Genomic DNA, 121,896 nt, shown 5'->3' with positions numbered 1-121,896 from the left:
TGATCATACCAATCAATTTTTTTTTAAAAAAAGAAGTTTCTAGAATCTGTTCCAAGGTCAGTAAGGGATAGGTAGCATTGCTCTAAGTTATTGGAAGATTTCATGTTTTGTGTAAGAGAAAGAACTGTAGGCTATTTATTGAATTGGTACTTGGTGCTGCAGTGCACAGAAACACGAGGATTTAATCTTGTAGAAGAGGTTACAATGCAGCTGAGAAGTCCTGAAGAATCAAAAAACGGTAACTAAATCTGACAAAGAGCAGTAACTAAACTCAAACAAAGAAACCGACAGACTTACGTTATGATCTTAACTGAATTGTTCTGAAGAAAAGAGAGGGAAACTGTATGAGCTCTGCAAAATTGGAAGCAAAAAAGAATACCATCCAGTTTACTAATAAGAGTGCTATTGTGCAACCTATTAACTGCTAAGCTGTAGAAAGATCATCTGGAATATTTGGGTCTGAATCGTTTTTAGCCATTGCATTTAATGACTTTTACTGCTTTATCAATATATAAAATGCAAAGAAAAAAAATAAAAATAAGAAATTAAGGGAAGGAAAGAGAGGGGGAAAGAAAATATGAGGTATAAGGGAAGAAAGAAAAAAAAGTGTCAACTTCCAATTCTATTTAGCACAGTACAAGATAACAACATTCCAGTCTCAACTTTTTATTTTTACACATTAGTATACTGTATAACTATTCCTATAACAACAAATCTAATTGGCAAAACCAAAGTCAAAATTTCATTTTTCATCACAAGCACAAAATCCAGAAGTGATATCCAAATAAAACAAATAAATATATTCTCCTCTTTGAATAAAACAATCAATTTAACCTTTAATTAATTAATAATCTTTATAAATTATCACCATTTATATTAACAAAATTCCCATATTCTTTCAGATTCTTTAACCTTAAAGGGAAAAATATTTTTTTTCATCCATTTTAAAATACTGAACTTTTCTTTAAAAACATTTCTGAAATCAAAACTTTCTAATACATCTTTTTAAAACTTCTTTACATGCATACTTTAAAGTTCACTATTAAATTTAGATCATTCCCTCCATGTTACATTCATAGAATATTTTTTTCTTCTTGTATACATCTTTTCAAAACTCTAAACTTTTCTTTAAACTAATACATCTTTTTCTTTAACTTTCGCTTAACGGATACTCTCAAGTACTCTCAAATATTCAATATTTTACAAACTTTAGGAATTACATAAGCACTATATATAAAGGAAAAATATATTTTCAAACTTTAGATTAAGACTTTCTTTCAATTACAAATATATATATATGTATGTATATGTGTGTATATGAAATTCATCCTCATTTCAATTGATTCATTAAGTTTAAGTCACTCCCTCCAGCTTGTCTTCATAAAGTAAAGTCTTTTTTTTCCTCTGGAATATTTGTTAAGTAGTTATAAGCTTCTCTTTTTTCAGGGATTTCTCAACCTTGTTAATGTCCATAAGGAAAAATCTCAAAACTTGTCCTTTTAAAAGTTGCACATTTTTTTGGAGCTCTTCTTTCAATTGTATCAGGAGGTTTATATTTAAACCAACATAAGATTTGGTGTCAGGTTTATATTCCAAAATTGCAATTGACTCTGCATTGTCAGCTACTTGTGACATTTCCTCAGTGGTTTGTTAACATTCTACACATATTTGCATCACTTAAGTAGTTTGAGAAGTTGTTTAACGTTCTTGCAACATAGCTGAACTATGAATTGGTGGATTTTATTTAAAGATTTTTCAGATACATCTCTAATAATTTGCTCCTTCATCTTCTTAAGTCCTTTAGTCAAAGAGTAGCTTTTTTGTAAATCACTTGAGAATTGCTGGCCAATCAGGAATCATAAAAATCAGAAAGTTTTAGCCACCCACCGCAAAGTAGACCAAGGTACAAATTACTAAAAATAATAAAGTAGAACCACAACTTTCTGCCTATATTTCTCTCTCAACTTTTTGTGTGTGTGAAAAAGATACTCCACACGTCCTTATTTTGGCTTGCGAGCAACAGGTTGTAGCTAAAGAGAGCCTCTTTTAGCTAAGTAAAGATTAATAGTCCTTAAAAATGGTTAAGAAATGATTAAGGCACAACTTACTGTCCATTTGAAAAGTAAATTCCAAAATGTCTGCTTCTTCAACAACAGATTGCAGCCCTTGCCCCCCAAATGTAGGCACACAGGCTGCTTCAAAGCACCGCTCCTGATGCTACTTGCAGACCTTTGTTGTATCGGAGGATCTTGAGGGATAAGTGTATGACTTTCCCTAACACAGGAGAGTTATATAAACTAAAAGAATGCCGGTTTCTTCTGTTGGTAGTTGAAAAAGCTACAGCCCAGGGAAAAACCCTTCAGGAATCCCTCCCTGGGCATGTAGTCAGTTGGCTATCTTTTCACTGGAAGTGAAATACTGATTCAGTTATGAAAAGCAGTTACGAATCTTGGTTTAGCCATAATTTTTAGCTTAATGATTTCACAACATTGTTACAAAAACAAAAGGAACAAAAGCATGGAGAGTTGTCTGAAATAAGACAATGTCCATATATGACCTAGTGATGGATGAATGGCCAGGCTTGGCATACATCACTGAGACCTGGCTGATGGAAGTCAGTGATGTTGCCCTCTCAGATATCTACCTAGTTAGCATCAACTTCAACACCAGAGTGAGTGAGGCTATCTCTTTCCTCTTCCCTGTTCGACTCATCAATATGCTACTAAGGTATATCCCATTATGCAAGAAGTGCAAGTCCTCACCCCCTCCTTTTAATCTCAATTACAAAGCCGAACAATGAAGAGAAACTAAAAAAGGAAAGGAAAAAAAACCCTACCAGGCAAAGAACATAAGACTTCTAGGAGACACCCACAGTATTCTCAAAAACCACACACACCACTCACTGTCACTGTTGGTCAGGCTGTCCTCACCCCCTGGCCTTTTTCCTCTCCCTTCATCCTTCTTTACGTTTTCACTTTTATGCATAATTAGGAAAGCTCCACTAAGCTGAAAAGATGCATTGGGTTAATGTCATAAACAAGAAGTATCTCCAAAGTGGGTTTGATGTTTTGTGAGAAGATTGCTTTTGTTTGCCTAACTTCAGATTTAAGATCCTTGAGAGACAATTCGATATTTTGAAAATTGTGTGCTTTGGATTCATGCCTGAAACTCACACAATAATTACTTATTTGTTCAGACTTTAGCTAGATTCTGAATTACAATTTGTTTTTAGATTAGACTGTCCCCAGAATCTATTTCCAAAAGAGGTTAACAGAAGAAAACTGTAAATATGCAAATATCATAATTTTGTTTTAAGAACCTGTTAGTTGAAAACAGTATATATTTTGTCAGGTGGATGTCAAAGAACTTACAGAGAGTGACGTCCTGACCAGAGTATTGCAACATGCTGTATGTAGGGCTGCCCTTGAAGAGAATTCTATAATGCAGATTGTGGCTGTGCAGGCAGTTAATGGGATTTGTTGTTTGCCATGATACCAGTGCTCTGCACTGTATCCTGTACTTCTGGGTAAAATTCATGACTTGGAACCAGGATATTTATAACCTTTCCCATTTTCTGTCCTTCCAGATCTGGCAGGAAGGGCGTTTTCTGAGTACTGTTGGCTAAGCAGTATCAGCCGGCAGGTTATATCAGCTGATCTTTTGTCAGGTCTTGAAAACTTGTTTTTTTTTTATTATTTTGTGCTTGAACCTGGGGTTCTAAATAGGTGATGGAGCCTATCTCCTGGTCATGTTAACGGTGTTTTTTTACCATTGTATTGATATGTGTTTTACTTATTTAATTGTAAGCCACCCAGTACATATGTGAGATGGGCAGGCATATAAATTGACTAATAAACAGGCATTTTAAAATCATTTTTTTTATTATTTTGACACGATCATTATACAAGATTAGGTTAAAGCTGCATATTTTAGATATAACCTTTGGAAAAGCAATTCATGATTATGTGGTAATGATAATGCCAGGATATGCCTAGAATTATTAATAATCTTTATCTTATAACTATATTAAAATATGACAAGTTTTCTCAGTACCATTCATGTTCAGAATGAAACAAACAAAATGGATGTCAGATTTACACATGAAACACAGAATAGTGTTATGAATATACATTTAAGAAATAACATAACTTTATTTGCTTGTTTGTAATGAACAAACCTGAAAAATAAGAATGTTGTCAGAAATAACTTTTTCTATGTAAAAAGTTTTAAGTAGTTTTCAATCAAATACCTAATTAATAACTTTTATTTCCCACTTGAATTAATAAAAACCCTGAGAATGTAATATGAAGCAAAGAAAATTTCCTCCTTTGTGTTTTTATAGATTTCAAAATATTTCATTAATGTTTTCATCAAACGAATAGTTTATCTGCATTTTTTGCATTATTAACGTTATGCTACAATAACAGTCTTAATGCAGTTTCATTATTTCTACTTCAATGAAACACAAAAATATGCATAGTGCTTGCTTCTGGGGTTTGGAAACCTTGAAAGCAATTAGCCCTCATTGAATTAAAATATGGGGGAAGGTACCATTTTTCAGCCATTTCTATATAATAGATTTCTCTTTCAGTTTCTGCAGATTGATTTCTTCATAAAGTTGCTGCCGGAATTTCAGCATATCTTCAACATCTTTGTAGCAAAGCATTTGTTCAATAGACAACAGTTTAAAACTATCTAAATTAAATGGGGACTTATTTTGCACTGAGTTTAAAATCCCTAATGACACTTTCGCCGAATCACTTAAATAAGAGCAGACAGGGAAGATTCGAACAGTCCACAAACTCAGACATGTTTTGTCCCCTGAAAAGAGCTCTTCTGAAATTTTCAAGCCCCAAAGCTCTAAGCATTGTTTAAGACTAATGCCAAAAATAGTTAGTAGGTGTATATCTGCAAGATTTGCCACATTCTTTTTCAAGTTATCTTCTATGCCCAACACCATGCTCACATACTTTAATTCCCCATCAATTCTTATGCTCAGGGTTGTCATAAAAGTATTTGGTGGTATATCTGCTTCTGTTTCAATGGAACAGCCACTGATGATACTGTTTGTTCCTACTGAAACCTTGGAATCCAATCTAGAATATTCAATTAGTGAACCAGGTGCAACAAAACACTTTAAACTAAGCATACTGTGAATGATACATGGCGATTTATCCAACTCTTCTGCCACGTTTGAACAGATGCTAAAAATATTTGGCAGCAGACCCAACTCCAATTTCATTTTTCTATCAGAAGTGTAATGAAACAAACACTCACGAGTAGTTCCAATATGATGGAATTTGGAATTATTTAGGAGTATAACATTGAGAGGCAAACCTTTTAGTATGTTAAACATCTTCTCCCTTATTTCTATTAGACCTGATTCTTTTGTGACATTTTCAACTTTTGTTGCATAATCTTTTGTTGCTCCAGACCCTAATGCCTGCAGAAAGTCACCATAGGCATCTATTTCATAGCAAAGTTTGCCTATCTGTTTATAAAATGTTAGCATCAGTTTTGCAGTGGTGCAATCAATGTAAAATAAGCTATCTGTATATACAAACTCAGATTCCATAAATGAATCCCCCAGGTCCCTAGGAGGTAATGTTTGACAATTATTCCTTTTATACACTGCTCCAGACTGATACATTTTTTCAATGCTAGGCTTATGCAGAAAAAGATTACAAGATCTGTACTCAAGTTCTTTTTCTATCAGGGGTAATGGAGGCTCCAATACAAAAACTCCATGACATGTACCAATGCTCAAACTGGAAGGATGAGCTAATGCAGTAAATCCAGGCTGATTAAACCTCAGGAGTTCTGTTGCGTCAATATTATAAAATTCAATATCGTCTGCGCATGTAATCAAAACACCTGGATTCATAGAAGCAGGAAAATCAATGTACATGGCTAATTTCAAATCAAGCATTTGGTAAATTGGATCCCCACAAGGCAAAGCTGTGAAAATTTTTCCCAGGGCACTGGCATTCGGTAAACGTTGACTATAACCACCTTTATAAAAACACAAACAATGAAGAATATTTAATATAAAGCATGTGTTTATATTCATATGCATCCAGATTCTAAAGAATTTTACTTGAGGTTGATTCTTTCATATCTTGTGTGTGTGTGTGTGTGTGTGTATATACATATGTATACATACATACATATATATATATATATATATATATATATATATATATATATATATATATATATACATATATACATATGTGTGTGTGTGTGTGTGTGTGTAATTTTTTTAGATTGCTAACAACAAATTAAATTAAATTATTTATTTACATGATGCATGAAAAAGATAACCCTTAGAATATTCACTATCCAAAACCCAGGATGTAATGGATTTTAGATATAAATATTACAAAGGCTAAGAACAGATTATATTGTTTTTAAAAATTGTAAATATTTACAAAGCAAGTAAAAGCTTATATTCAAATTTTGATAGCTGCCCTCAATTTATACAATTGTTCTGAAATAATGGGATTCTTAATTATAACTTAGGTAAAGCTAAAGGTTCCCCCGCACATGCGTGCTAGTTGTTTCCGACTCTAGGGGCCAGTGCTCATCTCTGTTTCAAAGCCGAAGAGCCAGCGCTTGTCCGAGGAAGTCTCCGTGGTCATGTGGCCGGCATGACTAGATGCCAAAGGTGCATGGAACGCTGTTACCTTCCCACCGTAGTGGTCCCTATTTTTCTACTTGCATTTTTACGTGCTTTCGAACTGCCAGGTTGGCAGAAGCTGGGACAAGTAACAGGCACTCACTCTGTTACGCGGCACTCGGGATTCAACCCGCCAAACTGTCGACCATCTGATCGACAAGCTCAGCATCCTAACCCACTGAGCCACTGCGTCCCTATAATTATAACTTAGTTTGATATAAATGCTACTTTTAGATGTTGCATAAAGCGCAAATAGTAGAATACTGCATACTTTTAAGATACTTATTGCTTCAATTGTTTCTTAAAATTATACGATATATATAGGATTAGTCCAGTGCTGTGTAAATTCTCTTTTATTCATGAATGGACTTGCCTCCCCCCCCCTTTTCTTTGCATATTCTTACCATTTGCTTTAATGAATCCCCACACCTTCTAAATCACATTTTGAAATGATGGTAAGGGGCAGCAGGAGGAGAATATAATCAGGAGTAACGTCCACACAACTTTTTAGAGGAGATTATAAGGCCCAGCCAAAAGAAAATAAACAGAGATGCACTGACCCAGAGAAGTTTCTAAATAAAATCACCTCAGTTGGACAAAGATTCTACAAAATATTTCAGCAACAGACTTTAAAAAAAATGCTAAAAAATAAATCTGCAATTTACATAAAATTGTAGGATAAAAGAGTTAATATAATTACAAAAATGGCAAAGAAATAAAAATTGTGAGGAGATTGGTATGGTCAGAGAACTGAAGTCAAAGCTTTAGAGGTTTACACTGAATTCAGAAACACATTTGTATGTAGTGCAGTTCAACTTGCACAAAGACCTGGATGGCTTCATTGTGCATGAACTGTAGTTGTTATCTTTAAATGATTATCTCACATAGAGAGCCAAATGTACAACCAGCACAAAGGCAGGACTCTTCAGATAGGTTACAGCTAACATACATATTAAACTGGTGAACTCCTGCACCCTGCAGGAACCCTCAGCTTGTACAATTCACTTGCTTGCTATAATCCTTCATTTAAAAAGGCTGTGCTCCTATCTTCAGCGTTTACATTGTGTGGAGGAAGTTACAGATTGTTTGTCTTCTTCTACTTCCAAACATCAATATAAGAAACCAAAGGATGTATGATTCATCATATTCTAATGCACAGTGACACGGAAAGGACTGCTTTCTAGTGAGTTGTAAAATCATTCTGCCAAAAATCTTAAAAGCTTTCCAAATTCAACATTATCTACCAATGTCATACTTTATTCTTTCCAGCTTTACGTAAACTATAAATAACTGAATTTTTGTGGGTCATTAATACTATTATTTGTTCTACAGTCTTTCCTTTCTCTAAGGAGTTTTGAGCAGAATTTTAAAGATAATTTCAGGCCATAATTTAACCTAAATATGCTTATCTGACTTTGAGTATAATTTTGTAGTGGAAAGAAACCCAATTCATCTTCACTACTCTCTTCAGGGAAAAAACAAACAGACGTGCATCCTACATAATGTAAGGTAAGTTGATGGATAAAAATTACCAGAATGAATTAATATGATAGTGAAGGTATCCCATTTATCTCCATAATGCTCTTCTAAACACCGAAGGGCGTGAAGTGTTGATCCACCATTTCCTACAAAACATTTCAACACATATTTAAATTTAGGAACAAAAAGAATTAACAGGATTAGTTTGCAACCAACTGATGCATCTATCTTTTGAAAGTCATGTTACTTTAAATCACACAGCACCACAAAATTTATTAAGTCAACTTGGATCATCAACATTTCTATAATGGTCACGGAAAAGACAATTCACAACTCTCTCTGTAACTCTAACATCAAACAACAGCCATGGAAATGTTACCTATTTGCCAAATCAGGCAAATAAAATGACAAAACTATTTTCTCAAGATTAGAATTAATCCATTTTATGAGAAGTTCTCTTTTCTGTTTAGATCATACTGTGAAATTTTCAAAATATTTTAAAAGTTTGGATTGAAAACTATAAAATGGAAATGTTTTATATTTTTATATTTAATTATATATTTTTAAAAATGCTGAGTAAATGCAACACAAATCATGAAGCTGATATCAAATATAGGTTCCACATCCAGATCTCCATTTTCTCCCTAGAATGCTTTTTAAAGGAAAAGTTTTCATAAACTGAGATACTGTAAAATTTCATATAAATACTATGTAAACTAGAAAGATCGTTAACAGTCTATTCAATTGACATATTATCCAAAAGAACATCCAGATCATTAATAGCAAAGGAATTTCACATTTGAATCAAAAGAAGCATAATAATAGTAATTGAACATATTTTAGAAAGTTTAATTAATATAATTTGGCTTCTAATGACATTCTGGAAATCTTTCAGTAAAAGATACAGCTGTCATAATATGCACCAGAAGGAGAACCTTTTTATCTGTCTGAAAATTAATCAAATTGTACTGAACATTTAACCACAAACTGTCTTCCATTTCTGTTCATCAGATGATTGAAAAGTTAAACTTAACAAACTTGAGGCAGAAGCAAGCTAATAATTTTTTAAATTCCATGGATTTTAATGAAACAGAAGTACTTAATTTAGTTTGAATGATGGCAGCCTTTCCCACAGCCATCACCTAGAAGTTCAACACAGTCATAATGGTGAGAGAGAGTATCATGAATGGATGTCTGCAGCAAACTGAGATTATATTATGACCTGACAGTGCAAATTCTGCTCTTTTAGATTTCTATTCCAATTTCCGGCATAAATTCCATCGTTTCTTTTGCTCATCCTTCCTGTGAATGCTCTGGCCCCATTGCTGGAAGGACAGTGTAATGTTTTTAATGTATCTATGGGTATATATGTTTTGTTTTATTTTTATAACATTATTAACTTTCTCTAAATTGCAGAACCTACCAATTTTTGGTCCAGGAGGATCAGCAAAAACATGATAATCCACACCCAGGGGCAATTCTTTTCTTTTCAGCTTTTCTGATAATTGTTTTTGATAAGCTATTTCTTGCTTTTTATCAACTGCTGTTATTACAACAACATCCCAAAACTCTCCAGTCTGCACAGTTTTACCTGATTGGAAAAAGGAAATGTCATTACAAGGGATATAATTACCAAACTGATTTAAAATGTTCTTACCACAAACAAGATTCTAAAATCTTGAATTGGGATTCCTATTCCTTACTTCAGTTGGCCTCAACTACCGTAATATTCCTCTAACACCACCATAACCTACCTACAACTTATTTACACTGCAGTTAGCTACTAAAGTTCAGCCATTTTCTTCTTCTTTGGGTTCAGATTCACCTGATTCTAATGTATAATTGTCCATTACTGCTTTCCTTCATGCTGCCTAAAGTGCCAATGAAAGAGGTGCATGTATTGAAAATGATTTGGAAAAGGCACTTTGGAATGTGTAGGAACATGAATGTAGCAGTTCTTTAATGATTAAATTATTAAAGTAGTTGCATCTTTTCTGTGGCTCTATTAAAATGTGTTCTGTTTGCATTTCCGTGCATTCCAAAGCAGTCTTCTAAATCATTTTGAAAGCATGCAGTCTTAATCTCAGCCTTATTATTTTTTTTATCAAACATTGTTTTCCTGATTGCTCTTTTCACAAAATTACATTTACTGGACATAAGAAAGTCCATGTTATGTGAGCCTGCAAAAGTGCTTAGCCATTCAAAAAGAAGTGCTTTATATGCACTCCAACATATTGAAAAAATGTCTCCTTTAAATGCTTTTTCCAATGCTGTACAAAACCTATGCTTGAGGAGCAAGGGTTTGACAGTTTTAAAAGTGAATGTGGTTGAAAGGAAAACAAAAATATCTGGTGTTCACTGGAACAATTCTGCACGTTTTGCAGTCCCCTACTTTGCACAGAACTAAAATGCTTTTATTCCATGTACAAATTTTCCAGTCTACCTATTGGTCAGATATGCTTAGCTTTGTCAAGATCAGAACACTGTTATTTTCTACAGTGAATGACAACTGATGCGCTCATTCCTTTACTAAGAACCAATACAATTTATATATGAATGGAACTATAAATTTTATGTCAACTACTTTCCACTACATAAAGAAAAAGAACTTTAAATTCATTTATTATAAAGCCTCATCAGAAATAGAAGCAGGTTCATTCATCATACTAAATTGTAACAGTTTGATTTTGGCTTAGCATGTTGAGCTAATCTAGCCAACAGCACTTTATTCAAGAGGCCATGGTTAAGTAAACTATGGTTTAGTGTGACAGCAAATCCATAAAACTTATACTGAAAAGTTTGAATAAAAGGGTATCTGCGTAGTCTACAATGGTTGTTATAAAACTTCATTATATGCTATATATTTGCCTCTCAAATGAGCAATAAGTCCTCCTACTCTTGCTTCAGATTTTCAGTCCTTCCCACTAATAACAATTGCACATTCTTCTTCAGCATCAATTGAAGAAAACTTTCTATCCAAATGAGAGAATCTAACGTTATTGGGGATACCAACATACCAAACATCCTCCCTCAGTTGTAAGGAGATGAAATAAAAAATGTCACACATTTTCTGTTGCCTCATGAACACTTTGAAACCCAAGGCTGAGGCAGGGGAAATAGCAACCATTCGTCTGTAAGTGTGCCTGCCAACCTTTTCAACATAATTTATAAGGTTTGGGCAACATTAGCGGTACACTTCTCTTCTCCAATTCTTTACAATCCGGATGTACAATTTGTGCCATTTTTCCACAGGGCACTAAAATCCTCCACCAAGAGCAGGCAACCAAAGGGTGCCACGCCTGAGGCACTGAGTGTGTGCTCCAGAGGCAGTCTCACAAAGCCTCATCAGAAACAGAAGCAGGTTCAGAGTTATCATGCTAAATTGTAGCAGAGGTTGTTGATTTTTTTTTATTTTTTATTTTTTTATTTTAATTCCATTTATATCCCGCCCTTCTCCGAAGACTCAGGGCGGCTTACAAGCACGTTGACTTCATCTAGCCAACAACACTTTATTCAAGATGCCATGGTTAAGTGAACTATGGTTTAGTGCAGGGGTCTTCAAACTTGGCCCTTTTACGACTTGTGGACTTCAACTCCCAGAATTCCTCAGCCAGCTTGCCTGGCTGAGGAATTCTGGGAGTTGAAGTCCACAATTCATTACAAAGGCCAAGTTTGAAGACCCTTGGTTTAGTGTGACTGCAAATCCTTAAAGACTGCCAGGCAATCTGATAGCAAAGGCCTTCTGACTTACTACCGGCATTTTAAGCCATTCTCACCCACTGAACTGATTGGGGGGTGGGGGATGGGGAGAGGTGGGGGACACAGATTGCGAAAGCTGCTTTCTACACGAGCAATTACAAGGGCGTCCCTATTCTCGGAGCCGTCCTTCCGGCTAGCCATCCAAAGAAGGTACTGCCCAGGCCCCAAACCACGACAGCCTTTGCTGCAGCCCCCAGGCAGCCACCTCTCAACTCAGCGAACTTCTCCAGTCTCTTCCGCGTAGCTCGCCGACGCCGCGTCTCCGCCTCGCCCGCCAGCGACATCCCGGGGTTACCCGCCGCCTCGCTCTCTCGCGCTTCCGCCCCGAGCTAGACGACGCCACCGCCTCTTCCTTAACGGGGACGGGCAGAGCAGGCCTTGGTCTAGCGCAGGGCTAGGCAACCTCGGCTCTTTTATGACTCCTGGACTTCAACTCCCAGAATTCCTGAGTCAGCATGTCTGACTCAGGAATTCTGGGAGTTGAAGTCCAGGAGTCATAAAAGAGCCGAGGTTGCCTAGCCCTGGTCTAGCGGAAGAGGCCGGTTGCTTGGCAACCGACAGGCGTCCCTTGAATCTGGCTCCTGCTTTCCGTCCTGGGAAGGCGGGCGGACGGGACCGCTTGGGATGGGAGGGAGTCGGTGAGTGAGAGAGGAGCAGTGAGGAAAAGAGCTGGAAGGAGGGTGGAGGGTAAGCGAGGAGAGATCCCGAGGTTGAGGATCCCAGCTGGATGAGTTACGTGTCCGGAGTTGTTCAGAGACAGCCTTTGGCTGCTTCTGACCTGCAGAGCTTGGGAAGAACTAAGAGGGAGGGAAGCTTTTAATCCGGAAATCTTAACTACCTAAAACTAAATACCGTTTATTAAGAGAGCAGCTTGTAACGGAAATGAAGGTTGCTACCTTTTGTGTGTGTGTGTGTGTGTGTGTGATCTCTCCCAGAGAAGAATATGGACATTAAGGAGCGATTCCCTCAGTCTCGTCGTACCCAGCGAATTTAATTCTCTCAGCTGCCTTGCCCTGAAAAAGTTGTGGTAGGAGCAAAAATGGCTCTTTTTTTCCAGGCTCCTTTCTACTTTTGTGTGTCTGTTTCTGTGTCTCTGTGTGTGTGCTGTTGGGCTTGATCTTGCTTCCATTGCTTGTGGTCAGATCAGGTGATGCACATAACCCTGAAAAAGGAACAGATTTTTCTTAAAAGTGCATTCTTAGGAGCCCTTGAGGGTTCCCCCACCCAAGGATTAGTAAAATCAAACTTACTGTATTTTGGCAGTTATGTTGAACTCTCATCAGATAATCTTGAGGCACTGTAGGGTCAGTGAATGTGTCAATTTTAATTTTTAATTTGGTAGGTATTGATAAACATAGCCCATAAAAACAAAAGCTCTGTGTGGGGTTCTCCATATTTTTTTAAACTGGGAAGAGATTCTGAGAGGAAAAAAAAATAAGAATGCTCTACTGCAAATCATGAACTAATTATACAGGCTGAATTAATTTAGGCTAATATCTGAGAAGTACAGCCAAAGATTACAGGATTTGTGTACAAACAAAGATACCAGCAACTATGGCTTGTCCATTTGTTCTGCTGGCAAGATATTGTAGCCTACTCCTAATATCCAATTAATTTAATTAGGTTTATGTCTATGGAGATTCTCAATCATCCTGGACATGGTTGTCTCAAAGGTTTTTTCCCCCCAAAAGGCAACAGGACATTCTTGGTTTTTTCCATTGAAAACATTTCACTTCTCATCCAAGACATTTCTGAGGAACTTAAGGAATTTCTTGAATGAGAAGCAAAAAGTTTTCAAAGGAAAAAAAACCCAAGAAAATCCAGTTGCCTTTTGAAAAAAACCAAACCTTTGGGTTTACTATGATAAGGCTACCATATCTGGGCAACTAAACCCAGATGTCTGCTAATGGAAACCAAATACTGAATACTGTATATGCTGAAAGTTCTCTTAGCTGCTACCTAGAAGTTGCCTATATAAGCATAAGGTTCACAAGATAGAGCCGAAGCAAATTCTCCCAAGTTAAAGAAAAATGAAATATTCCTCATATTGTACTGATGATATAACTGCACAAAAGTATTAATATGCATATGTGTACCAACTCTCTTAAAGGTTCACGATCAGTGGTATATACTTCACTAAAAAAATGTCTAGTTCAATCCTAGGATTGTAGAGGGAAATAAAACACTTGCTGAATGATCATGCCAATTCTTTCCAGAGCTGAAGGGAGTGGCTGTGTAAAGAAACATTTTTTTCTTTACAGAGTTAAGATTTGAACAGCTTATATTATTTTTATGTTTGATCATAGAAATAGGTAATAGAAATATGTTTGGAGACAGTCCTAATAATACAAAACAAAACAGTGCTTCCTTCTCAGAAACTAGGAGAATGACCCAGATGGGCCTCAATTCTTACAATTAAAAACAGTTAAAAACAGTCAAATAGCTTTCATTTAAAATACAGTAGAGGTGATTATATTTTCTGAGCCTCCAGCCAAAATCATATTAGTCCACAAATATATTCATTTATTTATCATTATTTATTTAAATTCACAAAATAAATATAGTATTTGCTGTGTTTGTGGCTTGAGGTAAAAAGTTTTTTTCCCCATTTGTCATTGTCAGTTGAGCCACTACTAACTGATTTATCAGTTTTTCCACAGACATAATCTTTTACCAACAAAATTAAGTTTTTATGCTCTTCTCTGAAGAGTCAAATATGACCAAGAAGTACATTCTGCTTAGGCTTCTTGTTCTTCAAATGGGGTAATCTGTTATACTTAGATTAATTTTAATACTGGGGTTGCAAAGCAAATGTATCAGTTAATTTCAGTTGAATAAACTTTACAGTTGTAGAGGTCTTTTTGTCTCTACTGGTGGACCTCAGTTGTAATTTTGACTAGGTATGCAAGTCTCAATAGCATTAAGGACAAATTATTGATGTAAGATTATTGATATGTGAAAATTTTATTTCCTATACCATGGCCCATTTTAAGATTCTTGACAGATACCTTTACTCTCTTTTTAATTTTAAGAGCTCGTGCCTAGTCTCCCAGAGATTATAAAGGTGCAAAGTGCAAATGAAAGAAAATGAAGCGGTGGTGCCCTTTGATATGGTTTTACCATACACAAATCTTGCAATAAAAATAGTCTTATGAATAAGGCAGAATTCTCTTTAAGGAATTGCCTGAAATTCATCTTGGTGATAACAAAATGACTATTTTATGTGTCCCTTAAAGTAATGTTGTACTGAGTGGTTTCCTTGCCTTTAAATACTGTATAGAAATATGTTTTTGAAGTTTTGTTGTTAATTCTGTAAATATTAAATTGACATCCCTTTAAACCATGACTAAGCATATTGACATGAGGTGAATGGAGCCATAAAAATTAAAGTACAGTCTCATTTAATTTTATGACTTACTCAGTTAAGACTACAGAAATTACTTCTGTAGTGATCTCCAGTGACCCAAGTGAGATTTTAATTTTGCAAAGTTAGAAAATATTACATCTTAAAATATTCTTCAACAATTGTGCAAGATTGCTGCATTGAAACTACTGTTTAGGACTAGAATAGACTGTAGGACCAAAAGAGTACTCTATACTACTTCCATATGGTTTTTCCCAATAAACGTGTTCACTTAGAAATGTGCATAGAAATGCACTTTTTATAGAGAAGTTGCTTCCAGTGTTACTAGCTATTGAGAGAACAGAAATAAAGAGGAAAGGCCCTTGGATTTAATATGCATAATTTCAACTCTAATCTAACTCTGTTTAACCATCATTGTTTTGAGAAACTTCATTTAGAATCATGTTACAGTTCTATTCACTATAATCTCTCTGCATGAAACCATTCGATTTTACCTTGCACAAAATCCCCATTTGAAATCTGCTACAGCTGAGGAATTAAGACATGTTGCTAGCCCAATTCACACTTGTTCCTATTCTTCCATCATGAATTCATGCAGTTGCGTTGCTGGGAACAAACAGATGCTAAACCAATCATCAAGTGATGCATGGAGACTGAATTCTAGATTAAGTTCTACTAATTTTACTTGTTACTTGGTAATATTGGTTCTGGTTGTTACTCAGGCCAGCTGTTGGCTGATGACTGAGCCCTGCTCAGGTACCAAGTAGGTGGAAATCATAGGCAGATGGGCTTTACCCAGCTTCTGCCAATGTCAGGTACAACTGTGCTTGAACTGGGACATCCTGATTACAGTAGATCACCCCCTGATTTACCACCTGGCTGTGAGCTTTGTGTAGGGCTGCTTTGGGAAACCACTCAAGCTACAGCTTATACAAAAACGTGGCAGCAAGACAGTTCCGGTATAGAGTAACACATGCTTCAGTCACTGCAGTAATTGCCAGTAGGTTTCTAGACTAGTTCAAAATGTTGGACATTACTTTTAAAGCCTTATATGGTACAGCATTAGAATATATCAGCCATATCTTGACTGGATCGAATCTACCTGTTTGATCCAATCCACTGTGAATCTGTAGATAGTCCTTTCCAGTTGTGAGATTTATGAAACATGGACTACAGAGTTCATGTTCAGCCCTTTCCAATCCATTAGATTTGTGGAACGTAATAGTATATATGAGCCTTGATGGAGCAGTGGGCTAATGCCTCCTTAAGTAACACCAGCTGCCTGCAATTAGTGCAGGTTCGCATCCCACCAGGCTCAAGGTTGACTCAGCCTTCCATCCTTCCGAGGTAGGTAAAATGAGGACCCAGATTGTTGGGGGCAATTAAGCTGACTTTGTAATAATGCCGCTTGGGGTGTGTGTGAAAGCCCTAATAAGCAGGCATATACATAGAATGAAGGCTACTGCTAAGCTTGTAAGCCGCCCTGAGTCTTCGGAGAAGGGCGGGATATAAATGGGATTTAAAAAAAAAAAGCTACGCCTCTATTGTTTCAGTGCTTTTTAGATCTGGTCAACACCAGTTGTGGTTTGACAGAATCAGAGACTATTGGTTTATAGGGAAAAATCAGGGCTTAGGAAGTTTGCTGGAACAGTGATGATTCATGAAGGTTTCCATGATTCTTGCCTTAGAAGTCCTAGCTGTAAAGACTTGTCCTTGGGATTTTACATGATTCAACTTTGGATTCTCTTTCTTTGTTGTTCGCTGCTACTCTAAACATTGTCTGCTCAGGAGTCTGCTTATGCATGTATGAAATTTAGACTGAATTTATGACTTCGGGTTAAGCCTGACATTTATTTGCAACTTTAGGTGTTGCTGTTCTTAAAGCTAGGACATCCTGAAAAGCTCAGATTTTCAAAGTTTAAATATGTGATACTGAATGCTGGTGATTTATTTATTTATTAGATTTATATACCTCCCTTTTTTTAAAGAGCTCAAAATAGTAGGCAAAACACGCCCTCTTCTGTAATGGGAATGATTCAAGAGTTACTCAGTCAGCCTCTGAGGCTGATAGAGGACTAAAACCTCTAAAAAATAGAGGTTTTCCTGGTGTTGGTTCAGTTTTATTCTTGTAAAGATTTATAGCTTAAATTTACAAAATTCAGGAATAATAGAGATTGTAATTCAGTACCAACCCTGGGCATTTAGAAAAGACATTACATCTAGCTACTTTGGCAGTTCTTGGACTGATTTGAGAGGTGGGACTCCCCTCAGCAGTAAGTGATAGTTTATCTCTTTTCAGTATCTTCAATATCTTATTCCTTGACATAGTAAGATTTAAAATACATTATTGTGTTACTATTGTCAAATCTATTTACTGAATTGGAGTGTATACTATTTACAGCTGGTTGCGATTGAAGTGACACATAAGGCTCGTTAATGAATAACTAAAAACAAACACAAAAATAAATAGAACAAGTAAAAAAAATACAATTCTTTAAATAAGCATTTTGAAGTCATGGATGGTTGACTCATCTTTATAGATTGCAGTTCATTTATCAATCAAATCCCTATCCCTTGAAACCCTCTGCCATTTTATGTTATAAAACAATTTTATAAAATTTTATCATTTATAAATGTGTTCATTTTCAGGACTTACAAAGCTTTAAAATGAATTCTTTTGGAAATGGCTTTTAATTCATGTGTTTTATTGATCACAAGGCTAACTGTTTCATCCATAAATTATCCTAAAGTTCTGGCAATACAATTTTTATTGGCTGAATTATACAATTTTAAAAATATCATTATATTATATTACTGTTTTTGTTTGTTGTTTTTGGTGGACTTGACTCAAGAAGGAAATCTGTCATATAATAAAACGATAATTTGCAATTGAGAATATTTCTATACTCTATTGTGTGTGAAGTATGAAGTGCTTTGTTTATCTGATAAAATGTAAAATGGCATTTCCTCTCCCCCCCCAGATGTTTACATGTTCTTAAATGTTCTCTTAAATATGTTTTCTTCTTCCTAGCTTCCCTGTTATAGCTGGTCTTTTTATAAAGCAAGGTGAACTGTATGGAGCAGTTAGATATTTACTTTATGTACTTGAAGTTTTTTTTAAAAGGAAACTTGAATAAATGTAACATACTGTGTAATCCTTTCTCCCCTTTAGATTTCTCATGGATAAACCATAAAAGAGATAACTATGGAGGAGGAATTTTTAGAATACCTTGTCTGTGTTTCTGAAAAACTACTACTTGAATATGGCCAAACTGCTGATGAAAGAGATACAAAGAAGCTGAGAAATCTTGTTATGGTTAGACTGCATGCACAGTACCTATATGATCTGCGAAGCATGCCATATTGTGTTTCACTCAAAATATGTGATTTGTCTTGTAATTTCCTTACCAATATTGATGCACTTGAATATTGCATTAATTTAATTAAATTGGATCTCCATAATAATCAGGTGAGTAGTAATGGCTTTAAAAAGGTAATTTTTGAAATACTTGAATCTTTACCAATAGAAGAGAGCTCCTAATATTTGCATCAAGCTAGGTGTGTTTTATTATTATGGAGTTTTCCAGTGAAACTGCACATGGATTCTTTAATCAGTTATGATTCTTTTGGTCGTTCGAGCTGTTTATTGAATAACTAACCTAATGAACACCTTTGGAAATATATATGTTTCTTGGATGAAAACCAAAATATGTGTAATATCTCCTCTGAAATTTCAGTGATCCTTTCTATGTGGTAGCCATGGGTTACAGGAAACCAAGGTTTTTATTTCATTGGGAGGGCATTCAAAGATGGGGGCAATCAGTCAGATTCCTTTCAGTATTTAATTTTTTTTTATTTCTAGACTTAATATTGATAAAATTAATCTGCTGAAGCACCATAAAGGCTTCAAAAATGTTTGAAGCTTAATAGCCCTACTTCAAATGGCAATAGTCTCTTAGCAGCCTGAAAAATAGCTGATCAAGATTCTTCAGCCTTGTTTCATGTCTTGTTATAGTTTTCCCTTGTTTTTCTTGCATATTTTTGGGAAGGAGGGAATCTGACTTATTTTTTTTAACATTCAGTTAAAATGCTCACGTTTACAGACTCAGGATGAGGATATCAGGTTCTGTCCCTCTGTGTTATATGAATAGAGAATCCTAATCATGCCTTTGAACGTGTATGTAACTGGTCCAGGCTTTTGCCTTTAAAATTTTAGATAGTGGCATTTTTGTCATCATTTTGTTTGTTGATATTTCCTTTACTTTGTAATACGTACACTATGTAAAGAAGCAAATTCATAATCTAAAATTTGTACAGCGCAGAATTATTGTATAGACCATGTACAATTTATGCTATAACTTCTATAAAATAAGTGCCATATTAAAAGTATCTTAGAAGTTTCTGTAGATAAAAATGTCTCTAGCTAGAGCTGGTTATATTAATTCAACCCCCTTGTTTTTAAGTTTTCTAAATCTGGGGAGTTAACAATTTCTAATAACTAAACCTTTTAATGCTCCTTCAAAATGCTACAGGAAAATTTTATAATTTTAGGAAGGTTTTTAGATCATTCTGATTCTAAAATTCAAGTACATCTGGAGATCATCCAAGTGTACCTGAGAATTCATTGCCTCACTTCTGGTATTCTTCCATTCCCTTTAACTGATGCATTAGTTACCGCACTATCAATTTTTATAGACATTATCAACTCACTGATATTTTGGTGATTTCCCCTCTTCCTTTTTTCCCATTGACCTTGGCAACTTTTAAGTTGCATCAACTTCAACTCTCAGACTTCCCCAGCCAGTATATATCATAATACTTGGTGGAGCAGTGGGCTAATGCCTCCTTAAGTAATACCAGCTGCCTGCAATTAGTGCAGGTTCGCATCCCACCAGGCTCAAGGTTGACTCAGCCTTCCATCCTTCCGAGGTAGGTAAAATGAGGACCCAGATTGTTGGGGGCAATTAAGCTGACTTTGTAGTAATGCCGCTTGGGTGGGGGGGGGGCGAAAGCCCTAATAAGCAGGCATATACATAGAATGAAGGCTATTGCTAAGCTTGTAAGCCGCCCTGAGTCTTCGGAGAAGGGCGGGATATAAATGGAATTAAAATAAATAAATAAATAAATAAATAATGTTGTCAAAGTTGAGAAACAATATATTGGTTGACATTGACTGGCCTTTTCCTCTTTTTTTACTTGAAAAGGCAAGCTTTGGTAGTACTAAATTGTAATTATGGACCAGATTTGATGGTTGTGCTTTTTGAAGAATTATATACAGGTAGTCCTCGGCTTACGACCACAATTGGGCCCAAGATTTCTGCTGTTAAGTGAGACATTTGTTCCGTGAGTTTCCCCCCACTTTATGACCTTTCTTGACACAGTTGTTAAGTGAATCCCTGCAGTTGATAAGTTAGTAACCCGGTTGTTAAATGAATCTGACTTCCCCATTGACTTTGCTTGGCAAAAGATTGCAAAAGGTCATTATATAACCTTTGGGACAAAGCAATAGTCATAAGAATGAACCAATTGCCAGGCATCTGAATTTTGATCACACGATCACATCATCATGGGGACTGATCACTACAAAGGTTGTAACTTTTGAAAAGTGGTCATCAGTTACTTTTTCCAGTGCCTTTGTAACTTGGAATGGTCACTAAATGAACTGTTGTAAGTCAAGGACTACCTGTCCTCTTCAAGGGCGGCAATATACTTATTAAATCGTTTTTCATTTTTATCCCCTTTTAAAATTGTTTTTCATTCCTATTTCAGCTAGAATTACTGCCTAGTCCAATGTTTTGGAGATACATGAAGAATTTACAATTATTATATCTACATGATAATGGAATTTCAACACTGGAAGATGTGCATTCATTATCTTTTTGCCCCAATCTTATTGCACTCACTTTATATAATACTCCACTGTGCTTGAAAATTGCCTATAGGCACATTGTTGTTAACAGCATTTTTTCACTCAAGGCACTAGACTACTATGTCATTTCTGATGAAGAAATAACCGAAGGTTGGAGACTAACTGAAAAATACAGACCCTTTACTCTGGACTTTTTTGTTGACTATTACCCTCTTTCTGGAAAGGTAAACACAAAGTAATTTAATGTTATTAGCATGTTACTATGTATGCCTTCCTAGGAACACTTAAGTTTCAAATATATTCTCAGTTTGAAAGCATGCAAATACGAGTAGTTAAATAGGTACCACTTCCGTGGAAAGGTAACAATGTTCCGTGCAGTTTGGCATATAGTCATGCCAGCCACATGACCACAGAAACAACAGTACCGACTCCCTCAGTTAGGCAGTGAAGATGAGCACCTCCCCCTACACTGGGACACCATTGGGCAGAGGAAACCTTCACCTTTATATTCTAACAATCTGTCTCCTTTATCTTTGTTCAAGCCAGAACGTTTCCATTTAGAATTCAGTGTGGGAAAGATTCTGCCTCTCAAGAGACAAGTCCTGCAAATGCATTTGTGAAATATTTGCTTCTCTCAGAAAAAAAATACGAGTCTCAGTGTGAGCATTAATTGTGGAAAGTGATCATAACTCTCTGTGAGTTGCTTTTAGCATAGTCTCAATATCGATAACTATGCAGAAGTGCATGGTATTGAATTTGTTGGGAACCAGCTCTGTTTATAGGATTTTTTTCCCAGAATAGAGAGAGGAGGTGTTGAGTGTTGATTTCCTGCCATTTCCAAAGAGTCTTCCATTTTGGCTTGCAGATCTCCAGGGCAGCTTGGCAGGCTGAGCACGGCTGCTTTTAGTGGAGTCTACAAATTGGTCAAAACAGGAGCTGGTGAAGGGATCGGCTTCTCAAAAAACTAAGGAGAAGATAAGGGGCGCACCTGTTGACGGCTTCATACCAGTGGTGAGATTCAGCCAGTTCACACCGGTTCGGCAGAACCAGAAGCTAAATTTTGCTGAGTTTGGAGAACTGGCTGAATGCACACTGCTTCGAAGGCCTGGAGGAAGCCTCCCAGGCCTAGAAAGGCCTGCTGGAAGTGCGTGGATGCCACTTCCGGAAGTCCGTTCTAAGCCTCAGAGGCCCAGGCCAGCATCCATGCAGAGAACCGGTTGTTCTGATATTTGAATCCCACCACTGCTTCATACATATTCTCCCTGCGAAGAGGTTGCAAAATGGCACTCTCCAGTGAGTTTGAGGGCCAGGCAAATATTCCATCTTGCCTAAGCCATGCTCAGTGCACCTTAAAGAGACGTTGTGTTTGCATACTTCCTCAATTACTTTAGGAGAAACTACTTACTACTAATTTCTTTGAAGTAAAGAAGCTTCCAAAACCTAAGTTCTATACTGGGAGAGTTTTCTTTCCTACTGGATGAAAGAAGCTCTGAGTAAGTTTAAGAATTAACAAGAGAAGCTTTGTTTTTTTGGAAAACAGCAAAAGTGGGATTAGAATGTTTATTTTGGAAAGTTAATAAGATAGATGGAACTGAGAAAACATTTCCTGTGGGATGTTCAAAAATTAATAAAATTGTATATGAAATTTTTAAAATTAAAGATAATCCTCCAGTGGGAAAATTGCTGAAAGGAAAACAAACGGATGGCAAGAGGGGACTGGCTACAGAAAGCACAAAGAATTACTCTTAAAGAAGAACAGACTATTAGTACAATGCACTGCGCTATTAAACTAGAGGAAATGAAGGCTTTTTGTGACCAATTTATTCTGCGCTTACTTACAGCACAGGATATAGAAAACAACAGAGCATTTGTTGGATTAAACAGACTGATTTGAAGGTGGATTTGGAGTCTGAAAAATACTGGATTGTAAAAGAGAAAAGTCTGAAAATTAATTTTTAAAATGCCAGAATATAAGAGTTATGTGCAAAACGATGTCACAGTGGATTTATGAATGAAAACAATTTTAATAATGAAAAGGGGCATAAAAACAAGAAATTAGAAGAGTGATTTGGAAAAGCAATATATGGAAGATGGGGTACAAATAAATAAATAAAGAATAAACCAAGGAAATTCTTTCTGAGAAGAGAGAAAGAGAAACTGCTCAAGCTCTTCCAGGAAGGATACAGCGAAACTGAAGAAATCAACTTGTGGGACATTACTTAATGGGACTAAAGATCCTGCTTTTTAAAAATGAATATATATATATATATATATATATATATATATATATATATATATATATATATATATATAATGTGAATTTGTTTAATAAGTTAAAATGTATATGTTGCAGTTTCTGGTAGCTGTTAACCGGATTTCTTTTTCTCCAGGATTCTATGACAAGGCTTTAAAGATTTCAGCTTAAATAAGGAGATATTAAATGATGCATGATGAAGAGATTTTTTTAAAAAAATAATAATGAAGTGCTAGAGAAGGTCTTAAGTTAGCCAAATTGTTTATACTTGTCTGGGGGGGGGGGAGAGAGAATAATCTTTTATATGTCTTTTTTATTTTTTCACTTTTGTTCTTTTGTTTACTGTATATTTTTCTTAGTTTAGCTTACTCTATATTTCTTTGCATTTATAAACAACATTATTTTTTTTAAATAAACTCCCTTTGGCTTGTGCCATTCAGGATGAGAATAGTAGGGGAAGTATTTTTCTTCTGTTTTCTCTTCATCTAATATAAGTGGCAAATTATTAATACAAATGCCAGGTTTGCCTAAAGAGATGGGTGATTTTGGGACATTTTCTGCAAAGTTTTGGCTTTAGAGGATTCACAATTGTCTCCAACCATTTGTTTGCCCTGGGATTTCTACTTGTGGAACTCAAACATTAAATGACAGACTTCTGTATTAAAAGTGTTCCAGCTCCCATCAATGGAAGTCTTCTCTCTTAACTGAGGTATACCCATACTTAGGGTTACCATATCTGGATTGGGAAAAAAAATCAGGCTGATTTCTAGATAACAACAGTAGATAAACCTCTAGGATTAATGATTCATTCAAAGGGGTAATTAGAATCAGATGGTTGAATTAATGGGATGATAATCAGATGTGAATGTTGGAGGTTCTGAGTATTCACTATCAAAATCTGATCTTTACAACACAGGTATGTGGAAGTTTGTTATGGCTTGAACAAGAGAAATTACTGAAGACCTAAAAATTCCCCTACTAGTTAATACTTACCAGGCTGGAAAGGTTTGCAAAAATATTTCCAAAGAGTTTTACCAGTCCACTGTCAGACAGATTGTGTACACATGGAGGCAGTTCGGCACCACTGATACCCTCTCTAGAAGTGGTTGACCAACCAAGATCACGCCAAAAGCAAAATATGTAATACTCTGGGACACGGGTCGGCAACCTGCGGCTCCGGAGCCACATGCGGCTCTTCATCATCTGTGGCTCCCAGTCCTCTGCCATGTGCAGTTCAAAAAAAAAAGCACTATAAAAGTTCAATCAATTCAAACTTCTCATGGGAAAAAAAAACTTGCGAAGCTTGAATTGATTGGTTGAAGTTTTTTGGTTTGTGGGACTGCCCACAACCCTCTTTTCTTCCTCAGACTGCACATGGTGGCAGCGGAGGAAGAGACAGGAGGACTGCTGGAAAGGTGAGTGGGTCGGTCAGTGAGTGGGTCGGTCACTGCTGGGGGTGGAGGAGGCTGCCCAGGTTCGGCCTTAGCGGAAGCCAACGACAGTAGTGGTGGAGGTGGCAGCGAGAGAGATACTGGAGGTCTGCTGCATCTCTGTCAGCCTTCACCTCCCCCGCAGAAACAAATCCCCGTGCCAGCTCTCATGGCAGCAGTGAGCCCCAAGGAGCGGGCAATCGCTCCGCCGGTGGCAGCTGCTCTTGGGGCAGCCCAGTGCAGTCTCCTCTTTGTTTCAGCTTGCTTTCTCCATTTGTGATGAAGACTCAAGAGAGGGAGACTGTAAGGAGGGCAAGATCAGCGCAGGCTGACAAACGCCAAATCTCGAGTCTTTGTCCCAAATGCAGAAAACGCTGATCATTTCTTTCAAACATGGATGAATGCAGCAGCTCTCCAAACGAGGAGGTGGAGGTTTGGAGAGCTGCGCAGCTCTCCAAACCTCCACCTCCCCGTTTGGAGAGCTGCTGCATTCGTCCGTGTTTCTTTCAAATGTGGACGAACGCAGCAGCTCTCCAAATGGGGAGGCGGAGGTTTGGAGAGCTGCGCAGCTCTCCAAACCTCCGCCTCCCTGTTTGGAGAGCTGCTGTGTTCGTCCGTGTTTCAAATGCGGACGAATGCAGCAGCTCTCCAAACAGGGAGGCAGAGCTGCTGCATTTGTCCGCGTTTGAAAGAAACACGGACGAATGCAGCAGCTCTCCAAACGGGGAGGCGGAGGTTTGGAGAGCTGCGCAGCTCTCCAAACCTCCGCCTCCCCGCAGCTCTCCAAACCTCCGCCTCCCTGTTTGGAGAGCTGCTGCATTCCGTGTTTCTTTCAAATGCGGACGACAATTCAGAGGAGGAAGGGTGCCTCCGTCTTGGAGAACTGCTTTTATCTCTTTGATTCCGAAGGAAGATCAAGATGCTACTCAAGTAAAAAACTATAGACCGATATCACTTTTAAATACAGATTACAAGATATTTGCTAAGGTGTTAGCTAACAGATTGATGAGGGTTCTGCAACAGGTGATTCATGGGGAACAAACTGGGTTTATTAGTGGTAGGCAAATGAAAAATAACGTGAGGCATATAGTTGATGTGATAGAGTTTTTGGAAAGGAACAACCAGATCCCTGCGGCGCTAATTTTTCTAGATGCTGAAAAAGCTTTTGATCAATTGAATTGGCAATTTTTGATGAAAGTTTTAGATAAAAATGAATTTTGGGGATAAATTTTTGCAACCAATTAGGGCATTATATCAAAAACAAACTGCCCGAATAATAGTTAACAATAGTTTGACTGAAGCATGTAATATTGAGAAGGGCACAAGGCAAGGGTGTCCGTTATCACCTTTATTATTTGTGTTAACATTGGAGATATTATTGGTAAAAATACGGAATTCGGAAAGAATTAAGGGTATACAAATTAGAGATCAGGATTATAGACTGAGAGCGTTCGCAGATGATCTGGTTGTTACGGTGACCCAGCCGGAAAACTCTGTTGTGGACCTGATGGAGATAATAATGCAATATGGGAAGGTTTCTGGATTTAAAGTTAATGCACAAAAAACTAAAATTCTGGCCAAAAATATGACAGTATCGCAAAAGGCCCTTTTAGAAGGATTAACTGGATTTGAGATTGCTAAAAGGGTCAAATATTTGGGGGTGTTTTTGTCACCCTCTAATACAAAGTTATATAAAAATAACTATGAAAAATTATGGGGAAAAATTCAAAAAGAAATGGAGAGCTGGGAAAAATTGCAATTGTCTTTGCTGGGAAGAATTGCAGCAGTGAAAATGAATGTCCTGCCTAAATTTCTATTTTTATTTCAAATGATACCGGTTCTTAAAAATGATTCTAATTTGGAAGAATGGCAACGGGGTATCAATAAATTTGTTTGGGCAGGGAAAAAGCCACGAGTTAAACTTAAGATTATGCAGGATACTCGTGAAAGAGGTGGTCTCAAAATGCCTAATCTTAAATTATATTATGAAGCTGCTGCGTTATCAGGAATAAGTGATTGGATTAATTTGACACAAGAGAGATTATTAAATCTTGAGGGCCATGACTTGTTATTTGGCTGGCATGCATATTTGTTGTATGATAAGAAGGTTGATAATGTGTTTAAAGTGCATATTTTAAGACAGGCATTGTTGAGAGTTTGGAAGAAGTATAGACATAAGTTAGATTACAAGATGCCGTTGTGGGCAATTCCAAAACACGCAATAGAAAACATAAATGTTGGTTTCAAACATGATGTGACTACGTATAAGGAGATTTTAAGCTTGGAAAGAAGTGTCTGGTGTTTAAAGCCGTACAACCTCTTGCGAGATGAGAAGATTGTTCAAGCTTGGTTTCAATATACTCAGTTACGGGCCAGGTGGAAAGAAGATCAGAAAATTGGTTTTGCAATGACTGACGACAATTTGATAAAGCAAATTAGAAATCAGGGTCCAGCACATATCAAACGGATATATCTTGCATTGATAGAAATTGACTCAGAAACAGAACTTGTTAAAGATTGTATGATAAAATGGGCCCAGAATATCCAAGAAGTTATTACAATGGACACGTGGGAAAAGATCTGGGTGAGGAACGTAAAATTTACACAAGCTCAAAACCTAAGAGAGAACTTTTATAAAATGTTTTATAGATGGCATTTGGATCCTAAAAAGCTTGCAAGTATGTATCCGAACTATCAGCCAAAATGCTGGAGGTGTGGTGGCGAAGATGCAACGTATTTTCACATATGGTGGACCTGCAAAAAGGTTAAGGCTTTTTGGATAAAAATTTGGTGGAATATGCAGAAGATCTTCAAGCAAAGGATAAAGTTTTGTCCGCAATTGTTTTTGTTGGGTATAATTGCAGATGCTACTGTTGTGGACACTAAGTTGATGTTGAATTTAATTACAGCAGCAAAACTTTTAATAGGTCAATATTGGAAGAAGGAGGAACTGCCGACTATAGAAGAATGGACTCTAAAGGTTTCTGACCTGGCGGAAATGGCAAAGATCTCAGCTTATTTGAAAGATCATTCGCAAGAACGTTATATTATGGAGTGGAAAAAATGGATTGATTATATCCAGAACAAATATGGGACTAAAAAGTTTCATTTAGCATTTGAATAAGTCTTCCTTTCTTTTTTCTTTTTTCTTTCTTTTTATATGTAATATTAATATTGCTTGTAGTTATTTTATATGAGGTAGAGAGTGATAGATTTAAGAATTTATTGTTGGTAGTATATGGATGTTTATGATTGTTTTTCGTTTTTATACCTTGTACTTAGCTCTGGGAAGTCGGGGGGAGGGGGAAATGGGGGGAGGGGCAGGAAGGGATAGGTAGGGGGGATTGTTAAAGATAAAATGTACTTTAAAACTTTTCAATAAAAATGCGGACGAAGGCAGCAGCTCTCCAAACGGGGAGGCAGAGGTTTGGAGAGCTGTGCAACTCTCCAAACCTCTGCCTCCCCATTTGGAGAGCTGCTGCCTTCATCAAATGCAGAGGTTTGGAGGCCCTGGGAGGAGGGGCAGGGCATTCGGGTGGCTCCGGCAGCACCCGGGCTGAAGGCGCTGCGACCCAGCACCTGTTGCCAGGGAGACCCGCCATTGTGCAGGTGCCTCCCGGCTCGTGGAGCTGCGCTGCAGGAGATACTCATGACTCTTCGGCCGCGGAAGGGCCCGTTTCCTCTGAGGGGGGCCCGAGCGGGATCCTCTGAAAGGCCGTTTCCTTCCTCGTCTTCGCGCGGCCCTCCACGGTTGTCTCGGCCTGCGAGTCCCCCCCCTGGTAAGCTGGTGGCACTGGGCAGCGACAGGTGCGTGCGGCTCAGGATGTGGCGCGGGCGTCGGGGTGGTGCACGTTTTGCCTTGTTCTGCTCATGCGTGCACACATGCACGCACACATTTTGCAGCTCCCACTATTTTGTGTGTGTGGTGGAACTGATTCCGAGTGGCTCTTTTGCTGTTTCAGGTTGCTGACCCCTGCTCTGGGAGGTCTCCAAAACTGTAGGGTAACAGATAGAATGAAAGGCCTCTCTTGCATTGGTGAATGTCAATTCTTGTGACCACGGCAGAACAATGGTATGCATGGAAGGTTTGCAAAGAGAAAGCCAGTGCTGTCCAAAAAAATATTGCTGTCCTTTTAAAGCTTGCAAAAGAACATGTGGATAAGCCCGATGGCTATCGGAAGAATTTACTATGGATGGATGAAATCAATACAAAACCTTTTGTCTTGTATGAAAAGAATTAGGTTTGGTGAAAGGCAAACAGTGCATTACAGCATAAGAAACCTATCCCATTGCTGAAACCTGGTGGTGGCAATTTCATAATTTGGGGTTGCTTTACCATTCTGGAGCAGAACAGCTTGCTGTCATTGATGGAACTATGAATTTTGAACTGTATTAGCAAATTCTGCTGGAAAATGTCAGGGTATCTGTCAACGAACTGATTTCAAGACAAAATTTATCATGCAGCAAATCGATAGCCGAAAACACACTTGTATGACCGAAGAATGATAAAAGCAGAAGGAAATGATCAGGTCAAAATATTGACTTTAATCTTAGAGAAAAGTTGTGGAAGCAGACTGTTCATTCAATAGCCCACCAAGGTCCCTGAGTTGAAGCTGTTCTGTAAGGATGAATGAGCTAATAATCCTCAAAGCTGATACTTAGGACTGATCAACAATTCTTGTTAATGTTTAGCTCCAGTGATTGCTGTACAAGGGCACACCTGTTATTAAAAAGTACAAACACAAATATGTAGCTTTGGATCAATTTTCACGAATAAATAAACCAGTAAAATGTTTTTGGCCCATTTGTTCAGTTGAGTTCTCTTTATTTCATTTTAAGATGGAGAACATATCTCTTTGTATGTTGTATCTATACAGAAATATAAAAATTCAGAAGCGTTTCACAAACTTTTAAACAACACTGTATAGTTGAGGCCTAAACCTTTCCTCCTGTTTGGTGAGCAAGTCTGAGAAAGAATCTGGATTGCTGTGTCCAGAATACATTAATCTGATATTTTTATTACCTGGTAGAAACATATTAGTTCCAGGTAATTATAGTACTATCTCACATTCAGAGAATTAGATGACTGCAACAAATCAATTTTTTAGTAAATGGCGAAAAGGATTTGCAGACAAAATTTATAATTTCATTTCCTGTGAAAAGATGAATCCTGATGTATCTTAATTCACAATTAGGAAAAAACTCTCAGCTCAATTTCAACGGATACTATATAAGATTTTATTGTTCTAAAGTTTTCTACCAGTAAAACTGGGGTCATCTTTCTGATCACATATGCTAATTTAATTTAATTTAATTTAATTTATTAATATTTCTATACCGCCCTTCTCCCGGAGGACTCAGGGCGGTGTACAGGGCAAGAATAAAACACAGAAATTTACAAAAGCTAAAAGATAATTAAATGCATGCCCGATTAAAATACAATTGATACATAGTAAAAACCCCAATAAAAATAATAAAAAACCCCACCAATCCCCCCTCAGGCCAGGCCGGCTTGCTCGAACAAGTATGTTTTCAGATCGCGGCGAAAGTAGCGGAGATCGGGCGCCGTCCGGAGCTCAACCGGTAACTGGTTCCATAGCACCGGGGCGCCCACAGAGAAGGATCTCCCCCTGGGGGCCACCAGTCGGCATTCTCTGACCGGTGGCACCCTGAGGAGGCCCTCTCTGTGGGAACGCACAGGGTGCAGGGAGCTTGATGCCGGCAGCAGATGTTCCCTGAGGTACTCCGGCCCCATGCCATGGAGGGCTTTGAACACCATTACTAGCACCTTGAATCTAATAAGAAACGCTTATTAGAATCTTTAAATAATACAGAAACACAACAATGTTTTAATTGATTTTGTTTGAATTCTGAGATAACGAATTCTATACTGAGAAAAAAGTGTTGTTCATAAAAATCCCTGTTGAATCTTTATTCATGAAATTCTTGTAAAAATATAATACATTCTTCAAAATAGCTTATTGATAACATTCATGGAATAACATCATTCATGCTAATACATACATACGTGCACACACATTAATTCTATAATATTAAATAATTTAAGAGTTACTGGTGCTGTGTCCCCAGATGGTGTTCAAGGTACAGCGTTGTTCTTGAACATTGTGCTATGAATCCCAATTAGACATCAGATAGGAGCAGATTTGTACAAATGGGATCTGACAAATATCTTTACATTGTCCCTTAAGCTGTACATGCTGAACAAGATAAGAGTAGTTAGGACCCTACATGAATCAGTCAAAATCTAGTCAGTGATGAATTATAATTCGTTATATCCATCCTGCCAAGAAAGAGCAGTATGATTCTGAAAGTTCCACTTCTATTGAAATTGTTACTTTTGCTTAGGATTTCTCAGCCTTAAAATTTAGCATCAACTTATAATTTGTGAGTATCCCTGATTCAGCTGTTGACCAAAGCCAACTAAACTAAAATGAAAAAAAACCCTGCTGCTCGGAACAGCAAAAATATATGAAATGCTTCTTGCAAAAAAAGAACAATGTAAGTGTCTCTTCCTATGATAAATGGAACTATAACCAGAGAATAGGAGAAATTTACGATCTCTTATGAGTTCAGTTAAAAAGGTTTACATAAAAGCAATCTATTACCAGAATGCATAAAAGTTATTTATAAGCCAAAACAAAATAGCTAGGATGCTTTATCCAAAATAATTGCTTTCAGAAATATCATTTAAAAAGAACATATTTAAAAGCGTAGTTGGTTTTAATACAGTTTGATGAACATTGCTATATTGCTTTGTTTTATTTTTAGAATACTACATTTCAGGAAGAAATGAAAACAGTAAGAAATATAATTTCCAAGATCAATCATGTTCTAGTTCATCATTCACCAATCTTGATTATTCAGAGGTGGATCAGAGGATATTTAAGTAGAAAAAAGTTGTGGTAAGTTTATTTTTACTTAGTTTTAATCAGGTGAGATTTTCATGTATCTAATTAAAGTTGCCATGTCAAATGAATATGAAGTAATCCTGAAGAGATTTTAATTGAGTATTTTAGAACTGAAAGATATAGTTGCTGATTCATTGATTACGCATTTTGCTGTTATTGGTTATTTCAGTACTGTAAGAACACAGTTTGAATTTCCCACTTTGGAAAGTGCACTGACTTTAATGGTTCTAGATTTACTTAAATTCTGAATACTTCCACCAATGTTTTGCAGCTGTATAAACTTATATATTATGAAATGTTTGTGCTGAAAACCTGTTGGTATAACAAAGATATTCTAAAACTTGACTAACATACTTGGCCTCATTTTAAGATTGTATCTTTAAGTTTATTGTGTAAACTGAAACAAATTTGACATAGAATTGTTAATTAAAATATAAATGCAATGTAGGTGTCAGACATAGTAGGTATTATAAGATTCTGCCACTTATGAGGGTTATTAAAGTTTTCCTTTTTTGTTCTCAGAGCAAATAAGATGAAATTATACATACAATTATTATTTTCATTTTTTGAGGTTTGTGCAATGTATACTTTTCTAAACTAGCTTTTTAACCAGTGTGTGAAGTTGCTGCAAACTGAATAGATTAATGCCTACAACAATTGTAATGTGCCATTGTTTCTCAATAAAAACATGAAAGTTACAGGTAGTGTCATTATATTCTTACAGATTTTTAAATTTAGTAAAAAAAAATCAAATAACAACTAAATAACAAGCATTTCTATTCACCAAAAACAAATGATTATAACTGGGCCGCCTGATTCTGAATGTGTCATTTGTATGAAGTTGCTTGTCACGGTTAAAATTATTTTAGTATTTTTGTATATGATATTTCAGATGTGTGGGTGCAACACATGGTAATTTATATTTTCTGAGAATAAGGAATTGGCCAACATCAAAATGAGTATGCCACAGAGCAGAGGTTCCCAACCTTTTGGGCACCAGGGACTGGTTCCACGGAGAAAAGTTTTTCCGCAGATCAGAGACTGCATGGTTTAGTGTGTTGCCTGCATTCCACGGATGGGGCTTTGCTTGTTTGTGTGGATCGGTTGTTGGCATGCTGTGGCCTGGTACCGGTCCACGGACCGGGGGTTGGGGACCCCTGCCATAGAGCCTTTCTCTAGAGCTAAATTGAAATGTTAATCACCCATCTTGAATCAACAGGCAGCTATAGTAGGATGAAATTTGTTTCCTTCAATAAGTCAGTTACCTAACTTTCCTCCAAGGTAACGAGTGACAAAGCCTAATAGATTTCACATACCTTAAGACTGGTTTTGGACAATTTTGGAATTAGGTCTCTCTGTAATATTGTTTTAGCACCAGTACTGATAATGAAAATATATCCTGGTGAAGAAAGTGCTATTCACCCATATTTGAATCAGCAATCTGATGGATAGAAAAGCTTGGTAGACTTGATAACAGCTTGTAGCTACCTTTAGATGATGTTGGAATAAGGAAGAAAATTATTGCCACTGGTGTAAAATGCAGCAGCTGACATGTTAACAAGGACAAGCCAATATTATCATGCACCACCAATATTTCTGTTTGGTCCAGACAGACGAATGACTCAGTGAGGGTTAACAGCAATAAGGTTTATTAATACACATATGTCAACTGACAACTGTCAAAATAACTCCGGCTTATATACTCAAGCTGTTTGAACTGTATCCAATCCAAAGCCCGGGTTTTCCCGCCTTTACAACATTAACCAATAATTGCACCCGAATCTCCCGCTTCAAAGGAACCTTCTTTGCAACAAAGCTACTGACATAACAATTTCAAAAGCTGCATTGGTTGTTGGTTGATTCTACATTCAGTTCAAAATAATTATTATAACCTCTAAAATCCTGTATGACCTAGGAGTGGTTATCCGTTTTACAAAGGTATGTTTTCAGAGAATGCTTGCTGGAAGTCCGTCTGCCTCCTCACACAAAGCGTGTTTTTTTTTTGCAAACACTTCTATGCAATTACTTTCCAGATCTAATATTTGCAAACTCGCCCTTGATATTCAGCAAACTTTTGAAAAGGTGCTTTTCCAGCACATATTTGGGGACTGAAGAGTAATAAGTACCTGGGTGTACTTATTCTGATTATGTTCTGATAATGTCTGGATCTATTTTATTATGATAGTATTATGAATTATTATGACTGAAGTATCATAATTTTTTTTTACTACTGTGGGTTGGTCTATGATTATTAATACTGCATTTGTTATTAATTTATAATTTGTTAGTAACTTAGAATCTAAGCCGAAGCAGCATAAAAACATAATAAATATTTTAAAATTTAAGCCTGTCTTACTTAAGGAATGGAGAGAAAAGTGAAAGTAATGTCATGTAGACATAGCCCCCCAAAAGGGGGGGATATGTTTGTTTTATGTTTAGGTACAAGTGGGAAAAATTCTATATTAATAAAAATGTCTAAACTGTGAGTGAGGAACTCCCTAATTAAAATATTGTCTCTGCTACAAATATGTTAACAATATAATCCTTTATGTGCTTTCTCAGAAGGAAATTCCACTGAATGCAGTAATATTGATTCCCAGGTAACTAAAATTGCTTAAGATAGGAGCCTAAGTGTCACCTAAGTGTGTGGCTAGCAGAATATGTATCCATGGTTTGTTTATAATTAAGTACATTTGAAACTAAAAGATCCTTAGCTATACCCAGAGCTAAGTATAGAAAATATCCATATGCAACTCTTCTGATTAGTTTTAGCTAGATGTAGTGTAAATAATTTATGAGATAAAGTATTCAGAATCAACTAATATAAATTTTAGCAATAGCAATAGCATTTAGACTTATGAACTGTCCCATAGTGCTTTACAGCCCTCTCTAAGCAGTTTACAGAGTCAGCATATGACCCCCAGCAATCTGGGTCCTCATTTTACCAACTTTAGAAGGATGGAAGGCTGAGTCAACTTTGAGCCCTGATATAATCGAACTCCAGGCTGTGGGCAGAGTTAGCCTTCAATACTGCATTCTAACCACTGCATCACCAGGGCTCCTATCATTTTCTCATGAAATTGGACAGATAAAAAATGTAATTTAATATGTGGATTAATCAGTTCCATAATATTTTTCATGTTAACCTTAATTCAACAATCTCCTGTAATGCTCAAATTCATACCATCCTGAATATTTTTTCCCTAAATGTTAACCTAATCTTAAACATTGTAGACCAGGGGTGTCAAAGTGCCAGCCCGCAGGCCGGATGCGTTATCCAGAAGTCGTGCCCACCCCGTTGCCGGCAATGGCGAAAAGGCTCCTATACGTTGCGCGATGTCATGTGACGTCACGAGCTTGACATGTCTGTTATAGACAGTTACTTTCAAGAAAGATAAATGCTAAACTTTGGTACAAATTACTCCTTTAAGGTCGGCAGTTTGGCGGGTCGAATCCCGAGTGCCGCGTAGCAGAGTGAGCGCCTGTTACTCGTCCCAGCTTCTGCCAACCTAGCAGTTCGAAAGCACATAAAAATGCAAGTAGAAAAATAGGGACCACTATGGTGGGAAGGTAACAGCGTTCCGTGTGCCTTTGGTGTCTAGTCATGCCGGCCACATGACCACGGAGACATCCTTGGACAAGCACTGGCTCTTCGGCTTTGAAACGGAGATGAGCACCGGCCCCTAGAGTCAGAAACGACTAGCACGCATGTGTGGGGGAACCTTTACCTTTACCTTTACTCCTTTAAAAAAAAAGAGGATGATTTGAAAATCACACCAAACATTGGAGGAGAGAAATGGGCCACACATGTAAGCAGTGCTTTCTTAGAACTTCTACCATTAAATTTCAATAATAATCATGAGAATAGAGACAGCCTTTGTAGTTGTAGTCACAACAAATAGGTCTCCAACTATGTTAGTCTATGAGCAAATAGCACTCAGCTGCATATGTTTCTCTCATGCAGCAATTAATGCTTGGTATTAATATTTTTATTTATTCCAATTTATGTGCATCCTGCCTTTGTTATTTTTTTCATAACTCAAAGCAGTGAAGGTATCTGGCCCACTTTTCGCCTCCTCTTTTTCCTCTCAACAACAACCCTATGAGGTGACTTGGGCTGAGAGAGAGTGACTGGCCCAAGGTTACCCATCTGATTTTTTTTTTTTTTTTTTTTGCTATTTGATTAATGGAAGACAATTTTAGAAAGTACACGGGGAGACATTTAATAAATGCATGCCATATAAATTATATTCAGCAAAAGTAGTCAAGCAAATTTCTAGCAGGCAGTATTGGCATTCCATTCCGGATGGCGCCCGACCTTCGCTCCTTCCGACGCGATCTGAAGACTTATTTGTTCGAACAAGCCGGCCTGGCCTGATGGGGGATGGGTTGGGATTTTATTGTTGTTTTAAATATATTTACTTATTGTTGTAGCTTGGGCATTTTGTTTAATTCTTTTTTAACTTTTGTATTTTTGTACTTTTATATGTTTGCCCTGTTCACCGCCCTGAGTCCTTCGGGAGAAGGGCGGTATACAAATAAAAAAATTATTATTATTATTATTATTATTATTATTATTATTATTATTATTATTATTATTATTATTATTATTATTATTATTATTCTGGAGAATTTTTCTCGAATGTTACCTTAAAACACGAGCAAATGAATTCTTTAAAACTCCATTGTCCAATAAATATATATATGAAATGAAGGGCTTGGCTCTATTTTATATTCGGTATATCAAGTATGCCATTATTAAGTGAGGTTGTATTTATTTATTTAGTTATATTTATATACCGCCCTATTCCCTGAGGACTCAGGGCGGTTTACAGGGAATTAAAAATCCAAAATACAAAAATTAAGAACAAATTAAAAAGTATTAAATTAACCCTGTAGTCAGTTAAAAAGAACCCCAAATTAAAAATTCCTCCTCAGTCTGGGCCCGAGAGCTGAAAGAGCCAGGTCTTCAGGCCCCGGCGGAATGATCGGAGGTCGGGGGCAGTCCTCAGCTCCACCGGCAGCTGGTTCCAGAGGGCAGGCGCTCCCACTGAGAAGGCCCTATCCCTGGGTGTCACCCGCCGGCAATCTCTCACCGGCGGAACCCTGAGCAGACCCTCCCTGTGGGAGCGCACTGGGCGAAGGGCGTTTGATGCCGGCAGCAGGTGTTCCCTCAAATATCCCGGACCCAGGCCATGTAGGGCTTTATAGGTGATAACCAGCACCTTGAATTTCACCCGGAGGGCAACCGGAAGCCAATGCAGCTCGCGGAGTAGAGGTGTTACATGGGAGTATCGGGAAACCCCCATTACAACTCGCGCGGCCGCATTCTGCACCAGTTGAAGCCTCCGAGTGGTCTTCAAGGGCAGCCCCATGTAGAGAGCGTTACAGTAGTCCAAACGGGAGGTCACAAGCGCATGAGTGACTGTGCGTAGGGCGTCTCGGTCCAGATAGGGACGCAACTGGCGCACCAGGCGAACCTGTGCAAAAGCCCCCCTGGTCACGGCTCCTATGTGATCTTCAAAATTGAGCCGTGAATCCAGGAGGACGCCCAAGTTGTAAGTTTACATTTCTGAAATTTTTCTAGAGTCAGGCAGAAGATTGAAGAGATTTGTTTTCAAATAGATAGAAACAGCAGCTACTGTCTGCTCCCCTCTGCCTCACATTTCTGTTCTCCTGCTTCTCCTTTACCAATATTGGGAAGAAAGATATCTAGGAAAATCTAAAATGGAAGACCTGCCATTTCTTAAGCTTAACGATTTGTTTCACTAAGCAGGTGGGAGGAATGTTTCTCTTGCCATTATTGTTATTATTCAATATGTGGATGGGATGGAAAATGAGGATATGTCATTGCTGGTGCTTTAAGCCTGATTCATAGATGTGTTTGGAAATGAAGGTGCTTTGGCTAGCATGCTGTCTTGACATATTCACAAAAATCCCCATGTCAGTAGAAACAGTAGCAGAGTATGCTTGCAGAAATTTCTATAAGCACTTCAAAGGATCTCCAGATGTGCTACTTTCTCAACAGAATCATGCTCTTTATGGATGCACCAGCTATTCAGCTAGCTTTGACTGGATTTAGGATTGCTGTGCAAAGTTTTCTAAGTGATTAAAAGCAGGTGCAGTAGACAGAACTACTCATCTGTAAAGGACAGAGAAGCTAGCAGAAAGAAAAAGGCCTTTGCTGCAGTTTTGCATGCAATTAACTCCACTTTCTAAATTAGGCATTTTCAATGGAGTCATCTTCTTATGCATCTTTTTTATATGATAAATGTGTGCTTCACTCTAAATCTATAAATATTATTGAAAATGGATGAAAACAAATGGTAAACTTTATAAAATTAAGAATTTTAGTATTCTCTTTTCAATTTTTCTAAGGCTTATTTAGTACATCCATTATAATAGTGCTAGCAGATCTTGGCTGCAATAATCCTGATGACCACTAGAGGGAAGAACAGAGTTTTATTAGGTGCTTATTTGCTGATTTATAATGGTCTTCTAAATTGGTGCAGCACAGAGCTGGGTGTCTTAGATCATCTGATTTTTCTTGGTGGAAATCTGAAATTCGTTTTTGACATTTCCACCCTTTATGGATTACTAAAACTGCTAAAATGCTTTTAAGATGAACATTTAAGACACTTTATTTCATTGATCTCATGAGCATACGAACACGTTTATAGTTGTGAACTTTTCAGTCAAAGAGGTTTATGCCATATGAAATATAGAATCTAGTTCCTGCAAGCCCAATTCTCTGATATGATTGCAGAAGAGGAGCAAAATACTAGTATAGTTGATTTGATTGCAACTTTGTAATTTATAAGTTTGATTTTCATTATTATTTGTGCCTGGCATTGTTTCCTATACCTGTAAATAAACCTTTTAATTTCTCATTGCATATTAAAGGTGGTGTGTTGCCAAAAAGCGGAAATGGGTGTAGTGACACCACACAATATGGAACAGCATGCACAGTGGTTTATTTTAAGTGTGACAAGGTGAAGAGAATAACTTACTGAAGTGTTATTATCGATATTAAAGTTGCTTGGGCCTTTTTGATGTGATATCTGAAAGAAAGTATTTTCTTCAAGATACTCTGGATTTATGTACTGGGTGAACTATACCCCACAGCAGCTGATGGTAAATTCATGCTCAGCATCATAATTTATAAGATGAAAAGCACTGACTTGTGCCTTTGTATTATTTGTACACAGATGGTGCTCTGTGAAGCATTCAAAAACCAAGCAAACCACATCTGTCAAAATACTCTCCCATCAATTCCAGCATCTTATACCGAGTAAGATTAGAAAGGTTGTCAGTTTAGATCAATGAATCTCGTACTATGCTAGATTGGGTGGTCATTTGTATAGGGCTGAGGCAGCCCAAGTAGCTCAGGAACTGCACATATTTTTCTTCATAGCGTTCAGGTAGACCTTCTTGGCACTTCAAGAAAAGGAATCATTAAACCTGCCATCAGGCTGTACCACAGGGACATAACTTCTGAATCCTCTCCACTTTCAAACATATGTTGAAACTGCCAGACACCAGGAAGAGGATAGGAAAGTGCTGTAATGCAGTTTTGCCATAATGTGTTAAGGTCTGAGGGATGGTCTGCAGGAGTGATGGAAGAAGCACCAGAGGCCAAGAAAGGGAACTTAATGAATTAGAAAGAAGAAATAACAAACACAGCAGAGGTTGAAGCAAAGGTGTTACTGGAGTTCAGTGATAAACAGTGAAAAGTAACTGCATAATGATGCTGACTTTTGTGGGAAAATCTTCCTTTAGTTAAAAGGGATGTGGTGGCTCAGTGGGTTAGGATGCTGAGCTTGTCGATCAGAAGGTCGGCAGTTTGGCGGGTCAAATCCCAAGTGCCGCGTAACATAGTGAGCGCCTGTTACTCGTCCCAGCTTCTGCCAACCTAGCAGTTCGAAAGCACGTGAAAATGCAAGTAGAAAAATAGGGACCACTACGGTGGGAAGGTAACAGCGTTCCGTGCGCCTTTGGCGTCTAGTCATGCCGGCCACATGACCATGGAGACGTCCTTGGACAAGCGCTGGCTCTTCGGCTTTGAAATGGAGATGAGCACCGGCCCCTAGAGTTGGAAACGACTAGCACAGATGTGCGGGGGAACCTTTACCTTTACCTTCCTTTAGCTAGCATACTTGGGATGCATTACAACTTCAGCCCCTTAGAATTGTTAGCCAGTTTGCAAATGTCAGCTGGGGAGTGCCAGATTGGGGAGGTTGCCTTAAAGTTTTAAGGGTTTGTTTGTTTTCCTGAAGAGGCTTCTTGGGAAATTCAGAACATTTAAACAGAGAGCCATGTAATCACACTATAACTGCTTGTCTACATTTTGTATTGCTTGAAGTGAGGTTGAATGTTGACAACCATCTTGTTTGATAATACTCCGTTATTTGGCAAGGTAAAAGGAAAGACTTACAACAATAAACTTGTCAAGCTATTATTCTGATGAAGAGTGACAGACAGTGAATTGTTTTGGCAGAAGGTCACATTTTTTTAAGGAACTGACAATTTACTTGGTTTTTAACTAATGTCTTCAGGTTGCTCTTTCCATGAGTCCAATGTACAGAGGAGGAGAGACTACAGAAGATATGCAAAATGCATGTCTTTACATGTTGGCACCATGCTGTGCATCTACAATGTTGACAACGTGAAATAGAAATGCAGCTCCCTCAATTCACTTTTTCCTGCAGCTCTGGCACTTCAGAAACATAACAGTGATTTTACAAGCACACATATTTTAAGACTGAAATAATAATCTTAATAGCATGCTTTCACACACATAATAACAGAATGTTTATCCACTGCGCTAATTTGTTTAAAAATTTCATATTATTATTGTCCCTTCTCTGTCTGCATAATTTCACAGGAGAACACTTAGCTGCTAAATTGTTATGACCCTTTTAGGAAACAAGGTTATTTAAGTAAACGTTTCTGTGACCACTTGTGAACCTTTGGGCTGAAGCTAGATAAGTAAGATGATTATAAAGATAGTTAAAATTGATTTCCTAGCCACTGCAATATCGATCAAGGGAAGTGCCAGCATCTTCCTCAAATCTGTATCAAGTTAAAATCTAAGTTGAAAAGTGTAATTCCCTTGGTCATTCTTAAAACAGCTCTGTAAAATGGATTATATTATTATCCATATTTTGAAATTGGGAAGAGGGGGAGACTGAAATGCTGGTCTGGCAAAGGCTAGTCAATATTATCATATACTCTATAATAACCACCAGTACAGTTGCCATTTAATGAGACCCGGGAAGTGTGCATTCTCTGAAAAAAGTGCTTGGACATTGGAACAGCATGTCCTGTGAATTTCAGAAGCCTCTGGCCTTATGTTATGATTCATTTATGTTTATTATTTACTTTGTTTTGCTTTTAATCCCTTGTTAGCCTTCCATTGCATTTCTAAGTTGGGCAGCTATACAAATTTTTAAAATAAATAAAAATCAGACACAAATGAAATTTCAACTAATGCCTGTAATATTCAGTGGGAGCTATGAGTAAATTTATAAAATATATTATATCCCTTTGAAAGCTGACAAGATTATTGCATGAGGAAGTTTTAGTTATACTGATATTCATATCTGGTATTTCAACATACAGTTGAAATGTCTTTCTAATTATACGTCTTTGTCCATTAAAAGGTAAAGGTAAAGGTTCCCCCGCACATGCGTGCTAGTCGTTTCCGACTCTAGGGGCCGGTGCTCATCTCCGTTTCAAAGCCGAAGAGCCAGCGCTTGTCCGAGGACGTCTCCGTGGTCATGTGGCCGGCATGACTAGACGCCAGAGGCGCACGGAACGCTGTTACCTTCCCACCGCAGTGGTCCCTATTTTTCTACTTGCATTTTTACGTGCTTTCAAACTGCTAGGTTGGCAGAAGCTGGGACGAGTAACAAGCGCTCACTCTGTTACGCGGCACTCGGGATTCGACCCGCCAAACTGCCGACCTTCTGATCGACAAGCTCGGCGTCCTAACCCACTGAGCCACCGCGTCCCTTTGTCCATTAGGCAAATACTATTCAGTTGAACTGCCAAATACTCCAGTTCTTGAATATATAATGCATGGTATGGTAGCATTATTTTAAGGAGACATTATTTTAGTTCCTATGTGTTATTATGAGATATATAAAATGGCCCTCAGTTTGATGGGGCCACTTTTAAACAAGATAAAATTATGCAGCGGTTCATTAATTAGTAAGCTAAAAAACGGTCAAATAAGGGCTTTTCCTGTTGAATGGTGAGGACCTCAGTTGAAAATAAACCTCTCTAAAGAAGAATGACAGGACATGGTTAGTGAATGAAATGTTCAGTGAATAATCTTCTTGTGGCAATCTGGAGAAGAATAGTGCCAAGCCCCCTCATTTCCCATAAAGAGCATTTGTAAATGAAGAGGCCTCCACTGTCAGAGGCTCATCTTTCTTTCACTAAGAGAAGGTCCTTTTCCTATGTTACTACCAGGAGAAACAAGGCATTGTGGATTATGTTTGGCTTCCACTCTCTCAGTATTGTGGACATCTACACAGGCATGATTTATGCCAGGCTTATGATTGTTAGATGGCTTTACTAATTATTTTACTCTTAATTGTACTTTTAGGCTTAACTTTGTCTATTCTATTTTTTATTTACATTTTGTTAAATTTTGCCTGAAGTGGCACAAGGTGGGAAATAAACATTGTATTTGAACTTTGTTTTTGTTAGTTGCGAAGTCATGTCCGACCCATCGCGACCCTATGGACAATGTTCCTCCAGGCCTTCCTGTCCTCTACCATCTTCTGGAGTCCATTTAAGCTCACGCCTACTGCTTCAGTGACTCCGTCCAGCCACCTCATTCTCTGTCGTCCCCTTCTTCTATTGCCCTCAATCTTTCCCAGCATTAGGCTCTTCTCCAGTGAGTCCTTCCTTCTCATTAGGTGGCCAAAGTATTTGAGTTTTAGCTTCAGGATCTGGCCTTCTAAAGAGCAGTCAGGGTTGATCTCCTCTAGGACTGACCGGTTTGATCGCCTTGCAGTCCAAGGGACTCGCAGGAGTCTTCTCCAGCACCAGAGTTCAAAGGCCTCAAAGGCTCAGCCTTTCTTATGGTCCAACTTTCACTGCCATACATTACAACTGGGAAGACCATAGCATTGACTATACAAACTTTTGTTGACAGGGTGATATCTCTGCTTTTTAATGTGCTGTCTAGATTTGCCATGGCTTTCCTCCCAAGGAGCAAGCGTCTTTTAATTTCTAGGCTGCAGTCCCCATCTGCAGTGATCTTGGAGCCCAGGAAAATAAAATATGTCACTACCTCCATTTCTTCCCCATCTATTTGCCAGGAATTGAGAGGGCCGGATGCCATGATCTCGGTTTTCTTAATGTTAAGTTTCAACCCACGTTTTGCACAATCCTTCTTCATCCGCAACAAGAAGCTCTTTAGTTCTTCTTCACTTTCTGCCATTAGAGTGGGTCTCCTGCTCTCCCCGCTTTGCGTTTCCCGCCTTGAGATGAACTCTGCTCTCCAACTTAACTATGGTTACCCTCAGGTTAATCCTGATAACTACTACTCTTCTTTTTCTCTCTCTATGGTCCCCACTGAAGCAAGAAGGTCTTGGACGAGCCTCTGTGAGAGGGCGGCTCGTATATGTTATCATCGATACCAACCAATTACCATCTGCTGCCTCCCTAGAGGTGAGAGATCTAGGGAGGTATGCCTTCTTGAGTTGGCAATTGTCCATCCCATCGTAGATCTGGGCCCTTCGTGAGAGGGAGGTGCCTGTTCTATCCTGGAGTCATCTGACGGGTACCCAGCTCAGTGGCAGGGAGCTGGTGAATTGGACACTTTTGACTTTCTGCTTTCCAACTTTTGACTGATGGACTGCCTGACTGGACTCCCCTGGACTAATGGTTTTATCTTACTCCAGCACGGCCTTGTTGGCGCTCAGGGGTGCCCCCCTCTCCTGGGTGCGACCCGCCTGCTTTTCCATCGTGCCTCTTGATGACAGACCCAATTATTGGGACCCCGAGAGATGGCTGGGCAGGGACAGGAGCCTCTCTCCCAAATTTAATAAGAGGCCCCTGGTGTGTTTTTTAGCTAAATGTTTTGAGGGGTTAGGGAGGGGGGTGGGCTTATCGGCTCAGTTGGAAACTAGGGGGGTTCCACCAACCGTTTCTCAGTCCAGGTCAGGGACTGATTGCACCGTGGTAGGGGCTGGGCTGGGGGCCTATGGGGCCCCGGGGCGGGGTGTGGGATTATCTATTCCCACGGCGGTTGGGAATGCCCGCAGGTGTAGGAACAGAGGGCCACATCAATACCCGGGGGTGCGTCCCCGCTGTCTTCAAGCGGTGATGCGCTCCGACCCTCTGATTTCAGCACGTGGTACCGGGAGCGAGGATGAGCAGCCACCTGAGCTCAGGCTCGTGTATTTCAATGCCAGGTCTGTAATGAATAAAGCACCTCTCATTCGCGATCTGATTGAGGAGGAGCATGCGGACCTGGCTTGCATCACGGAGACCTGGTTGGGCCCAGAGGGCGGAGTCCCCCTGGTTGATCTTAGCCCATCAGGTTTCCGGGTGCTGCACCAGCCTAGGGCTCAGGGTAGGGGCGGTGGAGTGGCAGTTGTTGTGAGGGAGACCTTATGTCCGCGGGAGGCCACCATAGTCCAGATAGCCGGGTGTGAGTCCCTCCTCCTGAGATGTGGTCCCAGAGCTCAGTTGGGCTTGCTGTTGGTGTATATTTCACCTAGACACGTGGCAGCAGCCCTGCCTGAGCTTCTCGATGTCCTCTCAGGGTTGGTGGTTGAGTTCCCCAAACTTATAGTTTTGGGTGACTTCAACCTACCATCCCTGGGGGGATCATCTGAGTTAGCTTGGGAGTTCATGGCTTCCATGACGGCCATGGACCTGAAGCAGGTTATTCTGGGCCCAACTCACGAGGGGGGTCACACGCTCGATCTGGTTTTTCTATCTGGACGGTGGTTAGATGATCTTGGGGGGGTTCCCTAATTAATTCACCCCTGTCATGGACCGATCATCATCTCCTGCGGATGGTCTTCCATTTTGCCACTCCCTGTCGTGGGGTTGCTGAGCCAACAAGATGGTTCCGCCCTAGGCGCCTTATGGACCCTGAGCGGTTCCAAACGGCGCTTGGGCCCCCACCTGCCTCCTTTGCTCACAGCTCGGTCTATGCCCTGGTGGAAGCCTGGGAAAGGGCAACCACAGAGGCACTCGACCAAGTTGTACCCATGCGGCCCTTGACCCGACGCAGATCCCAACGGGCCCCATGGTTCTCCATGGGGCTCCGCGAGATGAAGCGTCGGAGACGGGGCCTAGAGAGCTGTTGGAGGTCCAGCCGATCCGAATCTGACCGGTTACGACTAAGGTCGTTTACGAGAACTTATCTCGCAGCATTGAGGGTGGCTAGGTCTAACCACTTTGCCACCCTCATTGCGTCCGCAGATAATCGCCCGGCCGCCCTGTTTAGGGTGACTCGCTCTCTCCTTAATCAGGAGGTGAGGGAGGAACCCTTGCAGGGTCGAGCCGAGGAGTTTAGTCGATTTCTGTCGGACAAAATCGCTCGGATCCGGACCGGTTTGGACTCCGACTGGGCAGAGTCTGACGAAGAGGATACGGGCGGTCTTGTCGATTTAATCTGGGAAGAGTTCGATCCTGTGACCCCTGAAGAAGTGGACAAGATCATGGGGAAGCTGAGCTCTACCACGTGTTTGTTGGACCCGTGCCCCTCCTGGCTGACTTATGCAGCCCGGGAGGGGACACGAGGCTGGCTCCAGGCAGTGATTACTGCTTCTTTGAGTCAGGGTAGTTTTCCCGCCGCCTTGAAGGAGGCGGTGGTGAGACCCCTCCTCAAGAAGCCTGCCTTGGACCCAGCAATTTTAAACAACTATCGTCCGGTCTCCAACCTTCGCTTTTTGGCAAAGATTGTTGAGAGCGTGGTGGCGCATCAGCTCCCTTTGTTCTTGGAGGAAGCTGACTACCTAGACCTGTACCAATCGGGTTTCAGGCCCGGGTACTGCACGGAGACGGCATTGGTCGCGCTGGTGAATGATCTCTGGCGGGCTTGGGACAGGGGTTGTTCCTCTGTCCTAGTACTTTTAGACCTCTCAGCGGCTTTCGATACCATCGACCATGGTATCCTGCTGCGACGTCTCAGGGGGTTAGGAGTGGGAGGCACGGTTCTCCAGTGGTTCTCCTCTTACCTCCTGGGACGTTCGCAGTCGGTGTTGGCAGGGGGGCAGAGATCGACCCTGAGACCTCTCATTTGTGGAGTTCCTCAGGGGTCGGTTCTCTCGCCTCTCCTGTTCAACATCTATATGAAGCCGCTGGGTGAGATCATTCGTGGTTTTGGAGTTGGGTATCACCAATATGCTGATGATACCCAACTTTTTATTTCTACCCCAAACCACCCCAGCGATGCCCTCGACGTGATGTCCCGTTGCCTGGAGGCGGTCCGGGTCTGGATGGGGAGGAACAGGCTTCGACTCAACCCTGACAAGACTGAGTGGCTGTTCGTGCCGGCATCCCGGGAAATTCCGATTATCCCATCATTGGCCATGGGGGGTGAGCTATTACCCCCCGTAGATAGGGCCCACAACTTGGGGGTCCTTCTAGATTCACAGCTCTCTTTGGAAGAGCATATTGGAGCTGTGACTAGGGGGGCCTTTGCCCAGGTTCGCCTGGTGCGCCAGTTGCAGCCCTATCTAGACCGGGATGCCTTGCGCACAGTCACTCATGCGCTCGTGACCTCTCGTCTAGACTACTGTAATGCTCTCTACATGGGGCTGCCCTTGAGGTCCACCCGGAGACTCCAGCTGGTGCAGAATGCAGCCGCGCGAGTCGTCTTGGGAGTTTCCCGATACTCCCATGTTACACCTCTGCTCCGCGAGCTGCATTGGCTACCGGTTGCTCTCCGGGTGAGGTTCAAGGTGTTAGTTATGACGTGCAAAGCCCTTCATGGCATGGGTCCGGATTACCTACGGCAACACCTGCGACCGGCGTCAACTTCCCTCCGTCCAGTGCGCTCCCACAGAGAGGGCCTCCTCAGGGTGCCGCCGATCAAAGAATGCCGATTGGTGACCCCCAGGGGGAGAGCGTTCTCTGTGGGCGCGCCAGACCTTTGGAACAGCTTACCGGTTGAGCTCCGGACGGCCCCCGACCTTCGCTCCTTCCGGCGCGATCTTAAAACATTTTTTTTCGAACAAGCTGGCCTGGTCTGACGGGATGGGGTTGGGTTTTTAAAATTAGTTTTTAAATTAATATGTATTGATTTTATGGGCATGATGTTTAATGGTTTTTTAATAGTTTTTTAATTTTTGTATCTGATTTTTATTATGTATTGCCCTGTTCACCGCCCTGAGTCCTTCGGGAGAAGGGCGGTATAGAAATCAAATTATTAAATTAAATTAAATTAAATCATCTGCATATCTTAGGTTGTTGATATTTCTTCCAGAAATCTTAATTCCAACTTTTAATTCATCTAGCCCTGCCTTTCTTATGATGTGCTCTTCATATAAGTTAAATAGGCAGGGCGACAGTATACAGCCTTGCCAGACTCCTTTCCCCATTTTGAACCAATCAGTGGTTCCATGTCCAGTTCTCACTGTTGCTTCTTGGCCCACAAATAAGATGGTCTGGTATGCCCATCTCTTTAGGATCCACATAATCAAAGGCTTTAGCATAGTCCATGAAGCAGAAGTAGATGTTTTTCTGGAACTCTCTAGCTTTCTCTATGATCCAGCATATGTTGGCAATTTGATCTCTAGTTCCTCTGCCTCTTCGAAAACCTGCCTGTACTTCTGGTAGTTCTCAATCCACATACTGCTGGAGTCTAGCTTGTAGAATTTTAAGCATAACTTTACTAGCATGAGAAATGAGTGCAATGGTGCTATAGTTTGAACATTCTTTGGCACTGCCTTTCCTTGGAATTGGAATTTAAACTGATCTTTTCCAATCCTGTGGCCACTGTTGAGTTTTCTAAATTTGCTGGCAAATTGAGTGTAGCACTTTTACTGCATCGTCTTTTAAGATTTTGAATAGCTCAGCTGGAATACTGTCACCTCCACTAGCTTTGTTGTTGCTCAGCTTTTCTAAGGCCCACTTCACTTCACATTCTAGGATGTCTGGCTCGAGGTCAGTGACCACCTCACTGTGATTATCATCTAGCCCTGCCTTTCTCATGATGTGCTCTGCATATAAGTTAAACAGGAAAGGCGACAGTATACAGCCTTGCCAGATTCCTTTCCCAATTTTGAACCAATCAGTGGTTCCGTGTCCAGTTCTCACTGTTGCATCTTGGCCCGCATATAGGTTTCTCAAGCGACAAATAAGATGGTCTGGTATGCCCATCTCTTTAAGGACTTGCCACAGTTTGTTATGATCCACACAATCAAAGGCTTTAGCATAGTCAATGAAGCAGAAGTAGATGTTTTTCTGGAACTCTCTAGCTTCCTCCATGATTCAGCATATGTTGGCAATTTAATCTCTAGTTCCTCTGCCTCTTCGAAATCCTCCCTGTACTTCTGGTAGTTCTCGATCCACATACTGCTGAAGTCTAGCTTGTAGGATTTTAAGCATAACTTTACTAGCATGAGAAATGAGTGCAATGGTGCGGTAGTTTGAACATTCTTTGGCACTTCCTTTCTTTGGAATTGGAATGTAAACTGATCTTTTCCAATCCTGTGGCCACTGTTGAGTTTTCCAAATTTGCTGGCAAATTGAGTGTAGCACTTTTACTGCATCGTCTTTTAAGATTTTGAATAGCTCAGCTGGAATACTGTCACCTCCACTAGCTTTGTTGTTGCTCAGCTTTTCTAAGGCCCACTTCACTTCACATTCTAGGATGTCTGGCTCGAGGTCAGTGAACACCTCACTGTGATTATCATCTAGCCCTGCCTTTCTCATGATGTGCTCTGCATATAAGTTAAACAGGAAAGGCGACAGTATACAGCCTTGCCAGATTCCTTTCCCAATTTTGAACCAATCAGTGGTTCCGTGTCCAGTTCTCACTGTTGCTTCTTGGCCCACATATAGGTTTCTCAAGCGACAAATAAGATGGTTTGGTACGCCCATCTCTTAAAGGACTAGCCACAGTTTGTTATGATCCACACAATCAAAGGCTTCAGCATAGTCAATGAAGCAGAAGTAGATGTTTTTCTGGAACTCTCTAGCTTTCTCCATGATTCAGCATATGTTGGCAATTTGATCTCTAGTTCCTCTGCCTCTTCGAAATCCTCCCTGTACTTCTGGTAGTTCTCGATCCACATACTGCTGAAGTCTAGCTTGTAGGATTTTAAGCATAAATTTACTAGCATGAGAAATGAGTGCAATGGTGCGGTAGTTTGAACATTCTTTGGCACTGCCTTTCTTTGGAATTGGAATGTAAACTGATCTTTTCCAATCCTGTGGCCACTGTTGAGTTTTCCAAATTTGCTGGCAAATTGAGTGTAGCACCTTTACTGCATCGTCTTTTAAGATTTTGAATAGCTCAGCTGGAATACTGTCACCTCCACTAGCTTTGTTGTTGCTCAGCTTTTCTAAAGCCCACTTCACATTCTAGGATGTCTGGCTTGAGGTCAGTGACCACCTCATTGTGATTATCAGGGATGTTAAGCTCAATCCTGTATAGTTCTTTTGTGTAATTTTGCCACCTCTTCTTAATCTCTTCTGCCTCTGTTAGGTCCCTGCCATTTTGGTCCTTTATCATGCCCATTTTTGCATGAAACGTTCCCTTCATCTCTCCAATTTTCTTGAAAAGATCTCTGGTCCTTCCTATTCTATTGTTTTCTTCTAAATCTTTGCACTGTTCATTTAAGAAGGCAATCTTATCTCTTCTAGCTATTCTCTGGAATTCTGCATTTAATTGGGCATATTTTTCTCCCTTGCCTTTCGCTTCCCTCCTTTCCTCAGCTATTTGCAAAGCTTTCTCAGACAGCCATTTTGCTTTCTTGCATTTCTTTTTCTTTGGGATGGTTTTGGTTGCTATCTCTTGTACAATGTTGAGAACCTCTGTCCATAGTTCTTCAGGCACTCTGTCTATCAGATATAATTCCTTAAATCTATTTGTCACCTCTACTGTATATACAACAGGGATATGATTTAATTCATACCTGAGTGGCCTAGCACTTTTCCCTACCTTCTTCAGTTTAAGCCTAAACTTTGCAATAAGAAGCTCATGGTCTGAGCCACAGTCAGCTCCTGGTCTTGTTTTTACTGACTGTATAGTGCTTCTCCATCTTTGGCTGCAGACCACATAGTTAATCTGATTTCTGTGTTGACCATCTGGTGATGTCCATGTGTAGAGCCGTCTCTTGGGTTGTTGGAAAAGAGTGTTTGCTATGACCATCGTATTCTCTTGACAAAATTCTATCAGCCTGTGCCCTGCTTCATTTTGTACTCCAAGGCCAAACTTGCCTGTTATTCCAGTTATCTTTTGGCTTCCTACTTTAGCATTCTAATCCCTCATGATGATAAGGACATCATTTTTGGTGTTAGTTCTATAAGGTGCTGTAGGGCTTCACAGAACTGGTCAATTTCATCCTCTTCAGCACTGGTGGTTGGGGCATAGACTTGGACTACTGTGATATTGAATGGTTTGCCTTGGATTCGAACTGAGATCATTCTGTCATTTTGAGGGTTGTATCCCAGTATTGCTTTTCCTACTCTTTTATTGACTATGAAGGCTACTCCATTTCTTCTGAGGGATTCTTGCCCGCAGTAGTATACCTGATGGTCATCTGAATTAAATTCACCCATTCCTGTCCATTTTAGTTCGCTGATACCTAAGATGTCGATGTTCAGTCTTGTCATCTCTTGTTTGACCATGTCCAGCTTGCCTTGATTCATGGATCTTACATTCCAGGTTCCTATGGAGAAAAAATCTTTACAGCATCGGACTTTCCTTTCAACACCAGACACATCCACAGCTAAGTGTCCTTTCGGCTTTGGCCCAGTCGCTTCATTCTTTCTGTCGCTACTAGTACTAGCCCTCTGCTGTTCCCCAGTAGCATATTGGATGCCTTCCAACCTGAGGGGCTCATCTTCCAGCGTCATATCGTTTTGCCTTTTGGTACTGTCCATAGGGTTTTCATGGCAAAGATACTGGAGTGGGTTGCCATTTCCTTCTCCAGTGGATCACGTTTTGTCAGAACTCTCTGCTATGACCTTTCCATCTTGGGTGGCCCTGCACGGCATAGCTCATAGCTTCATTGAATTACGCAAGCCCCTTCGCCACGACAAGGCAGTAATCCATGAAGGGGTTAGAGTACTTAAGTAGCTTGAAACTTTAGATACTTTCTGAATTTGGAAATAACATTTGGAAACTGGAGGGCAGTTAATGCACACTTTTTAAAAATATCTATGCCTAACCAGGAATTAAATATCTCCTGGTATAAGGTAATTATATGAACATCAGCTTTCTTTTATGATGCATGTGGCAATCATTTTCACCAGAAACCTAGGGCTGCATTTCTATAGCTTTCCGATATCCTGTGTTACCATTTTCAAAGTACTGTCATCCATTCCTGATTTGACAGAAAATTCCTTATCTCAGGTTTTATCTCTACTGTTCAGATAAGTACCTGGATAAGCATGTATGGTACAGGTAGTGCATGCTTGTCCATACATATTTGTGTATGTGGGTGCAGGAGCAGAGATGACAGGTTGTCTTTGACTTATGTCTGCAATTGAGCTTGGAATTTTGGTTGTAAGTCATTGGGGTTGTTAAGAGTGTCACTACATGACTGGACCCAGGTTTATGACATTTTTAGCAGCAGTCGTTAAGCAAATGCAGTTTAAGTGAATGCCATGGTTGTTAAGCAATTCCACTATACCCAATGGGTGTGGGGTTTTTTTGCCAGAAACTGGAAGTAAATACTGGAAACTGGCAAAAAAAAACATTGAAAATCATAGTCATGTTACTGCGATATGCTGCAAACGGGCATAAATGTTAGCTGGTGACCAAGCACCCAAAATGTGATCATGTGACTGGAGGAAGGGAATGTGGCTGTTGTCATTTCCAAATCAGGAAGGTCGTAAGTACCTTTTGGGAGATCTATCGTAATTTCATACAGTTGCTAAGTGACTGGACATAAGCAAGGACTACCTGTAAGACATTCTCTTACAAAGCTTGTTAAACATGAATTGTGTACTTTTTGCCCTGAATGGTTGTTTCAGCTAATTTTGGCCAAATAGCCATTCTCCTTGTGTTGAAACATAGTGAATAAATTTGTGGGACACACATAATTACTTGTTTATGGATTAATAGAGGGCATTATGTTAATATATATATCAGTGATGTATAAATTAAAGCCACTCCTTGGTGGAGCAGTGGGCTAATGCCTCCTTAAGTAACACCAGCTGCCTGCAATTAGTGCAGGTTCGCATCCCACCAGGCTCAAGGTTGACTCAGCCTTCCATCCTTCCGAGGTAGGTAAAATGAGGACCCAGATTGTTGGGGGCAATTAAGCTGACTTTGTAATAATGCCGCTTGGGGTGTGTGTGAAAGCCCTAATAAGCAGGCATATACATAGAATGAAGGCTACTGCTAAGCTTGTAAGCCGCCCTGAGTCTTCGGAGAAGGGCGGGATATAAATGGAATAAAAATAAATAAAATAAAATAATAAAATAAAATAAGTCATACATAGGATGACAGAGCTGCAGTACCCTATGGTCTATATTTGGACATTGAACGAACTTGCATAGAATTACATTGCTAATATTATGAGGTTGAAAGCAATTGTATCCAACTGAATTTTATAGAAGAAAATTTTATCATGGTACTTTTGTCAGTAGCAGTTTGATACAGGTTTTTTTTATTTTGTGCTCTCAATAATACGATAATGTTTTGACAGGTAATTCTCTGGTTGTTTGCTTTAGAAAATATATGCAACAATCTGCAAGGAAAACGTATAAAAATGAACTACATATTGCTTTATATTGTTTTGAATGCACGTAATATTAATCCTGTTTTAACTCCTTGAAATAAAATTGTCAAACTATTTTTTTTAATAGCCTGACTCCTATATCTGAAGTTCTGTGGTACAGCCGTTACATCAGAGGTAAAAAGAAGCAGCAGGTAACTTCTGTGGATAGTAATAAAAGCCCTGTCTCTGAAACTGTTAAGCAAGAACAGCCTACAAAATTTAAGAGAGGTAGACCTGCAATCCAAGTAAGTATGCTATTTATGCCTTAATTTAGAAACTCTAGTAATCTGCAATTTGCATATTGTTCCAAAAAACGTTGGTAGATCCAGGGAAAAGCATTAAAAATGTAGCAAAGCAATGCAAAGTACTGCTCAGAGTTCTTTGGTAGTGGAGTGTTCTGCTCCAATAAAACTAATTACCTGGAGTATGTCAGTATGGAGGTAAATAGAGTTTCATTCTACTCATTTTTTTATGTAAAATATCTGTGGATAGACAATAGATAGAAGGTAAATTGTATAGGCTGGCCAAATATTTAGTGAAATATCTGGCTTTTCCCTCAGGTGAAGTCTAATATGTAACGTTTTGTGCTGCTAGTTGATTGGTTAGTGCCTTGATGACTGCATAGTGATTATTTGTAATTGTATTATATTGCTTTTCTATATAATAGTTTTTCTTTTGTTTATTGCTTGATGACTTAGAAGTATATCCTTTGCATTGGTAATTTCTGGAGTAGATTGTGGTGTTGCTGTTAGATAGGATAAAGCTTAATTTCAGCGAAGTATTTAATAAAGTACCCAAGACATTCTGATTAAGAAAATAGATGAATGTGGGTTCTGTATTATGGTAATTAAGAGAAAACATAGGTAGTTCAGATGTTATATTCTAAGGATACTCAACTATGTTTTGTCATCAAACTGGTGCAAACGTTAAGTGACATGCCAGAGAGTTCATTCTTGGCCCATATACTTCTCAATATTTTATTAATGACTTGGATAGGTTTTTGAATGAAAAAAACCTATGTGGAATAGTTAATGCTGTAGAAAACAGAAATAAAATGCAAAATTATCTTGCTAGGTTAAAGAAATAAAGTAATTGGTCTGAAAACTTACCAAACAGAAATACAAAATAAGGTAGTTAAATAACTGGAATGCACAGATATAGAATAATAAATCACTAGTTTATATACTGCTCAAAAAATAAAGGGAACACTTAAACAACACAATGTACTCTATTTAATAGTAGGATGCCTTATCTTGTGTTCCCTTTATTTTTTTGAGCAGTATATTAGAATAGTAGCTGATTACAAAGTAAATATACATCAATAATGTGCCATGGTTACAAAAAAGGGAAAAACTGTTGCATCAATAGAAGTATAGTTCATAGTCAACAACAAAGTAACAATTATATTTTATTCTGCTTTGTTTAGAATTTACCTTTAGTTTTATGTGCTATCCTGGTCACCTCATATTAAGAAGGGTTTGGATAAAATGGGTCAGGCTCAGAAAAGCATGATCAAGGAGATAAATACTAAGCCATATGTAGATAGCTTGAAGGAATTGGGAATGTTTAGAAGTTGAATAATTGCACCTAGTTTGAATCTGCTGATATCTGGATTGCATTTTTTTAATTAGCCAGTATAGCATCCTGGGGGGGAAAAGATTGAGAAAATGTTACTTTGAACTAACAGATGTAAACATATAATGTGGAATTCTGAAAAGCGTAGTTAAGCACACTAGCATTATTTTATGTCTTAATTGATATTCTTTATTGAAATGAAATAATCCTGGCAGTCTGTTTGGATAAACTATTGGAATGAATTTCAGCACTGATGTATCTAAATTACATTCAAAAGTAAGAGCAAATAATATTAAATCAAACTAGCTGCAATCTGTGTCAGATTGAATGGCTTGAAATAAAAAAGGCTTGTTCATTACTAGGAATTGCAATGATATATTTTAAATTGACATGCAATTACTTCAGTTGTGGTGAGCAACATCTGCTACTGCTTCCTATGATGATGGCCTATGGCTTTGCCATGTAAGTATCATCAAAGCCTGAATATATATTTCAGTAATACGTCTCTATAAAACTCTTTTAGAAATGATATGTTCCTTTTTCTACAGCATCTTAATGCACTTAGCTATCAAACATAGCTTCTCCTCCGTTATCTTCAGAATAACTCCTCTTTTTTGTAACTTGGCATAAGCTGAACTATCAAACACATAGCATTTGGAATCATTGCACTCTTATTAATAAGACAACTAAATTTTTAAATACTGCCAATAAATATTTGAATATTTATATTCCCTGTCCACAGGCTGATTGTCTTAAAAGTTCAAGAGATGATAGAAAAAAAAATAAACTGTTATGGGAAGTCTTCTGCTTTATAATGTCATTAGTAACAGTAACTGCTTTAACAAACTCACTAGAAAACTACCTGTTTAAATTCAGAAAACTACCTGTTTAAATTCTTAAATTTCCTTTGTATTTTGTGATATTCCTCAAGATTTCCATTCTGTGGAGAGTTCTGAAACTACAAACTTGCTTCTGCACATGGATCTTTTACACTAACTAAATTGTTGCAATGGTTTAGGGATAGCAAACGACACAGGATAATGTAAGAAATACTGTACAGCTGACATATGCCATAACTTTGTATAGAAAGAAACTCTAAGTTGGATCTTCAGAGGTTTCCTTATCAGTTAAAAACTATTTTGATTTTAAGGCTGTTCTAAAGGTATCCCATTCTCCTGTTGGTGCATAGCTTTTGAGAGCTGACTTTTAGCTCCCAATTTCTTTGTCTTTGGAAAATCTGTATTAATGTTTTTCTTTTGCCTTCCTTTGAATGGCACAAAAATACTTTTATTATTTATGTTTGATTTTCCTTTTTTTTACTTTCCTGAACATTTTAAATAGAATGATCTCTTGACTGCTCCTTTTAAACAAAAGAACAGCGAACACCCTAAATATCCGGAGTTGTTGTTGTTAGCTGCGAAGTCATGTCCGACCCATCGCGACCCGATGGACAACGTTCCTCCAGGCCTTCCTCTCCTCTACCATCTTCTGGAGTCCATTTAGGCTCACGCCAACTGCTTCAGTGACTCCATCCAGCCACCTCATTCTCTGTCATCCCCTTCTTCTATTGCCCTCAACCTTTCCTAGCATTAGGCTCTTCTCCAGTGAGTCCTTCCTTCTCATTAGGTGGCCAAAGTATTTGAGTTTTAGCTTCAGGATCTGGCCTTCTAAAGAGCAGTCAGGGTTGATCTCCTCTAGGACTGACCGGTTTGATCGCCTTGCAATCCAAGGAACTCGCAGGAGTCTTCTCCAGCAGCACAGTTCAAAGGCCTCAATTCTTTGGCGCTCAGCCTTTTTTTGGTCCACCTTTCACTGCCATACATTGCAACTGGGAAGACCATAGCCTTGACTATATGCACTTTTGTTGACAGGGTGATGTCTCTGCTTTTTAGTGTGCTGTCTAGATTTGCCATGGCTTTCCTCCCAAGGAGCAAGCATCTTTTAATTTCTTGGCTACAGTCCCCATCTGCAGTGATCTTGGAGCCCAGGAAAATAAAATCTGTCACTGCCTCCATTTCTTAGCCATCTATTTGCCAGGAATTGAGAGGGCTGGATGCCATGATCTTGGTTTTCTTAATTTTAAGTTTCAATCCAAGTTTTGCACTCTCCTTCTTCACCGGCAACAAGAGGCTCTTTAGTTCTTCTTCACTTTCTGCCATTAGAGTGGTATCATCTGCATATCTTAGGTTGTTGATATTTCTTCTGGAAATCTTAATTCCAACTTTTAATTCATCTAGCCCTGCCTTTCTTATGATGTGCTCTTCATATAAGTTAAATAGGCAGGGCGACAGTATACAGCCTTGCCAGACTCCTTTCCCAATTTTGAACCAATCAGTGGTTCCATGTCCAGTTCTCACTGTTGCTTCTTGGCCCACATATAGGTTTCTCAAGAGACAAATAAGATGGTCTGGTATGCCCATCTCTTTAGGATCCACATAATCAAAGGCTTTAGCATAGTCAATGAAGCAGAAGTAGATGTTTTTCTGGAACTCTCTAGCTTTCTCCATGATCCAGCGTATGTTGGCAATTTGATCTCTAGTTCCTCTGCCTCTTCGAAAACCTGCCTGTACTTCTGGTAGTTCTCGATCCACATACTGCTGGAGTCTAGCTTGTAGGATTTTAAGCATAACTTTACTAGCATGAGAAATGAGTGCAATGGTGCTATAGTTTGAACATTCTTTGGCACTGCCTTTCCTTGGAATTGGAATGTAAACTGATCTTTTCCAATCCTGTGGCCACTGTTGAATTTTCCAAATTTGCTGGCAAATTGAGTGTAGCACTTTTGCTGCATCGTCTTTTAAGATTTTGAATAGCTCAGCTGGAATACTGTCACCTCCACTAGCTTTGTTGTTGCTCAGCTTTTCTAAGGCCCACTTCACTTCAAATTCTAGGATGTCTGGCTCGAGGTCAGTGACCACCTCACTGTGATTATCAGGGATGTTAAGCTCAATCCTGTATAGTTCTTTTGTGTAATTTTGCCACCTCTTCTTAATCTTTTCTGCCTCTGTTAGGTCCCTGGCATTTTGGTCCTTTATCATGCCCATCTTTGCATTAAACATTCCCTTCATCTCTCCAATTTTCTTGAAAAAATCTCTGGTCCTCCCTATTCTATTGTTTTCTTCTATTTCTTTGCACTGTTCATTTAAGAAGGCATTCTTATCTCTTCAACTATTCATCTGTATTGGTTCAAACAAAAAGTTAAACCAAACCTCTGCTCTCTGAAAGAATATCTAAGCTTCATATGGTTTTTAGGTTTCATCCTCCCACGTTCAAGGAGATAAAGCTAATGGAGGAAATCAATTCACTATTTGCTGTAAGGCTATCCAATCCCACTATTTTTTTTTCCCATTGAGCATTCAGTTATTGGTAAGAAACCAAAATGTGCTAAGGGAATACCATAGTTACCTGCAGGGTAAGTACCCATTATATCCAAAGTCTTTCCCTTTTCAATCGGCGTGTAATTTAGGTTGACTCATTCCATTGGTTTCAGTGACAGGAAATTCCTTTTAAGAATAAATAACTAGGATGAAAGGAATAGCAACTCAGCCCATTTCTCCTTCACTTGATTCATTCTGCCAGCAAGCATGCAGTTGGGCTCTGCTGACCTCAGAAACTCTTTATCTTTTTTCTTTCTTTCAATATGGCAGCTAAAAATTACCTTCTTTATTGGTTATAAACATTTATGTTAATTAAGCTGGTTAAACCATACTCTTCCCTTCCATGCCTTCCACTGATAAACGACTATAAAGGCTGAAATCTGCATTTAACTATAGCTTCTACGTGTAGATATGTGTAAACAGAGGTTTTCAACTCAAGCAGCTCTGAAGTTATTTTAAAATGCCCTAGGTGTAGCATATGCTTCTGCTCAGACTAAGTGCTTTTCTTGTTTATTTGCACAGATAAAGCTAAGGTGCCCTTGTCATGTACTCGCTGCAAAGAAATGCATCTTGGTGTAACAGATGATGAGTGAAAGGATTGTTTAGTCTAAAAGCTGGAATTTATTCAAGGAGCACAGAGGTGTGAGGTTGGAACAAGCATTCATTCATCCATGCAAACCATGATGCTGCCTAAAGAGACAAATAATTTTTTTCCAAAAAAAGGGGCTAAAAATGAAGAAAAAGAATAGCATAATTCATAATGCATAATTGTACTGCCAACCTAGCAGTTCGAAAGCACGTAAAAATGCAAGTAGAAAAATAGGGACCACTCCGGTGGGAAGGTAACAGCGTTCCGTGCGCCTTTGGTGTCTAGTCATGCCGGCCACATGACCACGGAGACGTCCTTGGACAAGCGCTGGCTCTTCGGCTTTGAAACGGAGATGAGCACCGGCCCCTAGAGTCGGAAACGACTAGCACGCATGTGCGGGGGAACCTTTACCTTTACCTTAAATTGTACTGCACTAAAAAAAATATCTGTTGCTGTTTGAAGAATTCTGGCATTTTTCTCTCCCAAATCTTTAATGAGTGAAATGTTGATTTTAACAGATTATAGACATGAACAATCTTAAAGAATTTCGTTTAACTTTAAGAAGATTAAAATATCCTGTTATCAAACTGGAAGAAAAGAAAAAGATTAAACAGAAGGAATCAAAGTCAACAAAGAAGGGTTAGTTACCTAACTTCTATAACAAGTGTCTTTTCTATAGTATGTGAATATTCTTTCACTTTGATGTCTGATAGTTATATTCACTTATTAATCCAATTTTTATCCATTTAAGGTTGCTGTGTTTAAGCTTTAATGTTACATACAAATATTTTCATGGAAGCGTAGGATAAAACACTAGATATATCAACATAACCAGCATTTTTAATGTGAAGTGTGTCAGGAAGGGGATCGTTAACACATTTTCTTTATAAAATTACATTTTTTTATAAAATTAATTGGGACATATACTCAGAGTAGGGAATAAATTGTGGACATAATTTAAAGATTTTTATGTGAAATTACACTTTATGTGTTCTTAAGCACTTGCATGTGTAGGAGTCCTGATGGCGCAGTTGTTAAAATGCAATAATGCAGGCAAACTCTGCCCACAGCTGGGAGTTTGATCCTGACAGGCTTCAAGGTTGATTTAGCCTTTCATCCTTCAGAGGTCTAAAATGAGGACCCAGATTTTGGAGGCAATATTGTAAATTGCCCGAAAGTACAGTAAAGCAATATGGAGTGGTATATAAGTCTAAATGCTATTGCTATGACTTTATGAAAAATATCATATATGCCTTTATAGTGACATACAGTATTTAAAACCCAAGTCAAAAACATTTCTGTGTGCTTTGGACAGCATCCATTATGTTGTGATCCTCCTATTACCAGTAGAAATGAGAAAAAATGTTCCTTGGGTGTAAAACAATTATTTACCCAGAGTTTATGTAAATTTGAACATAGGGATAAGGATATCTTGAGATGTGGCCCTCGGGCTCAGTTGGGCCTGTTGCTAACATATCTGACACCCAGCTGTGTGGCAACGGCCCTGCCCGAGCTGCTCGACACCCTCTCAGGGTTGACGGTGGAGTTCCCCAGACTCATTGTTTTGGGTGACTTCAACCTGCCTTCTCTAGGAGTATCGTCAGAGTTAGCTCAGGAGTTCATGGCCTTCATGACGGCCATGGACCTGACTCAAGTAATTCAGGGTCCGACTCACGGGGGTGGTCACACTCTCGACCTGGTTTTCTTATCTAGACAATGGTTGGATGATCTGGGAGGGGGCTTACCAACTATTGTCCCCCTGTCATGGTCTGATCATTATCTCCTGTGGCTGGTCTTCCGCTATGTCACCCCCCACCACTGGGCTGTGGAACCGACCACGTGGTTCCACCCCAGGCACCTAATGGACCCTGATCGGTTCCAGATGGCGCTTGGGTCTGTTCCTATCTCCCTCACTCACAGCTCAGCCGATGCCTTAGTGGATGCCTGGGAAAGGGCTGCCACTGAGGTGCTCGACCGTGTTGTCCCCTTGCGACCCCTAACCCGACGCAGATCCCGGTGGGCTCCATGGTTTTCTTCGGAGCTCCGGGAGATGAAACGTCGGAGACGGGGTCTAGTGTGCTGTTGGAGATCCAGCTGATCTGAACCTGACTGATTGTGGCTAAGAGCCTTTACAAGGTCTTATCTTGCTGCAATGAGGACAGCGAAGTCTAATTCCTTCGCTGCCCTCATCGCGTCCGCAGATAATCACCCGGCCGCCCTGTTTGGGTTACTCCCTCCCTCCTTCATCGGGAGGAGAGGGAGCATCCTTTGCAGGGGCAGGCTGAGGAGTTCAGTCATCATCTTGTGGATAAAATTGCTCAGATTCGGGCCGGCTTGGACTCTGACTAGACAGAATCTGACAGGGAGGAATCAAGGGGTCTTGAGTTATCTGGACTGAGTTCGATCCTATGACCCCTAATGAGGTGGACAGGATCATGAGGAGGCTGAGCTCTGCCACCTGTTTATTGGACCCGTGCCCCTTCTGGCTGGTTTATGCAGCCTGGGAGAAGACACGAGGCTGGTTCCAGGCAGTAATAACTGCTTCTTTGAGCGAGGGTGTTTTCCCTGCCACCTTGAAAGAGGTGGTGGTGAGGCCCCTCCTCAAGAAGCCCACTCTGGACTCGGCGATTTTGAATAACTATCGTCCTGTCTCCAACCTTCGCTTTTTGGCGAAGATTGTTGAGAGTGTGGTAGCGCATCAGCTCCCTCTGTTCCTGGAGGAAACTGATTATCTCGACCTGTACCAATCAGGTTTCAGACCCAAGCATAGCACGGAGACGACATTGGTCACACTGGTGAATGATCTCTGGTGGGCTCGGGACAGGGGTTGTTCCTCTGTCCTAGTCCTATTAGACCTCTCAGCGGTTTTTGATACCATCGACCATGGTATCCTACTGCGGTGTCTCAGGGGGCTGGGAGTGGGGGGCACTGTTTTACAGTGGTTCTCCTCCTACCTCCTGGGCTGCTCGGAGTCGGTGTTGACGGGAGGACAGAGGTCCACCCCGAGATTTCTCATTTGTGGAGTCCCTCAGGGGTCGGTCCTCTCTCCCCTCCTGTTCAACATCTACATGAAGCCGCTGGGTGAGCTCATTCCTGGTTTCAGGGTGGGGTATCACCAGTACGCTGATGATACCCAACTTTTTCTTTCCACCCCGAATCAACCCAGTGATGCCCTCGCCGTGATGTCCTGTTGCCTGGAGGCGGTCCAGATTTGGATGGGGAGAAACAGGCTTTGTCTCAATCGTGACAAGACTGAGTGGCTGTTCATACCGGCATCTCAGGCTAACCAGCCTTCTCCATCATTAACAATAGAGGATGAGGTATTACCCCCCATTGATAGGGCTCGCAACTTCGGCATCCTCCTGGATTCACGGCTCAGTTTTGAAGATCATATAGGAACCGTGACCAGGGGGGCTTTTGCCCAGATTCACCTGGTGCACCAGTTGCATCCCTATCTGGACCGAGATGCTCTACATACAGTCACTCATGCGCTCGTGACCTCCCGTTTAGACTACTGCAATGCCCTCTACATGGGGCTGCCCTTGAGGACCACCTGAAGGCTTCAACTGGTGCAGAATTCAGCCGCACGAGTTTTGATGGGAGCTTCCCGATACTCCCGTGTAACACCTCTTCTCCGTGAGCTACATTGGCTTCTGGTTGCCCTATGGGTGAGATTCAAGGTGCTGGTTATGACCTATAAAGCCCTAAATGGCTTGGGTCCAAACTATCTAAGGGAACACCTGCTGCCGGCATCATCTTCCCATCGTCCTGTGCACCCCCACAGGGAGGGCCTTCTCAGGGTACTGCCAGTTAATGAATGCCAGCGGGTTATTCCCAAGGGAAGGGCGTTCTCTGTGGGTGCGCCTGCCCTATGGAACCAACTACCCACAGAACTTAGGACTGCCCCCGACCTTTGCTCATTTTGCCGGGACCTGGAAACTTGGCTCTTTGATCTGTTTGGTCCAGACTGTGGGGTTGTTAATTTAACTGGGTTTTAGATTTACTCTTGGGGCTTGAATTTAATTTAATTGTTTTAATTGATTTTAATTTTTGTATTTCATGGTTTTAACTGCCCTGTAAACCGCCCTGAGTCCTACGGGAATAGGGTGGTATACAAATTCAATAAAATAAATAAATAAAATAAATAAATAAACTAGTTAGGGATACAATGGGTTTGAGATAAGTAAGCGGAAGATCTTCCATTAAATGCAGAAACAGAAAATGAGCCAGACAATTATGAAATGAAAAATGTGTGCTGTAAAGGCCAGTTTTATCTCATAACTAAGTGAATTCAAATCTAAGGTAATATGCATAATTATAGTTCTGAGCAACTCCTGATTTATTTGTGGAAAACAGAAACAAGAATTAGTATCCCTTTACACCTGCTCCTTACAACTTTGGCTGCTAACAGAAAATAAATGCATTGCTATGGGTTGCTCGTGCTGCCTTTTGCTAGTTTGAAAATCTGTGAAGATATTTTTCTCTCTTTTTGTGTCACATATGATAAATCCACCAACACATGAGACCCTAGTAAAATGATTCATTTCAAGAACAATATGAATTATAAACTTCTACATGGCCTAGGCCCGGGATATTTGCAGGACCGTCTGCTGCCGGGAACGACTTCCCATCGCCCAGTGCACTCACACAGAGAGGGCCTTCTCAGGGTGCCGTCGGCTAGACAATGTCGGCTGGTGACCCCCAGGGAAGGGCCTTCTCTGTGGGAGCGCCAGCCCTGTGAAACCAACTCCTCCTTGAGCTCCGGATGGCCCCGGATCTCCCGTCCTTTCGCCGTGGCCTTAAAACATTCCTTTTTCATCAGGCTGACCTGGACTGACGACAGGGTTTTTAAAAATGTTTTTTAAATTTTTAATTGTTTAGTTTAACTTATTTATTGGGGCTGTTTATTTAATTTCTTTTAACTTTTGTATTGTTGTTTTTATTGTTGTTAGCCGCCCTGAGTCCTTTGGGAGATAGGGCAGCATATAAGTCCCAAAAATAAATAAATAAATAAATAAATAAATAAATAAATAAATAAATAAATAAATAAATAAATAAATAAATATTCAGTTCTGGTACTTAGGAACACGGCAGAGTTGTTGGGTTGAATTTTCATAATCACTTCTTGCAGGTCCCTTGACCTAGTATGTTTTTTTAATATTATAAGAATATGCATATTTTGAGTCAGTCCTGGTGACTACATGGACAGATGCCTGTAGTTTTTAATGGCAAGATTTTCAGAAGTTCCCTGCTGGACCAAATTCACCCAGCTAGTTTTGCACCTTTCTGAGGATGGCATCTTCAAACCCAGCATCTTTAATTACTACACCCAAGAGATTCCCTTGATTTGGAAATATATCAATTGGTGTACATATATTTTCCAATGTGTATTTACCTGCATATATTTGGAGATTAGGAGGAAAAGAGGAAAAAAGAGCCCATGTCTTTCAGTCTGTTACTCAGTTCTGTTAATATTGGCAATCGACTGGGGGATCCATAAGTATGTGGCAGCTTCTGTATCTGCATAAATGATTTTAAGAAAAAAATGCTGAATTATTTCCAATAGGAAACCTTGCTATAAGATGTATTATCCTGGACAATAGCGGAGAAAAATGTCTCACATACCTTGCATAAAAAGTTTTGTATTCTCCATTATATATTTTATATTTAAATTCTCTTTAGACGTAGATTTGATAGAACAAATACTTCTTCCATTGTTTAAAATGCCTTCTTACCATAGGACAAAGAAACAAAATGTTAAATTACTTTTTATATAGAAGAAATGAAATGCAGTGTGTTATTTTAGTTATTTACATTATATATTCAGTTTCTAGTTTGTTTTTGCAGCAATGATGTAAAAAAAATTAGACTTGGCTTGCCACCAAATGGGACAGCTTCCCAGGTTATATTTGGCACCATCTGCTGCTAGGCACCTTTTCCTTACCCATGTTGATGCCACTGCACAACGTTCCTGTTTATTTTTCTTCCATTTTTTTCCCACATGTCTTAATTAGTTTGTAATTCCATGTGGGTCTTTTTTATACTGTGTCTTGCATATAATTGTTAATTAACATTAAGGGGAAAACTTATTTATTAGAAGGGACCAGAAAGTAATTGCTGTTTTCTTTGTCTCACCAAGTTCTACTTATTTTTCTATTTATCACCTGGACCTATGTATAAATTAGAAATAAAGCATGTAGGGCAGGGGTGTCAAACTGCCAGCCTTCGGGCTGGATGCATCATAGTGAAACCGTGCCCACACCATTGCCGGCAATGGCAAAAAAGTCACGATACGTCGCGACACGTCACATGATGTTGCAAGTTTGACACTCCTGGGTATGAAAGCTTGATAAAAATAATGAAAAACAAAACAAAACCTCAATACATACAGAGAATTATGTGCCATTATGTGCTATCTGAAATTTAAAATAAGTTTGATGAATCAGGACAGGCTTGGGCACAATAACATCTATTGCTCTTTTACCTCTAGGCCAGGACAATGGAGTGCTGACCCAAGGTCATTTAGCTTTAGTTTCTTTGAATAATTGCAACATATTTTTGTAAAGAAATATACATATGTGTTTAGAAAAAAGAATACCCATCAAAGAGAGGTCAAAAGAAGGAAAGCTAAGCGCAAAGAGCAACTACCTATGCCGGTACTATTATTTGAGTCCCTTCAAAATGTTGCCCCAGTCACTTCTTTTATTTTTCACAGTAGTTATAAATACAAATATACTTTGACCTTTAGATAGAATCACAGAATAACAGAATTGGAAGGAACCTTGGAGGTCTTCTAGTCCAACCCCCTGATCAGGCAGGAAACCTTATACCATTTCAGACAAATAGCTGTCCACTCTCTTCTTAAAAACCTCCAGTGTTAGAGCATCCACAACTTCTGGAGGACAGTCGTTCCACTGGTTAATTGTTCTCACAGTCACAAAATTTCTCCTTAGTTCTGGGTTGCTTCTCTCCTTGATTAGTTTCCATCCATTGCTTCTTGTCCTGCCTTCAGCTGCTTTGGAGAATAGCTTGGCTCCCTCTGCTTTGTGGCAGCCCCTGAGATATTGGAACTCTGCTATCATGTCACCCTTACTAGTTCTTCTTTTCACTAAACCAGATTTTCCCAATTCCTGTAACTGCTCTTTATATGTTTTAGCCTCCAGTCCCCTAATCATTTTTGTTGCTCTTCTCTGCACTCTTTCTAGAGTCTCAATATCTTTTTTACATTGTGGCAATCAAAATTGGATGCAGTATTCCAAGTGTGGTCTTAAAAGTGGTATTAACACGTCATGTGATCTTGAAGTGTTATACTGCTTTTCTCTCTATAATCTGTTCTGTATAGTCATCACAGTCTTAAGTCACAATTACATTTTTTATTTTTATGCAGTCTTTTTTTGCATATAATTTTTATTAAAATGTTTAAATAAAAAAATTAAAGCTATATTATCTTCTCTACTTTTCTTTGACTTTCTTTTCTTGCACTTTTTGTTTTTTTGGTTGATTTTTTTCTTTTTCTTTTTTTCTTTCTTGCTTTCTATTAGTTTGTGTTTTTAATCTTTTTAAAAAGTTTTAATAAAATTATATACAACATTTTGTCCCAAAGGTCACATGGGATTTGTTCTGATTATTGCTGATAAGAGTGGAAAAGATGCCAGGATTAGAGACAAGTGAAACAAATATTTTTCCTTGTTCCCATTTATCCTCAAAGTAGTTTGCCAAAATTACTAATAGAGAAAGAGGAAATTATGTCAAGACACCACCCAACTTTGGAGCACTGTTAATCTATTAGGAGGTGCAGGCCTGGAAATAGGGAAATAAAATTGAGAATTCAAGGATAAAGTTTACAATGTACATCTAGAGCAGAATTACATTCTTAAATTATTGGCAAAATTATGGAGTTGACATGCAGTGGGTGCTTTTTTTGTGGGTGATTCTAGAAAGGCCCCTGAGAACAGATTAAATGTTTCTTTTTTATAGATATATACCGTAATATGCCCCTTCATGGATTACTGCCTTGTCGTGGCGAAGGGGCTTGTGTAATTCAATGAAGCTATGAGCTATGCCGTGCAGGGCCACCCAAGACGGACAGGTCATAGCAGAGAGTTCTGACAAAACGTGATCCACTGGAGAAGGAAATGGCAACCCACTGCAGTATCTTTGCCATGAAAACCCTATGGACAGTACCAAAAGGCAAAACAATTTGACGCTGGAAGATGAGCCCCTCAGGTCGGAAAGCGTCCAATATGCTACTGGGGAAGAGCAGAGGGCTAGTACTAGTAGCGCCAGAAAGAATGAAGCGACTGGGCCAAAGCCGAAAGGACGCTCAGCTGTGGATATGTCTGGTGGTGAAAGGAAAGTCCGATGCTGTAAAGATTTTTTCTCCATAGGAACCTGGAATGTAAGATCCATGAATCAAGGAAAGCTGGACGTGGTCAAACAAGAGATGACAAGACTAAACATCGACATCTTAGGTATCAGCGAACTAAAATGGACAGGAATGGGTGAATTTAATTCAGATGACCATCAGGTATACTACTGCGGGCAAGAATCCCTCAGAAGAAATGGAGTAGCCTTCATAGTCAATAAAAAAGTAGGAAAAGCAATACTAGGATACAATCCTCAAAATGACAGAATGATCTCAGTTCGAATCCAAGGCAAACCATTCAATATCACAGTAGTCCAAGTCTATGCCCCAACCACCGGTGCTGAAGAGGATGAAATTGACCGGTTCTATGAAGCTCTACAGCACCTTATAGAACTAACACCCAAAAATGATGTCCTTATCATCATGGGGGATTGGAATGCTAAAGTAGGAAGCCAAAAGATAACTGGAATAACAGGCAAGTTTGGCCTTGGAGTACAAAATGAAGCAGGGCACAGGCTGATAGAATTTTGTCAAGAGAATACGATGGTCATAGCAAACACTCTTTTCCAACAACCCAAGAGACGGCTTTACACATGGACATCACCAGACGGCCAACACAGAAATCAGATTGACTATGTGCTCTGCAGCCAAAGATGGAGAAGCTCTATACAGTGAGTAAAAACAAGACCAGGAGCTGACTGTGGCTCAGACCATGAGCTTCTTGTTGCAAAGTTTAGGCTTAAATTAAAGAAAGTAGGGAAAAGCGCTAGGCCAGTCAGGTATGAATTAAATCATATCCCTGTTGAATATACAGTAGAGGTGACAAATAGATTTAAGGAATTAGATCTGATAGACAGAGTGCCTGAAGAACTGTGGACAGAGGTTTGCAACATTGTACAAGAGGTAGCAACCAAAACCATCCCAAAGAAAAAGAAATGCAAGAAAGCAAAATGGCTGTCTGAGGAAGCTTTGCAAATAGCTGAGGAAAGGAGGGAAGTGAAAGGCAAGGGAGAAAAAGAAAGATATGCCCAATTAAATGCAGAATTCCAAAGAATAGCTAGAAGAGATAAGAATGTCTTCTTAAATGAACAATGCAAAGATGCAATAGAAGAAAACAATAGAATAGGGAGGACCAGAGATCTTTTCAAGAAAATTGGAGAGATGAAAGGAACGTTTAATGCAAAAATGGGCATGATAAAGGACCAAAATGGCAGGGACCTAACAGAGGCAGAAGAGATTAAGAAGAGGTGGCAAAATTACACAGAAGAACTATACAAGAATGAGCTTAACGTCCCTGATAATCACAATGAGGTGGTCACTGACCTCGAGCCAGACATCCTAGAATGTGAAGTGAAGTGGGCCTTAGAAAAGCTGAGCAACAACAAAGCTAGTGGAGGTGACAGTATTCCAGCTGAGCTATTCAAAATCTTAAAAGACGATGCAGTAAAAGTGCTACACTCAATTTGCCAGCAAATTTGGAAAACTCAACAGTGGCCACAGGATTGGAAAAGATCAGTTTACATTCCAATTCCAAAGAAAGGCAGTGCTAAAGAATGTTCAAACTATCGCACCATTGCACTCATTTCTCATGCTAGTAAAGTTATGCTTAAAATTCTACAAGCTAGACTCCAGCAGTATGTGGATCGAGAACTACCAGAAGTACAGGCAGGATTTCGAAGAGGCAGAGGAACAAGAGATCAAATTGCTAACATATGCTGGATCATGGAGAAAGCTAGAGAGTTCCAGAAAAATATCTACTTCTGCTTCATTGACTATGCTAAAGCCTTTGATTGTGTGGATCATAACAAACTGTGGCAAGTCCTTAAAGAGATGGGCATACCAGACCATCTTATTTGTCTCTTGAGAAACCTATATGCAGGCCAAGAAGCAACAGTGAGAACTGGACACGGAACCACTGATTGGTTCAAAATTGGGAAAGGAGTCCGGCAAGGCTGTATACTGTCGCCTTGCCTATTTAACTTATATGCAGAGCACATCATGAGAAAGGCAGGGCTAGATGAATCAAAAGTTGGAATTAAGATTGCCGGAAGAAACATCAACAACCTAAGATATGCAGATGATACCACTCTAATGGCAGAAAGTGAAGAGGAACTAAAGAGCCTCTTGTTGCAAGTGAAGAAGGAGAGTGCAAAACTTGGGTTGAAACTAAACATTAAGAAAACCAAGATCATGGCATCCGGCCCTCTCAATTCCTGGCAAATAGATGGGGAAGAAATGGAGGTAGTGACAGATTTTATTTTCCTGGGCTCCAAGATCACTGCAGATGGGGACTGTAGCCAAAAAATTAAAAGACGCTTGTTTCTTGGGAGGAAAGCCATGTCAAATCTAGACAGCACACTAAAAAGCAGAGACATCACCCTGTCAACAAAAGTGCGTATAGTCAAGGCGACGGTCTTCCCAGTTGCAATGTATGGCAGTGAAAGCTGGACCATAAGAAAGGCTGAGCGCCAAAGAATTGAGGCCTTTGAACTCTGGTGCTGGAGAAGACTCCTGCGAGTCCCTTGGACTGCAAGGCGATCAAACCAGTCAGTCCTAGAGGAGATCAATCCTGACTGCTCTTTAGAAGGCCAGATCCTGAAGCTAAAACTCAAATACTTTGGCCACCTAATGAGAAGGAAGGATTCACTGGAGAAGAGCCTAATGCTGGGAAAGATTGAGGGCAATAGAAGAAGGGGACGACAGAGAATGAGGTGGCTGGATGGAGTCACTGAAGCAGTAGGCGTGAACTTAAATGGACTGCAGAAGATGGTAGAGGACAGGAAGGCCTGGAGGAACGTTGTCCATAGGGTCGCGATGGGTCGGACACGACTTCGCAACTAACAACAACAACCGTAATATGTGTGTGTGTTTGTGTGTGTTTGCAAGAAAGGGAAAAGAAAAATAGAAAAGAAAGAAAAAAGATACAAAGAAGTAGCTTCCAATCTTCTTTCCAGCAGTTATTAATTCAATTTAAATTTACTTCTTACTCTGTGGTTACAAGGGAGCATTGTTCTTTTTATAATCTGTTCTGTCTAATCACCAAAACCATAAAGCATAAATTCATTTTTATTTTTCATGCAAATAATCTATCAGGTATTTTCAGTCAGCAATAAATGTGAATATTATCTTTTTTTTTTCTGACCAAAATAGTCAATTTAGCCTTCTCAGCAAGTTCCATCATCTTCAGCAACCATTCCTCCTTTCTGGATAGTGCTGAATTTTTCCATCTTTCTGCATACCATAAATCTGGCTACAATTATCAGGTACAAAAGCGCAGTTCCATAACATTTTTCCAACTTTTTGTCCATCAATATCAAAAGGAAAAAAAATCTGGTTTGGATTGTGTAGTAATCTTTAAAAGCCTATGAATCAGAATAGGTATTTGAATCCAGAATTTTGTAGCTTTTTTACACTTCTATCAAGCCCAATAAAATATCCTTTCTTGTTATTCACTTTTCCAGTATAAATTTGGAGTGCCTTTATTCAAATGTTTCTCACTTTTGAGACTTAGCCATTGCAAGTTGTGAATGAGTGTTGATGCTCAGGAACAAAGAAGTAATCAGCATGAAGCTTTTCAATCAATTAGAAGCTAAGAAAATAAATTAGAGTCAAACACCTTTAAAAATGATTACAGATGGTTGCAGTTGTACCCAACTTTGAACAATGAAGTATATGTTTGATTAATTTGCTCCATTGGTTTCAGTGGGAGTTTATCACAAGACCTTTAACAGGTCCAGATTTTCATTACATGACTTGAGATTACAAACAAATAAGCAATCCTGAGTTTTCTCATTGGGTTACAGGCAGCTTTCAATTTCAGGACTGAATTTCACCAGTAATATAATTCTTTCCTATCTCATTCATGTAGTTGTTGTAGTTGTAATCAGGGTAATAAATAATATATTGGCAATTTTAATGATCATTTTGTCAGTATTTAATATCGTTTTGTGATATAACAATGTAACTATTGAATTGTTTCATGTTAGATTTCACAGAGAGAGAAAAAAATGAAATGAAGATGGCAACTATGTTTAGACTTTCGGGATCTAAAATGCCTTTTTATTCTCTGAATGAACATCGGAAAATGTACAAAGAGAGAGAGAGAATTTTTTTTGATACTGCACATGATATGCGTAACTTCATACATCCTGCACAGCAAACTTTGCCAATGAATGAACCTGGCAGTCTTGAAAAGAGAGTCTTTGCAAAAGCATATGGATCTGTAAGACTTCACCCTTTATATGCCATTGAAAAAGCATATTGGGAAAGTCAGAAGTTGGATCTGCAAGCTAAGAAGGAGCGAAATGTTATGCGGCTGTTGATTGACCAAAGTGAAGCCAAAGAATACATTCATCATTTACAAGAAGAAAGAATAGATAATGTTCAGAGGAATTATGAAAAGGAAAAGATGATGGATACAGTTCATTTTAAAAGGTCCAACCAGGGAAAATCCCAGTTGATTATTAGGATGAGAAAAAAATATAATACTTTTTTAGAAAAGAAAGAAGGAAAGCTAATAGAAAACACATTCATTCAGCGCTTTAGTACTCAGCATACCTCTTTGACTAGAGGTTTATTAAAACTTGATGGGTGGAGAAAAAACTTGGAAATCCACAATGAAAGAAAAAAAGTTCTTGAAGGAATTAGACAAGAACAAAAAGAACGAAAAGAGGTGTATAAACATTTCCAGGAGGAAAGGTATGTCTGTTTATTTAAATAAGCTTTGGGATATCCTGGGAGGCTGGGAGGTCTCCAGCAGAGGAAGGTGAGACCTGGATGGGCACCAAAGCGCCGTCCACCAGAGAAGCCTTGCTGTCCCCAAAGGAGAGCGAGCACAGCAGCAGCAGCCTTGAGGAGGAGGTAAGTATGGCCAGGCACCCCTCGGGGAAGCAAGTCTGTGCTGCAGATCCTGGTGCCCTGGGAGCTTGAGGGCTGGGTGCTTGTCCTCTGCTGCCCAGGGCTCCAGGCAGCCTGGGGGATTGTCAACACTAACTGGGAGACATGCTCCAGGGGTCAGGATACAGTCATCCTCCACAGGGTGGCTCGCGTGTCACCGGGTACCTGGCTGATCCAGGCCGCGGCTCCACATCGGGCATGAGTGCCACATCCCCCTCTCCAACTCTGCCACATGGCGGAGAGGGCAACTCAGAGCTGGCCACTGCCAATGCTCGGCTCATGCCACCCCACGCTCCCGACCCTTTCATCCCATCGGTCAGGTGGCAGACAAGACCTGGCCCGTGGGACAAAAGGTGGGGAGATGGGAGCATGGGGTAGTACGAGCCGAGTGTTGGTATGGGGCTGGCTCCGTGTCACCCTCTCCACTGTATGGCAGGGCCAGAGAGGGGAACACAACACTCATGCTGGATGCGTAGCTGCCCTGCCCATCCCATCCCAGCTCCACTTCCTCAGGGAGGCACCCGCCCATACTTACCTACTCCTCAAGACTGCTGCTGCTGTGCTCGCTCTCCTTGGCCAGACTGGGCTTCCCAGGCTGGAGGAGAGTGGAGAGGCAGCATGATTCCTGCTGGGTGGAGTGGCTGCTGCTTAGCCTGTGCTGCCGCCATGGGGTGAAGCAAGGTGAGGCAAGGCAGGTGGTGGGGTGGAGGTGACCTGGCTGCAGGATCCCAAGGTGCTTGAGGGTGGTGCACGTAGGGTGTGGCTGAGTGGGAGTGAGGGGGGGAAGGTGGGATTGGAGGGTGAGCCTCAAATGGCATCCCAACTTCAGCACAGGGCAGCTCCAGGGCTGGGCTCAGGCAGGACAGAACAGAGCAGGGAAAGATGTCCCGGCTTCCTCTTGGGGATGAGAACTTTCTGCTCTTCCCCTTCCCCGAGCTGTCAGAGGTGTAGGGGTGGGTGGGATGCTCGTCCCACATGTGCGGCCAGAGCTAGAGGAAGAGGTTGGATGGCAGAGGCTGAGTGGGCACTGGCTGCAATGTGTCAGTTACAATGACCTTGCCATCCCTCCACCATCTGTCTTTATTTGCCCACTGTTGCTATGGCTGGGATGGGACGGCGTCAGGGTGTCTGCCAAGCGCATCTGAAGAGCCAGATTGTGTGCCTCCCCTCACACCTCTGCCTCTGCCTGCCACTCAAAGGCTGGCCTGATGGCTGTGGCACTCAAACCCACCTGTACTGTGAGAGCTGCAAAGTTTGCAAGTGCAGTGTATGTGGCATGGGGCTGAGCGCAGCTTAATGGATGCACCAGCTCACCTCCAGCTGGCCGTTGCTGCCGACCAATGAGCGGCCAAGGGGCCAATGAGTTGCAGCTGCTGGCAGGCGCTGCCAACCCCCGCGTGCTCACTACCTCTTATGCATGCACCCGGCTAGGCTGGAGAGGGCCAGGGCCAGCAGGGGTGGCACCCTTGCCATCTCCAGGGTGGCCCCGCAGGCCATATCTAAACCCACTGGAGGCCCGATTTGGCCCACAGGCATGAGTTTGACATGTCTGATCTAAGAGTTATTTTTAAGGATGATTCAAATAAATATGAATTATATATATATATATATGAAAATAGAAATGTGTGTACTTAAATATCTACCTGAAAGATTCTGCTTCTAAAAAATAATACCTAAGAAGCAATCTTATAATTCCAAGAATGGAATAGGATGAAGGAAAGGAAAGGAAAAAGGAAAAAGGATTCACAGGCTAGGGACTGAACCAGTTTTGTGAATGCAAAACATTTCCTGTTTCACTGAGCTTTTGGGCAATAACAATAAATAAAATAGATGGAAAATATATGTCATAAGAAATGTTTTTGTAATTCATACTGTTGGTATTGGCTTTATTTGTTTTTTTCGTATAGGTGAACAGCTTTCTCTCTGTAACTATAAAGAGAAATGAAATGTCCCCACTTTCACCTAACAGTGGCCCTGCAGGAAATGTATGTCAAGATGTCACAAAAGTTTGCAATATTGGTGAATATCTGTAGCTCGAGTGTAGGAAGAGGGTAACAGTTCGTTCTTCAAGCTTGTGGGTTGGTTTATCGACATTTTGTTACCAGGCTAGGTAACATCCTCAGCAGTGTATATAAGGGCTTCAGGTGCGGGTGTGTCAAGTGACGGTCTTGTGATGGGTCTTGTGATAGGTGAGAGTTGTCAGTGGGAGTGTTACAATGGGTCTTGTTACGGGGAAGTTACGTCAGGTCAGAGTCATTGGGAGGTAAAGTGCTTGTTGGGGGGGCTTCTGTGGGTTGGTTGAGGGTCGGTGCTTTTCTCTGGTTGGCTGTGTGGTTGATTTGGATTTTGAGAGGATCATAGGCTGGTTGTAGGTCGATGTGTCTGTTGATGGAATTGCTTATGGACTGCCAGGCTTTGATGAACTCAAGAGAGTGGTGGGTGGTAGTGTGGCCAATGATTTTTCATGTTGCTCCAATCGAACTGGTGCTGTTTGGTATCAGTGTGAATACAGATTAAGGATTTGGGATCATGGTGTTTGACTGCCAGCCAGTGTTCGTGGATCCTGGTTTTTAATTGACGTAATGTTTGTCCCACGTAGAATTGGTTGCAATGGTTGTAGTTGATTTTGTATATTCATTGTTTCTTTCATCCTTCTGTACCTTTGTCTTTGGTTCTGGATAATTCCTGGCAGAGTTTGGCTGTGGGTTTGTGAGAATGAGCTTTCAAGCTCACAATAAAAACTCTCGACATTTTTACATGTGCATTGGGACATCTCATGTATGTAGCTAAAGGCCAGTTTGCATCCCAAGGCATATTTTGTCACTTTTACCCTCTTTCCCTGAAGTTGCCATCATCTTGTTCTTAGCTTATGAGTGAGATGGACTTAAGTTATGATTAGCTGTACCAGTCTTAAAATAAAGTTTTCCCCTTATTCTGATATTACCCAAAATGAGTCCGAAGTGTGTGAAATCTGCTAGGCTTATTTTGATGGAGAAAGGTTAGGTGATTGGCAGTGATTGGCAACAAAGGCAAGTTGGAGAGTGCTGATGGGAATAGCAAGGCTGAGTAGTTAGCACTGCAACTTTGGAAAGGCCCTGAAAAGGATGTGCAGAGCTACTCTTAAAAAGACACAAGAGTTTGCACGGAAAAACAGGATTGTGAGAGTAATGAATTGTGTACAGCAGGGGTGTCAGACTCAATTTCATTGAGGGCCGTATCAGCATTGCGGTTGCCCTCAGTGGGCCGGGTGGATATGGCCTGGGTGGGCGTGGCCTACTGGGTGGGCGTGGCCAGAGTGCGTATGGCCTACTGGGTGGGTGTGGCTAGAGTGCGTATGGCCTACTGGGTGGGCATGGCCAGCTCTACATCGTTCGCATCAAGGGTGCCTATGGGGGCCTGGGCAGGACTGGGACAGATCTGAGGGTCTCTGGCAGAAGGAGGGTCTCTGGGCCAGGGCCAAGGCAGTGGGGGCCGTTCCCTCACTGTTTCCAGGATGGCTTCGGGGGCCACATGAAACCACTTCACGGGCCAGATCCGGCCCCCGGGCCTTGTGTTTGACATGTCTGGTGTCCAGCAACCACACAGTCACACTGAGTTGTGTAAAGAGTTTACTTGTAGGATAAAGTAATAGCACAGTCCAAGAAACAGTCCAGGTCATACACAGACACTTAAAAGTATAGCCGATAAAAGTATAGCCACAACAGTCCAAGGATTATCCACGACAGAGTCGTCTTACCAGGCAGTAAGTCAAAACACATTAATCACAGTTCTTCAGGTTCTGCATACAGTAGCAAAGCAAACCACAAACCATGACAAACAGTAATCAATAGCAGAGAGACATGAATTCTAACAGAGAGAGAGAAGCCGTGTCTCTAGCTCCCTCTTATGGCCATTAGGGACATTGCTGACCAATCAGCAGAAAGTATACCGCAGTGCATTCACTATTAAAGGTATACATTACAGCTTTAACTGCAACCATACAGTCTTGGTTTAGATATTGCCAACCCAACCAGTTAGGCAATAGACATAGTCCTAACGGGCCCTAAGATATCCATAGAGTTTATACTTAAAATGTTTTTTGACAATTTTTTATCCTCCCAGGCGAACTACTCTCAGCAATATCTTAGGACAGAAGAATTTATAACCTTAGCAACAGTATTTTTATGTAAACCACTGTTATTGTTTCCTATTTATTTCAATAAACAATCTTTAATTTTATGTAGGTAAGCAATGGTAAGGTGTACAAAGGCCCATTGTTAAACTTAACATGCTTTTGGACTTGGAGACTGAGGAAACTCTTAATTCTGTTTTTAATTTCTTTGTAAATGCTTATTGTATGATTTTGCTAATACAGGTGACTAATTAATAATGAGGTAATTAAATGAAACAATGATGCTAGACATAGGAATTAACTATTCACCCAGCATTCTACCTTATTGGTATATTTCATGGGTTTAATACACTTTCTTATGAAAATAAAGTCACTGATGCAAAATATTGCTTGTTGCTACTTTTATCAGGAAGCTCTAATTATGTTTGCTTCAAAAGCTAGGTAAGACAATGGATTATCCTTATGGAATGAAATATATGTGGAGGACTACAGACTGTTCAGATTTTTATTTAAAATGATTTATTTAAAAACATTAGATCTTAAGCAGGATTAATAAAATATTAAAAATTTAAGCTGCTATTGGAATCTGTATCTGTAATTCAGCTAGCTATTTCTTTGTCTTTGTGTATGTTTGTGTGGAGAGAGAGAGAGAGAGAGAGATGTCTTCTTTTTATGAATGGTACATTTATTTAAAAAATGTATAAAAATACATTCTTTATGTAAGATAAGACAAGTCCAAAATATAACAATGTTAGGGCTTGGTAAATCATGTATTTTAGCCAGATTATCCAACGATACCTAGGGCAACTATAAATAAAACCAAAAAACGAGATTTACGGGAGCAGTTTATTTTTATGGGTTATCTTTCTTTCTTTCTTTCTTTCTTTCTTTCTTTCTTTCTTTCTTTCTTTCTTTCTTTCTTTCTTTCTTTCTTTCTTTCTTTCTTTCTTTCTTTCTTTCTTTCTTTCTGTATTTTCTCTTAGTTCCTTGCTTGGTTTATAGTGTCAAAGGCTTCCCCCTACCCAGCCACAAACTGAAATTCTGGCCTCAGAATTAGTTAAATTTTAGTTTGGCAAAAAAAAGCCCCAATAACAAACAGATTTAAGCCCATTTACACCTGAACAATCTTATTGTTTTAAAATTATGACATTAGAGACATGTGGGCAACTCTGTTGTTTTGGAGCAGATTTTCTTTTGCTTCATTAAGTCAGTGAATAATCTTTTGCTAAAATGTAATATGATCTGTCATTCTTTTTTTCCTCTATTATCCTCTGCATTGGCTTATTCGATACAGCAGAAAAAAAATGTATGTTAGTTAAAAGTCTTTATTTGTTAGTTGTGTTTGGTAGGAAATTAATTAAATTAATGTCTATTGTTGCCAACATTTATTGTTGTCTTTACAGAAAGAAGTTAATGAAACACTTGATGCATAAAAAATCTAGCAAAGACTGTAAAAGTGAATTTGATTAACTGAAAATTATTATTTTTTACATAGTTAATTACAGTTTGTTTGTTTTTTAAAAAGGGAAAGGAATTGGAATGAGAGGAATGAGACATTAATTTTCAATTCTGACTGTTATATTTCCTCATTCAAGATATGTGCTGGATTCAGATTATCATCTCCCTTCTTGACTAGTCTGCAGAAGTCTTTGAAAATTCTTCCTGCTGACCTGCCTGAATGGAGGGGACTGTGGCCCATGTTGAAAGAGGAAATGTTATGGAAAAATGAAGTGGAAGAATGGAAGCCAAAACAACTTCCTTTTGGATGAAATATAATATATTCCACACATAAAATGATACCCCATTATATATCCCCCTGGTTGATTATTTGTTCATTGTTTCTACAATAGCATTCTGAATACTTCAAATGCAAGTATAAACAATACATCAAATGCTAACAAAAATAGCCCAGCCGTACATTCTAAAATATTAAATACGTTTAACACTGCCTAGAGTTGGTATGAAATAAAGGCAACCTGTAAACCTAATGATATTTATTTATTTGCCATATTTCTATAGCCTCCTGAATCTCAAAGCAACTCTGGGTAACATGCAACTGATAAAAATCATAGGAAAACAATAGAAAACCAATAGCAATAAAATCCCCCCCCAAAAAAACCTGGTGCGTAGCCACACTTCTTTAATAAATCCACATTCTCATCCTACCCTGGCATCATCCTATCCCAATGCCTGGAGAAAGAGCCAGGTTTTAAGTGCTCTCCAAGAGGATACAAGGGTAGAGGCTTGTCGTAACTTGCTCTGTACCAGCCTACTACCGGCCCTGCAGAAAAGGCAGGGACAACCCCTTTACAAATGGCAAGAGGCTGGAACTAAGCCTGCCAAATTTATTAACATAAAACAGAGCAAAACAAGACACGAACCATGAAACAGGAGCTATTCAAACGGTTGCCTTCAGCAAATCAGCCCTCCCACACATTCCCCTTTTAAACAGTTCAGGGCGTGGCTTCTCTCTGCCTCCTTCCGAGGTGCCCCATTGCCTTCCTCTGTTTACTCCTGATTGACTCCCTCCTGCGTTGGGCATCCTTGAACAGGGCCAGCTGTGGGTCATCTTCATCCACGCTGTCAGGCTCACACAGCTGGGTCTGCATCGTGACCAGCTGGGAGGGGCCTGGCTGAGGGCTCTGCGGAGCCTCATCAGCAAGCTCTCCAACACCCTCAGCAAGCTCTCCAATACCCCCCTCCTCCTCCTCTGAATCGTCCGACCCAACTGCCGAACCCACAGGCTGACCCTGAATCACAACATAACTCAGGGGGAAGGTATTTGTAGGGCAGAGGCTGTAACAAAAAAGAAATAGTAAGGAAATATATAAGCACTTGTCAGCAGAACCAGAAATGGAGCCTGCAGTACAGGTGGACTCTGACCATTAGATCCGTGACTGTTTCAAATTATGACAGGGAATTACAAGGCATGCTCATAATTATGAATGTTGCAACATCCTTACAGTCACGAGATAAAAAGTTAGCATGTATTGCAGCTCCTCCTCTCTGTTCATCTCTCCTCCCACATCTAGGCCACCCTGCACAGCAGCACTCGACTGCAGCACTAGGCCAAGGCAGAAGTAGAGTCTCGGGCCTTTGGCAGTCTCAGACAAATCCTATGGCCCGGGCCTTAACTTTAGTTCTTGTGCCACTGCTACCATTGAGTGCTGTTCTCCAAGGCACACAAGTTTTGGGTAATGGCACAATTGTCCTTGTTGCCCAGTGTTCTCAAGCATCTGCCATGCACCTCTTCCTGTACCATCACATCCGTGCAGTCTATCCAACGCAGGACCTGGTCACATGAAACCTTGTTTCCCAAAGGCTACCTTGGAGCTTGAACTAGCAGGACTTGGGAGGTCTTCTGAAGCTTTCGATAGGCCATGTGGGCTCCTCAACAGCCAGAGAAAAATGCCTGAATGCAGCAGATAACTCAGGAGCACTGGGTGACAGGGTAATTGTGCCCTTGCCCAGGATGTGTGCCCTACCCTGCTAAAAGTGACCCAAGGTATCTTTAACCAACTTACTGCTGTCTGATTTGCTATGCGGGATATAATAGAACAAATCGCTGTTAATAATAAAGTATCCTAAATTTTAAAAAAGAGCACAAGTAGGAAAAAAAAATGCATTTCTAAAGAATTCTTAGAAAACTATAGTTAATACTACAGTACCCATTAATTATATTCTATAATTATATATATTAGATAATGTTAGTAATACATTAAGGTATGGTATCTGTTGTTTTTGACTGGGGATATCGAATATCACAGTGTACTTTATTTATTATTTTATTAGCATCCTGATGAATAATCTTTGCCTGTATACCTATGTTTTAGAGCTAGTTACCTATGTTTTAGAGCTATTCTATAATGAGCAAAATAAATGTGGGGTCTTACGGCTACCATTTATGTCACTAAAATGTGACATAAAAATCATTGATTAATTGATTTATTAAAATGGAAAGTAAAAAAAGAACATACCATAGTTTCCGGCATATAAGACTACTTTTTAACCCTTGAAAATCTTCTCAAAAGTCAGGGGTCGTCTTATACGCCTGGTGCTGAAAATTTAGGGACAGGGCTGGCTGGAAAACCTGGAGCGGATCTCCCATTTAGTCTGCGCAGGGAAAGCGGGACCAATTAGAGAAGAAGCTGCAGTCTGTGATTTTTTACAGGCTGGGGTCTGGGCGTCTTTCCTTCTAAAGTTGAAGAGCAGCTGTAGTATATCCCAACTTGAAAGGCAGGTGGGGAAGGCAGCAGCCAGAGCAGCCGCTTAGCTCTAAGGACACATTTGACTCAGGAACTGGGCGGGCTGGCTGGAAAACCTGGAGCGGATCTCCCATTTGGTCTTTTTTTTAAAAAAAAAATCCCATTTATATCCTGCCCTTCTCCGAAGACTCAGGGTGGCTTACAATTTAAAGCACAAATCAATGTGCTTAGCAATAGCCTTCATTCTGTGTATATGCCTGTTTATTAGGGCTTTCACACACACACACACACACACACCCAAGCAGCATTATTACAAAGTCAGCTTATTGCCCCCAACAATCTGGGTCCTCATTTTACCTACCTTGGAAGGATGGAAAGCTGAGTCAACCTTGAGCCTGGTGGGATGCGAACCTGCACTAATTGCAGGCAGCTGGTGTTACTTAAGGCTCTGCGCAGGGAAAGCTTTAGAGTGAATTAGGAAAAGTGAAAAAGTGAATTAGGAAAATAGGGAACGGTTGCTGGAATTGGGTATGTGTAGTTTAACAAAGAGAAGGGTAAGGGGTGACATGATAGCAGTTATCCAATATCTCAGGGGCTGCCACAAAGCAGAGGGAGCCAAGCTATTCTCCAAAGCACCTGAAAGCAGGACAAGAAGCAATGGATGGAAACTAGTCAAGGAGAGAAGCAACCTAGAACTAAGGAGAAACTTCCTGACAGTTAGAACAATTAACCAGTGGAACAACCTGCCTCCAGAAGTGGTGAACGCTCCAACACTGGAAGTTTTTAAGAAGAGACTGGACAGCCATTTGTCTGAAATGGTATAGGGTTTCCTGCCTTAGCAGGGTGTTGGACTAGATGACCTCCAAGGTCCCCTCCAACTTTTTCTTCTTCTTCTTTCTTCTTCTTCTTCTTCTTCTTCTTCTTCTTCTTCTTCTTCTTCTTCTTCTTCTTCTTATTATTATTATTATTATTATTATTATTATTATTATTATTATTATTATTATTATAGTTTAATCCACTTGCACTGTTTTATGTTTACATGTTTGATGACAAACAGCCTTATGTTTATAAGTGACAGTTTTCCTACTAAGCACCTGCATGTCATAAGCATTTGAATTAAAATTACCATATTAAAATCAAATCTGATGTTTTTTTAATTTTTATTTGGTGTGCGTTGGAAGAGGGGTAGTCTTATACGGCGTGTATAGCCCAAACCCTATAATTTAACAGGAAATGTAGGGGGTCGTCTTATACGCCCAGTCGTCTTATATGCCGGAAAATACGGTACCAAGTCCAGTTTTTTTCTTTTCTTTTTATGAACCTTTATAATCCCTTTTATTGGGGTGGAGTCAGGGTGACTGGATGGAGCTGAGCATTTACTGGTCGGATGCCCTTCCTGATACCTATGCAGAGTTCACAGCAGATATTTATTCTTTGTGCCCAAATAGGGAAACATCTGCTGCTACCTAGGATTGAACTCTCAACCTTTAGAGTGGGAGGCAAGCATCTTCACCTCTAGGCCACTGCACCACTCTAAGCTCAATCACGACAACAATAGAAGGGAGAGTTTTCAATATCTGAGTTAGAACTGGTAATAATTATGAATTCTTTTCCATTTCTCTCCCCCCCCCAACCAGGCAACAGATGTTACAAAAACAAAATATTGAAGAGAAAATATTTAGGAAATACATGACGCACATAATGGCAAGGGAGAGATTTGAACAATCTAAGGCAAAACTTAAAGTGGTGAAGGAACCTCGTGTAAAATTATTGTACTCATTACCAGTCATTGGCAGTTCAGGCACTGCTGTGCCTCTTGCAAAGTATGAGGACTAACTAAGAAGGTAAGGAAAATGAACACAAACCTAATTTTGACTTGTAGTTTAAATGTTTCAGACAAAAAAAGTTAATCAACTTCTAGCTAACCCTGTATATGTTTCTTCTAATGCTGATTTTGACAACACTCAAAAAAAGAAGCTGATGATTAAATATAATGCATAAATTCAAATATTTCAGCTTTTCCAAATAAAGAAAACACAGCTGTGGCCTGTTGTGCTAATTGTTAGCAAATTTTGACTTTTAAGCCGCAAATATTTCAAGCATGCATACAATTACCTCTGTATTTAGCTTTAAAATTAAATTATTCAATGCCATATAAAAATAATTGAGGAAAAATTCGTTGGTTGTTAATGCAACCAAGTAGCATGAGTGCAATTAAACATGTTAACTATACTTATTGCAGGCAGGACAGCGGGAGCTTTGCCTCAGTGATTCCTTTGTAACTGTATATAGAACAATGCCATAAGCTATTAGCTCTGGATAGAATGTATTTTCAGTTGCTCTCTGGCTATGCCTAATGCAATAATTTGGTCCCAGCTGCTAACTTTCATTAACACGCTGTGTACTTTGATTAGTTTCATTAGCTGCTTTCCTATGTGTAATTAATTATGTTTCTCATTGATTCTATTTTAATTCTTTGTATATATATTTCTCCATGTGTGTCATGGACAGGAATGGAAAACTCAGCCAATTGCTAGGAGGAGATGTAAGGTGTTTTCTTGCTTCCCCTAATTCAGTCATCAACCTATTTCCAATTTTACACAGCCATTTAAAGATCTCCACCCTTTTTTGATTGTGTCATTTTTTGTGCAGTACTCTTTTCACAATTTAGATGTACTGCCATAGGCACGATGAGATCTTCTCTTTTAATTATTATTTTGCCCTGTAGATCCATATGGGATGCAGAGAATGGTGTTACAGAGAGCTGGGAGCAAGCTACACATTACGTCATTCATGCATTAATGATTACTTTTATTAAAAAAAAGCAAGTAAAAAAAGCAAATAAGCAGTTGTCTTCGTAAGTCTGTTTCTAATTATGAATTGACACACAGAATAGTGAGGATTACTTGTTATAATATTGTACTTGTGTTCAAATTTGTAACACCAATCAAATTTATATTAGCCAAGCCAAGTATCACTTTTTAAGATTCTTATCTGTGCCCAAATTTTCCTGCCATTTTTTCTTATTATGTATTATGTTTCTTTTCTAAGCCTATAATGCCTTGAATTCCATTTATGCTCTGTAACAGTACAATATTCGGAAACGGATTCTATACTGTTTATTTTTAGGGTTATTTCCCCCCTCCCCCCTTCTCTCTCTCTCTCTCTCTCTCTCTCTCTCTCTCTATATATATATATATATATATATATATATATATATATATATATATATATATATATATATATATATATTCTTAATAATTTTTAAAATACGAATCCCAGGCATATTTACTTAAAGTATAAAGTCCTTGAACACTGGGATGGATAAAAACAGTCGTTTATTGTTAAAAGGTCATTAGAAACAATAAAAAGCAACCATATGAAACATACCTACCTAATCTAAGCTTTTGCTGGTCCTCTGCCAGGGTCTTCAGAGAAAGCATTGAAGGTTGGAAAGACCATTTGTAAGCTTGTTTAGTTCTGCGCTCTGCTCATTGAGCACATGATGGATCCTCTTCCAGCCAATCGTGATTGTTCTGACCTTCTTGCATTGCTTTTCTGGCAGTAAGACTGGATTAGGTAGATATGTTTCAAACAATTGAAACACACACACACACACACACACACACACACACATTCTGTGATGAAGCAGTAATTTGTTCCACAGGGAAAGTAGGATATTATTAAAACTTAGCCTTCTGTTTGCTTTATGTATTGAAATGTTGCTCACATTTTGTTCACAATCTTCTCACAATGCAAAAGTGAATACATTTTTGTAAGCATATTTCTCCTGTGTCATCTGGAAGGCCTGCCAGAATCCCACCAGGCAGTGCAGTTAATATCAACTCTCCAAAAATTCAACTCCACTTCACAGACTTGAGAAATGACTTAAGCTGTTTTATTGAAGACAAGAAAGAAGAAATAGAGAAAATCTTTTTATTTCCGAACAGGAGAATGAAGCTCTAGGTATTTTCCAAGGTTTAAATTGTAAGCTTCTTTCTACCATCTTTTTGAGACAATGGATGTTCGAAAAGTGGAGAATCCATTCCAACCTAATGGTTCTGTCTGGCAGAGAATTATTTGTTGCTGTCTTGCCAACCCCAGTCCTGGCCGAAGCTACAACAAAGAACCAGATCATTATTCCTTGTTGTAGATTTTGGCAAAAATGTCTCTCTGTTGGTGATGGAAATAAGGCTAAAAAGGAATGTAATATTGATAAAGGTTAATTTAAAAGGTACTTCGTGGAGAGGTACACCAAGTCTCCCACCTGGAAGGGCTTCTGGGGCCTCCTCTTTTTGTCTGCCTGCACCTTGGTGGTCTCCCCGGCTTTTACCAGGGCCTCTTTCACTGCACCCCACACATTCCTCATGTGCATCATCCACTCCCTGGGTTGGCAAGGCAGTGACTCCTCCTGGCTGTACTCAGGTATGGGAATGACATCTCTGCCATGCACTACACGGAAGGGAGCAAAGCCGGTGCTAGGATAGGGCATGTTGAATCAGGGAAAATAACAGAGGTTATACCCTAAGTTGGCATTATTTCAGACTTGAAAGACCATTAGCTGCTAGTTAAACAATAAAATTGCTTACTATATATATTACATCATTGCTGTCCATCAGAGAAACTGTGGAATTTAACTTTCAACCTCAGCTCATAGTTTTGCTTATCAGTCAATCATACATGTTCTATTTGATAGCTTCAGTTGCTTTTTAAGAGAGGCTTATTAAGGCACTTTTTGGCACTCAGCACTTTTACATATGTGTTATCTATCTATCTATCTATCTATCTATCTATCTATCTATCTATCTATCTATCTATCATCTATCTATCTATCTATCTAAAGGTAAAGGTTCCCCCGCACATGCATGCTAGTCGTTTCCAACACTAGGGGCCGGTGCTCATCTCCGTTTCAAAGCTGAAGAGTCAGCACTTGTCCAAGGATGTCTCCGTGGTCATGTGGCCGGCATGACTAGATGCCAAAGGAGCACGGAACGCTGTTACCTTCCCACTGTAGTTGTCCCTATTTTTCTACTTGCATTTTTACGTGTTTTCGAACTGCTAGGTTGGCAGAAGCTGGGACAAGTAACAGGTGCTCACTCTGTTACGCGGCACTCGGGATTCGACCTGCCAAACTGCCAACCTTCTGATCGACAAGCTCAGCGACCTAACCCACTGAGCCACTGCATACACACACACACACACAAACACACACAGACACACACACACACACCTTTTTTGAGAGAGAGAGAGAGAACAACAGAATATCATTTTTAATGTGTGCCAGTGTGCTCACAGTAAAAAAACAATAAAGGTTATCCTATCCTCTCCTGTCCTGTCCTGTCCTGTCCTATCCTGTCCTATCCTATCCTATCCTATCCTATCCTATCCTATCCTATCCTATCCTATCCTATCCTCTTAGGAAGAAGTAGAGATCAAATGGTTAACAATTATTTATTATATGAAATCTACTGAACAGTGTACAGCAGGTTTTGTTTCACCCAGTGTTTAACTACATGACTAGTTTCTGCTTCCCAGAGATTTCTTGGATACTATTCTTTATAAAGGTTTCCCCTGTCCAGTCATGTCTGACTCTAGCGCGTGATGCTCATCTCCATTTCTTAGCCAAGGGAGCCAGCCTTGTCCAAAGACACGTCCTTCATCATGTGGCCAGCATGACTATATGCCAGGTTGCATGGAATATGCGAGGTTGCTGTTACCTTTCCTCCAACCAAAGTGATACCTATTTATCTTTTCACATTTGCATTTTTTTGAATTGCTAGGTTGGCAGGTGCAGGAGGTGGGGCAAATAGTGGGAGGTCACCCCTTTGCATGGCGCTTGGGTCTCAAAACCTGGGCTGTCAAATTTCCAGCTGACAAGCTGAGCCATTGTGCCCCCTGCATTCTTAAGGTAGGGATGGACAATGCCCAATCTATGGGCTGTTGCAGATTAGCCCTCAACCACCTCTGAATCACCAAGATCATATTTAGAAATATGATAGTTAACTGCTGAACTATCTCCTACTGGTTTTCAGCAGGAAAACAAAACAGTGCAGAAAACCTAAAGAGCAAGCATGATGGAGTAAACCTACTAGTAGATCTGATTATAGGTCATTCTTACCATTTGTGGTGGTATGCAAATCAATCAACATTTTTTCTATTAAATAGATGTACATCATTTTTGTTCAACTTTTGAACAGGATGGCTGCTTAGCTGCTTTTACCATTCCTTGTAAATTATTTCTGGTTAATCTATTAATTGTCTATAATTTTATTTAAGAGAATATCCTTTTGAAGTTTTATTTTCCCATAGTTTTATACACAGTTGATAGTAATTTTAAAATAGAGGGTGGCTTTTTATGTACGAATATCTATTGCCTTTTGGGGTAAGCAACTTTATGCAAGGGGCAGAAAAGTATGAATTAGTAAGACTGACATATATTAGAACAATAACAAATATAGATAGAACCATGTAAATATCATCCATGGTTCTTCTACATTCCTTTCAATCCCTACAATTCATCCTTGTTTTCACTGTGCTCCATAACAGCCTTTTATTTAAACTCCTCCTTTCTTTCTTTTTGAGGATCTCATCAACTCCAACCATAGTTTCCGTAGTCTACCCTTCCTCTTGAAACATCAGTTTTCATATATTTGTTTGGCAATTTAGTCGTCAGTTATACTCTCTCTGTGTACTGTATATCAGCCAGTAACAAAAAAAATCATTACATATAGAACTACACCCACCTTTTATATCCCCAGCCATCGTGCCTATAATAATAAAAACATATACTGTACGTAAATATCCCTTATATATTTATCATTATATATTTATTAAAACCCAAAAGGACATGAAATAGCTTTCTCTTACTCCTTGCTGTAAGTTGGCCATTTGCTAAGCGTGCTGTTTATTATCATGCATACTAACTTGCAGCAGCAGCAACAAAGCTACCAGTTTTTATTTCCATATTCATGTAAAACATTCTCTAATTCAGGCCTGTTTACCATATGCTTTCTCTAATTCACCATATATATGGGTGTTTTTTCCCCTCGCTTTCATAGTTAAATAGTTAAAAATCTATATTGTAATATATGTACATTATGTGTTGAGCAAGTGTACATAATAGGCTGAGTATATAATGAGGAGTTAGTTATTTCCATGAAAGATAGAAGTACCTGTGGTGGAATTCATTTTGGTAAAGTGCTGCATCTTTGACTGAAGAAAACGATCTTACACATATTTTACATGACTTCCGGAGAAAAAAGGAGGAACCTGCCCCACTTTACATCGGAGAGAACTGTGTAGAGAAAGTTTCCTCCTTTAAATTTCTGGGAGTCTACCTCTGTGAAGATCTGACCTGGAAAGTTAACACAACTCAGGTGGCTAGAAAGGCCCAACAGAGGCTTCACTTTCTTAGGGTCTTGCAGATGAACAGGTTAGAACAACAGCTAATGACCCTCTTTTACCGGTCTACTATAGAGAGCGTCCTCTCGTATGGTATTGTGGTTTGGTATGCTGGTCTGACAGCCGCGGATAGGAAAGTATTACAGAGGGTAGTGAGCACAGCACAAGACATTGTGGGCTGTCCCCTGACACCACTGGATGACATCGCCAGGGCTGGTTGCCTTGGAAGAGTGAGGAAGATTCTCAGGGATGACTCACACCCTGGACAGTATCTCTTTACTCTCCTACCATCTGGTAGGAGATATAGGAATATAGCCAGCCGTACCAACAGGCTGAAAAATAGCTTTTATCCGTGGGCTGTTAGGCTTTTAAATGGGATATAATCTAATGCAGAATTGACTTGGGAGGCCGGTGTGTGATGTAGTTGGTTCACATAGTGTGGTGGGATGGAGGGTTTGTTGTCACTGTGTGTTGGGGGGAGAGAGCACGGGGGGAGGCTCAGCTAATCTCAATATACACATGTTGTACTTTGACAATAAAGGTTTATTATTATTATTATTATTATTATTATTATTATTATTATTATTATTATTATTATTATTATTATGGTTTACTCTTGCATAGATAGTTTTAGGCTTTGGATTCAGTGGTCTACAGAAGCTAATAATAATAGCCAAATTCTTACCTTGGGAATAACTGCCATTTCACTGTAGTATTTTTAAGGGGAAAAATGATTTAATTATGCATACTGTATAACCAGCTAATGATCCTCATGATACCTTTAAGAGGAGGAGAAGAAAGAGATCATATGGCAAACAATGAAAGCCCCATCATGTTTACTTCAGTCAGGCCTGATGGTTACCGTCATGTCTGAAACCCATTGTATTCTTCCCCCCCCCTCTTCTTTGTTCTCTAAAAAGACACAGGAGATGTGAGAATATCTCCTTTGTGTTATCAGTTCCCAGAGAGATTACTAAATTATCATGAAAATATGCCAACAGTGGGCATGTTGGCTGATTCAATTCATTCAAAATCAATTCCCAATTGACGCAGAAATATAAGCTTTATTCAGTTAAGCAGCCCAGTTAAAGGAAAAGAAGGAAATCTGATTTTGCCTGCTATGTTTACCACTGAAAAAGTTCTTGAGATCAATAAAGGTATATTATGCAAGCTAAGAATTTCACCATGTGCTGAAGGGCACATACTTTTCACAGATGATGATTGTACTTATTTTCAGTGTAAATTTCCTTGTTCAAGGTAGTGATGTCCCAAATACCTCAGGGTGTTGTCACTAGTCATCAGATCTAACCATAATGGCCAGTGAGCAAGTCCTGTTGAACTCTGTGGGACTTATTTTAGAGTAGACATACATAGGATTGAACTATAAACATTTATTTCTACCTGCAGAGTTCAAACAGGCATTTTGCTTGAAAAGGAATCTCCAATTTCACCTCAAAGCATCAAAGACTTTGACATTTCATCTGAAAACAAATCTCTTCACTTTGCTTTGAGCATCACTTTCAGTGAGATTTTAGGACCAATCCTGGTTTTTTTGAGATTCAGTATTATATATTATGTTTTTATTTAAAAACATATGTAATATATGATATAAAAGGATACAATCATGTTGTGTATTTTTAATCTTTGAATAATAAATTTACAGCAGAACTTTCCAGTAGATGGCAGCATCATTCAGTCTTTTTAAAAGGTGATACAGTGCTGAATAAAGGACAACAAAAATCTCATTTAATTGTGAAGGAAAATGTTAATAGTTGTCCAGAAACATAGTCATTAAAATGCTGTTATAAAGGTATCCATGTTGATGAAGCCACCAAATGTTTGATTATTATTTGATTTTCCTATTAATAAACACTTGGACAAATTGCAGGAGAATTTTTGCTTGGTCCTTTTTGATAAAATGAATCTTTCTTTGCCTGACTAGGCCTTTTCTTTTCTTTTTTTAAACAGATGCAATATAACAAGGATGAACACAAAGGGACTAAAAATCTAGCTGATTTTTATAGATCAGATTTGCTTTAAAGATCGACCAGCAAGCTATGATGAATTGTTTTAGTTACCAACGGGAACTATTTAATTCAGAGTCCATCGGAAGAATGGAATTGAAAGATTCCTTTCCTTAAAGGGGAGAATATTTAAATAACTGAAATACAGCATTTTGTCTTTTCCCAGACTGCAACATTCTGTGAGCTTATGCTGCTTCTACTGTGTATTTCCATGCAATGAATTGTGGATGTGAAAAGGACTGATCACAAAATAGAGCTTTCTACTACAATCTGAGACAAAATAGAAATGTGTGTGCATAACACATAAGAATCGACTTCTATTCCTTACACAAAAGCAGTACACACTCTAGAAATATATGCCCTATGAAAATTGAAGGCAATGCTCTAGCTACCAGAAAGTCAAGAATAGATGCTTAAAAATCTTGTCATCTACAAATATAGTGTAACAAACAGATTTGTACCTCTTAGATCACAATCACCTCAGAATCAAATCTATGGCTAATAAACATATTCACACAATGAAAATCCAAGTTCTACCTCATAAGATTGGCTTCTGCAGTGAAAGTGCAATTATTAATAACGCTATATTGCTGAGAGTGGTTTTAATTTTGCTCATAGTAGTATTTCAGTCCACCTCAGACTTTTGTTTTTCATGAAAAGAGCCAGTAATGCTATGTAGTTTATGGTAGATAAGCCAGGATTTCACGTTTGAACTCTAGGATATATTAGAAATGAATTGACTTTTTTTCCATTGCTGTATCTGGATATTTTCCCAACCTTTTCTCCTCCTAAATCTAATTTTGGCTTTTAGCATACAATAATAGTTGTTGAAACAGTTGAAAAACAAAATAACAATCCTTGTATTATCCTTTGGGTAGAAAATCAGTCCAATTGTTTTCAACAATGGATGTTCTGGCATATTTTGGAAAGGCTGTTTACCATGCACCTGTTCTTGGAAACTGCTCAGAAACTATTGTTAGCATTAGGGCTGTGGCCTTGACTGCATAACATCCAGCAGTGTTGTGGTTTAGTCATTGAAATTCCATATGTAATTACACAGCAAAGGTGTGACTTGGAGACTTGCTTTGTGCTTTACAAAGTATGCTTTTTTAAAAAAAATGGTATGGATTAGTCTTGCCTTCAGACCAACAAAAAGCTGTATTGCATTGCCAGCCTTTCAGTTTCCAAGAAGTCTTTGTTTCTGCAGGACTTACACACTAGGGTCATTCTTCCTTTATCCCAGGGGTCTTCAAACTTGGCCCTTTTATGACACGTGGACTTCAATTCCCAGAATTCCTCAGCCAGTGTGGCTGGCTGAGGAATTCTGGGAGTTGAAGTCCACATGTCATAAAAGGGCCAGGTTTGAAGACCCCTGCTTTATCCCTTTCTACACCTTCCTCCAGATAGTAATTATCTTGTCAGATAAATAGTTCTTGAAAGCTTGCAACAATTTTGGAAACCTTCAGCTAGCCTAATAAGAATATTGTTGCCTCTGTTATTTTTTAACAAACAAACAAAAAAATCTTAGCCACCATAACATGTTCACCATTTCATAACCAATTTTATTTATTCAGCACATCCATACAGGCTTTTTAAAAACCTTACAAAGTCCTTCCACTTGAAATGAAAAGATGTGAACTGGTACTGGTTAGATACAAAACATTTTGTTATTACATAGCTGTGATTTTTTTGGGGGGGGCATAGTATTTTCCAACTCAAATAGAACTGGTTGTCAGCTGGTTGTTGGACATTTCATATGTGAATTGGTGGGATTATTTTACAGCCTCATGTTACAAAGCAGCAGAAAATATAAAAGCAAATTAATTATCAATGTAAAATATTTGGAAGAGTATGGTTGGTGTGGAAGCATTGTTACTGATTTAATCCCAGTGGCATTTTTGCTGCTTATTAGTTGAGCTCTGGGCATCCCAGTTCTGCGTGTTGACAGCTCCAATTATGGGTGCTGCTAATGGGCTTGTGCTTGTGGCCTGCTAGCTCCCAACTCTCCTCCAGCACCTTTACAGAAATTTAAATAGGCAGTAAATGTATATTTATACAAATGAACACAAATGACTCACTGTGAAAATAAACAGATGGGAAGCTTGCTTCAAGGTCTGATATCAGCAGCGTAGAGCCTGTCATTTTAAAGACAAGAACCCCTTGGTGAATCTACTTTTTCTCTATAAAGTCAATAAAATACCATGACTATGTAGAGAGCTTATCAAATTGCTCAGCAAGAATTATATAAAGAAATACTCCAACTAGTAATAAAATATATCATCTTTAAAGACTCTAAGGACAATGGCAAATCAGCCCACTGTCATATATGCTGAACCCACAGTGGACAACCAGATACCTATGAGCAATTGGTGCAGGAGAATCCTAATTATTTTTTCCAGTAACTATTATGTCAAACAATCAGTATACTAAGAGATATATTGACTGCTGCCAGAGACACTGTAGCTGGAGTATAACTAAGTGGTCACAGATTGACTGTCCTTGATGAATTTGTCTAATTTTCTTCCAAGCTGGCAATTCTCCATCTTGTATTAGGGAATGCCATCATTCGATTATGCACTGTATGAAATTAGATTTCCTTTTGTGTGCCTCCACTCACCCCATATTCAAATTCACTAGATGCCTTTTGCCCTCACTTCTTGCTAATTTTAATGACATGACAACTACTAGGGTTATGCAGTGCTAGATTTAGATTTAATGGGGAAGAAGTGGGAAGGTGAACACAGCACCTGTTGTAGATTCACCAGAACAGCTGTATCAGTTTCTATAGCTGAAGCAGCAATCTCCACACAGCAGCCTGATAAACTGAAAATATGTGGTTGCATTAATGAGTCACACATAGTAGTTGTGTTCATGCACCCCCATGTGTTCTGAAGCAGCCTTTCCAGTCACAGAACAACTCTTAAGAAACCCTTTGAAATAAGGGAGTTTAGTACCCCCAAATATATTTCTGTATATTTCCCTTTCCCAAACTGCTTTAATATACTTTTTGTCCTATAGTGCAGGGATCCCCAACCCCTGGTCTGCAGCCTGGTGCTGGTCTGCAACTGGTTGGGAACCGGGCCGCACAAGTGGCGGGCAACGGTGTGAGTGCATGAAGCTTCATATACATAAGCAATGGGCATGCACACAAAACCATTCCATCTCCCCACTACCACCACCGCTGGTCCACGGAGCTGGAAAGGTTGGTGACTGATGCTATAGTGAAAACTGTAACATACTGGGTTTCCCACATAAAGCTGTATTTAAAAACTTCATTAAATGATGAAGAATATGGGCTGCTTCTAATAGTGTCAAAGTGATAATCAGTTGATTTTAAATTTATATCAATTGGTTTAAGCACCCGTACCATGCCCTAAGTTGAATGCAGACAAAATGGTAGAAATATCATGCAAATATTATGAGTTTGTTTCTGTTATTATCTGTATACTGCTTCTCAAGATATGTAAAGTATGCAAAACAATGCTAAAAGCTAAATATAGAAACAAACAAAAGAGGAATAAATAAAACTAGGAGGCAAGGGGAAGAGACTCATCATTCATATTAGAAGGTTTGGGTAAAGATACACACACACAAACAAACATGCATGGGTTAGTTAAGGGTAATGAACTTCCACCCAGCTGATTTGGGTGATCATGAACAAAGTGAAAAAGATATGAGTTTCACGTGAGAAAGTTTGATTAACTGATTAAGGACAATCAGCAGATCACTCAAAGAGAAATTGTTATCAAACTTAGCATTTCACAGAAATATGTGGATCATGTTACTGATATTTTCTGTTTTATTAAAATATCCCTATTACAAGTAAAGTTATCTAAGTGGAGGTGTTCATTGTTAAGCACCTTTGTATATAAAACAGCACCTTCCACCCAGATCACAAATTTATCCAGGAAAATATTATCGACAAAAAGAGATCAAACAATAGTTACATTCTCTCTCCCATGGAAATCAACTAAGAGTGAAACAATCGCTAATGACATCAACTTTACTAATAATCTTGGAATTTCTTTTCACACTTCCCACCAAACAGTGTGAATGAAAATCTTACATCTTTTGGTGTTTAAGTTACTGTCTTATGTAGAGTCTTTTTCTTAGTATGAGGATTGTATGCCATGCATATATGCAGGGCTTTTTTTTCTCATAGAACGCTCAGAATAGCATTCTGGCACCTTTTTTTGCACAAAAAGCTCCCTCTATTGGGTTTAGGAGTAGGCAATCTTGGCCCTTTTTATGATTTGTGGACTTCAACTCCCAGAAATCCTGAGCCAGCCATGCTGAGGTGAAAGAGAGAGGTTTCCAAGCTGAGCCATGCTGGCTCAGGAATTCTGGGAGTTGAAGTCCTTGAGTCATAAAAGAGCCAAGGTTGCCTACCTTGCACTAGAGGAGGACATTAAAATTATTTACAAGGTTACTTCTTTAGGAACTAAACTTTTAGAATCTAAAATAGCTAATTCAAAAAAGTCAACAGGAAAGAACCTCACATTTTTCATCTGCTTCTGTCTTTTGGGAAGGTAAAATTAGATAACAAAATAATCTATTTCCTATGTTAACATCTCTGAAATGAAATCAATAAAGGTATCAGGAAAGAAATTAGAAACATTTTTCTCAATGTAATATGTCTGATTTAGCTGATGCTAGAAAAAAATTGTATCTTTTGTACACTCTTGAAAACTATTTTGAATCTATAACCATCTATTACAGTTAAACCACTTTAAATTAAACAATTCTTAAGAATGAAATATTCTTAATTTGGACTTTACTTTTACTGTTTGGACTGTTGTGCGTTTTGAAAAATAGATTATTTACTGTAGAATCTAGTTATGTTGCACTTCAGTCTTTAAATAATTAACCTAGTATATACATAACAATATATGATGTTTTCCCTGGTGAGCTTAACATCAATAACAACATTTATTAAAAAGGCTAAAATAATTTCTGGGGGTATTATCTGTGTAGTAAAATTTTGGACAAGCAGTGATCATGTTACATATGTGCATAAGCGTAGTCAGTAGCATATGCCTTTTTAAAAATATCAAACATGCAAAGAAACAAGAATAAGTCCAAAATATCTGTATTACATCCAGAAATGCTAATTTTGCAACCAATATTTCTCATCCATAACTATGGCACCCTAAGGATACCTGCATACATGCAAATGCTTCTGTGGGATCAGTAACGCAGCAGGGATTGCTTTTTCCTTCCAGTAACTGATTGCTGGGAAATACCAAACATGGTCTTGAGAATTCCAATGTTTGTTACAAATTTTTCTGGATGTGGTTGGAAAGAGGCTGTTTGGCGCCGGAGACCACTGCTACAAGGAACACAGCTCTGGGTCGAGGTTCGGAGCAGCTCTGGGTGGGGGCTCAGCATGGGCTGCAGTGTGGCAACTGCGGGGAGGGGAATCCCCATGGCATGTGGCTCCAAGCCGCAGGGGCGGGGGTGCAAAGGATGGGCGGTGACGCTGTAGCAAGACACCGGCATCGCTCCCAGTGACAGCACCTCTGAGTTCCTGCACCTTTTTTTTTTTTAGAAAAAAAGCACTGCATATATGTGGCTAATCTCATGCTATAACTTTTGTCTTCTTCATCTCACATGGTTCAACTTCCTTATTTTGTAACTGCTTGACAAAAGATTATTTCTAAAAAGCTTGAATGGCCTGGCTAATGTTTGTCCACATCTTTTCATGTTTAAAGTGAATCTTTTACTGAATACAGAACAAGGTCATTCTAATTTTTGTTGTACAAAGTTTCTCTTTTTTTAAAAAAAAGTTCTTGTTCAAATTCTTACGTTTTTATCCTGCCTTTGCCCCATTTTTTTCCCATTTCAATATTCCATTCACAGCAAGAACTCTGTGAGCTAATAACTGATCAGAATGAGCTTCATTGATGAAAATAGATTTGAACCTGAGTATTCTAGAATGAAGGGACACGGTGGCTCAGTGGGTTAGGATGCTGAGCTTGTCGATCAGAAGGTCGGCAGTTTGCTACATAACAGAGTGAGCGCCTGTTACTCGTCCCAGCTTCTGCCAACCTAGAAGTTCAAAAGCACGTAAAAATGCAAATAGAAAAATAGGGAAGGTAACAGTGTTCTGTGCGCCTTTGGCGTCTAGTCATGCTGGCCACATGACCATGGAGACGTCCTCGGACAAGCGCTGGCTCTTTGAAACGGAGATGAGCACCGGCCCCTACAGTTGGAAACGACTAGCACGCATGTGTGGGGGAACCTTTACCTTTGCTTTACCTTATTCTAGAATGACACTATAATACATAAATTCTGTAAGGTCCATCTGCCAATAGAAAGTCGCCATGTTTTAATTTTAGCATATACTCTGCTATAGAATTTTAGACACTTGTATCTCACTTCATCCAATCCCGAATCCATGAATTCAGTAAACAGTTTTAGCCACGTAACAATGGCTCCAGGAACTCATCCATAAACAGAGATAATTAATTTAATTAATTTAATTTATTAATATTTCTATACCGCCCTTCTCCCGAAGGACTCAGGGCGGTGTACAGGGCAAGAATAAAACACAGAAATTTACAAAAACTAAAAGATAATTAAATACATGCCCGATTAAAATACAATTGATACATAGTAAAAACCCCAATACAAATGATAAAAAACCCCACCAATCCCCCCTCAGGCCAGGCCGGCTTGCTCGAACAAGTATGTTTTCAGATCGCGGCGAAAGGAGCACAGATCGGGCGCCGTCCGGAGCTCAACCGGTAACTGGTTCCATAGCTCCGGGGCGCCCACAGAGAAGGATCTCCCCCTGGGGGCCACCAGTCGGCATTCTCTGACCGGTGGCACCCTGAGGAGGCCCTCTCTGTAGGAACGCACAGGGCACAGGGAGCTTGATGCCGGCAGCAGATGTTCCCTGAGGTACTCCGGCCCCATGCCATGGAGGGCTTTGAACACCATTACTAGCACCTTGAATCTCACCCGGAAGACAACTGGCAACCAATGCAGCTCACGGAGCAGAGGTGTCACATGGGAGTATCGGGAGACTCCCAACACAACTCTCGCGGCTGCATTCTGTACCAGCTGGAGCCTCCGGGTGGTCCTCAAGGGAAGCCCCATGTAGAGAGCGTTGCAGTAGTCTAGACGAGAGGTCACGAGCGCGTGAGTGACCGTGCATAAATCATCCCTGCTTAGATAGGGCCGCAACTGGCGCACCAGGCGAACCTGGGCGAAAGCCCCCCTAGTCACAGCCACCATGTGATCTTCCAAGGTAAGCCGCGAATCTAGGAGGACTCCCAAGTAATAACACAGATCAGGTCTAATGGTGTTGTGAGAATTACTGCACATAATGGAGCACTCAGAACACACTACATATTTGCTACATATTGCATTGCACATAGTGAAGTTGTGTCAGTATGGCAGCTGTCCAGCAGTAGTGGAACGGATCCAAATTCAGAGTATTGCACTTAGATCCCATTCAAATTAATTTTCTTTTAAAGAATTGCATTTCAGATATGGCCCATATGGTTTTCCTCAATTAGCAAGGAGGAAGGAAAGCAAGAGTGCAGAATAGTGTGAGTCTCTGAAAATTTCTCATCGTAACAAAAAGTGCATTGCTAACATCTAAAAGTGACAACTTCTCATGATGATTGATATCTTTATATTGAGCCTCACTGAATAGTTTGAATTTGTACTTTTGTTGCCTTATTATAACTTAACACAATATGCTTAAAGAAGCAAGAAATGAAACATCTCCCAATTTTCACATTATGGAGAGCAGGTCATTGGAGGTGTAATGAAACTTATTCTTGTGATATAAGGCTGTGTGATCAGGTGAATAATAGAACATTTCCTTATATATATTGCCTTGCTGAAAGCTGTCAATACTTGTAGATCATGAAAATGAAAAGAAATACATTTTTCAAAAATGAAAAAAGTTGTAACTCATTTCTCAACCTAGCATTAATTCAGAGAAAATCAATAATGAAATATTATCAATTATTTGGAGGGACAACTAGTTCCATCTTTGGCTGTCTTCAGGCTATATTTCTTAAATGTTTTCTTACTCTGAAATTGGAGGAGGTGGCTTCAGGCTGACTGTACATTCAAAATCCATCCCCCTCCCCCTAAAAAAATGATTTATAGCTTTTTAAAAGTGTGTGAAGAACAAGTCATGTGATCAATGGCATTTCCCATGAAAACAGTGGATATTTGTATTCGCCCTTTAAGACTTCTTTAAATGAAAAGCAGGCATCAGGTACTTTCACAACATGAATTAAAAAAAATGAAAATATAAGAAGACTTTTAAATACCATTTCTCTATATATCATACAAAAATGCCAAGAGGGATTTCAATTATAGCAAAGAGTGTCTGTCTGTCTACATCATCTCTCTCCCCTAAAGAAGTATATAAAAATGCAGAAGATTTAATAATACAAAGATTTGCTTTGAAAATATCAGTGACAAAGCTAAATACCACTCATGTACTGAGATGCTATTGTACCGCAAACCAGGTCATCTACCTGCGGGGCTGACTTTTGGTTACCCTTTTTGAATGTCTCCTATGATAGAAATACAAGCAATTCTCCAGTGTGCTCTGCTCTTTTGATCTGGAGCAAAGACTAAATTCTCACAACACTCTGTGGAGTTCAGTGACAAAGATGTGCAAATGGCTACTTTGATTGTTTAAATATCAAAAGTTGCAGGCCCACTTAGGACAGAACTGTGAAGAGATGGGCAGGGTTTTTGCACTTACAACATTGCTGCAGGCAACTGGGAATGCTGCTGTGAACTAAGGCGTCTCTTGGGCATCGTCTTTGTAACAGATTTCAGAAGCTGAGGTAGTTTTGCATTTATGTAATAAGAAAATGCCTGGGATATCCACAATAAATCATCAAAGCAATCAAAGCATCCTCTGTATAGATTTTGTGGCTTGTTCAGTCTTATTTGGTCTGTAGCTCATGGTGGCATGAATTAAGCCAGGAGTCTTCAAACTTGGCCCTTTTATGACTCATGGACTTCAACTCCCAGAATTCTGAGGAGTTCTCTGGCTGAGGAATTCTGGGAATTGAAGTCCACAGGTCATAAAATGGCTGAGTTTGAAGACCCCTGGATTAAGCTGATGAAGAAATGCCATGCCCTGGAGGCCCTCCCTCAGAATGAATAGTTGTAACTACTTGATTAATCCCAATGAAAACAGAAAATGGCTTTACACCTGCTTATCTTTTTTTCAAAGAGTAAGAACCTGGCCCTTTCCTGATGCTGCTAAATCAACTTTCACAACTTTGGCATATCCAAAGATCACAGTGGTAGAATCGCAATCCCTCTAAAATCTGACAGGATAGAAGATTTTCACCCATGAGCAGAGCAGATTATATGTGGTCTGATTTCATGGTAGCAACCACATGAAATGATAAGTAACAAAGCCCTTTCTTCTGTCTCTACTGATAGTAAATTTTGCTGAATCTGGTCTTTAAAAGGTATTCCTTTCTCCTCTTACTTTTTTCCCCAAGCAATAAAACAAAACAGGAAGAAGCGCTGTGAACTGGAGAATCCTTATGAAACCATTCACTGTGAGTAGACATTCAAGTTATAATAGTAAAACTAGCATTTTCCTTATTTTTAACACCTTTGCCTCCTTACATATAATGAAATACATTAATGTCTGCCTGTACATTCTTCAGTCATTTGTTAGTTTTAAAAAATCAAGATGACAAAACAATCAAAACTCTGGCCCTTTTTGGACTCATTAGATTCAAAATCATCTTCCATAGAACTTTGTTTCGAGTCAACATAAGTGAGGGCTAAAAGTACTTCAATAGAAGGAGAAACTGACACATGATTTTCAGCAACAGATGACTGACATGTGTAGATTGTCAACATCTGAGTTATTTTTAACAAAGAGGCAAATAAGAAAGCCTTTGATCAATATGCAAAGGTTTTGGAATTCTGTTTATAATTTTCCATTTCCAGGTGTTTTCCTCCCCTCTACCCTCATCTGTCATTTGGGGAGGAAAGCCATGGCAAATCTAGACAGCACACTAAAAAGCAGAGACATCACCCTGTCAGCAAAAGTGCGTATAGTCAAGGCTATGGTCTTCCCAGTTGCAATGTATGGCTGTGAAAGCTGGACCATAAGAAAAGCTGAGCACCAAAGAACTGAAGCCTTTGAACTATGGTGCTGGAGAAGACTCCTGCGAGTCCCTTGGACTGCAAGGCGATCAAACCGGTCAGTCCTAGGGGAGATCAACCCTGACTACTCTTTAGAAGGCCAGCTCCTGAAGCTGAAACTCAAATACTTTGGCCACCTAATGAGAAGGAAGGACTCACTGGAGAAAAGCCTAATGCTGGGAAAGATTGAAGGCAAGAGAAGAAGGGGACGACAGAGAATGAGGTGGCTGGATGGAGTCACTGAAGCAGTAGGCGTGAGCTTAAATGACTCCAGAAGATGGTAGAGGACAGGAAGGCCTGGAGGAACATGGTCCATGGGGTGGTGAAGGGTTGGACACGATTTCGCAAGTAACAACAACAACAACAAATGTGTTCATATTTTAATGTACCAATGAATTTATTGATAGGCTTTCTTACTGTTAATTTAGGTTAGTGTAATTAAGCTATTTTTAATCTGGTTCACGTCAGCAAAATCTGAAGTTTGCCCTAGTTGAATAAAGCACAACTCCAATAACCCATAGAAAGAACCTTGAACAGTCAATGAAGCATTTCTGTATACGTTTTATGACAATTATTATTGTTAGCCTTTTTGGAAATGTTTCCGAGTCTTTTTTTTTTATAAAGCTTTTTCTTTTTCTCCTTGGAGTGAGGAATCATTGTTTCCCCTCTGCACGCTACATAAACCTCCACTGCAGCACACAACAGAATCATTGCTTGAAGTTCAACAGAAGTACCAAGAGCTTACGACTTCTCTCCCTTTTGCTTCTTAAAATTAGCGTTTGGCACAACAGTGGGCCGTTCCACTTCTGACACGGTTGTGCATGAAAGAAAAAGAAGTTAATTCCTTTTGATTTCCGCCAGTTAGTGTTAAACTTATGAGGCATGAAATCATCTAATTCTCAAGAATCCGGTTTCTGCAGAGCTCCCAACAGAAAACATTTCAGCATCAAACATATGGGCTTGTGTCTCACAAACCGTAGGGACGTTTATTTACTGACACCTGGATTTGCTTGCCCTTGAAAATATTCAGGAACTAAATTTTAAGGATAGGCTACAAGAATCATATTGGCTATACAAATGAAATCGGTGGATGTCTTAATAATTAGAAGGAATATACAAATAGCAAATCAAGAGAGTAAGTTGAATAACTTTCCAAAAGATACTTCTTAATGTTTTGAGAAATATTGTGAGAAAAAAACAAAGTTTATACTTGTTTATAGTTATTGTGGTAAAAGAGGAAGCTACTTCTCTATAGTTCTCTTATGCTTCTTTCCTTTACTATAGTCTTATTTTTATTTCTTTTCTGTTTCTATTTTTATTTTTTTCTGGCACTTTTAATCTTTCTTTTTTATTATTTTATTTTTCTTAGTTGGTATTTGTTTTTATCTTTTTAATTGCAATGCTTAATACAATTATAATTTTTTAAAAAAGAAAATTGAAAATATCAAACGTAATATTTTCATGTTTTATTTGGGATCTTCAGTGTCCATGCTACCAGAATATGAAAACCAGAATATGAGAGTTAGGAAAACCAGAATATGAGAGTTAGAGCAGATCCAAGAAACAGGTTTTGAGGTCTGTTATAAAAACCCAGTCCACCACAATACCAATGAAAAAGAAAAACAAGAAATCCAAGAACAAACCAGCATGGTTGCACAAAGATCTCTCTGATAAACTGAAAGACAAAAAGGGCAAGTACAAAAAATGGAAAGAGGGACACATAAATAAGGCAGAATAATAGCCCAAATCTGCAAGGATAAAGTCAGGAAAGCTAAGGCTCAGAATGGACAAAGACTTACAACAAAGATAATAAAAAAAGTTTATTTCAACATATAAATAACAAGAAAAAAGTCAAGGAAACAATCAGTCCACTAAAGAGAGAAGATGGCAAGGAACTAACAGGTGTGGAGAGAAAGCAGAGCTACTTAACTCATTCCTTGCATCAGTCTTCACACAAAAAGAAACTATAGCCCAAGCTACCAAAAACCTAACTATAAAAGACAGACTAGAAATAAAAATTAAAATAAGCAAGAAAATGGTTATAGAACACCTATCTGATCTTGATGAGTATAAATCACTGGGACCTAATGGTTTACATCCCAGAGTTCTGAAGGAGCTGGCAGATGTTATCTCAGAACCACTGTACAATATCTTTCAAAAATCCTGGAGCACAGGGGAAGTACTTGAGGATTGGAAAAGGGCTGATGTGGTTCCCATCCTCAAAAAAGGAAGAAAAAGAAACAGATCCAGGAAACTACAGACCAGTCAGCCTAACATCAATTTCTAGGAAGATACTGGAAAAGATAATAAAATAAAAAAGAGATCTGCAAACACCTAGAAACAAAAAAAGTTATAACTAAAAGCCAGCATGGGTTTGTTAAAAACAGATCATACCAAACCAATCTTATTTCATTATGACAATGTGACTAAATTAGTAGACCAGCAAAATGCTGTGGACATAGTATATTTAGACTTCAGCAAGGCATTCAATAAAGCAAGCCACAACCTACTTCTTGGTAAGCTAGAAAAATGTGTGATAAACAGCATCACCACCAGATGGATTTGTAACTGGCTGACAAACCATACTCAATGAGCCATCCTTAATGGTAGTACATTTATGTGAACGGAAGTAAGCAGTGGAAGTAAACAAGGTTCCATCTTAGGCACAGTACTCTTCAATATCTTCATAAATGACTTAATGAGGGAATAGAGGGGGAACTCATCAAATTTGCAGATTACACTAAACTGGCAGGAATGGCCAACACCTCAGAAAACAAGCTCAGGCTCCAAAAAGATCTTGACAGATTTGAACAATGGGCCCTATCCAACAAAATGAAATTTAATGTGGAGAAAAGCAAGGTTTTGCACTTAAGCTAGAAAAACAAAGGTACAAGACAGATTAGGCAAAACCTGCCTCAAAAACAGTAACTGTGAGAGGGACCTTGGAGTCCTAATGGACAATCACTTAAATATGAGCCAGCAGTGTGGGGAAACAACCAAAAAGGCTAATACAATATTTGGTTGTATAAATCGAGGCATAGAATCAAAATCATGTGAAGTATTAGTACCACTTTATAAAGCCTTAGTAAGACCATACCTGGAATACTGCATCCAGTCTTGGTCACCACATTGCAAAAAAGATGTTGAGACTTAGGAAAAAGTACAGAGAAAAGCACCTAAGACAGCGGTGGCAAACCTATGGTACGTGTGCCACCGGTGGCATGTGGAGCTGTCCCTGTGGGCACACACGCCATCATCCCAGAAGGAGGTGGGGCCAGGCTCCTCCCCTCTGCTTCTCCACATGCGCCTGCGCTCTCTTTCTTTCTCTCTGCACGCTTAAGTTGGAACAGGTGCAAAAGCTGGGTGGATCAGGGCTGGATGGTGGAAGCAGCTGCCAGTGTGAGTCCAGGTAAGCTTGCAGAGCGATTTTGCCCCCCCCCCATGGCCAATGTGCGAATGTACAGAGGAGAAAGAGCCTGGAGGAGGAGCCTGGAGCTTGGAGGGAACGGAAGAGAGAGCTTGGAGCAAACGGGGGGGGGGGGGAGAGAATGTGCAAATGTATGGAGGAGAAAAAGCCTGGAGGGAATGGAAGAGGGAGCGAACGGGGGAGGGGGGCTGGAGAAATGTGTGAATGTATGGAGGAGAAAGAGCCTGGAGGGACTGGAAGAGCTTGGAATAAACGGGGGAATGTGTGAATGTACGGAGGAGAAAAAGCCTGGAGGGAACCGCAGAGAGAGCTTGGAGCTAACGGGGGGGGGGATGTACAGAGCAGAAAGTATTCATTCACATTTCCTGTCCCTCCCCCCTTTGCTCCAAGCTCTTTCTGCTCCCTTCATTCATACTTCCTGGGCACAGAAGGGGAGGGAGGGAGGGAAGGAAGGAAGGAAGGAAGGAAGGAAGGAAGGAAGGAAGGAAGGAAGGAAGGAATGGATAATGGGAGGGAGGAAGGAAGAAAGGCAGAGACAATGGGAGGGAGGAAGGAAGGAAGAGACAATGAGAAGGAAGGAAGGAGATGGGAATGAGAATGGGTGGCAGGCAAGGAAGGAGGGGAGGGGGAAGGAAGGAAGGAGACGGGAATGAGAATGAGAGGCACATGACCCCTGGGGATGCTGCAATGGTCATAAGTGAAAAATGGTCATAAGTCACTTTATTCAGTGCCTTTGTAACTTCAAACATTCACTGTTGTAAGTCAGGGACTACTGTACTTTATCACTTTTTTCATTTTTTTTTTTTGGGGGGGGTGGGTCATCAAGTTTTTGACACATTGCTAGGTGACTGGAAAAGCCCTGAGTTAGAGTACTTGGATTGCAGCTGCTTTCTTGCAGGTATGTGGAATGGCGTGGGACCCACAGGTTTTGCAAAGTTAAGTGAGGAACTTGGTTACAACTTATTAGGAAAGATAAAATAGACAACCAAGAATGCTTTATTGACCATTCTTCATCCAGATTTTATATCAGTTGCATCTGCTAATACAGGCATTCTGCTTCAGATTTCTGTTATTTTCAGCATCTGGTAAAATGAATGAGTACTTTCCCAACAACCTGTAAAATCCAAGACACTGTGCTTTCATTGTTTAATTCCCCCTTCATACAGTAGTGGCCAAAATTGTGGAAACCTTTTGGGAAAAGTGTACAGTAGAAATGCCACCTTTGGTTAAGTTTCCACCAGTTTCTCTTGTAATTTCTTTATAACTGTAGCCTTGTTCACTTAATAATGCTATTTTACATCGCTTTCTGGGCAACCAGTCAACTCTTTGCACCATTACTTTAATTTTATTACATTTAACAAACTCAATGAAAGAACACAAAAAACACAACCAACTTGATAGTGATCACATAACACACTGACAAATGTCCTCCTCTCAGCTTCCATACATGACAATAATTGAATCCTACTGTGATCTGATTGGCTTATTGCCAAAACAAGATGAGCCTCCTGCCCACTGTCCCACCTGCCAGAGACCCCCTGGATCTCCCCAACCCTGCCCGGCCCCCACAGGCATCCCTCCTCAGGAGCAACATCGAGGTGGCCATGCCCACCCATGCTGCCATGACTACCATAGCCACACCCACTCAGTGGGCCATGCCCACCTGGCACCTGGCGATGCATAAGTGGGTTTTGGGTTGCAGCTTGGGCACTCGGTCTCTAAAAGGTTTGCCACCACTGACCTAAGATGATGAAAGGCCTGGAGACTAAAACATATGAAGAATGGTTGCAGGACTTGGGTTTGGCTAGTCTAAAGAAAAGAAGGACTAGGGTGATATGATAGCAGTATTCCAGTATTTGATAGGTTGCCACAAAGAGAAGGGCTCAACTTATTTACCAAAGCACCTTTAGGCAGGACAAGAAACAATGAACTAATCAAGGAGAGAAGCAACCTGGAATTAAGGAGAAACTTCCTAACAATGAGGACAATTAACCAGTGGAACAGCTTGTCTTCAGAAGTTGTGGGTGCTTCATCACTGGAGGTTTTTAAGAAGAGACTGAACAGTTACTTGTCTGAAATGTTATAGGGTCTCCTGCTTGAGTAGGAGGTTGGACTAGAAGACCTCCAAGGTCCCCTCCAGATTTATTCTGACTGAAGATAAACTGCAGAAAAGTATGTGGATGGAGTTTGGAATAATGAACTAGTTAAGAAGAGATCAGAAGAAAAATTCCCTCTGGATCTCCACCAATAAAGTTGCCATTCCCTTTGCTATTTCTATCTTCTCAGCTCCTTTGATCCTGAAAGAACATTTGCATTCCTAAAAGATATGTCTGGAAACCCACCCTCACATGTTTGCTTCTAACAGCATTTGTGAATAGCAATGTTAGTATTGTTTCATAGTAGATGACATAATTCAAATGTGGGAAATGAGATATCAACATGTCTTGACTACAAAATCATTACCTAGGAGTAACTACTTTTCTAAAAGGAGGAAAGAGAATTGTTAATGAATTTTCAACGGCTATCGACATAGCATTCCTTCAACCCATTCAAGATGTGCTTCAACTTGATATAATTTTTCATTTGTTAAAGCAGCTTTTCTTAGCGCTTAAGTATATAGGGCACTAAATGTCCTGCTTAGAAAGATGAGGATGAGGAGAGGAGATGGTGATCAGTATGTAAGGATGCAAGATGTATTTTTTTTCCTTATCTATTGAGAACTACCCACTCCATTCCACTCCTACTAATAGTGGTGAGGAAAAAAAGTGAGGATTTTTTCTTTTCCCCACTTGCTAAAAGTGTCATCCAGATTTCTATCTGGATCATGGCAAGGAAGGAAATCTGTTCCTCTTTCTCTGATTGAAAATTTTCATCTTTCTCATCACTGTCATTGCAATTTAAATGTTTATTTTTTTGAACTCTTCATACAAGCTGCAAACTATGTCATTTAAAATCATATGTGGTGAAACTATTAAACAATAGCAATAAAGCCACAATGAACTTCGGAATGGCTGTTCTCTTTGTCTGTGGTGTTCACTGTATGGTCACAGTCATGCAAATGAAACACATTTTATTAGCTATTTTTTTTAAAAAAAATATAGCTCGGTTTGGAAAAAGAGCCATTCAGATATTAAAGGCACTACCAGAATGTTAGATTCTAAAAGCTGACTACCGTCTATTCACACTACTTTGTGTGTTTTTTTAAAGAAAAAAATATCAAATGATATCGGTCACTTTCCAAGCAATGTTTGCCCGTTTTAAATGTATTTATTATTTATTTATTAAACCAATTTTTGTAGCCAAGTTATAAACCAATGTACAAACTAATTCAAATCAACTTGCATTGATTTAATTGAAATAATTACACCATCATATACAATACTTGGATATTTGCTGGAGTTTCTTCAGCATTGTAATGCAGAGGCAAATTGCCTTTGTCACAATTCTTGAGATTTTCTTGCTTTCTGAACGAAGGGTCATTACCAAATAACGTAAGATGTTTTACTCATTTGTTTTTGCTTAATATGTATGCTTTTTTTCTTATGGAAGACCATCTTCACTTACTAATCAGTTTGTGTTTTAAAAAGAGTAATCTATTTTTCCCCACTTCAGAGCTGAAGATTCTAAACATCAGGGCGACACCGCAATGGGATCATCGTTATCTTGAGCAAATTTCAAGGTGACATTACAGTCCCTCTGGAATTAGTATTACACTGCAGTGTTATGAAGTGACATTCATTTCATTCTGGCAAAATGATGACATTAGCATCTAATTATCTTGAAGGGAATTCAGTATCAATCAAGTTGTCTGTAATATGGCACAGCCTCCATTCTACCAGGTTTGAAGGTGGAGACCATCATGGTACAGGGGAATTAATACTTTTAACAAACCAGTCCTAAACATTTTTTCTTGGGTATTAATATGCTGAAATCTCAAAGTTATTAAGACCATGGGACTGACCCATTAATGTATTAGTCTGTTTCATAATTATTAGTGTATATGTCGTTCAATGGATTGAAACTTATTGCTTTATACATGATATAACCTCTGTCTGCATTAATGGAAATTAATGTGATTCTAAAATCAGACAGAAACTATTTCACACATTCAAACCACACATCGTCCTTTGATGTAGTATCAAGTAGTAAGCTCTCTGTTTGTGAATACATTATTTCAACCAATAGAACTTCCAAATCAAATCAGGCAAGATGTTGTCTGTTGGGACAGTTCTTCTCAACCTCATTAATTTTTGGAGGAATGGAGTTCAACTCCTAGCACTGGTTGGGATATTCTACATATTCAACTATGAGCCATAAACTGATGAGATATTATGTCAAGTGTGTGTGTTTTGTACAGATTAAAAAAAAGTAGAATCTAAATGATTCATACTTTATAAGTCCTGATTTGCACTGGTCATCACTGAAGGGAAGTGGTCTTGCCTAGTTTATAAATAACCAAGTCTCTACAAAACACCTAAGATTAAAATTGCCCAGCAAAAAGTTGGGACGTAAGTTTCTTGGTCCTTTCCCTATAATCAGAATCATAAATACTGTCATGGTTGAATGAAAGCTCCCACGGTTTTTAGGGAAGATTCACCCTGTTTTCCATTGCACTTTGTTAAAGCTTGTCACAGAACCATCCTTGAGACCCATTCCCAAGAAGGCACCTGGTGCCATTATTGCAGAAAGAGAAACCCACTATGAGATAAAGGGCATTCTTGACTTTAGATCACGGGTGTCAAACTCGCCACGTCACGTGACGCCTTACAACATATTGCAACTTTTTTCACATTGCCGGAGCTGGGGTGTGCTCTGAGAAGGTTACAATCTAAAATTCGAATAAGGAAAGAAAAGAAGATACAAAAACAGTTGGAGATGGTTTGGGAATCTGATAAATGTGTGGGTAGCAAGGAATGCATGGGGCAAGGATATGTGCAATTATAGCACTGTCCCCCTTTTTTATATATCTCACAGGGATATTAAAAAGGAGCTGGACTTTGATGCACAACTCCGCCTATCAACTTCACTTCTCTGACTCCCTAATGGACACCACTGTTAGCTATTTTAATAGAGTCTTGCAGTTTCCATAACATGTTTTTCTGAAGGATTTGCATAGCCCTAAAAAACCCCACCCTCCATTGCTGATGTTATATGGACACGCACGCTTAATTTTCTTGGCAGCAATATGGAAGTGGTTAAATGAACTGAGGTCAAACGTTCTGCTAATTAGGCATTCTAATTTTGATTTTTACACAAAAGACTACTCATTTGTTTATTTTTAGTAACTTCATAAATATATAAAGAAAACTAAAGGAAGATATTTTTGAAAACCTCTCAAAACTACTAGATGCACACTCCTGCCAAAGACAGGAAATTTTAATTACAAAATGAAGATATGTGTTATGTTGTTTCTGTGCATATTCTATGACACAACTATTTTTTAGTACTGTAAACAAATCTGTTGGCTTAATAGGAAGACATGGGGCCAACCTAAGCCTTACAGTCTCAGTCTAATTTACAATAAAACTAAGAATAACTATTGAGTCAGATTACAATTTGTCCCCTTCACTGTCTTCTTAAGCTTCTTCCTTTCGTTGGTTCAAAATTTCTCATTATATGCAAACCAAGAAATCATGGCTTAATATTGAAATCTCAGATTTGTAATGACAGCCTGTATCAGCCTTGCCTTTGGTATTAAATAGGGAAATATTTTTTTGCAATGTTTTGAAAGCTAAACAAAAGAAATTTGAAAGCATTTATTTTTATGTGGCTGAAAGTGGTATGAGTTACAGCCAGGACAGCTCAATAAGCAAAAGCTTTTGTAGGAAGCTTCTGAGAGGTCTCTAGTGACAGCCAATGTAGATGGCCTTCACAAGGAACTTCTTTATTTTTTCTCCATAATGGCGATCATATGAGATATGCTGAGTTGAAAGAAACTAAATGACCCAAAGCATTCAGTGAAATTCTGTAGCAAATGGCCTTAAACCTGCTCTTCTATGGTCCTAGTTCAACGTCTTAACCACTCTGAGATCTTTCATAAAACAAAAGTTCTCTGGGAAAAGGAAAATCAAAGGGGACTTTAAAGAGGGAGGCACGAGTGAGCACGTTGTCCTTTAATATTTCACTCTGCGTTTTGGCTTCCCTTGCATTTTGCTTGGAATAAAATAGAATAGGTTAATTACGCTGCAGATTTTGTAGGTAATTTGTTTCTGAATTAAAAGGTTGTTGAAAGAAGCCCAAGAACATTAATATGGTGTGGTTTAAGGGAAAAGAGGCATTTAGGATTGATGAGAAACTAAATGTCAGGAGAGCTGGGGGATGAGATGATTGTGTATGTTCTCCAGGAAAAGCTGACATGATTTGTATCATGAAATGTGACCGGTGAAAAGACAAGCTGAGTCTGTTATACATGTGCCCAGCTTGGTACTGTATTTGGTACCGAGCAATAGAATTCAGAGAAGGAACAAGGTGTTGTTGTGATTATCTGTCTTACTAGAAAGTCACCTCTTGGAAACAGAATGTAAAGATTTATTCTTGGTTTTAAACCACAAAGCCAGATTTTGTTGGTACATTATCCACCCTGCTACCCATTATCTTACCTGCTTAAGCTGGAGTAGTTTTGAATTTCTTTGTAGAGGTTGCCTACACAAATTCATACTATGACTAACTGGCTGTAAGGACAGCCCATTTGGGCTGTTTCACTACTACTATAGAGTAGATCCGAAGTAAGCTAGTATTAGTGGACCAACATCCATCCACTCTCACTACAATTCCCCCGTTCTTTTATACGGTACCATAATATCTCCAAAGCATCTGTAAGATTATTCTAGGAAGCCCAAATAAATAAAATTCAGCTTTTGTTCCACCCTCAAAAAAAAAAAACCTCTTCTCCCATATAAAATCATTTTATTTAGCCAATGAAAACTAAAGTGCATCTTTATAACTCCACTAAGAGTCATTAGGAAGATGGGTTTGCTGTCTAGACACAGAACATCATCATTTGCTCTGATTGGGCATGGCAATCTAAACTCCCTGAAGGATTGGCTTTCAATTATTCTATAACATGAGGATACTGGTTAAAAAGTGTAGAGGAGGAGCAAAGAAGACATGATTAATGAAGCACAAGGCTTTGATGATTTTGTTTCTATATTTAGAACAATCTACTGTGGGAAACCTGAGATCTCAAGCCACCAGTTAGATGGGATGACGGAACTGATTTGATATGACACAAGGATCACTAAATTTTATATTTCTAGGCTTAGGATGTAGACTGTATTAGACAAATGTTGCTGTTGGTTGATTAAGTATGTCTGTGATCTAGCAGTTTTATAATTACCTTAGGCTATCTGTATATGTTAGAATTTCTGCAGATTTTGAGGTTTTATTATAATAACAGAAAAGCTTATATTAATTATATGGTCAAAAAGGCTCAACAGGACAGGAAGATCTGAAGCAGCTTACTTTCCCTTTTTCTATACTCAAATTGAAGAAGAAAGTCATGGATAGAAGAACTAAAAATGTCCCAGCTAGAGAGTCTAAGTTTATTAGGAGAAGGCAGCCTAATTAATTATCTTTTATTGGGAACTCTGGGCAGAAGAGGTCCACCAGTGAGGTTTTAAATTGTCTGCCCTCCTAGTTTGTAGCAATAAATGCCTGGTACAATTGCTAAGATGTATGGAATCCATGAGAAATCCAAATGCCCTAGAGATCTTTTTGCAGATGATAAAGGAAGCAGTTAAGCCAAGGTCCATAGTTGGGCTTCTGGAATGAATTCACAGTATTACTTCTGATGGCTCTGGGGTGGGTAGTGAGGCTGAGCCAAAGTTTAATAAGTTAATTTTTACTGTAGCAGTACCTCTTCTGAGACTCACTGAAAACTGAAAAAGAAGGGCTGCTTTAATGAATGGCAGAGAGATGGAGTGCTCATGTAAAGCCTGAAACATGTTTTTCAAATCATAGAGTTGTTGGAAATTGGATGATATATACATTTAAATAACTAAATACATAAATAAACAATGAACTGTTTTTTAAGCAGAGTGCTGGGGTCTGGGAAACAGAGAGAAATATAAATAATAACCAGCAAATTCTTGGTAGTCACAGTGTCTCTTCAGAGTCAGCTCAACTCTTCACAGTTTTCATGAACTTTAGGTAGGTAAAGGATTTTGCATACTTTTTTCTTGGAAAGATTTTTCAAAAGTGGTTTGCCATTGCCTGCTTTCCAGGGTTGAGAAAGAATGACCAGCCCAAGATCAACCAATTGGCTCCATGCTTAAGGCACAGAGTTCTATTTCATAGTCTAGTAGCTTAATCACTACACCAATGCTGGCTCTTTATTCCATTGAATTGAGATTTTTGGTATACAAAGAATTCTACAAGGAAATAGTATTTACAATTTTTAAGATTGAATATCACAAGTTAAGGTGACTAGAGTGGTGCAAGAAATAGCCTACAGTGTGTTGTTGTTGGTAAGATGCAGAAAACCTTTACCCAATTTTTAATATTCCCATTGCGTGGCCAGACAATCAGGAGATCACATGTCAAGGCAGCTCTTAGGCAGCAAAGAGCTTAGCAAGAGATTCTGTCTCTAATGTACTGTACCACAGAGACCTTCATCTACAATCTTATTTACAATATGGAAAATAAAACTGCAGTCTGCAAAGTGTTTCTGTTTACTAAAATCAATTTATGTAAGATTTTTTCCTAAATTGTAAAATCCATATTTATGCTGACTAAGCCATGCTAGATTTCTTATCCATAAAATGTAGACTTGTTTCTTGATGTTCTGTTCCATAATTCCAATATCTGTGCCATGTTATATAATATTAATACTATTTCTTTGACTGGGTTCAAACCTGTTATGTCATGATTTGTTTAAATACAGGTAGTCCTTGTTTGACATCTACTTGTTTAGTGACCATTTAAAGTTATGGTGGCATTGAACAAGAGGTACTTATGTTGCAACCTGCAGCCACATGATCACCATCTGCTACCTTCACTGTTGCTCTTCAATAAGCAAAATCAATGGTGAAACCAGTAGGAGGTAGCAAATTATGATTGTGTGCTTGCGGGATGTTGTGATCATATTGGATTTGCCTGATAGCAACTGGGACTGCTGGACAGCTGTCATAACATGACATTGTGTCTTACAATTGCATCATATTCTAACAAAGTTCCTAGTCCCAATTACTGTTGGTAAGTGAGGATCATTTGTATGGCTTTTTAAACAAGTCCCAATTGGTTGGATTTTTATACTTTGCTATACCACAAATTGTAAATTGTGTTAACCACAATTGCCTATATTTCTACAGTGGGCTTCACAAAAAACAAAATCAGCATGAAGTACGAACCAGCTGCTGTCTTTTCTAATAATTGATTATTTAACTCCCTTCTGTCCAGCCAATGTTTCTCCAGGCCAAATGTTATGTTTGAAAGCTAACTGAAGCCTATGTCTTAATATAAATGCTACTGATTATTAATTTGTATATAAAATAAGGTTATAACTTTATTAATGAATAGTTTCAGTTATCAGACCTTTAGCATAATGTTTATTTATTTAGAAGAATGTTATCAATGTACTGCCTGGATTTTCACAGAAGCAGACTTATCAGTATTCAAAGTGAGACAGCGAAACAAACATCAAATTTAATTGTGTTAACCAGACTTCAAAACTATAATCTGTATACAACAGCTAATGCTTTCATTACTTATCAGTTCACTTATAATTATGCTATAAACTCCAAAAAAGTTAAGCACTTAGCAAATGAGTAGATTTTTCTTGACTGTTTACACATTGACTAAATAATAAATATAGACTTGGGAGAAAGAATAGATGTTTAGTTTTAATAATTAAGTATTATTGCTATGATTCCATTCATTGCTTAGCTGCATTCCATATATTGCTGCCTGTCTGTTCCTATACTTGTTTATTTCATTAGTTGGTGGTCTGATGTGATACTCAGAATATTTTTGAAATTCTCAGTCATGTTTTAACTCTTTTTCTCCCTGAAAAGAGTCAACAATACTCTGATAATGGAATTGTGATTGTTTTCCTTGCCAATCCTAAAGATGCTTATACTTGGAAAGGAAATTTTTGTGAAATTTGTAAAAACCCAGTTAAGGATGAAAGGTGAGCACCTCTTGGTTTACAACTTGGTTACCTTCAGATTAACAGTCGAGAAAAAAAACATTACACAGACATCTATGTCTAAACAAGGCTGTCACAGTTGCATGCAGATTGACCTTGTTTTTGAAGGGCACAAAAATCTGATAATAGTAAGAGTGATTAGAAACCAAAAGGATCAGATCAATTATGGAAATTATATTTGTTCCTTGAATAGCTATTTTGATGCATAATTAGTTCAATAAAACATAGAACAAATAGGGATCATTTTTTTAATTCTCATCCCCAAATTAGAAATGACATTTTTATTTTGCTCTGATATTTCAAATGGCAATGTCGTGCAATTTCAGATCTGACTATTAAATGAGTGTTCTCCAGGATTGTGAATTTATTTTTATGTGCATTTCAGCAATTTGTTCATCCACTTCTGCTGCATTTTGTTTAAGGTAATATAGGTAATGTGACAGGGGTGTGGTGGCCTAATGATCTGGGCTTGTCAACTGAAAGGTAGGCTGTTTGAGACCCAGGCACTGCAAGATGGGGTGACCTCCTGTTCTTGCTCCAGCTCCTGCCAACCTAGCAGTTTGAAAGTACACAAATGCATGTAGATAAATAGGTACCACTTCAGTGGGAAGGTAACAGCATTCTGTGGTCCTTGGCATATAGTCATGCTGGCCACATGACCATGGAATTGTCTTTGAACAATGATGAATCCCTCAGCTAGGAAATGGAGATGAGCACCACCCACACCCACTACAGTCAGACATGACAGGACAGGGAAAACCTTGACCTTTTTGTTTTAATATAATGGCAATGCGAACGTCCATTGTATTTTGAGGATTAGAGTGACATCTTTTGATTTCTCCTTCATATTTAGAAAATTCTGGAAGTTTAGAGTTTATCATAATGGTACCTAAATTGCTTGTCTTCCCCACTTCTGCTAAAAGATAAATTTTAACACAGCTGTAGCATATTAGGAATGATCCAAGATTATTTAAATTGCATTTTTATTTGCACAGCTACGAAACAACTCAGGTGCTGTCCATTTGTATGATATCATGCAATCATGGTCATGAAGTTTTGGTACCAAGTGTAAAGAATCAACTTCTTGCTACGTGATTTGGTGCAAGATAGGTGTAAAAGCGCCTGGTATTGCCCTTTGAGATTGGGGCTTTGACACAGATCTGGTGTTGTCTACATTGGCCATTGTTTGGTCTCTAGTGTCCTAGTGGGGCTCCTGACAACTGAATGGGGAGCATTTATTTAGATCTGATGCTGGGTGTTGTGTACATTGACTTGTCTTGCAATGTCCCTGCTGAAGGGATATTTTGCTTGGTATGTTATGCTTTTGTGTTTGCTTAAATCTGCCTGTTAAAGTTAATAATAAAGTTTGACTTTCCCTTACTTATTGGTGTGTTTATTATCTCTGAATCCTCAAAATAACCATTTGGCCATTGCCTAATACTTGGTAATGAAGGTAATACTTAGCTCTTACTTCCATATTTAAGGGGCTTGGAATAATTTGAAGTGGTCTCCCCCCATTTCACTCTTTCTCTCTCTGTGTGTGTGAATAACCTTTTGTTGTAGTAATTTCAGAACCTGCTAGAGAGCCAGCCAGACATCAACAAGTTTATTTTAAATGTCTACTCTATTGTACTGTATTCTAGAGTAGACATCTAAAACAACTCTTAGTAATGTCTAGCTCCCTTTGTACATTCCATATATCTATATAAGCTTCCTTGCATTGGCCAAATTTATTTGGAACCAATCTTAAGAGTGGAAAGCTACTCAATGAATTTAAAACAATGTACAGTACAATTTCTGTCTGGCCTCTCCAGAAAGCAAACATTCCACTTTTATGCATTTCAAATTTGCCAATTCCTTGATGTATCATTTTAATAAAGCATGGAGAAATTCAGTGCATGATGATATTTCCTCTCCCCACACTTTCCTACTGCTTTTTAAGAATATGAATGGAAAATCGAAAGTTCAATAATTCATAAACAATATCTCTTCAGTGGTTTACATTTATTATTTTTCCAGGAAGTCTTCAGAAAAAGTGAGAATAATATTGGTGTGTATTTTGAGTTTCTTTTTGGCCTCTTTAGGAAGAGTAGAGCTTAATAAACAGAAATGTCTGAGAAGCAAGCCAAACCTCCATTTTGGGCAGATAACTATAGCTCCCCTGTTATTTCTATTAAAGCTCATTTAATTGCCCAAATTTCTTTCTCCTCATGCCTAGCATCTCATTTCTATGGCTTCATTTCCATTCTGCGTCTTCTGTCTGATTGTTTCTGAGCAGTTAGAGCTACTCCCTGAAATCTAAAGTGTCTCCCACTTACAGTCTGTTCCTCTAACATCTATTTCAATATTTACGGCTTTGGCCACCCTCCTCTGTCACCTGAGATGTCACTAGGCATTTGGGGAAATAATTCATTGCTTCATACAAGCGCATAAAATCGGCTTCCATAGGACACAGAAAAGGTCCCCGTTAAATGAACAGTGAAGCTCATTTTAGTCTTTCCTTCTCCCATCACAGACTTACAAGTTAATAGACTTTCCATTGTCATTAGTGCAGGACTTAGTGACCCAATGAGATTTTTGGCAGATGTTCTTCTATGCCTTTCTGAAAATCTTAAGCATCCGCACTATTCACCAAGCTTTATTTATTGCATTTATATGGTCCTTATTTTCTCAGCATGGGAAGAATGGGAATTTGGATTGCATGTGAGGGGTGGAGGGACAGTGTCACAGTCCTTTCCCCGGATTTGTATCATAATGGTCAAATCCACCTGATGTTCAACAAATCTTCTATACATTCATCTGACCAGGAAGATTAGCTTTTGCCATGCATGCATCTGAAAAAAATGCATATTCCTACAACTGTTTCATGCTGAATCATGCCCACTTGTACAACATGCCATGTTTTGTTCCCTGAGGAAGTTTCCTGAGGATGGGCTCCAGCATGAAACCAAAAGCTCAGAAGACTAAACCTCTGATCCCAGTGACTGATGCAGATTGGATCCTGCAACATTATGCTGTGACACATGCATTCACCTTCATTCATGCCATCCTTTGTGTTTTAATATAAGACAGTGGTGTCTGTAAGGGATATTGCACATAATGCAAGTTATTCTGATGTATGTATGTAGAAGATTGCAGTTCTAATTTTACAAAATCCTATATTGGTCTCTAGTTACTTTTGTTGAATTCACAAAAAGGGAACATTTAGAATAGTGGCAAGTAAAATGCATGAATAGCCGCAAAATTATCTTGCCATATGCATATCTTGTGATATGTCCTAATCTGAAACAAAACATGAAGTTGTCCAGAGTGTATTAACTTAGATGTTATTTAGAATGATCTAGGACTCCATGGGTGTTCCATATCCAGAGGCATAGCTTGCCATAGATATACAGAATGTATAATGAGAGTGGGAGGTATTGTGTTCAGATCTTGTTTGAAGCCTTCTTGAGGGATTAGATTGACTTCTGTGGAAATAGGTTGTTTGATTATAGGATATAAGTGTGATGGCCCCTTTATGAATGTTGAAATTGAAAGGATGGAACCACATGTTGCGATTCTACCAACCTTACCCAGGTTTGCCCAGAAGCTATAAGTAGAAAGGCAGTGATATGGCAAAACATGATATTCAGCTGTGTACAGTTGATTTTTGGAAGGGACGTGGTGGCTCAGTGGGTTAGGACGCTGAGCTTGTCGATCAGAAGGTCGGCAGTTTGGCGGGTCAAATCCCGAGTGCCGTGTAACAGAGTGAGCGCCTGTTACTTGTCCCAGCTTCTGCCAACCTAGCAGTTCGAACGCATGTAAAAATGCAAGTAGAAAAATAGGGACCACTACGGTGGGAAGGTAACAGCGTTCCGTGCGCCTTTGGCGTCTAGTCATGCCGGCCACATGACCGTGGAGACGTCCTCGGACAAGCGCTGGCTCTTCGGCTTTGAAACGGAGATGAGCACCGGCCCCTAGAGTTGGAAACGACTAGCACACATGTGCGGGGGAACCTTTACCTTTACCTTTTACAGTTGATTTATATAAATTGAATAAATAAATAAATAAATAAATAAATAAATAAATAAATAAATAAATAATAAATAAATAAATTTTCCAATTCAGAATAAATTTAGGAAGATTCAGAGTGGAAGAGATAATATCACAGTATATATCCCTATCACTTTTTACACTTACAATGTTAAGGACTTGTATAGGAGTTATCGATGGCAGTTTCTTGGAATTATGAACCCATAATAAACAAGAATATTATGGACCAGGGGACATTTGAATTCAACCCAAACCAACCTACTTCAGATGTCTTTATATGCCCTGTCAACAAAAGAGCAAATATTGCCAAGTTGTTTGATTGAATTCTAAACTTGATACATCCAACTTTCCATTTTGATTTTGCTTTCTATTTACAGAATTTTTAGCATACGATGCCACATTCCTCTGTTTTTTTATTCTTTCCCTTTACAGTTTGTCATCTTTATATGCTAATACCATAAAGAAGTTAGCACAGTTTTGTATTTAGATTTAGGATCTTTAATAAAAAGCCCAATTTATAATCTGTCATATATTTTCAGAGCAATAAAGCTATAACAAATTTGAATAATTTATTCTTGTTGTATTGCTTGTTTTGTGATTATGGGATGGGATAAGCTACTGAGTGTAAAGACAAGCTCTTGAATTTTGCTGTATGCATTTCAGTAAAGATTTGATTGGTTGTAATTTTATTTTCATCCATTCATTAAAAATTGTGATACGGTGTAATCAGTCTGTCAAGTGAGTAAAGAAAGGTAGTTAATTAATCAATCCTCTTCAGCCCATCCAATTGGCCAATTCACTATTAGTACTCAATAATGCTAGGGTATTGTATTTAACACCTTAAAAATTCAAAATAAGTAATTTTTACAAATAGCATAATTATTTTTAGTTTCATAAATATTACAAATTACTATGTTTTTAATATTCTGTCAGTCTATTTTAGCAATGGGTCAGAACCCAAAAGCCTTTAAAAAGACTAGACTCAAAGACAAAATCTGCTTATGATCCAGCTACAATTTTACTTGAGTTGGTTGGTTAATTTGCAAGTTAAAGTTGCTACCCTTGCATTGCATTACTTGAATATACAAGTGAATAAAATTGAATGGTACATTTTGACTAAAGGTGAAGGTATGTTATCAACATGGATCAGTGTGAGAGTATCGATCAGTATTATGCTGTGCTACTTTTTACTCTTGTGAATTGACTTCCAGATTCTTCTAACTTTTTCTATGGTCTTTGATTTTCTCAGCATCTCCTTTTTGTTCTTCCTCAGTGCAATTAACCCAATATTCTTCCAACTTGGTGGTTCTTTAGCTCAGTCTAGAAGCTTTCATAGTAGATTGGCTTCCCAAATCATTTATCAAGTCAGATCTTGGATCTCCTTATTTCTTTTTTATGTTCACTTTGTGAGATTGCCACCTGTCCCATTTTCTTTTTAAGTCACTTGTCATCAGATTAATCCATTACACATTTTTTTTAGATTTATTTCTTCTAAGAGCAAAGAACAGTTTTCATTGGGAGCTCCCTTCTTTTGATTGGCTGAAATGAAATAGAGTGATAAACCTAAAGTTACCCAATACATTTCCATGAGTGATTGCAGATTTGAATCTGGATCACCTAATCCTGGTCAAACAATGTAACCACTACTCTATCATGGGTTTCTTTTTTGATCTTTCATTTCTTTTTTGGTGTTTATAATTGTAATTATTGTTACTGGCAAGAACCTGAAATTTTCACTTGTTTCATCTCTACTATATTGTTCTTGCTCTGATTTTATTGTAGATGCTGCTTAGCTGTTTTGAATTCATTGCCTTTCTTTCTCAAGTCTGTTTTAATGTGATTATCATCTTCATGCTAGAATTCATTTTGCAGACAACCTTGAATATAAAACTCTTTTCAAATTATTCTAATTATGAGGACATATTTTGATTTCCTGCACTCTCTTAGAAAAACATTTTTTCCTGTTTTCTTCATATTCATTAGGTAAAGGTAAAGGTTCCCCCGCACATGCGTGCTAGTCGTTTCCGACTCTAGGGGCCGGTGCTCATCTCTGTTTCAAAGCCGAAGAGCCAGCGTTTGTCTGAGGACATCTCCGTGGTCATGTGGTCGGCATGACTGGACGCCAAAGGCGCACGGAACGCTGTTACCTTCCCACCGGAGTGGTCCCTATTTTTCTACTTGCATTTTTATGTGCTTTCGAACTGCTAGGTTGGCAGAAGCTGGGACGAGTAACAGGCGCTCACTCTGCTACACGGCACTCGGGATTTGACCCGCCAAACTGCCGACCTTCTGATCGACAGGCTCAGCGTCCCAACCCACTGAGCCACCGCGTCCCTATTCATATTCATTACTTAACTGCATATGGAATTTATATATGAAAGACCTAGAAAGTGGTTCTATTGACCAATGCTACAACATAGCTTTACATTTGCACCCACCCTTATTTGTTATTAAAACAGCTTGAACATATCCATCCAGCAGCTGTGACAAGATAACTGCTAGAGGCTGTGACTTTAGCAACCTAAGAAGGAACCCCATTTCAAAATAATGAAGTGTTCTTGCTTCTTGCTTTGCGTACAGTTTTTCCTGCAAGGCAGTGGAAAATATGATGCACATCCCTTTATTTGTCAGGAAATGAAGTTCATTGTGCTAACATTCACTGCACACAAACAGCTCAAACCTTTAGCAACAGTTCCTAAAATTCCCTTCCTTACTTTTAAACAAAGATGGCTGGAAACCCTTCAACGTGTCAAGGAGTAGCTTCTCTAATCTTTCCCATGGCTTTTATAAATCATCATGTTTTATAATGAATCTTATATCCTAATGTCACAGCAACAAGTTCACTAATTTGCCACAAATAACCAAGATCAAATTGCAGAAACATGGCTTTGCAGGTGGAGAAGCATGCTTGTTCCTATCGTTCAGACTTGTTGGTTTTAAGGCATTTGCTACCTCTCTGAATATCTGGGTGAAAAATATCTGGGTGAAAAATATCTGGGTGAAAAATCAAGAAGGATTCCTGCATAATTTCACAATGTTGTGACTTTACTGCCTCCCCCACCCCCACACTTCCATCCAATGATGTCCAATTCTCAGAGACTGCCTGGACAAATCACTGTAGTTTTCTTGGCAAAGTCTTTAGAAGTGGTTTGCCATTGTCTCCTACCTAGGGCTGAGAGAAGATGAGTGGCCCAAGATCACCTAGCTGGTTTTGTGCCCAAAGCAGGACTAGAACTCAGGGTATCCCAGTTTCTAGCCTGATGCATTAACCACTGCACCAAATTGGCTCTTCTGCTGATTTCATTGTACTTTCACTCAAAGAAAATGTTCTCTCTGAACTTTTTACAATGGATAGATGCTTTTGTCATCTGTTTTCATATCTGCAGGCAGGAGAGGCCACAAAGCAGAAGCTATTGATCATTCTTTCTGGGTTGACTGTAAACTGCTTTCAGCTTTTATTTCCCCCACCTGGAACAGGCTAAGCCTCAAATGGGATAGGGTTATTCATCAGAATAGCTGTATCCCGATGCTGTGATCTGGGCAAAAAGAAAACATCTCATAATATTCCTGTCTGTTAGATCACGGGGCTGCATCCTACCGATTTGTATCCACCTCATGGAGAAAGACATATTATTTTCTCTTCTCTTTCATGTCAATCTGCTCAGCGTTAGCAGAATTTGTCTGACTGCCAGCACAGCAATAGCCACACTGGGTCTCTTAGTTTTATTTGTGAAGGAAAGAATTTCCATTCACTGCCACCAAAGAAAGAAAAAAATAATAGTAAACGTCTGCCCTCTTTGGATAGAAAGAAGCCAGATTTTTATTTAGAAGAAAAGTAGAAATTTGTAGTGGAGCATAGATTTAAAGTCTCTTTAGGAGATTTTTAAATACTTAACCCAACCAGAATGTAGTTACACAACAAAGTACCACACCTCTTTTTCTCTGTGAGGCAGGGATGGGCAACTATGGCAACTTTACAACCTTTGGACTTTAGCTCTCAGAATTCCAAGCTGGCCCAGGAATTCTGGGAGTTGGAGTCCACAGGTCGTAAAGTTGTCATAATTGCTCACCCCTGCTGCAAGGTAATATTTATTAGATTCCCCCTTTCTCCAGCATTCAGAATAAGTTACCAAATGTACAACTTAAATAAATGACAGTCTTAGGTTGTGATGAAGAGTTGCCCCCTCCCATTTTGCTTGTCATGAGAGTTATTTTAATTTTAAACCAATTTAATACAGTGTCAGCTTCGATAATGTCAGTGTCACCACCACACCTTCCTGTGCGCAGCATTTGCGGCAATTGCCTAAGTCTTGCTGCAATTGCCTAATACAGTGGCCAAGCATGTCACTGCTCATAATTTAAGCCTGACATTGGGAAGATTAATTTACTGTGAAAATGACCCTCCAGAGACCAGCCTAGGCACCGGATGATTCATAGTTTAAAAGTGGGATATTTCGGTGGTTTCTGAACTTCTAATTAAGTCTTTCAGAGCCATGGATTGTACATTAGTGATAACCTCTTCTGTTTCCCCACAGACCTGAAACGTACTCTGGCTTACAATAGTATGACATTTGGAATTCAACCCATAGCTGGCAAATTAAACTCAGAAAGTTATCTGATATTATTGGTATTTCAAATATCTTTCCAGATGATTACAAAATGCTATGACACCAGCAACAGGTACTCAATTATTCCCACTTAGGGTAATATCTACACTTTCACTGGTGCCATATTTTACTAGTAAACAATGTGGAATATATTCTACCACTTATGATAAAATACTTGTCTTCTTTCTTTCATATTTGGCTACTGTTATCCTAGGTGTTAAATACAGTGTACCGGGATCATATGTGCATCTGTACTTATTCTCCCCAATAATGGTTTCGGATGTGTCTTGAATCTTTT

The 121,896-nt window shown here is 39.2% G+C and overlaps 2 protein-coding genes across 2 annotated transcripts; one reads left to right on the top strand and one right to left on the bottom strand.

Moving 5' to 3' along the window:
- Positions 1 to 3,897: 3,897 nt before the first annotated feature.
- Positions 3,898 to 12,326, bottom strand: FPGT (fucose-1-phosphate guanylyltransferase). The gene is made up of 4 exons (XM_083360469.1): positions 12,123 to 12,326; positions 9,582 to 9,749; positions 8,212 to 8,304; positions 3,898 to 6,012 (listed from the first exon to the last, which is right to left on the bottom strand). Exons 1-4 carry the CDS (start codon positions 12,199 to 12,201, stop codon positions 4,568 to 4,570), a joined length of 1,785 nt encoding a protein of 594 aa, XP_083216595.1. The 5' UTR covers positions 12,202 to 12,326; the 3' UTR covers positions 3,898 to 4,567.
- Positions 12,327 to 12,573: 247 nt separating this feature from the next.
- LRRIQ3 (leucine rich repeats and IQ motif containing 3) lies at positions 12,574 to 81,647 on the top strand (the record flags this gene model as incomplete). Its single annotated transcript, XM_083358141.1, has 8 exons — positions 12,574 to 12,648; positions 18,454 to 18,750; positions 21,051 to 21,374; positions 31,624 to 31,757; positions 52,782 to 52,938; positions 58,753 to 58,873; positions 70,595 to 71,297; positions 81,449 to 81,647. Exons 2-8 carry the CDS (start codon positions 18,487 to 18,489, stop codon positions 81,645 to 81,647), a joined length of 1,902 nt encoding a protein of 633 aa, XP_083214267.1. The 5' UTR covers positions 12,574 to 12,648; positions 18,454 to 18,486.
- Between the last annotated feature and the right edge of the window lie 40,249 nt (positions 81,648 to 121,896).

The sequence above is a fragment of the Vipera ursinii genome (genome assembly GCF_947247035.1).
Source record: "Vipera ursinii genome assembly, chromosome: 3".
NCBI lineage: Eukaryota > Metazoa > Chordata > Lepidosauria > Squamata > Viperidae > Vipera > Vipera ursinii.
This window is presented reverse-complemented; position numbering and strand designations above follow the sequence as displayed.

Coding starts and splice junctions, on each gene's coding strand:
- FPGT (XM_083360469.1), bottom strand. CDS start 12,201: ATGTCGCTGGCGGGCGAGGCGGAGACGCGGCGTCGGCGAGCTACGCGG. Junction 9,750..12,122: donor GAAGTTCGCTGAGTTGAGAG/GTGGCTGCCTGG, acceptor TTTTCCAATCAG/GTAAAACTGTGCAGACTGGA. Junction 6,013..8,211: donor TATCATATTAATTCATTCTG/GTAATTTTTATC, acceptor GTTTTTATAAAG/GTGGTTATAGTCAACGTTTA.